The sequence below is a fragment of the Mchenga conophoros genome, linkage group LG12, assembly GCF_057382185.1.
Source record: "Mchenga conophoros isolate Kocher_MC1m ecotype Shallow Benthic linkage group LG12, M_conophoros_male_GT1.1, whole genome shotgun sequence".
In the NCBI taxonomy this organism is placed as follows: domain Eukaryota; kingdom Metazoa; phylum Chordata; class Actinopteri; order Cichliformes; family Cichlidae; genus Mchenga; species Mchenga conophoros.
The window spans coordinates 2,240,521-2,384,699 of NC_140537.1; the positions used below are offsets into that span (position 1 = coordinate 2,240,521).

At 43.5% G+C, this 144,179-nt stretch overlaps 1 protein-coding gene across 2 annotated transcripts; it reads left to right on the forward strand.

Moving 5' to 3' along the window:
- Nucleotides 1–427: 427 nt before the first annotated feature.
- nr6a1a (nuclear receptor subfamily 6, group A, member 1a) lies at nt 428–119,819 on the forward strand. 2 transcript variants are annotated; one of them, XM_085293282.1, is made up of 11 exons: nt 428–742; nt 30,027–30,071; nt 68,163–68,186; nt 104,649–104,879; nt 107,244–107,299; nt 108,179–108,339; nt 108,985–109,215; nt 110,446–110,700; nt 112,861–112,982; nt 113,063–113,215; nt 114,348–119,819. In XM_085293282.1, the coding sequence occupies exons 1-11, from the start codon at nt 676–678 to the stop codon at nt 114,476–114,478; spliced, it is 1,476 nt and encodes a 491-aa protein (XP_085149408.1). In that variant the 5' UTR covers nt 428–675; the 3' UTR covers nt 114,479–119,819. The 2 variants fall into 2 exon arrangements, with proteins under 2 accessions (XP_085149408.1, XP_085149409.1); XM_085293283.1 differs by lacking the exons at nt 428–742; nt 30,027–30,071; nt 68,163–68,186 and adding an exon at nt 82,072–82,222 and having other exon boundaries at nt 114,348–119,818.
- Nucleotides 119,820–144,179: the final 24,360 nt, after the last annotated feature.

A 144,179-nucleotide genomic window follows, 5' to 3' on the forward strand; every position in this document is an offset into this window, starting at 1 on the left:
CTGTTTATTTCCTTTCCTCCTTCCTAATGATTGGCTGGCCCTAAAAATAAAACTTGTGGTAAGTGGGCTTCTGTTTACAGTTGGAGCTGTTTGCCTGAGATGCCCATATTAGGGAGACCTGCTATCATCATAAAGTGTCTAAATTAGAAATAAAACTGCCTGAAACTGAGTGTTTAGAGCAGTTTTTGCTTCTCAGATCTGCACTGACTTCATCACTTGAGCATCTGAAACTACACCACTAATGTAAAGAAATAATAAATCATAGATATGAAAAAATATTGTGTCGTTATTATGTGAAAGGATTTCAGTCATAAATATAAGATGATGTGACGTTTTGCATAGAAGCCTTTGTCCAAGACTCCCATCACCACTAATTGATTTAAGAAGCTGCCGTCCACCACCCTCCTCGACATCCTCAAACGCACCATCGGTGGGGGGTGTGGATCCAGCTATTCCTTGCTGACTGGAAGCAGGAGGGTCAAAGCATGGGTCCGCGGTTCGAGTACTGAGTCAGTCAAGCTAAACACGGCGACCAAAGCAGCGCCAGCTTCACTTTAGACCGAAGCGCCAGTGCTGTCATCCTGCCCCTTCACCCCCACGCGCGTGGTTCTTTCTCCGCGGCGCGAAGGGGCGACGTCGGACTCGAGCTGACTCGGGTTCAGTCCATGCAGGAGGATGGAGATACAGAAGAGGGCGACTGGGTTCGACTACCCGGAGAGAAACGACGCCAAGCCAGTAAACGGTAGGCAAACCTGGCGTGGAACAGCCTCCTTCGCGTCCGCACACGAGCACACGTAGCCCGGCTGCTGCTGTCCCGGGCACCGCTGCTCACCTCAAAACATGAGCGCGTGGCTGTGGCTGTGTGATCAGCGCCTCATCACTGCTGCTGCACGAGCCTTTCACGTGCACCGCAGCCTTTCTGAAGCGGCGCTGATGAAAACGCGCAAGTTTAAAAAAGGAGCAGCGGGACAGCCGCGTGATTTTATTTTTATTAGACTCGGAGACGTTGGTAACGAAGTTAGCAGTGTAGCACGGATGAGTTTGTTTCACTGGTGGATATGACTTAATCGTGTGTGTGTGTGTGTGTGTGTGTGTGAGACACACAGAGAGAGATGGCGCTGGGCTCGCTGGGAACTGAGGTCGGAATGTTTTTATTTGGAGGTGGTCAGTCAGGCTCGGGAAGATCGTAAAAGGTGAACTTTTGAACTTGGAGAATGCCCCGAAGCCTTTAGTCCTTTAAGTCCTCAAAATCCGGCACTTCACAGGATGGCAAGAAGGCCATAACAGAGGATGCAGAGGTCCACCCCCCTACTGCACCGGTCCCGCTGACTTTTGTTTACAGTGGCACGGTGCTGCTGGAAAGGCTTCTTATTCAGTGTGCCTGATACTCGTTTCTAATATTCTGTGATGCTGACCAGCTCCAGGCTCACACTAAGCCCACAATGCCTTGCAGCAGACTGTCCCAGGCGCCAGTCCCATATCGTGCCCCCGTGCGGGTGGCTGAAGATTTATTGACATTTCCAAGATTAAAATTCCTTTAACCCTGCCAGCCCTGATTACCTCAACGTGACTTATGGATATCGGGGTGGACTTTGTGTTCTGATCCACTTAATAAGTCTCATTATGAAGATTTAAGACTGTTTAAGAAGCACGTTAGATTGAAATGTCCCCCTAAGAATTTCCCTTAGATTTCTTAATTTAATAGTAAAATTAATGCATAAATTTTTTAGGCTTAGTTTCATTTTAATACTGAAATTATTTCGTGAATGTACCCACAATTATTTATTAATTTTGATTAAACATGAATAATTTAATATTTTTTAAAGTATGTTTTGTGGTGGTGACTGCTGCTTGAGTCGTTTCAGGCGTTGTCTTTGTTTCACTGAAACACATCCTCTGTGGGTTCCAGCAATAATCAACAGAATAATCAATAATGACGACAACAGCCTGAGCAGTTCTACAGATTAAATCATTTTAATTTTTCAATCGTAGCATAAAAACACGAGTAAAGAAATACACCCCAAAAAATAAAAAGTATTTCGTAAAACGTTTTGAAATCATTTTAGGCTCGTTGATAATTCTGTAAATAATGTTTTCCCTGCATATTGTTAGAATATGTCTCGTCAAAATGTTTATTTCTTCATCATGTCTTAATTCATTAATACCTGGTCTTAAAATTCAGGATATGGCAGGAATTTCTAAACGCCACACATGACTGAAGGAAACTAATAAACACTTCAAATGCACAGATAACCGATTATTCCACGTTTCTGTGGTGGTCAAACACAAAAGTTGATGATTAAAAATGAACGTTCAGCCTTCAGCTGTTGTTCACACTGTAACACCAAGCTGTGAAACAAACAATACTTAATATTACCCATGAGTCAGTATCTTTAAAAAGACTGATAGCAGCTGATTCAATGGTCAGTGTTATCTTTGCAAACAAAACGGCTTATTTATCATTTCTAATTGTTTGCAGAGTAGAAAACAGGAGGAAATACATGAAAACAAAGTAACAGGCTGAGTATTTGTAACAGGATTTTACTTTGAATGGTTTTGGCCTGATGTCACTCAGCATCAGCTCGTATGTCCACACATCCCTACTTTCTCGTTTCATTTGAGATTTGATCTTGAAAGTGACCACTTTGATACTTTTTCATCAAAAGATGTTTAGCAGAGTGAATATTGTTGTTTACTTTAATGTGAGTTTATTTAGTAAAGTAATAGAAACCACTTTGAGATTTTAATCGAGTACTTCCAGCTCTTCACTGCAGTTTGTTGCTTTTCTGTGTCATATGGAACAGTAAGCAGCGCATGTGCCCCCCCACTCACCTGCCCCAACACACACACACACACACACACACACACACACACACACACGGGAAGATAGGTTTGATGCATGGGTGAAGTAGACTGGCATGAACTGGTTGAAACAAAGTGCTTTGTCAGCCCCTGCTCTGCTGGTACATTTGTTGTTGTGTGTGTTTTTCCCTTGGGGCAGAGTGAAGGGGGTAGCTGGCAGTGGGTGGGACAGGGACAGGATACAAACACCACCCCCGCCATCCCACCCCCGATTCTTGAATGAGCCAGGAGTACAGTAGAGGCGTGTGGGGGTGGAGTGGAGTGTGGGGGTGACAGGAATGTAGATGTGATCCATCATGTTGTGTTTTTTTCTTAAGAACACTTCCTCTGCTGCCACAATGTGTTAGCATCAGCAGCCACACACACACACACACACACACACACACACACACGTTTTCATTCAAGTTAATCAAGAGAAGAAACAAAAATCATTGCAGCGCCTTCAGCATCATAGTGATTCTTGTCTTTCAGTCAAGCCTTTTTTGAACACACTCCCCACCAGGTGGTGTCGCGCTTGTTTTGTTGTTTAAAGAAAGGAAAAAAAGATAAATGTATCAGAGAGTGATAATACAAAACCAATATCATGTATGTTTCCGTTTCTAATGAAAAGCTCATTTTCCTCTGTGGTCTCTGTGGATGACAGACTTCACTGTGCTGTAAACTGAAGCTCAGCTTTCATGAAGCAGGACAATAATTTTCTCTGTTCGACTCGTGAAAAGCCTCGAGTGCACTTTTACTCTGTGGCTGTGAGTATTTTAACATTAGATGGTGAGCGTCCATATGGACGTCTGTTTTGTGACGTGTGGACTCGCCCATATTGACTTAACATCACAGCGCACCGTCTGCACTCCAGGCGGTGGTTTATAAAGTGTAGCAAGAATGACTGCTTGGCTGTGGGTGTCTGCAGTGGAGTGTAACCAAAGCATCAGGTCTCTCACAGGTTCAACTCTGTAAGTCTTAACAAACGAAGATGTATTATCAGAAGATCCTGTAAGTGCTGCAATAAATGCACATCGCTGCAGCGAAAAACAAACAAATAAAGCAGGTGGCTTTATAATGTGACCCTGGTATAGATCAGCTTCATCACACAGGCCTGTGGTCAGTGAGTAGACAGATTTCTAAAATGATGGAGTAATACAAAAACCTACAAAAATGTCCTGTTGCAATTACATTACAAGTACATGTTTTGGTTTTTAAAGTATATATTTGTTATTAAACATTCAGAATCTGTATTTATATTTATATATTTTTATTTTCTTTATATATCTGCAGCTGTGATCACTGTGATAGTGCCCTCAGTCGTGTCCAACGTAGAAATATCTCTAGATTTTCAGGTTTTCCTGTCTCGCTGCTGCGTCTCTCCTGATAATATGATAAGACTTTAGTAACAACATCAGGATCTGTTTGCTCTTTCATGATTATCCCACATACTGAGAGGACATCTGGCCTGATTGGTTTAACCTTCTATTTAGATGTCAGAGGTCATTACAGCTAATCTCAATTTGATTCTTGACCCAAGACAGCGTGCGTGGAGTACAATCTGATTACATCTTCTGCAAAATGTTTAGTATAACTCAGATACTTTTTTCACCCTTACAGGGAAACATTCACCTCCCTGATTTCATGTTAAGATGAGAGAAACTATTAAAGAGAAGTTAGTCGAGTATGAGCGGTGAAAACTGAGTCCTCATCAGTTCCAGAGGTCTAAATGCTGCAGTTCCTTCATGCTGATGGTGCTGTTTCCAGGCAACACATATTGCGGGTCAGCTGGTGATGGATGGGATGAAAGACAAATAATGGGGAGATTAATTAACACCATTTCAAAGGAACTAAAAGAACATGTTGGATGGATTAATTCAATTTTTAATAATGTTCTGGTTTGTTGTTCCAAAATGTTCCCCTGCAACAAGTGAAATATTTTAGTTTGGTGCTCAATTATTTCCATTTGCTTTCAGGCCCTTAAAAACATCTTGTCTCATAAAATCTTGATAAATATTTTTCCAGTTCCCTGTGATGGTCTAAGCCTTTTCCACTTCACTATGCTATTTTCAGTTCACAAACACTTCCAGGGTTTTCTTCGCCCTGAGCTCTGAATCTTCTCCTAAAGTTCTGCTTGTTGTTTTCTTCTTGTGTGTGCTGTGATGGACATGTTGGGGGAGGTGGCGGATGAGAGCTATGGGAACGGCAACCAGGGATGTTGCTCTTGAAGCATTAATGGCCCTGGTCTCTGCTGACCTCACCGTAACCCAGGAAAGTATTTACAACCTTCACTTGATCCATGAGGTATGGGGCTGGGACTGCTCTCTCACAGAAGTTTGCTGCCTTGATCCTGGCATAGGCTGAGCATCTAACAGCTGCTAATGAGCTGTGGGGGAGGATGACGAGGGAGGACATAGCATGCTGCTGTGAACCATATTTTGAGAGGGAATGTATTACAGTAAGTACAATTGGTCTGAGGCTGTTGGCAGTGCTTTTGCCAAGCTTCTGTTGTTTTTGACACGAAGCCTGGGCCAAAGGCTGTAAATGGCTTCAATTTGAGTTTGAATTTGGGTGGAAGATGAGTTTATAGGCAGCTGTAAAACACTGAACTTGGTATGCAGAGTAGGGATCCTGTAAAGCTGCAGTACTGAAGGATGCAGTTGTCTGGGAAGTTATAAAAGAGCAGCTGAGGAACTGCAATATTTCCATTTTAAAGGGGAAAAATAGGGGCTTCTGTTGCCACTCACTGCAGCTAGGTGTCACTTACTGGGATATCTGAATCAAAGATTTGCCTAAAGCAGCCGGTGACACCCTGGAAGTCTTTAGGGAAATATGGGTATTTCCTAACTGGTTGGCAGGTGTTTGCTGGAGGTTGCAAGCTGTCACTAGGTGAAACTAGTTGCAAACAGTGTGCTGCAAAAACCTTGTGTTCTCATTTCCAGCAGGTTGCTGTTTTCATCCGTAGTTCATATAATAGATCACAACTTGTCTACAAATGCTTGCTAATAAATCAGGGAGCATTAGTGAAAGTTTTTTTTTTTTTTTTTTTTTTAGTGTACAGATTTCTAGAGAGGTCCTCACAAACTGTGGGATAAAGTTTCTGTCCCAACTAAGTAGCAGAGGCATTACAGAATTAATAAGAGGCTTTGGTAAGGTCAGCTATGAGCTAGAGCTGGGCGATATATCGAGTTTTTAAAAAATATCGATATATTTTTATACGAGATATAAGATCTGACAATATCCTTTATATCGATATAGTCTATGTTACGTTATAATTATACTTGTGGAGCCGCAAGTTTGCCTCTCTTTCGTCCACTTTCGTCTTTACGCAACGTTACTCGGCCTCGCCTCTCCTTCACTGAACACAACTCCCCCTCCTCCCCCATCGCTTCACCTGCAGGAAGCGACAAGATGGACACGGCAAATCTCCTTTAACGAGTTACTGCGCATCGCCCCGTGCGTGGGGCGGGACGGCGTCAATGTGTTAGCTAGCTAACCACGCTAACGAGCTAACCACGCTAACGCCATGCAGCCCAGAGGTGCTGCACGGACTGAAATCCTTTCATTTTCTCAAAAGTTGACAGCGCGAACCGATTTTATGTGGAACACGGCGCTCAGCAATCTGTCACAAATGTTTGAGTACGACTTTGGTAAGCTACGGAGCTGCACCGCTTGATGGATTGTCGGAGCATTACGGCTGAGCCTCGCGGAGTGATACGTACTGTGCTTCAACGTAATATTACCCTACTGTGTATAAGGACCATAAATGGCACCAAGAGACGTGGTTGCGAAGCGGATTTCAAACTCCAGGCTGTCAGTCACGCAGTAGAAGTTGGGAACAGAGCAGCTGTGAAATCTGTCTTTGTTATTGTGCTCAGCGTCTTTTAGTTTACATTTTGACTGTACCATTGTGAGCTTTTTGTTATGCACAAAAACAACATTGTTTTCTTTTATTTATGGAGCATTATTATTTAATGAATGCTCATAATTTATTTTTGAGTAAATTTTATGTACATCTGCTCTATGTTAATAAAAGTGCCTGTGTGACATCTGGGACACAGCTTTGACTAAGAACTCTCTTTTTGTTCTTACTTTATGGCTTTAAAAAAATATATCGAGATATATATCTTATATCGCCATCCAGCTAAAAAATATCGAGATATGAATTTTGGGTCATATCGCCCAGCCCTACTATGAGCTATATTTACCTGACAGCAAGAAAAAGAAACATAAGGTTTTCCACATTATCCTGTTACAGGAATTTTAGGTTCCAACACAAAGGTCCATGCAGCAGGTTAGGCAGCACTGTCTTTGTCAGGAGAAGAAGAGGGAGAACAGTTTTCCCCACAAACAAAGCAGAGCTGAGTTTAGTGTCTCTAACAAGTCTTCAGGCATCCCACCAGAAAAATCTAAGAACCCTTCTTTACAGTTGTTTCAGGAGGAGTCTGGTTTCACAACACAGGTGCAGCACAAAATACACCTGAGGGAAAATGTTCCAGCCTCCAGAAAGTTCTACAGAATTCCAGCTGCAGCTTGGGTAATTGAAAGATCAACAAATGGTGAAGCCTAGTTATGCTAGTCCTAAAAAAAGATGGATCAGTGTTCAACTTTTAGCCGTTTTCCACTAGTACCCACTGGGCTTAGCTCCGCTGACTCGACTTGACTTTTAGGTTTTTCCATTAGGTGGAAGTACCTGATACCAGGTATGTTTTTAATACCTACTCTGCCAGAATCCCAAGCCATCTGATTGGCCAGTTAGTGGTGTCACTCTTGAGTCCTGCACAAAAATTAAAACCAGCATTTTTGAAACCCAGCAAGAAGTGAAATGGCTCTCCAAAACCAACACTGTGGTCCAGCGACGGTGTGCAGTCCTGTACCAACAGTTTAGAAGCAGGTATCTCATCGCCTTGATGTCCACCATTGTTGTGTGGTTTGTGTTGCATTGACATTTTGGGACGTTCAGCTGAATCTGATTAGCCGAGTGGGTACTAGTGAAAAAAATTGGAATTAGTCTTCAAGTTTGATCCCTTACCTGATACCTCGCATTGACGAACTCTTGGAAAGGGTGATGAGAAGCTGTGGCCCCAGCACCAGAGACAAGGAAGGTGACAGCCTTCAAACTCCTTTTTGGACTGTTTCAGTTCAAGTTGCAGCAACCTTTCAGCATCTCATGAACCAGGTGTTGATGGATCTGTGTGTTCTCCACCTCAGATTTGCTGGCTTCACGAGCAGTCCTAATGAATGTAATCAGACACAGAGCCAGGTGGAGTACCTTGAATATGAGGTTGGACATGGACAAGTCAAGACTTTAAGTGGAGAAAGTGGAAGTCATTCATGCATACCCAGTGCCCACAACAAAGAGGAAGGTGCTGGCTTTTGTAGAACTAGTGGGGTGGAACACCAAGTTTATTCCCTACTTTGCAGAATGGGCAGCACCTCCCTGGGATCGAACCACCAAGTTTTTGATTAGTACCTGACCTGAGACTCCTAAACTGCAGCCACCCCGTTCTCTTCTTTTTTTTTCTGAACAGCTCAGTAGTCCCCCCCCATGCTGGGAGTACTGGTCATAGGTGACTGGCAGTGGAACCATAGTCGGGTGAAGCTCAGCACAGGACACTGATTGTTTCACAGTCAACAGACAAGATACACACAGAGCTCTGTGCACATCGTCAGGAAAATGCTAAACGGTGACTCTTCTCATTACTTCAGCACACATGCGTTGAGTAAATGCTGCCTGTTTGGACACTTCAAGCTGGTGGTTATGAACGGACTCAAGAATGCGTACACTGTAGTAATGGAAATATTCTGAATGCAGTAACTTCCTGCTTTGCTTGTGTGAAACATTAAAGCAGTATTCAAATCAAATCAAATCACTTTTATTGTCACATCACATGTGCAGGTACATTGGTACAGCACATGTGAGTGAAATTCTTGTGTGCGAGCTTCACAAGCAACAGAGTTGTGCACATGCAGAACGTACATGTATTCACATGCAGAACGTACATAAAATATGTAAGTTATTTCTTGTTAGATATTATTTTCACTCCTGAAATAGATGAATGTACTGCATTTTTTTCTAACTTAAAAGTGAACTAATGAAGAAAAACTTCAGACTCTTTGGCAGGACATTAACTCCGCTGCTACAGAAGTTTTATTTATTCAGCACAAAGTAAGAAAAGGCTGAAAAAGGCCAGTTTCCCAGCTAAAACTTTTTTTTGTCATTTTAACATTAATTACGAGGACATATTATAGCCTGCACCAAATCCTGATTAATCTTGTTCCTGTTTGGTGTAAGGCCTTTCTTGAGAATACTGTAAAATGTTCTTAATGAAGAAGCAAAGTTTTAGCTTTTTCATTCCTGTTTTAAGCTCATTTATATTGCTGTTCAGCCTGTTTTTGTACCTGTAAATCAGCTAATGCCGATGGATTGGAATGGGACACATGAGCAAACTTAACAGTTGCAGGTTTTGGTTTTGTTCAGGGGTGGGCGTCGGCGTTGCAGCAGTGGTGGTGTTGAAATGTTCTGTCAGTTAACTGACAGACGACCACCGCAGCCAACTAACATGATGTTTATAGGTTTAGTTTCGTGCTGGTGTAACCGGACAATATCGCCTCATTTTTAGTGTAAAAATGTGAAAGTGCGACACATGTGGAGCATCCGTACAGTGCACACTGAACCTTGTGGCTCCATAAGCAGACTCAACTGTTTCTGCTGTTTTGTGAGATGATTATTATCAGATGGCTGCTGCAGGGCTTAGTTCGCACAGTGCTTGTACACTCACCGGCTGTATGAGGCAGTAAAACTCTAACCCCTGGTATGATGAAAGGGAAGTTGCTCCTTTGAGCATGTCAGCCCGCAGTGATGGTGCTCCCCCCCCCGCCCTCTGACCACAGCCTGACCCCCAGCGTGACTGCCGTCGGGATTACCACAGATAAACACAACGGTCACCAGCTTCACGTGGATGAATGCTCTATGAAACATTTATCCCACTGTTTCATGTCTAAAGTGGGTAATCAATTCAGTCTAATTATATATTGATGAATAATAATAAAAATAATATCAAATGATAACATGTATTGAAATAAGTGGAAAAATACACACTGTTCAAAATAAGCAAGCCTGTTTCTGCACGTCTGTTCTCACCTCGACTTGAATGCTGCATTCGTTGCCTCCTGTGCAGACGACCTGTCGAACAGAACCAGTCTGCTTTTTCTTCTCAGACCTTTGACATCAGATGTTCTTTTATCAGCCAGTTCTCTTAGAGATGCTTTTGTGGGGAAGATCTGACTATATCCTCTGTTTCTGAAACACTCGGACCAGCCCGTGTGGCACCAGTAACCATGCCACCTTTACTGTCACCTTTCTCCCCAATTCTGAAGTTCTTTTTGAATTTCAGCAACCCCGTGTCTGTCTTTATTCTTTAAACTGGGGTCCTCTACCAGAGGCCTGGGAGCTTGAGCGTCCTGCACAGCATCTTTGCTGTTCCTGGACAGAGATCTCGGTTGTCCTCTCTGGGATCTGCTGGACCCACTCTCCGAGTTTGGGAGTCACTATCCCAAGAGCTCCTATCCCCCCTTCAGCTTACACATCTTCTCTAGCTCCTCTCTCAGCACTTTGTGTTTCTCCAACTTCTCATGTTCCCTCTTCCTGAAATTGCCATCACTTGGTAAAAGTACGTCTATTACTACAACCTTCCTCCTCTGCTTGTCTACTAATACTGTGTGGGGTTGATTAGTCATCACCGCTTTGTCCATCTGTACCTGGAGGTACTACAGGACCTTAGCTGGTCACTCTCAACCATCCAAGTGGGCACTTTGACCTCAGGACATCAAGACCATACTCAGCACAGATGTTCCTCTATGCTATGCCAGCCACTCAGCTACAGCGTTATATGTCTGCCCTACCTACCAGCTTCTTGCACCCTGCTGTGATGAGCTGCATTTTCTCAGGGCCATCTTTGGTCTTGCATGGTGTGGTAGACCCCAGCCTCTATCAGTCTTGTGCTTAGAGGTTTTTCCTGTGCCGCCATGATTAGTGCCTCCAGCGTGGCTGGTGCATGCCGTGCAAAGGCCTGTGCTTCTGTGGCGACTGGCGCTCTTCTTTTTCGAGTTTCAGTGGCCCGAGTTATTCACCAAACTGTTGTGGTCATCTTCCCGATGTGCTTCTGGATCTTTGTTGTTTCATTCTGGATCGTGCTTCTGACACTCACTGGTCCTTCCTGGGTTTAGCATAGAGGCTGTTGAGCTCGGAGTGAGACCCTTCATACCTGATAAAGAGCTTTCTTATGTGTTTTAAGGCAATAAGATTACAGATATACAGCAACTGTGTATATTAAAAAATCTATGTCAGTACGAAAGAGCTTACATAATATCACACCTACACAAAATGCTATTATGGTCTGCTCTACACATGAAAAGTCAAACATTTGTGGAAACTCCTAAAATATCTGGATCTTAACAGATCTATAGCCTGTGCAGCGCTCTTCTAGCTTTCAAAGCAGAGACCGTGTTACATTAAAATGCTGCTGGTATCTTCAAACTATGCAGTCAGGCACGGAGGAGAATCTGCTCTCCATCATTTCAGCCAAAGCATGTGCTGAGAAGTTGAGGGGCACTGGGACAGCAGCATCACACGGTCACGGAGAAGCAGCAGAGAGGACAGAGTAGATGCTCCTGTGTGCTGTGTTACACAACAAGGTCAAGGGTCATGTGTAGAGGTCAAAGGGATGACCGCCAAGCAGCCTGTGAAGGCAGCCCTTGAGTTCCTTAACAATCTGTCAAATCTAATGGAGCACTGAGCGCTCGGGCTGTCAGACTGAAAGTCAGATTACTGATTGTTTTTTGAAAGGCTGTGTTTGATTAAGAGTTGTACCTGTGGGGAGAAGTACGAGGGACTCTTGGATCAGGTTTTTATTTAATAAACTTGGAAAAAGCTGTTGAAAGCATCCTATTTATAACTCTGTCTGCCTTCACTCTTTATTTACCCGGAGTTAATAGAGGCCGCCTGGTCTTCTTTGGTAGGTTTAGTTCATTTATTTTATATTTACTGTGGAATGCAACAACGGTTTAAAGTGAAAAACACGATTCTTCAAGATTATAATGAAGTGAAAACTGATATTCAGCATCAACAAAATATCAGTAACAATCTGTGTGAAATATGAACTCTAATAACTGTGTGCAAAGTTTGTGAGCCTTGTGCTGTCAGTTTTCCATATATTGTCACTTTTATACAGAAACTGTCTGCTCCGCTCATATGGCCACAGCGTTTTAATTTTGAACTTCTTTAGGTGGCTGTAGCTGCCTTAGACTGTCCTTCGCTGCTGTTTGTGGGGGAAGTGATTGGTTGAAGCTGGGTGTCGGTGGGCAACCTGATGTCAATGAAGCCCCAAGTAGATGAGCACACGGGTCTTCCTGGAACTCCTGGCGAGCCCGCTGTTTCTGCTGGTGTTTGCCACATGATTCTTGGTGAATTATGAAGCTGTTGGTAACAGAAATGTCCAGGAAATAATGGTAAACTGTAATGTGCCGCCTCCTGGTTTTCCTGTGGACTGAGTGGCTCCTCAGCATCAGGCCTGATGTGTCCACTCCTCCCATGTAGTGGTTTGCTCAAGACAAACTTTATCCTTCATCCATGTCACTTTCCTTCTGTCTTTCACTTTTTCTGTCAATTGACAGTAAAAATGGTTCTTCACACCTGCCGCTCGCTGCTCTGTGTGTAGGGCTGCCACCATTAGTCAACTAGTCACGATTACGTCGACTATCAAAATCGTCAACGACTAAGTCGACGACTTTGAAGCTTTGTAAGATCCCAAAAGACGCAGGAATAAGTAGCAGGATTTAAGAGTGTAATAACGGACTGAAACAGAAGATGGCAGCACTGCATGTACAAGGATGCCAGCTGCCGTTAAACCCCGAAGAAGAAGCAGCAGTGTCCGGTATCGTAGCTGTGTCCAAATTCAGGAACCGCATCCTCCTGTGCCCACATTTGTAGGCCGATTACGTTACAGCTACACGACAAAGCCTGTCCAAATTCGAAGACTCCGACAAATGCGCCCTTCATTCCCCAGATTTGAAAGATGGGTCGGGTGTATACTTCGTGGTCCAAAGCTATCCCAGAATTCATAGCGCAGCCCAGCGCAGTTTCCAACAATGGCGGCAGCTAGTTAGTTTTAATGTTACTCTTATTATTCTTTCTGGGTCACAAAATAAACGTTTAACATATTTTCAGGCGAGAATGTAGCTGTGTAAACCTCAAATATCTGCTCAGTTTATCAAGACACCGCATATTTTCAAAAGCGCTTCGACATTTTCGGAGACGTCTGTTACCCACTAGCTCGATAGCTAGCCGGGGGCTAGGCTCACTAGCGCCGTGAGAACACCGGACTCCCGGCAGATCGTTTTCAAACCCACCGCCGTCTTTCGCTACTCAGGTTAAACATGATATATGAGTCACTTAGATAACTTAAAATGTTATTGTTTGGCTTTTTTTAGTATTTTATTTGTTCCTGAGTAAATCGGTTTGGCTGAGATTAAAGTTATAGTTTTTACACAGCTGAATAAACATCAAGCAGACAGCTGATTATCAGAAGTGTGAGATGCTCCAGAATTTACTCCGGTGTCCTGTTAGATTTTAGATAGCAAGGAGTTTATTAAACTTCACCGAAACAATCTGCAAATTTCATTAAAATTTAATAAACTATCATCTTGTCTTTATTTTTAGTTAGCACAGACCTTAAACACTTAAAGCTGTAAGCTAATGATAGTTATATAAGAGCAGATGCTGCTGGTGCAATAAGCTGTAAGTTTTACGTCCAATGGATGATGATCTGATTAGTCAACTAATCGCAAAAATAATCGGTGACTAGTCGACTATCAGAATAATCGTTTGTGGCAGCCCTACCTGTGTGTCATTCATTCTTACCTGTGAGTGGACTATGGTGGCAGATGCATTGCTATGATGTTCTGTAAAGCTTGTCATTTGTGTGAACTGCACATGGTAAAATGTAGGCAGGGCTTATTTTTCTGTCTGTGTTCATTTAGCAGTAGCTTGTGAATGCTTTGTACTACCGTAATATGCCGAATATCCCTGTAAAGCTTCTCTTCTTTCTGAAACTTCTTTTCTCTAGCACAAACGGTGACTGAGTTATGGTCATTTAAAGAGTGCTTGTAAAATGGGCCCTCCAGTGGGCCCATGGTAACAATGAACTTTTCCCAAGGACCAGCAACGTCAGCAAGATCTCTGCTTGGGTACAAGCAGGTCATGTGCTCACAGCAAATTATTTTGACTTCTATTTTACAAATCTGTAGCTCTATACGTCCCCCCCCCCCAACCGTTATACAACATATAACATGGCTTCATTTTTGTTCTACAGTTTTGTGCAAAAAAGTAAAAACACTAAAAAAAAAGGCTTCACCGTTTCCGTGTCTTTTGCCTAATCTCAAGTTTTGGTTTTTTTTGGGTTTTTTTTGGTTTTTTTACTACAAAAAAAATGGAGATTTCTGAAGGAACTTTTATATTAACAACAACATCATTGGACTACAGTCTCTATTTCTACGTTTGTTTGCTGCTGTTGCTCTTAACCAGATTGACATCACAAGAAGATCAGTCTTCAACAGAGCTCGACAGACCACGTGACTTTCAGCAAAATCAAAACACTGCATCAAGCGCTAGTATTTCCAGCACCGGTAATCATTAATTCTGCGGTTTTAATCCCTACTTTCATTTTATTTGCCCCAAAAACAGTGATGTACAAAACGACAGAGAACACGGCAGGTCCGCACAAAGACAGACGTGACGAGGAGGCAAAAAAAAAAAGAGGAAAAAAATCAAAGGAGTGAAAGGGTCAGATCCACACGAGCACAGAGTGGGGTAAGGACATTAGTGTGCTGCCCAACTTTCATCACGCACATATTTATTATTATATGGTTCTAAGTTTTAGTGCATATGTTTAGTAACTTCAGATCCTGCAACAAGCCCAGGTCCAGTTTACTTTGGTGATTTGGACGATTCCATCTCACAGCTGCTGTTACAGGCCAACGCATCTACAGGGAGTGCAGAATTATTAGGCAAATGAGTATTTTGTCCACATCATCCTCTTCATGCATGTTGTCTTACTCCAAGCTGTATAGGCTCGAAAGCCTACTACCAATTAAGCATATTAGGTGATGTGCATCTCTGTAATGAGAAGGGGTGTGGTCTAATGACATCAACACCCTATATCAGGTGTGCATAATTATTAGGCAACGTCCTTTCCTTTGGCAAAATGGGTCAAAAGAAGGACTTGACAGGCTCAGAAAAGTCAAAAATAGTGAGATATCTTGCAGAGGGATGCAGCAGTCTCAAAACTGCAAAGCTTCTGAAGCGTGATCATCGAACAATCAAGCGTTTCATTCAAAATAGTCAACAGGGTCGCAAGAAGCGTGTGGAAAAACCAAGGCGCAAAATAACTGCCCATGAACTGAGAAAAGTCAAGCGTGCAGCTGCCAAGATGCCACTTGCCACCAGTTTGGCCATATTTCAGAGCTGCAACATCACTGGAGTGCCCAAAAGCACAAGGTGTGCAATACTCAGAGACATGGCCAAGGTAAGAAAGGCTGAAAGACGACCACCACTGAACAAGACACACAAGCTGAAACGTCAAGACTGGGCCAAGAAATATCTCAAGACTGGTTTTTCTAAGGTTTTATGGACTGATGAAATGAGAGTGAGTCTTGATGGGCCAGATGGATGGGCCCGTGGCTGGATTGGTAAAGGGCAGAGAGCTCCAGTCCCACTCAGACGCCAGCAAGGTGGAGGTGGAGTACTGGTTTGGGCTGGTGTCATCAAAGATGAGCTTGTGGGGCCTTTTCGGGTTGAGGATGGAGTCAAGCTCAACTCCCAGTCCTACTGCCAGTTTCTGGAAGACACCTTCTTCAAGCAGTGGTACAGGAAGAAGTCTGCATCCTTCAAGAAAAACATGATTTTCATGCAGGACAATGCTCCATCACACGCGTCCAAGTACTCCACAGCGTGGCTGGCAAGAAAGGGTATAAAAGAAGAAAAACTAATGACATGGCCTCCTTGTTCACCTGATCTGAACCCCATTGAGAACCTGTGGTCCATCATCAAATGTGAGATTTACAAGGAGGGAAAACAGTACACCTCTCTGAACAGTGTCTGGGAGGCTGTGGTTGCTGCTGCACGCAATGTTGATGGTGAACAGATCAAAACACTGACAGAATCCATGGATGGCAGGCTTTTGAGTGTCCTTGCAAAGAAAGGTGGCTATATTGGTCGCTGATTTGTTTTTGTTTTGTTTTTGAATGTCAGAAATGTATATTTGTGAATGTGGAGATGTTATATTGGTTTGACTGGTAAAAATAAATAATTGAAATGGGTATATATTTGTTTTTTGTTAAGTTGCCTAATAATTATGCACAGCAATAGTCACCTGCACACACAGATATCCCCCTAAAATAGCTCAAACTAAAAACAAACTAAAAACTACTTCCACAAACATTCAGCTTTGATATTAATGAGTTTTTTGGGTTCATTGAGAACATGATTGTTGTTCAATAATAAAATTATTCCTCAAAAATACAACTTGCCTAATAATTCTGCACTCCCTGTATTTGTCGTTTCAGGTTGTAGTGTTACACAACATTTTCAGATCTAATAGAAATAAAATGAGTGTTTTGTAATTCATTCAATTTGTCTTTATTTAGAACTGACATTATTGTTTCATTCTATTATAGAATCTTACAGGAAAGAGGCAACATTGTAAAAATCCATCGTGCTTTATTAGCTGCTTCAGTGAAAAACAAATCAACAATGCAAAAAAAACCAAAAACATTGCAAAACAGCATACTGGAAAACAGTTATTCATCACTTGATTGCTTCAATACAACCCTTCGGCACATATATGCAGACATTTCGTGACTGTTTTGATCTCGCTCTCTCTCTCTTAACCGATCAAACTGGCTGTGGTAGCAGCTTTCAACTCGGTATGACCCAGGTTGACAGAGGGGCCCAGTCTGGATCGCATTCCTGCATTTTGTAGGCTGGTTTTCCTACAAAACACAACAAACATTAGCCTGCAAAGCCACAGTGAACAAAGCAGCAAAGCGCAACGAATTCAATTCAAATCAATATAAGACTTATTTGTAACCTACATCAATAATTATGTTATGATAAATTACGTAATAACTACAACAGCAGACTGACCTTTGTGGAAATGCTTGGAGCAGACTAACATGTGAGCTGGAGGGTTCTGGGACGTTATATTTGGTCTTCGAATGGCAGCAATTCAGGCCATCCGTCACCTCTTTGTTACTTCGGAAACACGGCTCGAACAATTTCTCTTCCACGACGGAATCTGATAACAACTGGTCTCTTTACCCGTCAGCTTCCCGTAGCTGTCATGCGACCGGCTATTGCAGCTAATAATACAACAGCTTCTTGCCAATTTTTCTGTTTCTTTTTATTGCTGTGTGACTGTTTTCTTGTGAAAGCCTGCGAGCACTAGTACCGCTTGCCACTCGTTCCCAGAATCCTTTGCGGTTTTGACGTCACATTTTCGAGCTCTATCCGGTCGTTCAGTCTGACGTCACTAGCCGTGTCTGGGTCTAAACTCCGCTGCAGGTCCACATATCAAACGATCACTATGGCATTACTGAGAGTTGAAAAACTGTCTAAAGTCTTTCATCTTTAATAAAATGATCAGCGTTCTGCTCTACCAGGTGTAACAATTGAGTTTAACATCCAGGCATCCATGAAAACGGAATTTATGACATTTAACGGAGTTAGAAGTTAGCAGGGAGTTAGCTCGCTAGTTTCTATCTAAATACAATATAGCATGTCCTGACTGCGGGGTTTTGGAAACAAATTAAAACGTACAGCTCTGCTATCACTTCCAACATAAATGAAGACAGAAAACTAAACAGCAGTGACGTTTGTAGGGTTACTGAAGTTGGGCTAGCTGGTATATAATGATGTGCTACGTGACCGCTAGCGACACAGCTATGTTAGCATAATATAAACAAGCTAACTTTTTTTCCACTCGATAAAAGTTACCGTGAGTGTTCTCAGTGGTCAGGAACAAATGTAATCGCATGGCAGGATGCTGTAAAAGGACCAAACTTCAGCCAGGAGAACAACTGAGATAATCCATCCACAATACGAGGTTAGTCATTCATATACTGCTGCATGGGCTGGGCTGTAGTTACATCCTAAGGTTTTAAAAACTGAGCTTAAATAAATGATTAGTGGTAATAAAAGCCGAGGGAGGTCAACAGGGATCACTGACTGTTTTAGGAGCTTTTTGAGATCAAATAGAAGAAAATACAAAACATTAAACATGTTAACAACACAAAAGCCATATTAAACGCAGACTACTTTAGGCCCGGAAGTAGGATTCGTCACATCATCACTGAACAACCGGATTGTTGTATTTATGTAGATGACTGGGGAGATGCTGGGAAGCAATCATTTTGCACAAGCTTAAGTGTTCATTAAGGTGTTTGTCACATAGATACAAAATAAGCTCCGAGATTAAGCAGGTGTTAAACACAGGGTGCTTAGTTTATGTAAAACATGCAGTTTGTTGCTGTTTTGGTTTACGTGCTGAAAATGGTTTTATTTGTGTATATTCATGTGTTAGACTTGTACATAGTTAAACATGTATGGATCAAATAATGTTGAATTCTGGATTTGTAAGCAATGAAATTTGAAATAAGGGGGTAGGAACAGGACAAGCTCCTGTTCGAGCAGATGCATTCTGTACACATAGACATGAAAACGTGATGATTTTGAAGGTTTGTTTTTTCTCTTGTTGTTTCAGTTATATTTGCATGCATGGGATTTAAACTGGGGGAGAGAACCAATATTTCTTATTTCAGGGGGCAGAGAGCTCCACAGCCTGGGAGCAGAGCAGCTGAAAGCTCTGCTTCCCATGGTGCCAAAGTAAGTATCCACAGCTGGCCTGTGCAACAACCGATGCAGAGCCCATTAAAGATACTTGAAGCACTATTTTCGTAATTCTACTGTTTCAGTAACCCGGCCTTTTCACTGTTACTTTTGCAAACATTATGATGAACCTGGAGAAGTGTTTACCTTTGCTGACCGAGGCTAAAACGGCTTCATTTGATCCTACTTTGCTTTCTGCAGGGATAGGTTTGAGGGGTCATGCTTCTTTCTGATGCTGATGTTTATGGACTAGAATTTACATACATACCTGCACTCTGGATGTGTCGGGATGATACTTCAGTCTGAAGCCTGGAACACCTGGGGATCGAACCACAGACCTTCCACACCTCCCATCATGTACATTCTGCTTGTTCATTAGTGCTGCACGGTCGAATGATGCTCTCCTGTCTCCTTTTAGCCAGCAGGCATGTGGATATGAAGTTTATGACTATTCTGAATCTGCCTTATGATTCCTAAAAAGTAGCGCATGTAGACCTGCAAGCTGAATGTTTGTACTCTTAATTTCTTCCATCTTTTTAAGTTCATGATATGTTTGATGAAACGCTCGTTTTAACATGTTTACTACAGGTTTTCTATTAAGTTTACAAACACAGATTCAACAGGCTGTGCACGCACTGGAAGTACCTTTGACCCAGTGAATGTACAGTTAGACTTAATTAGCGGCCAGCTGGATAGGATGATTCCAGTAAGCAGCACGGCTAAAGCCAGGTGGTCGTATAACAGTGACAGCGTCTCCCCTCTCCGCTTGGTTATAACCCATCTGCTCCTTCAAGGCTATCTAAGGCAAGCTGAAACTCCTTACTGTTATGCATGGGTGTCTCTGCTGGAGGTGGGGTGGGAGATCAAGTGGTGCCCATGGGGTAAAGCAATCCTCTCTACTCTGACCTCTCAGCAAGCGCAGGATTCATTATGTCCTGCTGTTGTGGAGTGAAAACAATGGTCTATCTGTGGTCAGCACTTCCTCTCATCCATCTTCTAGTCAGGGTGGGTGATTGATTAAGCAGAGAGCCGACGTCACACAACCCACAACTGTATTGTTCATGTACATACCAAACGAGACAGTCATAACCTCGTCATAGCAACATGCTATTATAATCTTTGAGTTTCTGTAAATGTCCTGTAATCTTAGTTGTAGCGTCCTCAGTAAGTAAACCCATCACGCTCAGCCTGCAAGAGATACTGAGAGAAAGCAAGTTTTCATGAAATGGGTAAAATTACTGTCTGATATCTGTCAGCAGGATAATATGCAAGTAATACAGTTTTAATCTGCTGACAATTTAGAGTCAGTGTTGGAGTTGGGATACCTGTGTATATGGGATTTTCACCTCTTTGGAGTGTCCACGTTCCATAACATGTAGAAGTACATGTATGTAAGTGCACACTTGATTAAACGGGGAGCATCTTCTCATTTCTGAAACTACATTTGGCTAAAATGCAGCCTAACCTCGAGTGTTCCTCCAGCAGCCTGGTAGATCTTTATGGCGTTATTTCCGTGCCTCTATTCTGAGCGCACGGAAAAAACATTTTGCAAGTACAAATGTTGCATTTTGAGGAGAAAATTATTTAGAGTGAAGAAAAGTTTAATTTGAGCGAACAAAATTCATTGTTGCGTGCAGGAAATGTTCAGTGTTTGCTGTTATCCACACAGTAACAGCCCCTCTCGCTCAGTTGTTGGCATTTGCCCTCAATAGAATAGAATAAGATGAACAGAACAACATACAAATGGTAAATGGCCTGTATTTATACAGCGCTTTACTAGTCCCTAAGGACCCCAAAGCGCTTTACATATCCAGTCATCCACCCATTCACACACACATTCACACACTGGTGATGAAGCTACATTTAGCCACAGCCACCCTGGGGCGCACTGACAGAGGCGAGGCTGCCGGACACTGGCGCCACCGGGCCCTCTGACCACCATCATACAATACAAGTACTAATAAGTAAGTAATTAATAAGTACTAATAAAATACTTTATTACATAGGAAAAAGTGCACTTGGTGCTGTTGCACATGGAGGAGACAATCATCCATTTTTATTTATTTATTTTTTCAAATTGCACAGAAAAACCAAACCAGTAGGACCACACATCATATTTATCAGGATCTCATGATATGTTTAATGGGCCGATGTGGTTGTGTTTGCAGTGATGCTAAAGAGCAACACATACTTAAATTCTAGTTCATTACTGCCGTCCCTGACCTAAAGTAACAGTTGTTACCACTGGAAATAATCTTCCTGTTTCGCTGCCTTTGAATGTAAAGTCACACTTGCTGACTTAATCAGGTGTGTTTGTTAGTAGCAGCCAGGTGATCAATCTTAAGGCCGTACTTTGTTTTCATAGGACTGCATAGAGTGATCCTCGATAAGCACGGTGCGTCTAAAATAGCTGTTAGGTAACAGTTGAGGTTTGTTTGAAATACCGACCAATGCCTGCCAATTAAAGAAAAAATGCCGCCATCTATCCTCCCTTTCTGTGATCACACAAAGAGTTAGGAATGAGCAGGCCATGTGTGCTGATGTAACCTTCCAGTGTTTTGTATGCATATGACAAACCATATATTTCAGTCTCCTGTCAAGTTGAAGGTTAACACTGTTTGCTGGCAAAACACTGAAATATTGACCAAAATCTTCTTTGCACTTGATGCAGTACCTGCAATAAAAACCCACAACGTTGACTTTAGGGCATCAAAAACTGAAAAAATTAGCCTTTTATGAGAAAATAAGTAGATGACAAGTGTAAAACACATTAAAAGGAAGGATGGAAACACTGGGAACCTAAGGCACTTAAAGAAGTGGCAAACAATGTGCTGTGAACTGTGTGTTATAGTGGCATGTGGGTCATTCAGAAAGCTGTGGATACTGTTGTTTGCACGTGTCTGATGAGACGTCTTCACACAGGGACTGACTTGGAGTGATGTGATGACATGATAGGAAAAAGTGACAATTAATGACTTGAAGCGATGATGGACAAATAACCGCGAGTGGGTCCCAACTCCAGCCTTTCAGCTCCTAGTGGAGCGACTAAGATGACTGTCAGTGACAACAAAGAATACAACTCATAGAAATATAAGGGTAAGTACTTTGGAAGGTTACCTAGGCAACTGGAGCTTGTAATGTCAACAAGGCTTAAATGTAACTTGACTGACCGTACAGTGGCCAGGAGACGCTGAATGACTTCATATTAGAGATGAGACTTTTTCCACTCAGTCATTCCCCAAGCCTTTTTACTGCGGTATTCTCATATAACAAAGTGTTTGCCTTTAAATATTAACATTAAAGTTGAACTGCCTGAGCGTCACGACAGACGGCGATCTGATAAAAGTGGTCAGTTTTGTCTTTATCAGCAGGAGGCTGCTGCAGTCAAAAGGGGGCAGGGATTATCCTGTTAATGGGCTTATTCGCGGTATTCAAAGAAACACTTGTGACCTCGCTCATGTGGCCAATGACGGGTTGCTCTGACATTATATACTCTCCCACTTTTCTACATGCCTGTCAGTCTTTCCCGTCTTTGCAATGTTCAGTCTTTTAAAGCGGCCGTTCCAGTTTAGCATGATGTCCCAGAATGCTGCTGGGTGGGTTTTTAGCAATGAAATCAGAATGTCGCTAGTCTGGTTGGCATGGCAGGTAGACACTAAACTACTCGGATAACAAACTGGCGTTGCCCTCCGCTGGCCATGTGGAACCCTAGCCCATCTGGGACAGAGGAGCTGGGATGCTGATGGACTGATAGAGTTGCTGCATGAGTGCTGTGAAACCCCGGGCAGTGTAGTGGCTTCAGGTTGAGGATTTCTGTAGGTTTAGGAGACTGGTGTATATTTAATATGGAGGAAATGTAAATCTTTGTGGTGTCATGAACAAACATGCCCAGCCTTCTCAGGATGGAACAGAGCTTATCTTGTATTGTAATAGACGTTTACAGTTCTGGCTTGGAATAGTGCTTGCTCACTGCAATACATAAGCAGTGAAATCATTACAAAGTGAGGCTTTCTTCTTTGTAACCACACTTTAGATTTTTGAGCCGTTTAGCCAGTAACTTAGATTACATGCAAGTAAGACTGGACAAAAAGACTGACGTATGTTACACTCAGTCATTGCTTGTTCTTATTTAGAGGTGTCAGGCTGGTATAACATTCATATATTTTAGCCTGTTGTTGTTTGCAAATGCAGAAAAATACATTTGCTCAATACAGCTCATAGCTGCCCGTTCTGATAGGCTGATGCAGTATTGAGCCACTTGTTATAAACCTTGCATTGAGCATGTCTCCATCCACAGGGGGACAGGAGGCCGTATGTTACTTTGATAGCGAGCTGATTAGCCCTGAAGTTGCAGAGGTTTTAAAGGTGAAAGGTTAAAGATGCAGCCTTTCATTGTCCGCACACAATGGGCCACGGCGGCGCAGGCTCTGCTGCATTGGCTGCTGCTGGAAGCCTTTCCAGCCTCAGGCTATCACGGTCAATAAGCCGTCATGAGGATTAGCAACAGAGACCACACACTGGAGAGCTCTGCTGCTGGTCTGTTATCGACAGACACGACAACCGAAACACGACTTGATCCCAGTTAGCGCTGGGCCAGATCATACCATTCACAGTAATACCGGTATAATGTTGGGCAACGATAACAAAATGAAATATGGCGATAGAATATGGGTAAAACGTGGCGGAAAAAGCATGGCGCCGATGGCGAATGAGAAGAGCGAAAGCGGATCGTTGAATGAAACAGATGAATCTGAACTGGTTTGTAAAAATGCTGCAGCTTCACTGGTGTGGAACTGGTTTAGCTTTCGTCCGTCAGATACACAACAAAGCACTATTTTTGGTAGCGCATGCTAGCGGGCCGTCGTTATTACCGTGTTGTTTGGAAAATACGATGCACTTAAAATCAATCCTTTGATTTTTCTGAAAGTCGACAGAGCCCCTTATTATCCCGTGTGCCTTATGTATGAACTCTGGTCGTGTTTACTGACCTCGAAACGATTTTATGTGCACGGCGCTCGAAAATCTGTCAAATGTTTCAGTACGACTTTGCTGAGCTACGAAGCCGCACCGCTTGATGGATTGTCGGAGCATTACGGCTATCGTAGGCGGAGCCTGGCCGAGTGATACGTACTGTTCTTCAACATAATATTACCGTATTGTGTGTGTATAAGCTCTTTTTAAGTTTTGTTGATGTTATGCATGGTTATGCTGAGGATATGTCGGCCAGTTTCCACTGGAAATGCCTTTTGGTTAAACTGTCAGCGAGGAGTTTGCACTGTTACATTTTTATATAACTTTAATGCAAAAAACAGCTGCTTGTTTAAGTGAAAATACATCGATGGGGATTTTTGCACTACTAAAGTTGTGGAGTTGTAAAGTATTTTGTCTCGTGTCAATTATATCGTCAGTTATATCGTTATCACAAATTTTCAAATGTATATCGTGATAAATATTTTTGCTCTACTCCCAGTCACATAAACGTTGTTGTTAAGAGCTGACGAGAGAGCAGAAAGAAAATTGGAAAATGATGTGTGGCAGGACCACTGTGCTCTCAGCGTCGCCTCTTACACACACTGGCCGGATATTGAAAGAAGACTTTCCTGCAGCACATGGTAGTGTTTTAGATTTTAAATGTGTTGTTCTTGCTTCCAAACACCCACCATCTCCAATAATCTCATTCAAATCTGTAGTGTCTTATACTCAGACCTCTCGTACGGTCTGAGTATGAGTCTAATGGAAACAGAGTAGTAGTCAGCTATGCTTAGGGTTCCAGAAACAATGGTTATTCAGAAAGCGGTGAATACTGTGCCCTAAGACACGTCTTCACACAGGAATGGACTTGCAGCGATGTGCTGAGTGGACACCATAGAGGAGAAAAATCTAATTTAAAAAAATGAACGACTTCACGGTGGTGCTGGGTCCCAGGTTAATCTTTTCAGCTTCAAGGTGAGCGCCTAAACTGACTGTCAGTGACAATGAAGAATACACTGCTGTGTATGTAAAGAGGGATGAGTACTTTAAAAGGTTGCCTAGGCAACAGGAGCTCGGATTGTCAACAGTGGTTGTAGTGATGAACGATAGTCTGTGGACCACGCCGGCGCTCCAATCAGTGTTAGTTTTGCTCATCCCCCATTATTCATCATTATAATAATAATATGTTGATACGACACTCAAATCTTGCTTGTTATAGTTTTCATGTTGAATCTCCACACGTGACAGATGTGATGAGTGTGGCTGCATCTGCAGAGACTCACTGGGTGATTTTGTGGCCGTGTGTGATGAGGGCACGATGAAGTGCAGGAGACACAGGTGGGAATCTTTTGGAAGAAACAAACAAAAAAGCGACAAACCCTTTACTGTGGTATTCTCATATAACAGAGGGGGTGTTTTTAACCCTTTTAAAGCCGGTCGGAGCGGGCACGCTCCGTTTTGCTAACTATTTTTAAATCCCGGTAGCTCTGCAACCACATAAGCTAGCGCCATAATTTTTTTTGCATATGAAACCGGAGGAGTTGTACTTACATCTTATGCCATCAGCTTGCCCTAAGTCAGTTTCCTTCCACATATAGCTTTGAAAAACTGCATAAAAAGCACTTGCAGGAACAAAAACATAATATTCCAGAAACACGCTTTGCCGATCCGATCACTTCCTACGTCCATCAGCACGAACTCTCGCATGTCCTCCATGTCCTGCCCGAAACCGGAAGTGACGTCATTTTGCGGAAATGTAGTTTTTTGCCTTCAGGGCCTCATGAGCCTATACTGGTGTTTTTAAAAGTTATGTTTGACTTTATGACTTCCTGTGTCGTTTCTGGGATGCTGAGGACTCATATTGCACTGCTGGAAATAGTTTATTTTGATGCACATGCTGTTATTTTGCAAATTTGCATTATAATATTTATTTTCGTTTTTCCTGCAGTATATGAAAATTGGTGTATTTCAAAAATAAAACTATAAAGACACTCAAAATAAATTTCCTGTGGTGGGAAACTATTTTGTGCAACTTTTTTGTATTTACAGTTTTGAGGGATAAGCCTCTTAAATTTCTCTAACTAGAAATATATGTTAAAAAACAAAAACGATTTTCAATTTTTTTGTAGTTTATTGCACGTTTTTGAAATTTATGTAATTACTATGCACTTAATGCATGCATATTATTAAAATTTGGGCTATAATGGTTGTATTGATGTATAGCAACTTGAAATGCTCCCAAAAATGACACTACAGCCTGTAAAAATATAATATAAGCTCTGGCGGACTATGGCAGGTCTTAAAGGGTTAATTATTAACGTTGGTTTCTAACTGTAATAGGTCTCCTGCTTTTGTTACAATCTTATGGACGACACCAGTGGACGTGGAAACATTTGGCACTGACGCTGTGTCTGGATACAGCTTCACAGAGCTATAGTCGTGTTAATTGCTGTGAGCCTCACAAATGGAATCCCACTGATGCCCATTGTTGTGTGTGGGGGTGTGTGAGGAGTTAACACAAAGCACTTTTAACCAGGCTACTGTTAACCATCTTTAATAGATAGATGGTTTTTATTACTCATGTATGTTTTTGAAGTTTTGGATGCCAAAATACATTTTGTGTCAACGAAACTGTAAATGATAAATATATTTGTCCACAGTTCCATTCTCTGATTCGTGCTGATGTGGAGACAACATTTCAAAGCCTGAACCCTAAAGAGCAGTAATAAAAAAAACGTGACTTTTTTTAACAGGTTATCAGCGACTCGTTAATGATGAGGCTTATCTTAGGTACATCTGCCATACCTACACATGCCTCTTATAACTAAACTGTAATTGTAAGAGATGTAAGATAAAGACAGTTGGTGCAGTCACATAAAAGTAGGTTGTGGTCCTTCAGTCGACAAGTTCCAAATGCTTTGAGTCACATGGCAGATATAATGGCTGGAGGTGAACTTCTCTGCAGTTCGAGGTGACATCCAAACTTCTTGTCTCACTTCAAAGCTGCAGCTCCTCAGAACTGTGTGGAGGTGGGGAACTTGTTACATGGATGTTATATATGTAACGTATGTTTGTTCGGCTGACTGAGGCACGCGTGTGTTCGTGTGTGTGCTCCAGGGAGAACATATGCCCTGGTGTTGGAGGGGGGTTGGGAAGGAGGGGTCAGGTGCAGGCAGCTGGCGTGTGTCGGGTCAAGGGTCTACAGCTGTTGATAGCAGGGTGGTACACTGACACAGATGGGGGGGGGGTTATGCACCAACATTCTGCACCAGTCTGGATGTGACTGATGGAGCTCGCTCGGTGCTATGTAAGTGAGAACCAGTCACTTGGTGGTTGCACAGATGGCCAGGCTGCTGCAGGAGGTGAGACGGGGAAAAAATGTGGGTCTAATAAAGCTGAGACAGCAAGTGGGTAACTAATATGAAGCAAACAGACTGTCGTGGGGTTAGGGGAGCCCGATGATGTGTCAGGCTGTGCATAAAAGATCCATAAAAATGTTTTCCCACTGTGTGGTCCAGCGCGGTCAGCTTTTACTGTTGCTACTAGTTTGGTGGAGACTTCGAGTCTTTGCGTACAACAGTTCTTCATACATGGACGCGGTGACACGTGAAGGAAACGTGCTGTAAAGTGCTTCCTACAGAAGCAGCATCAGATAGGAAGGTAGGGAGTATTCCCTGATCAGGGTTAGGGTTTGTTTCATAACTAATGACTGAAGCCTGGTCTCACAATAACCAAGTTAGCAAGTCAAAATGAATGATAGTGAAAACAAACGTGCACGAATGAACACACATAAGATAAGAAGGTAAGCTGTATTAAAACTACTCATGTTGTGTTAAGTGTTGGGGGATTGATCAGAGTTATAATAATATTTTGGTTTATTTTTACTTTTTATAATGAAACTTTTTTAGCTTTAATGTTCTTAATGATATGGATGTTAGAGGTGAATGTGCGTGGCATTAAAGTTCAGATGTTGCAGCGCTCTGTGATGGCAGGTGACTCACAGGAAAGCACCCAAACTTCATCAGGTTGCTTGTGAAAACTAAATTGACCAAACTGAGATCAAACCAGAGAAATTTCCTCCACATTTTCATGCTAACACATTCCCCACATCACTACAGCTCCACCACCAGTCTGTAGTGCTGATACAAAGCAGGATGGATCCCCGCTTGGAGGATGTTTATGACCAATTCTGATGGTAACTGTCGGATTTTTTTTTTTTCCAGTAGAAATTGAGATGTCAGACTGGGCAACATGTTTCCAGTCTTCTATTGTCCAGCTTTGGTGAGCTTGTGCGAACTGTAGCCTGAGTGTGAACAATGATGGTGAGGTGGCTGTGGTCTGCTCTTAGGTCCACTCGGTTGCTGTTGTGTCACACCTCTTTGACACCACACACACACAGTGTAAGGTCTGAGTGGGTCTGCCCTTTATTACTCCATGTAACTGAGAGTGCTCTTTCTGTTTCAGATTTGTGAGTACTCTGTACTGCCTCAGTTACTTTGTTTTGTTGATTTTTATTTTTGTTCACTATTTTTTGACGTCTAGTTTTAGTTGACTTGGACGCCTTGTTGGTGATCATCGACTGCATGTAGCTTTCCAGTCTTACAGTGGGAGCCCCTTAAAACTGCATTCATCTTAAAGGCCAGCAGGGGGAGACTCCTCGAGCTGCCAGATGTATTAAAGAAGGGCCCTGCTTTTCCCCTGCCGGATGACCTCGCGTAACACTTTCCTGAGGAGTGCACGATCTTCATCATTAGTTTAAATGCAACATTATGCTTATATTGTAAAGTCTCAGTGGAGCCAACAGGTTGAATAAAGCAGTATATGCATTACTATATGATACTGCAACCTGTGCTGCTCCCCACATGCTACTTAGTTTACAATCACCAAGAGGATCAGAACGAGTTTCCTTAGAGGCTTCACGCTGAGTCTTTTATAATACAGCCTGTTGTGGTGGGATTTGTCACAGGGGTGAGCATGAGTCACCAACCAGAAGGAAATAAGAGATCATCTCAATCTATTTACATAAAAAACAACATAAAATGAAGGAGATCGATGCTGAGTTTGCTAAAGTAAGACATGAATTTTAGTGATGAGGTTACAGGTGAAAAGATGTTTAAGACACTGGACTGAAACATTCACACATCATGATGCGTGAATGACGTCACTGTCATTATATTAATGCTGCTATCCTGTATATATTGTACATACTATTGTTTGAGTACTTACGATTGTTTTTTTTGTACTTTTTATATTTTACATTTATATTTATTATTGAAACTTGCACCAAGGGAGTGGCACTCCAATTTCGTTGTACTCTGTACAATGACAATAAAGGCTATTCTATTCTATTCTATTCTATTCTATTCTATGCAAGTCTCCTTTTCCACTGTGAGATCTACGATCAGAAGATGGATAAGCTATCTTTAGAAAAGCATAATAGTCTTAAGCTGTGGTGTTTAAGCAATATTCTGTTGGCACTCAAAGGTGTGTGAAACCTGTACCACTGATATCAAACAGGATGGATCCACACTTTTATGTTGTTCATGTGAAATTATGTCTGATTGTTGCAGTATCAGACCTGGCAACATTTTGTGGTGAGCTTGTGCGACAGTTTCTTATGCTTAGCTGCCTGGTGTGTTCTTCTGATGTTGGGGGGGTTTCTCTGCATGCATCCTCATCAAGCCGTGTTCATATCTGCATAGGACACACTGTGATGGGACTTTGTGGCCACACTCCCCTGGCTTACAGACAATCTAGTTCAGGTAGACTACTCTCTCCTCTGGGCTCAGCATGTCTGCTCTGCTCACTGTTGTTCGCACTGGGCTGTAGCCTCCAGACTTCCAGCTTAAATGAATGGACTGGCCTTAAATGGCCTTTGTGCTCTACCTGAGCACTCAAAGGGCTTTATGTAACTTGCCTCATTCGCCCAAGCTTTCTGTCTAACATTCACACACATTGGACATGTCCAGTACACCAGAGAGCAACGTGGGCTTGGTATATTTGGCGTGCAAACCAGAGCAGCTGTTAATAGACGACCTGCTCAGCTACCCTGAGCAGTAGCGTTGGTCAGTGTGGATGTGTGGGCTACAGGCACAACACAAGTCTGACTGACTGAACTGCCAAACTAAAAGAAGCCAAACTTTGTGCTATAACTTTTGTGTCTTACAGCAGTTAATTGCACGTTGGAGTTTGAATCCTTTTTGTTAATATTATCATAATTGCCAGTACTCTGTAACAATTGGAGCACTAACCTCGCACCTCTTTTCTGCAGGTTTTTACAGCGATCATCAGCTTGAAACTGAGCACAACAACATGGGTAAGTTCATAAACCTGCACTTACCTCAGATTTCAATCTTACTTATCTTCCCTTACTTTTCTGTTTAAGTACTAATGAAACATATTTAGTTACATTTGCCCCCAGTATCTGTTTACTCCAAAATACATGAACTTTTCTCTGGTCCAACAACGCTGAACCTCACTTTTAGTTTCTGATCTTGAAAATGATCTTTGGACAAAGATCTCCCTCTAGTGGTAAAGTGAAATGTGAAATTAATAAATGGGTTCTAGTTTCCAATCAAAACCACAAGAGGGGGGTATAAACCCAACGACAGCCGCTTCCATCCACACGAGCATGGAGAGAGAAATCCAACAAGTGGAAATGAAATGTCTAAACACATTTACACGTTTCATAAAGCAACGAGTCTTGATGGTCTGCTTCAGCGATGTGATCTCAGAGAACTTCAATAAATGAAAGTAATCGACGTCTTTGTTGTCTTCAACATCTCTGCGCGGTGGACGCAGTGCAGAGATGCAACACGAGCTGTAGAAATGTGTCGGGAAGACGTGACTCCTGGTTTCAGGGGAAGCTGGATGCAGGGGGACAGGGTGAGGCAGTGGTCCAATGTTAAGGTCCAGGTTCAGATGAAGTTCACTCAGGACTCCCCTGGCTGCCATTGCAGCGCCAGGTGGCACCATGGAGAGGGTCATAGGTCATGCACAGTTCAAAAAGCGCTGACCTCACCGTGACTCCACGCTGACCTGTTTGTGTGCAGCTCTGCTCTCATAGTTCCTCCATAAACCTGCAAGTGTGTGTGTGTGTGTGTGTGTGTGTGTGTGTTTTTGTGTGTGTGTGTGTGTGTGTGGGTGTGTGTGTGTGTGTGTGGGGAGGAGGGGTCACTAAGAAGTAGAAGGAAGCCGAGAGGAACTATTAAACCTGCGCACACACTGAATGGTGGGCATTGTCAGCGTGCTGCAGGAGAAGGCGTGGATTTATGAGCCCAGGCATGATTGGGTTGTAAACTTGACAAGGTGGGTTCGCTCTGTTAGCTCTATTCTCATCCCAGGATGCTGCAGTGCACGCACTGGGCAAGGGTGACGCAGAGGTCAAGGGGGGCTGCAGAAAGCCTCCTCCGGCTTGTAAATGCTGTGACAGGGCTGGGAATTCACAGACCTCCATTCAGTGACCAAAAAAAGCCAGGTCAGGGACCGAATAGCTGCGCTCGCAGCAGCTGTTTCCAACACGAGCCCAGTACATGAAGTCCTAATATCAACTCTGTTATCTCAGAAATGTTTTTTCTTCACTAGAATCTTAATCTCTGAAGGTGAATCGTGTTGTGGTCATGAAGCAGCAGATGGTCATTTATTGGAGATGGATTTGTGCACCACGGGGCTGTAAACCCACGACAGTGTGCTGTCCTGGCCACAGATGTTCAGAGCTCTTTGGGGAAGCGTAAAGAGATGAAGTCCATTTAAAAAAAGAAAGAGCTGCACACTTCATCACTCACACGTTCATCTCCATCAGCTGGAAGTTAACTGTTTAAAAGCCAAATTCATGCAGATCTCTTGAATTCGTGCGGCAGTGACATTTGATTTGATTCTGGGAATAACTGAGCGTGTCGGAGATGAACCTCGGGCCAAAAACACCGAGTGTGTTTGGATTAATAGAAGGTCATTCTGTCTTGAACAGGGAGCCAAAGTATTACTGGGAATAATATTTTCATGTGTAAGGATCCCGGCTGCTGCATTTGAATGTCCTGAACTAGTTCTACTGAAAGTCCAGTGCAGTGTTACAATAATCTCACCTGCTTGTCATGAATGCAGGTCAGAGTCAGGTTTTTTAACTTGATATATTTTTCAAGTAATAGAAAGGAGGTCTGGTGGCCTTATTAATACGATCATCAGAACTTGAATCACAGAAATGGAAGTTAAATCTGATCAAATTTAGACAAAGAGAAAGTCTCGTCTCCAAGTTTTGACACATCTGCAGTTAATGTGAGTGCAGCTCATTGTGAACAGAGGTTAGAAGATCAGAGTAGAATGTAGCTCTGTATCATCTACATAAGAGCAGCAGGACACATTATGACTCTTCATATTATTACCAAAATACTACATCAAGGTTAAAGAGTAGTAGACCAAGGACAGACCCTTGAGGAACCCCTGACTGAAGCCTGTGCAGGTCTAAAGTCATCGATCGAAATATTAAAAGTTCGACCCTTTAGCTGTGATGTAATCCAACCAGGAAGCTGACCTGTTAAAGCAACTCATGAAGTCTTTGAATTAAAATGAAAGGGATCAAATAAAACCAGGACTGTGAGTCACTGCTGGTCCTCGGTGACTTTAGTAAGAGCTGTTACTGAAACCTTATTGGTCCTTATCATTACAGACTGTGAGAAGTTCTTCATACAGCTGTTTGTAAATGTGTTTTTTTCCAAATATTGAGCTGAGAAAACGGTTTAGAAATATCTGTAAATACTCATGGCTCTGGAGTAGTGGAGTGATTACAGCACTTTTGAGAGAAACAGAGCTGGGTGGATGGGATCTAGATTTGTAGGTTAGCAGGTATGTGGACTCACAGCAGTAGTTTGATAAGAATGTGAAGCAGTGCTGGATAAACTAGAACAGCACACATGACCTCTAACACTAAAACATTTGTTGTGGAAGAAAGAAGCGAATTCGTGACATTTATTTATTGAAAGAATTTTGGCGAATGTGGTTTTGGAGCCATTAAGTCGTTTAAAGATGGATAAAAATAAACGACTGAATTAGACTCGTTATTGTTAATCAGCTGGAAGCTGATTGGGTGATGGGCCATTTCTATAGGTTTCAAAATGAATTTGTAGTTTATGTATATTTTCCATTTTAAACATAGTTAATTTCGTGTTTTGAGCTCCACCTCCAGTCGCCCTGTGCTGACCCGGTCCTCATTCTTCTCTGACCCCCTCCCCTTCAGTGACCAATGGCTTATCAGTGTCCTTTGGTGATGGTCTGTGGTTTCGTGGTTAATCATTACCAGGTGGGGACGAGACTTTCTCTTCTCAACTTTGTCCCTGAGCAGTTGGACTGACTGGATCTGTGCACACAGTTTCCCACTCAGTCCTGTAACTGTTCTACTCAAACTAGAAACAAAGCAAAATAATGTAATATATGTATTTCATGTCCGTCTTAGTGCATGTGGACTGGTGGTATATAAAGAAAAAGAGGCCATGAAATAGTTTAAGAACATTTATTTCCTTTTGCATTTATCAGACTGGACCTGGTTGACCGCGAGCAGAAACTGATACATTTAGTTTGTTTATTGGTTTTGTTCCTTCAGTTATTATATCGAAGTTCATTCCCATAAATTGGTGTGACAAATAAATGGTTTACAAAGTCACTCTGTGTTTACTCATATGGAATATTTTTACCTCACGTTTGTTAATGAATCAGTGACCTCTGCAGTGGTGCACATTACAAATGATGACATGTAGGGCGGTTTCATGATATTTATAATATTCCAATAGTTGTTGCTTTGGCTCAGCTGTTGGAGGACAGTCCTGCGTGCAGTCCTTTCACTTCGTTGTTCTCATTGTTCGCTCTGATGTGCTAAAATATTTGCAAACAGTTACAGTGTGACAGTGAAATGAACGGTCATAGAATAGCAGAATACTGTGTGTTTACATTTGCTGCGGCCTTTATCTTCCTGGTGCTGCTGCCCATGCACGGGCAGTGTGGGAGCTGATCATCAGTAGTCTGGTATCAAGGACTGTTAGCAAATGAGAAGACGTGGAATACATTTCTGACAAAATAAACTCTTTACACAACGTCAAAGCTGCTTTTCATCTTTCTGTTTTACTAATAGTCACTACACAAAAAGTGTCACGAGTTAAAGGCTCTGAGGGAGCTGCAGACCAGCGCTGTGTTGCTGTTTCGGACGATGAGATGTGAGAACTTCAAAGCCGATGCAAGAGATGTGCCAAAGCAGCTGACCTGTAATGTAAACGTGCCTCGTGAATGCGACACTGCACGGCACACACCATAAGGGGGCAGTAGATCCCTGCTGGACCCCCACGTGACGTATGATCCCACGTGCCACCTGGACCCAGTGAACTCAGCACCCATATGGAAGTACTTGGCCTGTGCCCAGCACATGCTTCTCCTTTGTCCTCACATAACTGGGCTAACTTCATATGGCTGTGTCCAGAAGTCATTCAGGATCACCAGGTTTAGATTTTCCTGCGTGCTACGGAGCAGAGCAGTCAAACACTTGCCCTGCTTCAGATGCCTCCTCTTTATTCCCTTCAGCTCACATAAAGTGGATTTCACTGTTGGCGGGGCTCTGCTGCTGCCCTCTGTGCTTTCTCATCGTTTTAGCCTTTAATAATTTACGTTGAGCCTAGATTTCGTTCGCTGTGCCTTTTTTCTTCCTTCGCTTGATGCGAGCTGCGTTGGCGTTGGACTGCAGGTCAGCCTGCGGAGTGTTTCCAGGTCAGGGAGAAGTGGGTCACGCAGTTCCCAGTGTCAGTGCCTGTAACTTCACAGTGTATGATGACAAAGCCCGACACCACAGGGATAAACAAGCACAGTTTGTGTGGCCCTGATATAAGTAGCAAACGTGTCCATCCGCCGCGTGCAGGCCTCTGTAGATAGTCCTCTTTACTCACAGTTGCAGAGAACCTGCGCTGACATTTCATTTACTCATTTATTTGTACATGAATCCCTCATTGAATGCCAGCACAGTTTACCTGGAGCTTTAGAATTGCAGCAGGCTTATCATGGCTCCAGTTTATAGACGACGAGTGTTTTCTGCTGCAGCCGAATCCCAGATAAGAGGATTTCTTTAAAAAGGTCGACATTTAGATTTATCCTCTCTACGTTCATCTTCAGTTGTTTTTGTGCTCAGATCAAAGTATTTAACTTTTCAGTTCTTTCTTTCATAACATATCGTAATATTTTAAACACGGATATGTGCACAGAGTTTATGTTCCCTGATAATACACAGATATGTACACAAAATGGATCTGTGGCCCTCTGCTGCTTAGTAAACCAGTAAAGACCCAGGCTGCTCCTCAATGCCCCCCCAACACTTTCCCACTGTAAATGTAACAAACACACACACACGCACACACGCGCACACACACACACACACACACACACTTTGGGGTCTACTCTGGCTGGAAAAACATCAGTGTGTTTGAAATTTCCCAGCATGTTAACATAACCTTACAGTTACAGCATTCCCACATGTCTGCGTCTCCTCCAGTGACATATGGAAATAAGGCTCAACCCTTAAAAAAGTGTATATATTTAATCATATTTAAGGTGATTATAAACTGAAGTCATAATATATTTGGGTGCTGGTTGTGTAATTACAAAAGCCCCCCACAGCAGCCATGTCCGTTCTGTCCCTGACAGGCTCGCTTCCAGCCTTGGAATTCCTGGAATGTCGTGAAGTATGACTGACTTTGTAGCTCGTTGTATTTCCAGCCTGGCTAAAGGAAACGAGGCGACATTAACAAACAGGAGCAGAAGTATCGCTGAGGCTTTCAGTTAGTAATGGAAAACTCGGGTTGTGGAATTCGGCGTCTGGATCGTGGTGGGAGGACCGCTTTAGGCGACACTCCGAGCCCCCTGCCTACGCTGTGACTGCCCGCACCGAGGGAACAGTCGCCACAACATAACAGTAATGCTAAATAAATGCAAAGCGGCGTCCTCGATGTTCACACAGAGCCAGGATTCAGGGAATCGCCAAACAATCAGATGAAGCCTGGAAAAAAGAAAAACCTGCTGTTAGTCATTGTCAGTGATGCATCAGTCACACGATACAGTGACACCAATAATAAACCAATGATACGATCGTACAGGGAGTGGCTATAATTCTTCCCTTCAATGACATGCTGTATTCTACGATATATTAATGTTCTTAGATTATCCCATGTCCGAGTCTTTGCTCGTGTCACTCTGCTCATGTATGGAAAACCAAGTTTCAGTAAAATTCCTTCTTCCTCACTTTTCTGAGCATTTATTCTCTGATGTTAAGAATTCTCCCCTCACATGTGAGCATGATTAAAACCCAGTGTTTGTACTCGCAGGTGCTGGGACTGTGACAGGCCCACTGTGGGGAAAACCGTCTTAAAATCTTGTCTGTTTGTGGGTTTTTTGTTATGCGTCTTTTCAGACTGTGATCCATTTGTAGAATGAAAGCATTGCTCAGAGGCCTGGAACAAACCTTCGCTTGCTCCCTGTGATCAACTTACATTTACATTTAATTGCCATAAAAAAGACAAAAAAGTAGTTTTGTAGATGCATTTGACTTTGATTTTCCCTTAAACCCCCCATCAAACCTCTGTTCATATCAGAACTTTTCTGCTTCAGTGAGACACCCTGATATGTATGCATAAATATATATGTATGATATGTATGCATAAATATATATGTATGATATGTATGCATAAATATATATGTATGATATGTATGCATAAATATATATGTATGATATGTATGCATAAAAAAGAATCTAGTAATGTTAAGAAGTTATTATAGTGATAATAACTGATTCATTACTGCAGTAAGTCTAATAGCAGATGTTGTAACAACACACGGTGGATTTTTATGACTGTGATAAAAGTCAAAATGTGATATTGTGACAGTCCTTTTGTTAGAGATGTGCTGTTGTGTGGTGACAGTAATTGTACACTAACGGCTGCACAACAACAGTGGATAACAACGCATACAAACAGCCATGTGACGTGCTCGTTGTGCAGACGGTGCAGTATACATGCGGACATTCTTAATCCTGGCTTGGTATGCTTTCAGAATTGCGCAACAATTTAAACTAAGTGATGCACTACACATGTAATATGTGCATGAAGTTCTAGAACAAAGGTGTATGTGTTGTGTATACTGACTTCATCTGCCAAGGCAGCATTTGAAGAACTTGCTTCACAGAGAGTTTCAGGATTTATTAGTCCGGCTAATAAAAGGTTCTGAAATCGCATGTTTAAAATGACCGTACTCATCATTAGAGTCCTTGTTGCTCTGAATAGGTCTTATGAACAGAGGGCTGCTGGGTAATCAGCAGCTCAGGGTGTGTCGTGTCTCCGTTTAGCCAAAGAGCTCGTTCCTGTCATTACTGTGGAAGCGTCACAGCTGGATGTTATTTAAACCTGGGTGAAAATCATGACAAATCGTGGCTCTACACACCGCCAGCTGTTAACAGTAAACTGGTATATGTTTGAAAAGGTGTTCACAGGGCAGGGTCAGTGATGGCTATTTAAAATAAATCTTATGTACAGATGCATGCAGGGCTTCTGTGTGTGCATTCCAGTACATCCATTACTCCCATGTTACTGGGACTTAAAGTAGCATCTGCTGCTGCTTTGGCAATCTCAGACTTCATGTGTGTCACAATTACTTCTATGAACAAAAATATTGCACAACATGAGCTCCCCTCCACAGGAGCCCTGCCCCGGTCACATTCATGGCTTTATTAACTGATCCGTTCCTTCGTTTGATGAACCCACCTTCTCTTCTGTCTTTTTCTTGGAGGCCTTCTACAAAAAAGCTTCTTCTTTAAACCCAGTCGTGGTGTTTGGGTAACGGGGTGTTTGAACCGCAGTCTGCATTCATTGATCAGTGAGTTATTCTGCTGCAAACCCACCGACAGCAATGAATGTTTATTGCAGCCTTTAAGAGTGAGCTCCTCCAGGGATGCAGCTCCTCTGAGGTCTGTGCAGGAGACTCGATGGTGATCGGCTTGATCCAGAGTCCGTGTGCAGATGTGCAGACTGTTGTTTTGTTTCTTAAATGTTGCAGTTAATAAGAGCAGAACTAAAATGCATCATGGTAGAAAATCCAGAGTCATTTGTGCTGTGGTGTCCCTCAAGGTACAGTCAACGGTCGATGGTTTTCAGTCAGAGCTCAAACTCACCGACAGCGTTGAATGTTCCCCACGGGCACCAGAGAGTGACAACATTTGAATGTGTGTTGAGTTGTACAGTTGTACGAACCTGCAGATAGGACTGTCACGATACTTCGAACTTGATACTAATATTCAGTAAATACTTGATACGTGATGACATTTTTATTATCACAGACGGGGAAATGACAAACTTAAGAGATCATTTTCAAAATATAGATTAGAGTAACACTTGTCTGTCCAGATCTATTGAGCCACAGCTTTGTCATCATATTTTCATCCTGATCAAATACAGTCGCTCGCTGTTTCTGTCTGGTCCTCCGTAGCATTTTCTCTCTTTCAGTCGAGGACTTGAAGAGATGAATAACATTTTTAGACATGAATAGTTGTGAATTAACGCCGCCTTCAACTGAATAAGCTGAATTGATCTGAATCAATGTTGCTTTTTTGACTGTTAATGTTACAGAGTGTCAGTCTTTCAGTTTGTTTTGCTAATAGTCAGCAGAATACTTGAGAAGCTAGTTGCAATGTGTCAGCAAAATTAGCGTGTGTGCTGTTTCTTTGGTTAACTCTATCAATAAACATTGAGTTTATTAGCATTGCTTTCTTTTAAATGTTACTATATGCTAGCATTGCAGAAACGATAGCCATGAAGTTAGCTACTGTACTGTACTTCATTAGCCTGTGGTTGCTAGCTGAGTAGGTAAAATCATTGATAACAGATCTTCTGGGGAAACATTGTTTACCTGGGATGATATCGTTAGCTCATCAGACGGTGTATGTTGGGTCGTAGCTACTGCTAGCTCTGTAGATAATATTAGCTAATGAGTGAACAATTTCTAGCTAAATAAAAAGGCTGGAGTATCTGGTTATTACAAAGCTTATAGCTAACATAATTAGAATATGCGGCTTATCTCATCCGATTTAGGTCTTTGACAGACCTGACCTCACTGTAGTGGTTTCTTACAGTGGGCAGTTCTGCATTTATCTGATATTTATTTGTTTCAGCCTCGGATGATCCCGGAGACATTGTGTGGTTTATCTTCGTGCTATTTTGTCTGTGCTAAATGACTATAACTCGTATTTGCCAGGTAGAAACAGACCAGCTAGAGTCCAACCCTGACTCAGTGACAGGATGGACTTCTCCATCTCCATGTTTTGGTCTCGCACTCAGACTGCAACGCCCTGCGATGTCCCAGCAGCCAGAGGTTTGATCCTGGGACGTACACCTCCTGCCACAGCTCTGCACTGCTGCTGATGCATGAAATCCTGCAGCAAACTGTGGCCATGACAAACCTGCACGGGACTCACTCAGTGGGTTATGTGGACACAGACTAACTGCGTTTGTGTTAACAGGTCAAAAAATGAATCCGTTTAAATCTGCAGGGTGCTGCTGCGAGCCCCTCTCATCAGCGGTGTTACTTTTGCACGGACAGAAAGAGCAGAGCTGGCAGCAGCGCCGGAAGCTTCCATGCAAAGACCAGCCTGTGCGTTTGCTCCACCTCAGCTGGAGTCCCTCTTTAAAGGGTTAATATTGTAATAATATATGAAATGTTGCTGCCAATTGACCTATCTCAAGAATCCTATACTACTTATTGAAATTATTTTAGTTTTAATAATAAACATCAGCAGCTGTACGGGTGTGCAAACATGCTGTTCTTTAAAGGGTTAAAATCCCAAAAGTATCATTAAATAAGAGTCGTTTTTAAAAAACTGATATTTTCACAGCTTTTTTGGGGAAGTTGCCGTTTTGTGGTCACGAGTGTCAGATGTCTTTTTTATTTTGACGTTAGATTATTTGCTGCAATCATACAGCAGTTTAAGGGAAGGTGTCTGTCGAAGCGCTCGAATTAAACTACCTCAAACTCTGAGCAGCTGGATAGTTACTGTCTGCTTATTGCAGCTCTTTAATGAGACATGCAGTACATGTTAAATTATTACCTGTCGGGTAGTAAAGAGCTTTTGAAAAATCCATATTTGTCTCACACAGAGACACGTCTTCCCTAAAACTGCTCTAACGTCAGGTGTGCCAGTCGTTTCTGTGTTATGTGGTTATAAAGGTGAGAAATATTAACTTTGAAGGTAATTTCCCACAAAAACGACAAGCTGTGCTGTTTCACAAGCCTCGGTGTCTGTCAGTGTGCGCTGCTGTGTTTGTCTTGGCCTGCGTGGAGCACCTCCATGCCAAAGCACGTTACCACCCTTGTTGGCGTGCAACCTCGAGTGACGAGAAGCCGGCAGGAGCGAGCGAGGAGAGGCGGTGATGCAAAGGTTGTGGTTTCCTTTAATAGCCCCGCAGACACGATGAGCGCCATCGTCTTCGTTTTCACTAAACTACAGAGAAAACTGGAGTGTCTGCGCTGAGCCGGCGCTGCTGTCACGTTCAGCCTGAAGCAGAAAAGAACACAAAAGGAAGCCGGGGTAAAAAATCAGACAAGTTGCAACTGAAAAGACAAAAGATAAGAGTCAGTCAGGCTGGTGGAAGGAGGCGAATGAGCGTGATCAGAGAATGCTGCCGTGCCCCACAGCTGAAACTAGTGCACTGCAGTGTTGAGCTAGTTAGAAATTACTGTTCCCTTTACCCTGCGCTGAACCTCAGCTACTGCTCTGGGAGTGCGCCTTCCTGTGTTCGCCTCTTTGAGGTTGGAAAATCATGCAGTCATGTTTTATTAATGCTCTCTGTGTGTCTGTCTCGCGCTCCGTCTTTCTCTCCCGTTTTGACTGCTTCCCCACAAAAGTGAAGAAGAGATTTGGAACAGCGTGTTTTATTTGTTCTGCATCCTCTTTTCACGTTGAATCGAGCCGCTTTATGTAGGTTGAGGTTTTGATTTGGAGGGGAACTGAAACCGGTTAGCGAGGTCGGGAATATATGATGCAACTCATTGTGCAGAGATTTGTTGCAGTTGTGCAGGATTAGTGTTGAGATGGTGGATGTGCACATTCTCCTGCTTTCTGCATAATGAATGATCACTTTGGGAAGAGAGGCACGATTCACTCTCTGCCACTTTGACACAGTTCACTGACCGTGGACGAGACATCACTGGAATTGAGTGTTGTCGCCCAAAATCATCGGAAACCTGGAATTCTGAAGATTATTTGTCCGTCAGAATTAAATAAAAGGGCCAACATGGCGTCACTCTGATAAATAGGTAAATACTTGTCTTTATTGGACCGTAGCCTGTGAGTCACTTGGTATTCCCACGTGAATTTATGAGCCGTGGTCAGGCAGACGAAACGGTTTCTTTTCACTGAATAAATTCTCCCTCGTCTACCTAATTTCCTGCAGTGTGTTTGCTCTCAGACGAGGTGGGAAGTAATAATTTTTCAGGCCCCTTGGCTCTGGCTTCAATGGCTTCCCCTCCTTGGCATTTGGACTTTTTGGCTGCGAGCCCGAGATGCACAAAAGCTTTCCCCCACTCGACTCCCACTTCCTGTGTGTTAAGGGGCTACGCATCCACGCCATCACCTCAAACCGATGACTTATTGAACAGTTTTAGGTGTGGTTGCACTTCCTTTTTTCCTTTGAATAACACTCCTACTGGTGTGGGTATTATCATAACTGAAAAAGTTTGCATAACTGACAAACTTTAAAAAGGTTTAGGGTGTAAAAATAGCCGAGGGCGAGCATGAGAGGCTGACGGGGCCAGAGGGAAGAGTGCAACAGTGTGACTGAACCAGTGTGAACCCTGCGTCGTCAGCACATTCCTGGGGTTGGACAATGAGAAGCACACTGTGTACTGAGTGGCGCTGCCTGCATAGCTGGCTGCTGTGCAGCCAGGAGTACGTGCTGCCTGAAGTGAGGCCAATGCAACACAGATGCACAAAATTCTGCAAAATGCTCGATGAGCTGGGGAAAAGTGACCAGGGTGACTGTGGCACTGTCCCTTTGGTACCGTTAACCCTGCTGAAAAAGCCCGATGACCTAAACACTTGCTTAAATTGAAAAACGTGGTCTGTGTGGAAATCTGTTCTTAGAGTAGAACAACAGGCCGTGATTTTTATTGGACTGGGATTCGTTCGATTTAAGGTAACTGATCCTGGATTAGAGGCTGAATGATTCCAAACTCCTGGAAACTCGCAGTATAAAATCTTCTTGTGCCCTTTTCACAAATGCAAGGACCCATAAAACCGAACGTATTTAGGAAACGTGTAGTATCGGTTCCTGCCGCTGACCATCCAAAACTGTCCTAACATGTGCGCGTTTCCTCTGACAGTACAAATGTTATGCACCTAGTGTAACTGTAGCCACAGTTAACCCAACACTCCCAGCACAGCTCCAGTGCTTGTTCAAAAATAGGCTACTCAGGCTGGGAGCCTGCCAGCATATGCTCTCACACACTTTCCCATTCCATCAAGCCTCTTGACAATGATCATTATACAGTCCACCGGCGCTGGGAGACATCTCCTAATGGAAGAGCACGAGGAGATTAAATCGCTAAAATCACTTGGGCTGCGAATGATCCTCTTGGTGGGCAAACTCAATCAAACCCAGCAAATATGCCTTAATTGCTGTGTCAGTCGCAAAATAGGCTTAAAGTCAGATTGGACGTTTTAATATCTGCTCGATTAAGAAGTTTAATAATGAGATGCTGCAGTGCAGCGGGGTCACTCTGTATCACATTTAGCTGTCACGCGTTTCCAAAACGAGCTGTAATGCTGGCTTCATGCCGTGCATTCGGGATGATGTCACTGGATTGCTCTTATATTGAAAACTGACGGTTCAAGTTGCTTTGATTGGTAAGAAAAATGAGCAAATGACATTTTAAACATTATTTTTGGTATTAATTTGTCTGCTGGCAGCATCGCATTCAAAACACAGGTGCACAAACGATGCCAGAGAGTCTGTGTACAGCGTCTTATTAATGCATTTGGTTTTCGAATATCACATTTAACATGTTTGGGACGTCGCAGTGAAGTTCAGTTTGAGTTGAGTCGGTCAGATCACAGTCGTCTCTGCACTACAGCATACCAACATCTACAAGCACTAATCTAAACTTTGTTATGTTGTTTTGGAAAAATGCAAACGTGTCGAGGTGGTGAGACACTCTGCAGCCTCGACTCTAGAAAAGCACACAAAGATGTCGTCATTTTGCATAATATTTAAACATTGATCGTCTGTGACAAAGGTTGGTGCTGCGTCTCAAAGCTCTGGGCTCGGCCGATTTCATGGTTCAGTGTTTGTCTACAAGTACAGGTTCTCAAAATATTTTCTGTGCATATTTCTGAGGATCTAGCAGACGTTTACAGTCGTTCAAAAGCATACTTGCTGAACTTGCAGCGTCCATGCCAGGCCCGCTCCAGTGCAGGGACTTCCTCAGGCGGAGTGCCAAGCCTTTCCAGAAACTCCCTGCCTCCACGTGCCATGGATCATCTCGTCATGGCTCCAGGGGTTTCAGCGCCTATTCCTGCTGCCAGTCCCTTCCTCGGCATTAACCCGTGACTCTTTCTTACCTCTCCCCCCATCTCCTTGTCAGTTCCTCGTCGCAGCAGGCTTGCATCCTCCCCTTTTCCCTGCTGATTGGCGTGCTTCTGTTTTCCCTCTCTCTGCCTCTGCACCTTTGAACCCGGCGTCGATGCACTTGATCGCGTCACGTCAGTCTGGCTGCGGCTGACTTATCCACTTCTGCAGCACGCCTGAGAGAACTGCACTGTATGTCACACTGCTCTCTCTTCTCCAAAGCTGTGTCGGCTCATTTCGGTCGTGAGCACCGAGGCTGATGAATATGTATCTGCGGCTCCTTCTCGCAGCAGTTTTGAGGATCTCTAACAAAGCGGGATGAGAGAGCCCTTTGTGGCTGTCTGCTGGATTTAACCGTGACATTTCTCTGTTGCCTGCTGCCACCTTTTATCTTCGACAGACTCTATTCCCAGGTCGCGCTCGCGCCCCCCTTTGAACGCTGCATTGTCAAAACTCAGACCCGCAATCCGCATTTCAGCTATGATGTATATCGTTATTAGCGTCTCTTTGAGCCTTAGTTGAGTCAGAAATGTTTCACTAACAACACTGAAAGAAACCCAAAAAGCTCACTTATGGTACATAATCCATGTTTTTTAATATGTGGAGTCGCCGCAGTGCAGTGGCGGGAACTCGAGGATCAGCGTTTCCTCTGCACTCCAATTCGCTGCAGTAAATCGCAGCGAGCGGTGAACCAGGCCGTCGCCATCTTCGTCATTGTCATCGTCGTCGTCTTAAACCACCTTCTGCACCCACCCCACCCACAAACAGCGGCTCAGAGCGAGGCGAGCCAAAATTGTGATTTCATATTTGTGTTATCAGTGGGAGGCAGCAGGGGAATGACCTGGATACTGCTCAACCTTTACTCCCGCCCGTGCCGCCTTACAGCCAGGCGCTGGATGGAGCTCGCCCCGTGAGCAGAGCTGCTGTGGGACGCAGTGAAACACCTCGTTGTCACACCAGTGATGAGGGCGTCTTTACTCTGCCGTCCCTCTTTCCTGCACCACCCCGTCCTCCATGTTTAGCGCCGTTCTTCCTAAGCTAAACCGAGCCACCGCGCTCCGTCTGTATTTTGTCTTCGTTTTATTTCTATGAAGCCACGTTACCCGAACATCACAAAGCATTGCGCCCCGTCCCAGCAGGGGATTGTGGGGACACTGTGCCCTCAATGCGCTGCTCTGCGCTTTGTGCTCTGTTGACCCGATCAGCTCCGCCTAAGCCTGAGTTAAGCTCATCTTTTTTGTCCTACTGTATTTATGAAAGACGGGCGAGCGTCGAGCAGATACCGACGTTCGTCGGACGCTGCGGTATAACTCGGGGACGTCTGAGTTGGAACGCCGCAGAGGTCGGAGTCGGCTGATCCTCTGCGGTTTGACGGCAGAGTTGCCGAGGCCGCTGCTTTTCGGATAGTCGCTCGGGGACTTAACCTCCTCCTTTGGCACCTTCCCCCTCTCCCTGTGTCTCGCTCTCTCTAGCAGAGGAAAATCTCTGCTGAATTTGTGTCTCCTTTCAGATTTCTAAGAGGCGTTAAACCTTTCTGGATTAAAGAAGCTAATCTGACAGGCAGAAGATTGTATTAGCCTGAGTGTTGGCAGAGCTTTTAATTTCTCCTCTCCTTTCATCCCCCCCATCCCGACTGCCTCTCCTGCTGACCTGCTCGATGGTATTATTGTGTTTTTCCTTTTGAATTACAGCAAAAACATCCACATCTTCCCGCTAGTCACGCTCCTCTTTCCGTCTCGCACGCTCTCTATCCCACTCCTTCCATATCTCGCCTTCCTACCTCTCTTTCTCTCCGGCTCTTCCAGCAGTGACAGCATACTTGCGTGAACCCATGATTTATCATTTGCTAATCCGTGCTGATTATGGAGCTTTCCACGCGGCCCTTATCTGTTGCTGAGCTCGCTTTTCACTCCGTAGCTGCCAATTATCTTTGAGGCAGCCTGCAAACAGACCTGTCTCTGTCAGCCAGCTGCACAAGCGCCACCGAGGCCTCTTACTCTGTATACACAAGTGTGCGTGCACCGGAGCGCTGCCGACAGCCTCCCTGGGCACATGTATTTTTGGTGCTTATTGAAATGTCAGCACTGAAAAAGCTCAATAAGGTCTCGCCAAGCCCCACTGCAGAGGGGAGGGACGGGAAGCTTGGAAAAGTAACCTCCATCGTGCACACTCAAAGCTGGAGCCCGAGACAAAGCCACTGCACCCTGAAGTTTGCGTGTTAGTGTATCAGCATCAAGGTCAGGAGGGATTCGTGCGAGCTGCCACCTACGCAGTCAGGATGGGAGAGCTGGGACGGCGATGCCTCGTCGTGACTCGCCCAACACTTCCTCTAGCTGAGCGGCGGCACGGCCAGCGTTGGCATTTGACAGCACGAGGTCATCGAGGGGAGCGAGGCCTTGCCCGCGGGGAGGGTATGCAGATCACGGCGGTGCTCAGCTGACGCGGCGTCCAACCGTCAGCGTAATGGGAAGTGACATGCACATCAGAGCAATGTGGGTCAGAGCTCCAGACGACCAGCCCACGGCCTGTATCTGCTCTGCCTGTCTAATCTGCTGCAGCTCGACCAGACGAGGCTCCCTAATCGACCTTGATATTCAGTGAGCACACATTACCATCTCCCCTTGTGCTTCAAACACACTCACGCACACACGAAGGGACCATCTGAGACTTTTAAAAGAGTCAAATGTAGCGGGGTGCCGCGGTACGACGATAATTAATTGTCAGGGAGGAAGGAAACAAGCAAGCGCGGCACGCTTGGCCTCGGGCTCTGCAGCCGTACGCGACAGAGTCTGTTTGGACTCCACGATGTTCACGAACTCACCGAACGTGCGTTTATCCCACCGTCTCTGCTGCTGTTCCTTTGATGTGTTTAATCTCCACTTTTAAAATATTTATCTGAGAGGCGGGATTCAAATGCCGGGCCTGCAGTTTTTCGGCAGTGCGATGTGGACTGAGCTGTGTGTTTTCCTCCAGTGGCTGAAAATGGGTCGAATGGACACACAGCTTAACAGGATTCCCATGACATGGTTGGCGTCTGAAGGGAGGAAGAGGAAGGGAAAGGAAAGGCCAGGGAGGGGGCGTCAGTAGGAAGCAGCGGTGTGGGGAGGGGAAAATAGCAAACTTTTTTTGTGAGTGTTTGCTGAGCACCTGTGTACAGAAAACAACTCCATCCTAGCTGGAGGGTAATGACACATGTGTTGAGGGGGGCGGGCTTGAAGTGTTTTGACATTTTCAGCTCAAACAGGATTTTTTTAAGCAGAGGGAAAAGGCCCAGAGGAGTTCAGCCTGCGCAAATCTGCCTCTGCCTCATCAAAGGCTGTAATTTCCTGTTCATTTCGGGCCCCCTTCCCCCAACCCCGAGCTCTCGTCTGCTAATCCCACCTCTGCAAAATGCCCCCACTGTCCCCCCCAATCCCGGGGCCCTCCTGCTGGTGTCCTGCCTGCCTACGCTTCAGCCTGCTCCGCTCCGGGCTGGGGTCTGGGGAGGCTATACGCTTTGTGTCAGCAGGCTTGTGGCAGAGCGTCAACAAATCCTCATTGTCCCGCGCGGGAGTGGTGACAGAGGAGGTGGATGGGAGGGGTGGAGGAGGCATCGCTGTCTGGTTTCTATTCAAAGCCACATATACACACATGTGTGTATGTATATCGCACACACGGGCCTGCGAGGGCACAGAGGGGTTTACACAGCTCCAAGCTTGGGACCAAAGTCCATCCAGAGCACAGGTCGCACTTACACAACCGCTGCCTTCCTGAACTGATCAGCCAATCAACAAGTGATAACCGGACTCGAAGCACCAAGAATCCTAAAAAACACAAAGAATCCCTCGAGTTCACGTTATCAGTCTGTCAGCACAGGACTCTGTAACATGCGATCCTGTAACAGTCAACAAAGTCCTCGCATGCAGACAAAACCCTTGTGTTAGCAGCTGCATGTGGGCCGAAGAGTGTAGTTTCCACTCAAAGCTCGTGTTGATTGGAGGCTACAGAGTGTACAACATCAGCTGCCGGTGGTGAGGGCTGAGATGTGTATCTGGCTAACAAGACTCTACATGTAGAGGCATTTCACAGAACGACTCTGTGCTCGTCCACTTCTGTATTTGAAATTAATCTTTTCCAGACCGCGACTGTTTTGTTGTCACCGTCGGTTTTAGCCCTAAAGCGATTACACTCGTCTGTAACAGCTGCTTTTTCTTTGTCATCACCAGCCCAGACTTTATTTTAGCGTCTGTATGTGCGAGCTGGTGTTAAGCCCGTGTGAGGGCTGTGGATGTGTTTTCCTGCAGCAGCCATGATGCACATCTGTGATCCGGGGAGATGTTTTTGTCAGTTGTTGCTACCCCTCACGCACGTAGCTTTTTTTTTTTTTTTTTTTTTTTTTTTGCAGTGGATTAAAAGCTTTGGACAAAAGCAGACCGGGACAAAAAAAAACTGGGACGGCCTGCATTTCCTGTTACCAAATGCATTCCAAAACCAGCGACCCCCACGCGAGCTGGCGGGGGAACCAACGAAAAAGGGAATAGAAAAAACCAGCCTGTGTGAAATCGCAGTTTCTTTTATCCTTCCTCTTTTGTCAGCATCTATATTAAACCACCTCCTACATTTACTCTTCCTTTGCTGCCTTTCTTAACTTATTGACATTTTGAATTGGACAGCGTCAGTATTTCTTCTACACAAAGAGAACATTTAACTGTGACAGCACGGCAAATTATTTTTAGCTCATTCAACTGATGCATCCTCTGCCTGCTGAATGAGCAAAGCATTCTGGGGGTTTCTCAAAGCGGGAGAATTGCAAGGTGAGCACGCCGAGAGGCGGTCATGAAGCAAAGCGTGGACACCCCCTTAACCCCGACCACTCTAACCCTCGTGCTAAAGCCGGGGTGTCACCTCCCTTCCCCTCACGGAGCAGCAGCAGCAGCTGGCTGACCCGTCCCTCCACTGCAGCCTCTAATGGCTGACCTGCCCTGTCTGGCCGGCCTCTGCTTGCTTTTGTGCGCCGTCTGCCTCAGTTCCTCCCCACTCAAACACTGCTGACGAGCCCCGTATTCCCACAGAGCAAGCTGAGGTGAAGAAAAAGGAATATCCAGACAGACAGACAGACAGACAGACACGCAGACGCTTCACAATTTGCACACTTTGTCCCGCACACATAATCCCTCTGCCCCCCCTAACACACACACACACACACACACACACACACACACACACACACACACACACACACAGCCTCTGTCTGCTTCCACAGTTTTGGACGAACCGTACCAAGCACCAGGTAAAGAGTGCTGCTTTAGCTGGAAATGAAAACATTTCTTTCTCTTGTTTTTACTAGTTTAACAATTGTTTAAATAAAATAGCAGCTGTTAGTTTGAGTGAGATTTTGAATGGACTCATGCTCCAATTTGAAAGTACAGCAGAAAGAGTGAAAACATGCTTGAATCCGTCACGCTGGAATTGAAAAAGACAGACGAAGAGTTCAAATACTTACGTCAAGTGCGACCAAAAGTTCAGCGGCAGCGTGAAACTGTGGCGACGTTAGGAGGGAAAAATCAAACGCGAGAGCAAAAAGCTTCCATATGTGAGGAGAAAGCTCGTTTAGACGGGCTGAGAATTCACTGCTGAAATGAGTTGAACGGGTTCCTCTCGCTCACTGTCTGCATGTCTCTCCCACACACACACACACACACACACTCCTGACACGCAGTCTTTCACCGTGATCTCTCTGCCTCTAGTGGGAACTCAGCCAGTAGTTTGCAAATACAAGTGCCTTACAAATCTCTCCCCCTCTCTCACCCTCCCTACCTCCCGTTCCTTCCGTGCTTTTACACAGGTAAACAAGCACATGCATTCCCACATGCATGCACCCCCCACTTCCTTCACACACACACGCGCACACACAAGTCTGGCGACGACACAAGTTATTGAACTGCTCCACATTTTCTTGCATGCACTATATATGAGGCGGTTGACGGACAGCAGCACATAGTCATGTGTGCAGCCAGGGCTGCTGCGATTGGCTGGAGGCCTGGGAGCCGAGGGGGGGAGGCGGAGGATGGCTGCGATTGGTCCGAGCTCAAACCATTGAAAGCAGAAGATTTTCTCTGTTGAATGGCTGCTGCTCTGGGTGGAGCCTGAGTGACACTGCTTGGGGAAAAAACCTGCATCCGGAGAGTTTTGTGCCTTTACTGGAGTGTTAACAGCTGTGGATGAATGCTGTGGAAGTGTGTGTGCCACAGCTGGGACACTCAAACAAGGTGGTTTTGGACAGAAAAGACACGTCTGAAATGATTAATCAAACATTAGATAGTGCTCAGTTTAATTCACATGTTTTCTTTTGCATTAGTAAGCTTTCTAAACATGCATCTCATTCATTTTACCATATTTGAAAACGTGCTTTTACTTATTTGTTTTTACTGATCAAAGAAGGAAACAAAGCTGCCACATTAACGATTGGCTTTGGTCAACGCAATGTTAAGAATACATCGTTGATCGATAATGCTGGGGCTGCACCGGTATGTCTAATATCAGAAACGGTCAGTATTGACTTGGATTTTATTTATATGGTTTTTACACGGCTCGAGGTTCTGTGCTGAAGAGCTGAAAGTCATCACATTAAAGAGGGTTTGTTTCTTTAAGTGGGTTCAAATAGAACAAAAACAAATACAGGAAAAAGATGAGCATCAACACTTTTGTTATTGTTATTCCAGGTCAATGCACATCAAAGTAATAATATTTATCTGGCTGTCTTTCATTTACAGATGCAATGCTGTTGTATTTTTGAACCCTGACAAAAACAACAGAAGGAGGTCATGACGTATGATATTAATGAGCCCGATAATCCAGTGGCTCCCACATAAACAGGAAGATTAGGAGTTGTAAAGCCACCAGTCTCAAATGTGTGTGGTTATGTTGTAGTGTAGGTAGCTGTAGTGAGCCATCATGTGGAATGGCGCTGTGCTCTGGTGCGGCATTTATCAAACTGGCGGCTGCAGACTTATCAACATATGCGTCCTGCTGCCTTCAGATGGCTGCAGGGATTTTCTGAGCTGCAGAAGTTTTTAATGCACCATAACCAGCTGTGGTCATCACATACTCCAGAAATCACTGGCTGATGAATTCATACTGATTTACTATCATTCCTGCTTTGAGAACATTGAAAGTTTTGATGACAATTTCCAAACATCTTTTGGCAGAGGCATATTTTCTAGCATTAGGTCATTTACAGATTAAGCTTTATTCTGTTATTTCTGCTCCAACTGTTCAACTGAGATCATCAGAGTGGAAGCAAAGTCACATTGTCCCAGAGCCACAATATCTGTTTTCTCACAAGCACCAATTAAGATGACCTTCATTTGAATTACTTTGCACCTGTTTGTGCCTCGTCCCTCACCTGCACGCCGAGCTTGGAGCATCAGAGCGTCACACACGTGACTGCATCCAGTTTCAGGAATATCCTAAACTGTTACAGTGCTGCGTGTACTGGTCTTTGACTAAACACTAGCACAGCAGGAATCCATCCATTCCACGTATCCTTATCAGAGTCTCCACAGTAGGAATTTAAAACGCAATGTAGGTAACAAAGTCAAAGGTGTAAAACTATGTAGTGTTTCAGAATTGCATTCAAACTCTTTAGAACACTGGACGAGTTCTTATATCGACCTTTTCTACTATATCCGAGCACTCAAAGCGCTTTACATCACTGCATGTGTTTTGTAACATCTGTCATTGTTAGTGGAAAAACTTACCCCATGACTTACCCCAAGCAGACATATTGAAACTGTCGGTTTGTATCCTATGTGTGATTTTTGATCATACGTAACGAAGGAAAAATCTCTCGTAAAACCTTGTCATCCTGTGGATGAACTCCAGTTCTACTATTTATGTATATATGTATATACAGTGGGGCAAAAAAGTATTTAGTCAGCCACCGATTGTGCAAGTTCCCCCACTTAAAATGATGACAGAGGTCAGTAATTTGCACCAGAGGTACACTTCAACTGTGAGAGACAGAATGTGAAAAAAAAATCCATGAATCCACATGGTAGGATTTGTAAAGAATTTATTCGTAAATTAGGGTGGAAAATAAGTATTTGGTCACCTCAAACAAGGAAAATCTCTGGCTCTCACAGACCTGTAACGTCCTCTGTAAGAAGCTTTTCTGTCCCCCACTCGTTACCTGTATGAATGGCACCTGTTTGAACTCATCATCTGTATAAAAGACACCTGTCCACAGCCTCAAACAGTCAGACTCCAAACTCCGCCATGGCCAAGACCAAAGAGCTTTCGAAGGACACCAGGAAAAGTATTGTAGACCTGCACCAGACTGGGAAGAATGAATCTACAATAGGCAAGCAGCTTGGTGTGAAAAAATCAACTGTGGGAGCAATCATCAGAAAATGGAAGACATACAAGACCACTGATAATCTCCCTCGATCTGGGGCTCCACGCAAGATCTCACCCCGTGGGGTCAAAATGATCATGAGAATGGTGAGCAAAGATCCCAGAACCACACGGGGGGACCTGGTGAATGACCTGCAGAGAGCTGGGACCAAAGTAACAAAGGTCACCATCAGTAACACACTACAACGGCAGGGAATCAAATCCCCCAGTGCCAGACGTGTTCCGCTGCTGAAGCCAGTGCATGTCCAGGCCCGTCTGAAGTTTGCCAGAGAGCACATGGATGATACAGCAGAGGATTGGGAGAATGTCATGTGGTCAGATGAAACCAAAGTAGAACTTTTTGGTATAAACTCAACTCGTCGTGTTTGGAGGACGAAGAATACTGAGTTGCATCCCAAGAACACCATACCTACTGTGAAGCATGGGGGTGGAAACATCATGCTATGGGGCTGTTTTTCTGCCAAGGGGACAGGACGACTGATCCGTGTTAAGGACAGAATGAATGGGGCCATGTATCGTGAGATTTTGAGCCAAAACCTCCTTCCATCAGTGAGAACTTTGAAGATGAAACGAGGCTGGGTCTTCCAACATGACAATGATCCAAAACACACCGCCCGGGCAACAAAGGAGTGGCTCCGTAAGAAGCATTTGAAAGTCCTGGAGTGGCCTAGCCAGTCTCCAGACCTCAACCCCATAGAAAATCTGTGGCGGGAGTTGAAAGTCCGTGTTGCTCGGCGACAGCCCCAAAACATCACTGCTCTCGAGAAGATCTGCATGGAGGAATGGGCCAAAATACCAGCTACTGTGTGTGCAAACCTGGTAAAGACCTATAGTAAACGTTTGACCTCTGTTATTGCCAACAAAGGTTATGTTACAAAGTATTGAGTTGTATTTTTGTTATTGACCAAATACTTATTTTCCACCCTGATTTACCAATAAATTCTTTACAAATCCTACCATGTGAATTCATGGATTGTTTTTTTCACATTCTGTCTCTCACAGTTGAAGTGTACCTCTGGTGCAAATTACTGACCTCTGTCGTCATTTTAGGTGGGGGAACTTGCACAATCGGTGGCTGACTAAATACTTTTTTGCCCCACTGTATTAGGGGTGCAACGATACACAAAATTCACGGTTCGGTTCGGTTCGATACTTTTGTGTCACGGTTCGATATTTTCTCGATACAAAAAAAATATTCATGCCTTTTTAATTTGTCATTTATTAAATTTTCACGGCACATTCTGCACCACATCTCTGTGCGTTCATCATTTGTTTGAAACCAGCTCACCTCCTGCAACTACTTTTCTGAGAATACGCGCTTCTTTTGTGGTTCGGACTCCTTCTGACATTTGTTTGGAGGTGGAGGAACATCACAGTAATTGCTTAAAGGAGCTTCTTCGACATCTTTAAGAGTTCTAATGTCTGTCCTCCTCCTGAAAATCTTATGTATGCAAACACCCGTTGCAACTTCTTATCTTGTGCGTGTTTTTATTTTGACAGCGAATGCACACCTGCGGACCACTTATGTGCAGCCCTGGTTATTTAGCTCATCATATTGCAGCCACAGAAATTCTTTTGTCCATGAAACCATAAAGCTGCACTTTCTTTTTGCCTTATAGTCTGATTTGTCATAACTTCTCCGTTTTGTGGTAAGCTTTTCTTTGGCTGTCACTTCTTCACCCTGACCTGTCTTATTTGGCTCAGCAGAACTAAAATATATATCCTGCTGCTTTTACACACACACATAACAGTCAGCGATTCTCTGCGCGATCAACCTCTCACATGTTTAAGCTGCGGGAGATTTCACTTGTCATGTTTGCATAGTAAGCTAACGATTAATAAGACGATGTCAGAGGAATTGGTGCACAAATTATCATCACTCACAGATCAGTGCTGTCGCTCTCTATACACAGTTCGCACGATTGCAAAGTGAAAGCAAAAAACAAGCGCAAATTCAAACGCGATTTCAATATGTCACATATTGACAGTGGCTCACCGATGCCAATGACATAATTACCCAGCTACATTTCTGAAAGAATGCAAAAGCATTGACATATATTTTTCCTTCCTACAATAGCCCGACGGGCAGGGAAGAGATAGATTTTGGTAGCCCGACTGAAAAAATCGCTAGCCCCGGGACGTCGGGCTAGCGATATTGCGAGCCCTGTATCTGATTGAGGAATCACTCATCTTTGGAAAAGAGAGTTTATTACAGAGAAATGTCTCTTTCCAAAATAAAAGCTATACTATCCGCTTCTTCTGGGCTATATTCTCAGCAGCATAAGGAGAATCCTGTGCTAACAGCTGTCTAAATGACTCGGCTAAAGTTAGTAGCATGCTTGTTGTTTTTGTCTTTGCACTAGGATGATGTCGGCGTAAATGTGCAGTCATATTCGTTGTGTTCCCACTAGTGCTGTCAGCGTTAATCTGAAATGACGTTAACGCCACAACACGGCGAATCTCTGTTAACGAGCTACCGCCGATCGCCCCGTGCATGGGGCTGGACGGCCAACACGTTAACGAGCTAACTGCGCTAACACACTAGCTCCCACCCATGTAATTGAGCATTGCATGGCACATCCAACATACTGTTTTACTTTAGTCCATGACGCGCTTACCTTCAGGGTCATACGTCACATGAAAACCAAAATAGTTCCAAACGCCAGATCTGAATGAGGGTGGGGGAGGTCCATGTTGTAAGGAGAGCTTAACTTCTGTCTCGCTAGCTTGCCCTGCGCTCAGTGAATCTGCGTTCGACTACTCTGCCTAGGCTGCACTGTCGAGCGCAGACCCACTGAGCGCTCAACACAGACAGCATCGTCAGAAGGAAAGTTGATAAAATAAATTAAAAATTTTGTATTGTTCGATACATATGCGTACCGAACCGAAAGCACTGTATCGAACGGTTCAATATCGATACGAGTATCGTTGCACCCCTAATAAATAAATAAATAATAAATATATATATATTTATTTATTTATTAAATATAAAAAAAAAACACCAACCGGACATAGTGGTGGTAGACAAACAGAAGAAGACGGCCGTAGTGATCGATGTAGCGGTTCCCAATGACAGCAACATCAGGAAGAAGGAACACGAGAAGCTGGAGAAATACCAAGGGCTCAGAGAAGAGCTCGAGAGGATGTGGAGGGTGAAGGTAACGGTGGTCCCCGTGGTAATCGGAGCACTAGGTGCGGTGACTCCCAAGATAGGCGAGTGGCTCCAGCAGATCCCGGGAACAACATCGGAGATCTCTGTCCAGAAGAGCGCAGTCCTGGGAACAGCTAAGATACTGCAGGACCCTCAAGCTCCCAGGCCTCTGGTAGAGGACCCGAGCTTGAATTATAGAGCACCCGCAGGGGCGAGATGGGAATTTTCTTTTTGAATTTATATAATGTGTATAAATATAGTTGCTTTAGTAAACCAGCCTTATAAACACTGAAGCACGCAGCATGAAAGACAACGGGCCTTTCTTAAACTCTTTCTGAAGCTGGATGTTGTGTGTTTGTGGCTGTTTTGACTTTTTAAATCAGGAATGATTTCGCTCGAACAAACGTGCCGGATACACAAACTCTTATCAAGGTTTTGCTGTTACTCAGAGTGAGAAGGACATTTGTTTGAGTGGCAGATTCATTTGTTGTAATGAACTCAGTTCTTTCATTGTTTTCACCATTTCTTTCTGTCTTTTCTTTTTTTTTTTGCTGACTACATTTTTACAGCTGGAGCAGAGTTTTTGAAGTTGTTCTTTTTTTGTGGATGTTTGCGTAAATTAAAATTTCATGCTATGCACTTATTATGGTTTGAAAAGGATTGGGATGAGTTCATTGCCAAAATGCTCGCTGTAGTGGAGGTGGTTAAGGAAGATCTGGAGTTTATTTAGCCTGAGCTGGTTTTTGCCCATACAGCACTTGGTATCCTGAGGTTTTTGAGAAAATGTGAGTTTTTGCAAGAAGGAACAGAGCTCGGTTTGTTACGGAGCTGGATTTCCTGAAAGCAGTTTCTTTGAAGGACATGACAGATTTCTCCGTTTGTCTCTCCTGGTGACTCTGTGGTTTCAGTCTTTGGCACATTTGTGTGGCTGTGTTTCACCATCTGATGGATGTTGTTCTGTGACGTGAAGCTTGGTGATTGGTGTGTTTTCTGAATCTCGCTTTGGCCACACAGAAGGGAGAAGACAAGAGGAGAGTGTTTGACTCTCTAAGTTTGGGTTTGGGCAGGCTGTAGTGATGTTAGGAAAGGTCAGATCCTTATTTAGGCACAGGTGGGTCGTATTGGGGTCTTCAATGTTCCAGCTAGCTGAAGTAAGTTTGCCACTATCCATCCATCCATCCATCCATTCGCTTCCGCTTATCCTTTTCAGGGTCGCGGGGGGCGCTGCAGCCTATCCCAGCTGTCATAGGGTGAGAGGCGGGGTACGCAAGTCTGTCGCAGGGCCAACACACAGGGACAGACAACCATTCGCACTCACATTCACTCGCGCATTCACACCTAGTGGCAATTTGGGTTATCCAATTAACCTATCCCCACAAGCTGCATGTCTTTGGACGGTGGGAGGAAGCCGGAGTACCCGGAGGGAACCCACGCAAACACGGGGAGAACATGCAAACTCCACACAGAAAGACCCCGGCCTGATGGTGGAATTGAACTCAGGACCTTCTTGCTGTGCAGCAACAGTGCTAACCACCGTGCCCAAGTTTGCCACTATTTCACCCAAAGCAAAGAAACCATCTCTGAGGTAGCCGTCACATTAACTTGTCCAAACTCTTCTTTTAGCGTCTGCTCTGTGTGTTTGTGGCTCATTTTGATTTCTCTTATATTTTTAAATCTTAGCTGGTAGATCTGTTTGCATTATTTCTTCCACTTTATTTTTGGTTCATTTAGTTGATGTTTGAGTTTATGTTTAGAGTGAGGACACCACATCCCTCAGCCGTGTCGCTGGATTCAGTTCCCCTCCTTTTGTTTACTTTGGTAAACGGCCCTGCTGACGTGTTTGTTCGTGGTTATTTATTCATTTTTTCCATTTAGCAGACTCTATAGGTATATTTATGAAATGCATTTTTGCATCGATGTGTCCTCGCTCTCGTAGCAAAGCAAGTGTGCGTGTGTGTACGTGTGTTTTCGCCTTCCCCCTGAGTGATGACGGCATAGCGCGGCCTGGAGCGCAGCCAAGTGCTTTCATTCACACATGATTAGATCACTCTGACCTGGATAACACGCAGAGCTCCACACTCGGCAACACGCTGCTGCATAAGCCTTTTGTTTGGCTTTAACAAAATACCTCCCCGGCTTCACTCGCCTCCCAGTCACACCCGAGTGATATTAAAGCGTCAGGACGACAGAGTCGATCCACCGATCCACTTCCCTGTCATCTAAATAACGTGCGTGCCGTTTCCTCACCTGAGCTGCGTCCTTACCCGGCCGTACGTAGACCCCAGAGATTCTGTTTTTACTTGGGTCATGTTACGTTTGAGTCACAAAACACAGCTTTGTTGTCATTCTTGTGTCTTGTTGTTTTGTTGTTGGCTTGATGCTGTCTGGAGATGTTAGGATGCGTCACTGTGCTAGAAGTTTTTGAAGCGTCTCGAATAGGGCTGCCACAAACCATTATTGTGATAGTCGAATCATTAAAATTTAATAAACTATCATCTTGTCTTTATTTTTAGTTAGCACAGACCTTAAACACTTAAAGCTGTAAGCTAATGATAGTTATATAAGAGCAGATGCTGCTGGTGCAATAAGCTGTACGTGTTACGTCCATGATCTGACTAGTCGACTTTCACATAATGGTTTGTGGCAGCCCTAATAGACAGATATTGTTGTGATTGATAAGTTGTTAGTCCTGTACAGGCTCTTGGTAAATGCATTGAGGAAATCAATGACTGGTTGTGCCACAATTTTCTCCAGCTAAACAAAAACAAAACTGAGGTAATAGTCTTTGGCGCCAAAGAAAAACGATTACAGGTCACCAGAGAACTTCAATCTATACACCTAAAAACCACAAACCAGGCGAGAAATGTGGGTGTAGTGATGGATGCAGACCTAAACTTAGAAAAACACATTAAGACAATAACAAAGTCAGCTTACTATCACCTCAAGAATATATCAAGGATAAAAGATCTGATGTCTCAACAGGACCTGGAAAAACTAGTCCATGCATTCATCTTTAGTAGGCTTGATTACTGTAACAGCATCTTTACAGGTCTACCTAAAAAATCAGTCAGACAACTACAGCTCATTCAGAACTCTGCTGCTCGAGTCCTCACTAAGACCAAAAAAGTGGACCACATCAGTCCAGCACTGAGGTCTTTACACTGGCTGCCTGTCCGTCAGAGGATAGACTTTAAAGTTCTGATGCTGGCCTATAAAGCTCTGAATGGTTTAGGACCAAAATACATCAATGACCTCCTGACCCAGTATGAACCATCCAGATCCCTCAGGTCATCTGGATCCGGTCTTTTATCAGTTCCCAGAGTCAGAACCAGACACGGAGAAGCTGCATTCAGCTTTTATGCTCCTTATATCTGGAACAAACTCCCAGAAAGCCTCAGATCAGCTGAAACACTCAGTTTATTTAAATCCAGGTTGAAGACTCACCTGTTCTCAGCTGCATTTGAATAAAGCACCAAATCCACACTTTAAGCTTAAATTTCAAAACTTACATTTAACTACTGATTTTATCTACTGTTCTGATTTTATCTGTTTTGATTTTATATACTGTTGTTTGTTTGTTTGTTTGTTAATTAGTTAGTTAGTTTATTTGCTTGTTTTAATCAATTTTAAATCATGCTTTTTATTTGTTCTTGTTTCTAATGTCTCTGTAAAGCACTTTGAATCACCTTGTTGTTGAATTGTGCTATACAAATAAACTTGCCTTGCCTTAGTCGTTAGTGCTCGAGTGTGCAGTTTCACAGCATCAAGGTAGTGCTGGTGAAAACTCATCCTGAGACTTCATGACGGGACTTCAGTGAGTGATGCTGGCTGGTTCACGTGTTCTGTGCTGTCCATGGCTCTAAGATACAAAGTTTCTTCCGTTCAGACCAAAGTGTGCTGCTCTCTTCACTGAGTAGGAGGCAGAGGACAGTTAGTGAATGGACTAATACACTCTTTTCTATGAAATTAACAACTTTCTGGTAATTTCAGAGTTGGAATAGCCTTGAATTCAAAAACACGTGCATGGCTTTAAGAGGAAAGCTTTTATTCAGAGCATCAGTACGAGCCAGAATATCCTTCAGCTGTGCTAACAGGCTGGATAAGCCTTTAACACGAACACGTCAGGTTGGGTTAAAAGATGTGCTGCTAGAATACAGTCGAGACATGCGCTGAAAATGTATTCAAAAAATACTTTAATCTTTAAGTTTTATGAGTGTTTGTTTTCATTAATAGCTGATATTTACATTTGTGATAAACTTGATGTTTAATAGAAATGTTTCTTTCTTCAAAAGTGATTTTAAAGCTTTGAGTGGTATGGATATTCAAACTGTTGTCCTGCACTCACACGTAGAGAGTCGGGAAGCTACAGCGTACCACGAGAACAGACACGTGGATGCTTTAAAAAATATTTTCTTCTGCTTATCTTTCAGAATTTAACATATGATAGTAATGATTATTTAATACATTATAATAGTTGCTCTGGTCATTTTGGTAAATGCCATTTAACACAGTAGAGACACAACAGAGAGACGTGCGGCACTTTGCGGACGAGCTATTTCAGCCGCTCCTTTGATCGTCACCTTCAGTCTGAAACGGTGGAAGTGTGTCGTCATGACAGCGTCTCTTATCTTTTCCATTCTTTCTTGGCTTCAGTTTCCAGTGTTTGTGCTAAGCTAGCTTAAAAACATCCTGCTGAAAGTTTTAAAGTTATGCTAATGGTATGAAAACTGCAATTTCACAGTGACGTTTTCCTTTTTTATACGTGACAACGGCTCAGTTTGCATCTCCTCCTTTAGCAGTCGACACTACGCCTTCACATTAGCATGTTTTTCTGTATCGAACACAGCATCTTTTTAAGGGATCAGTTAATTACCCTGCCGGGCCTGTCTCTGAAACACCTCTTTGTTGTGCTAATACGCTCTCTCTGATAGCATCGCCATCCTTAACCTTCTCCATGTGTACAGATAACCCAGAGGGGGTGGAGTGGTATATGTAGGGTGCTGGGAGTTGGGTAGTGGGGGTCGGAGGGGCGTCGTTGCAGCACGTCCTCCAGCTGTGCCTGTGCGATGACAAGCCCGTCCTCAGCCAGACTAAACAGAACACGCAGCTTCACCTGCAGGGCTTCCTCGATGCCTTTTCCTTTCCTTTTTGTGCTTCCTCTTGTCTTGTGACTTTGGTGAGGATTTGGGGCGATGCGGGATCACAGGCACACGTCTGCATTGCAAGCTGTAGTTAAAGCAGCTGCTGTTCCCTGCTGCAGTGCGATTGGTAGGTTGGTCTCTCACCAATGTGCACTGGCCTGGCTGAATGCACTGAACCAGGTTTTTTGTGCCCATAGCAGTTTCAAGGGAGTCATGCTTGATCTTTCTGGGCCACATGGAAACTAGGTCAGTGTGCTGCGCTGTCAGTCATGTCTCACTCGTGTGTGTGTGTGTGTGTGTGTGTGTGTGTGTGTGTGTGTGTGTGTGTGTGCAGAATACAACTGTAAAATAGGGCTTTTACATAAGGATGGGATGGCTTCCACAGATATGCAGTGTTGCTATTATGGAGATTCTCTCAAACTGCAGCACAACTTCCTCAGCCCCCTCCGTACGCTGCCACATAGGGAGTGAGCAAGATAGAAAGAAACAGAGGGTGGGGGGGGGATGAAATTCTCATGCTTGGTTCAGATCCCTAAGAATGCTTGGGAAAGCAGGATCTTATTATCACAGCAAATTTGCAATGTGCAGAGTGGAGGAGATTAGATGCGTCTTGCCTTTGAAGTGTATTTTCCAACCATTGTGTGATGGCAAATTCCATCAAGTGTTGGAGGCAGCCATGATAAGAGGCACGGGTTATGAATGCTGCGCCATTAAAAGCTGTCATTTGAGCAATAAGATGAAACACTCCCAAACTCCTGCTAAATGGAAAAAAATCTCGCCTCATTGGGGCTCTGTCATTCATAACTGTCTCAGATACTAAAATAACAAGGTGCCTCGATGGCCTGGATGAATGTGTCAGAGTGTGTGGACTGTGGATTATAGTGTATATAAATGAGTGGGTATTGGCTTGTGAATAGGGGATATTTTCCTCTCAATCAACTCTGTTTATTTATTTGTTTATTTATTTATTTGTTTACAAAGGACTGACTGAGGGCTTATGTTTCCAGAGATCCTACTGGACTTTGATCAGGCTGCCTTGGTATGACCTCAACTCTTTGACCTTCACTTTGAGCACTGCGGCGTCTGGGAGTTTGGTGTCAGGACATGCCCAGAGTCACCAAAATAAGTTCCTTCCTCCCAGACGCACTCCTTTGCTCCTCAGGGGCTGCAGAGTGAAACGCTGCCTGAAGGAACCTGCCTTAGGAGTGATATCAGCCCGGGCCTCAGATACTGTTGCAGCCTCAGACCAAACACAAACAGCACAGAGCTGCAGGAGGTGTCTGAACATGCACGTGTACATACTTCCAGCACAGTTGGTCTACTTTGTCTTTGACATCAAAATTGTGGCGTTCTGAGTTTGCAAAGTGCAGAATAATAATTGATTAAATCCTTTTATTGTTCATTCTTTCAGCTTTTAGCGCTCGCTGGTGGTGATCCTTCAGCTTATTAGTGGCTGTGAACGATGGATAACTTCTGATTCCCCTGGAAACAAATCTTTTGTATGATTGAAATATTTGATCCAAACTGAAATCTCACAGGAACTGAATGATCAAGTTTTTACAGTTAAGTCTAAGATTTGTTGGGCAAAAACATATATTTTAAAAAATGTTCCTCTGTGTACAACCCCAGTAGGTTTTAAAACAAAGAATTTTAAAACAAAATAAGTTTTAAAACAAAAGTTCAGCATCAACATTTTAGGAATTACAGCTGTTTTCGTGAGGCTCAAAAATTAGACAACGTGGCCAAGTGAGGCCTGTCTCCTGATTATTCCAGGACACTTTGGGCAGATGACACATCTGGAGCTGATGCCATGATCCAACTCACGTTCATTATGTTGCCACTGACATCACTGACAATATGATGTCCAAAGAGATGTTGGGGCAACTAAAGGAGGCTGTTATTTAGCTTAAAACCCAAATCAACCTCAGAGAGGCAGAGACAAATCCAAAATCTGCTACCTTCTTTAAAAAGAGGTTTGGAGCGGATAACTGTGCAGCACTGAAAGCTCTGGAAGACCACAGGAAAAACTAAGAAAAACCCCTTTACAACATTTAGCCAAGTCAAGTACAACAACTGCATCTGCTGTGCAACCAGCTCCCAGTTTGGACTCGTTAGACTACTTTCCTTTATGATAAAGCATATAATGGATCAGGTGGCTCATCGTCCTTCCTTAGTTACGCTGCTGGACGCCTAGTAGGGGTGGGGAAAAATCGATACTGTGTAGCATCGTGATATTTTGTTTGCTAATAATGTATCGATACAGGGACAGCAGAAATCGATATTTTGTTACAAAAAAGGTTTTTGTGCTCTGACTTCAGAGCATGTTGATCCTTTTTCTGAGCAAGAATCCTGACATTCCTTCACTGTCCAAATGTGTTTAACTTTATTTTGGCAGCAATAAACATGACAGTTTACTTATTTTAATTTAAGACACGTTTATTTTAATTAAGTTTAAAACTTTTTTATTTAATGTAAAATTATATTTTGTTTTAATTTACTTTCAAATTCTTCAGTTGCTGAAGGGGCTGCATAGTTTCCATAAATTGCATAGTTCAGAATAGCTATAATTGTACCAGATGGTTGCATTCAGTTAAGTTGGACTAGACTGTAATACAAACCGTTCAGTTTGTCAACAATAAAACTGAACTGAGAGAAAGACTGAGTGTGGACTTTGATATTAGATAAAATGAATATTGATAAAGTTTACCTTTATGTACAGAATCTGAATATCGCAAAATATTTAAGAAAATTGCAATAATATCGTATCGTGGGATGTATGGTGATTCCCACCTCTAATGCCTAGCCTGCTGGATGCCTAGCCTGCTGGATGCTTCCCATGAAGCATTCAAAAAGTGCTTTGAGGGCTCAGGTAGAGTAGAAGAGCACGATACTCACCATCTTCAAGTCTGACGTGAACAATTCAGCGTCACGTGTGATGTCAGAGGACTTCACACACACTCAAATAACAACGTTTAAAAATCAGTGGTGGATGAAAACTAGGATTGAGAATTCATAAGAATTTAGCAATTCCATTATCGATATCACTTCCTTATCAGTTAGGTTCCTTATCGATTCTCATTGGCTCTTCTATGAGCATCACCAAGTATCATGTCAATTCATTGCCTGCTGTATGGCCAAAGCTTTGTTCATGTTGAGGTCATTACTCAAAGAAGTCAGAATTACACATGTTACACAGAACACTTTCCCTAAAAGTAATGCAGTATGCTACTTAATTACTTCCAAGAGAAAGTAATTGATTATATCACTCGTTATTTTACTGTCATGTTTCTCTTCATAGAACATAAAGCCGACAGCTTGAAAACCAGCACAGACTTTACAACGACCCCCACAGCGCTGTTCTACTCTGAGCGCTCAAAGCTTTAGACAACTTTATACAGTCACACAAGCACTTTTTCTGAGCTGTTAAGTGCTTAACTATCTAACATTCATACACATGGGTTAGTGCCTTGCCCAAGGATATTTGGCATGCAGACTGGAGCAGCCTGCGATCGACCCACCAACCTTCCACTTAGTAGCTGACCTGCTCTGCCTCTGAGCTACAATCACTCCATGATTCTACTTTAGAATCATGAACAGGTAGAAACACATGATGTTTTCATACCTGTTGAAGTTCAGGATCTGGCTGCCTGGCTGAGGTCGGGGTTCACTCTGGGTTCTTGTTTAGCTTAGCGTTAGCATGCTCTCTGTGCAGGTGCTTGCAAAGAGCCAAAGTTGTGTTAGCAACATATTGCAGTTTATTGTCTCGGATGCTTGGATTCTGTTTTTTATGTAACAAAAATAAAAGTAACGTGCACGTGCATGCTTTACACCGCGTTCCAAATTATTATGCAAATGATATTTTTCTCAGATTTTCCTAAATAGTCGATTCAAATGACAGTCGGCATAGTTTTGCAGTCATCAGCCATTAGAGTATAATTCATATGTTACTCATCAAAGCTGCCAATGAAAACAGTATGTTTGTCAAAAATAAAAAACTTAAAACGCTCTGTTCCAAATTATTACACACACAGAGTTACAAAACGTTTTATAGGTTGTAGAGAATTGAAAATGGTCATTTGTTAAATTTGCAGCATTAGGGGAACATATTCACTGAAATCAAAAACATCTAAACAGGTCAACTTGCATATTAACACAGGACCCCTTTTACAATTCTTGCATCCATGGAACTTGTGAGTCTTTGGAAAGTTTCTGCTTGAATGTCTTTGCAGGATGTCAGAATAGCCTCCCGGAGCTGCTGTTTGGATGTGAACGGCCTCCCACCCTCTTATTTGTTTGCTTGAGGATGCTCCAAAGGTTCCCAATAGGATTGAGGTCAGGGAAGAATGGGGACCACACCATGAGTTCCTCTCCTTTTATGCCGATAGCAGCCAATGATGCAGAGGTGTTCCTTGTAGCATGAGGTGGTGCATTGTCTTGCATGAAGATTGTTGTGTTGCAGAAGGCACAGTTCTTCTCTTTCTACCATGGAAGAAAGTGGACAGTCAGAAACTCCACATACCTTGCAGAGGTCATTTTTACACCTTCAGGGACCCTAAAGAGGCCAACGAGCTCTCTCCCCGTGATTCTGGCTCAAACATGACTCCACCACCTCACTGCTGATGTTGCCGCCTTGTTGGGACATGGTGGCCGTCCACCAACCATCCACCACTGCATCCATCTGGACCATCCAGGGCTGCGCTGCACTCATCAGTGAACAACACTGTTTGAAAATGAGTCTTCTTGTAGTTCTGGTTAGAGGTGGTTTATGCACAACTGCAGGTCTCTGGAGGATCCTACAGCTTGATGTTTGCAGCAGCTTCACATATGTGTTTGCTGCTTTGTGATGGCCTTTTAGCAGCTGCTCTCTTAATCGGATGTATTTGTCTGAAACCTTCATCATTGTGCCTTTACCTGCACGAACCCGTGTGTGCTCTGACTCAGCCACAAATCTCTTACATTATGGTGATCACGCTTAAGTTTTCGTGAAATATCTGAGGTTTTCATTACATGTCCAAGGCATTCAACTATTTCATGCTTTTCAGCAGCAGAGATCATTTTTCATTCCTATATTGCTTGAAAACGGTGACCTGCTTAATAATGTGGAACATCCTTCTTTAGTAGTTTGTCCTTTAATTGGGCTCACCTGGCAAACTAATGCTACAGGTGTCCGAGATTGTTTTCAGTGATACAAAGAGTCCCGAGACACAATTTCATCCATGGGTTTAATTGAAAAACAACTTATTTCATCTGTATGACACTTAAACACAATAATAATTAGGAACGCGGTGTAGACTGTGACGCTGTTCCTGCAACACACAACTGAAATCAGCTGATTGTAGCGCAGCTGCAAGAACTGATAGGCAGGCTCAATAGACAGGTTGACTAACAATTGTAGGGAATTGGACTCCCACTTAATTCCCATTCCTAATGAAAGCCAGTGTTGAAATCTTTTATTTAAATTGTCGTATCTGTGGAGGAGGTCAGGAGAGAGGTGCAACACTGTCACAGTGTGGGGTTTCAGTTCTGTGTGAAGATCCTCTGACACTAAGTTGCAAAGATTGTTTAACATTTGCTTTAAAAAAATCTATTTTTGTGCTGTTTCTTCACATACTGTGTGTATGTATAATGTGTGCTGCAGCAACAGTCTAGGGTCCTCCCCCTACTCTGGCTGTGAGCTGCACATGTGTGACACACTGTGTCTCTTCATTGAAAGTTCAAATTGACTTGATCAAAGTAACCCGATACTATGAAGACTACGTATGTTGGTGTGGCCTCAACCGAAGCCTCAGAAAAGAGTACTCCCCCACATACTTGTGCTAAAATATTGAGGTGGTTTTTGGGGAAACCTTCCCACCGAGCTCAGCTTCGGTATTTTTAGACTAAGTAGAGGTCTGAGAAACAACACTCGCGATCCCCCACCCTTCTCCTTTTTCCCGTTTCTCGTCTCTGGAGGGACTCGTCTGTTCCCTGCTGGATGTTTTTCTTTCTAAGCGGATGAATATGAGGATGATGTATAGAGTTTCCTCAACCATGTGGTGTAAATACGGTGTCTGCATCATTAAAGGCTTTATGAACTGTTTTCTGTTTTAATGTCTCCACACTGACAGCTAACGGATTTGTCCCAGGTGTCTCCATCGCTGCTCCCATATGTGTGCGTATGGAAAAATGGCCCGTTCCTTCTGTTTTCTTGTTGAAGTGGAACTATCGCAGTGCTGTATGCACATCCGAGGGCCCGCATGCACAGAATAATTCATTTGATGCTTTGATACGCGATAATGGACCCAGTAAGGTATTATTCATACGCCCCAGATCTCTTTGGAGAGTATGGCTTCTACAAAGTGTCCCGCTATCTTCCTGAGTGCCCCCCTCCCCTCTTTTAAGACTCTCTCGTCATTTATTATTTAAATCCCTCCATAATTCATCCAGCGCCCGCCAATACCCCCTTCTTTGCTCATTCTTCATTTAGTGCAAATTAGCACGAGCTCTGAATGTGCATTTGTGGAAAGCAAACGGAAAGAAATGGCAGCGGGTCGGTCCGGTGGATACAACTCGATGCTTATTTCCTCAGTCCTGCCTGTGATGTGATGCCATGTGACATATTGAGTCTAATTTGTAGCCTAAAGAAGCAAACAGCTGTGGCCTATTTTGTTTAGCTGTTGTTCGGGTGATGTCACCGTTTGTGCCTCTTAAGGCTGCCTTGCTTTTGGCAGTTGGTGTGAAGATGTCAGGAGAATTTTGTTAAGCTGCTGATGAAGAGGACAGGGGTTGTGTAGCCTTTAGATAAATCTGATAAGTCAACCAAGGCGGTTGTGTGCAGTTTGGAAGACATCTATTAACCAGTGTCACAGATTCACACACACATTGTTGCTATATTTTCCTATGTTGGACAGTTGGGACGTTCATAGAAGCCACAACAGTTTTAGCCCAGGAGGTTGCTGCCGGCATATAAACGTGGATGACCACGAAACTGAAGCTAACCCGAGCCAGCCTTCACATCTGTGACCCCGATGCTGTTGTCGTTTACTTTCACTAAACAAACGAATCACTCAAAACTCCTGCAGCTGTTTAGCACCCACAATACTTCCTGTTTAGAAAGTTCTAGGTAGCGTGTATAATGAGCTCATCAGCAAAACTAGAAACACTTTTGGACACTGCTGTCATTTTGCAGTTAATTTCTGGTGGAGCGACATCAGAGACTGCGCTGCATGCAGTGGTGAACTCACGATATACTGTATATTTTTGGTCTCCACCTAACCGGTTGCAGCAGATGGTTGCCCCTCTCTGTTGAGGAGAGCTCTTCCTGTTAAAACGGAGTTCTTCCTCCCCACAGTGCCCGAGTGCTCCTCATTAAGGAGCGTCTGATTGTTGGGTCTTTGCTCTAATGTTGCGGGTGAGGTGATTGTAGTGCTGCTCGATATAACGATATATATCGGGTGTCGATATAAAAACATCTGTCGTTTCATTTTACGCTATCGTTTGTTTTGTGGTGTCCCAAAATAAACTGTTTACAGCAATATTTTTTCATGGTTCTGATGTCACTATAGTGACTTTATTAATTTCTTAAAGTTCTCTCTTTGTCTTATTTTTTAATATAACCACACTACGGACAGAGACGCGCCTGAGCAGTATCAGAGCCAGGGCTGCACATCAGTTGATTATTGAAGAATGTGAATAATAGTTTAAGGGGATCTTAAACGTGGCATTACAGCGTTTAACTGATTGTGTTTCATTTGCTCGCAGAGAAATGAAGAGTCTGTTTTGTTGTAGTAGTTTCATTTTAAAGGAAAGAGACAATATCGATCAAAAATCCAGAATTTAAAAAAACTTCTGGCAAACTTTAAATCATTATTTCCGTCTCTGCACTGAAGCACATATGTGACTTAACTGCACAGCAGCGAACTGCTGAACTGGGTTCAATATTCATACCTGCTCCTTCCTCCTGTGCAGGTCTCAGCACGTCAGCCTGCGTCCCTGCTTAGACATAACATTACTGCTGAAAAAGCCGACAGTCTCACTGCCTAAATATGCACTGACGGTCTATATCTGTTGATCATGCATATTGATAAGAGTTTTGTTTTCTGTGTCCACAGATGCAGTCGGGGAAAATAACCTGGGTAAGTGGAACATTTTGGGAGAATTCAGATACGCTGTACTGAAAGTTACTGTAAAGATAACACGTCAAATATCAAACGACTGAAATACTGTGGTTGGTTTTTCCACTCCTACTGCCAGTGTTATTACTACAGCCAGCATTAATGCTGGTACTAGTATTGATACGTGGCATTAATTCACCTTATACAGCACACATCGTGTTGGATCGTGTAGCTGCCTTAAATAATAATTTTCAATAAAGTCGTCCAGTTACACTCTTTTCTAGCCTTTGGCATCACGTCTGCCCGGTGACACATTCACACTCTTCTGTTAGTATTATTGGACATTAACTCAGCTCAGACTCAGGTACCTGGTCCATGCTTGATGGGGGCTCACTTTGCTGAGATGTCCAACACTGATCAGTGTAGAGCTCTGCCACTTTCTCTCTTTGGTTATTTATTTGAGAAAAGATCACATTTAATTTTGAAGTGAACATTTCCTTAATGAGAGATGTGAGTTTGCTGTTTTTGAACGACGTCACGTTGGACTACAAAAAGAGAGGCTGATGCAGAATGTAGAGTTTTTAACAACACATGGATTTCTAAATATGTGTTTATTTAAATCAGAGGTAAATGTGCTCAGTTATGGGAGAGCAGCCATGTTTAAAAATTACGATTTGAATGGTCATTATGAGACATGCACAGAAACGCTGGCTGATGCAGAACAGGAAGAGACGTCTGAGCTTTTGACCGAGCGTTACATCCAAGAATGGAGCAGCCACAAAAACAATAAAACATTTTGTAAATGGGAGTTAATCAAAGAGTCGGCCACGCTTATATAGCCTGTGCAAAATAAACATTTGAGAATATGCCATGCAAACTGTAATAAGACGTAGACGGGACTGTGGGAAATGTGGAGCTTAGTCGAAAAACAATGTGGACAAATTTGACTTGTTCTCCTTGAAAAGGAGGATGACAAGGAGTGATTTGGGAATAAAGGAAAACTGCAGATGAAGAATTTGAACTGCAAGCAAACTAGCATAGCGCTTTGTATAAAAATAGGATTCGTTTTTGTTTAAATGTTAAATAATGATAACGTGATGGCCTGTTTCACATTTTCATCGCCTAATTGTAACGTCTACTCTTCTGCTTCTACTAAGCAGTTTATAAAGAGATAAACGGAATGGAGTCCAGCTGATTGGTGCCACAACTGTACCAATCAGGTCCAAACTGATCCAAAGCAAAGGCCAGCATAGGTGGGGTGGGGGGCGGAGACCAGTGTCAGGGGTGAATTGTGACAGAAGGATGGCAGCAAGAGTGAAGGAGAAACCTGCTGTGATAGATGGTCCTAACCAAGACACGGAGCTGCCCGGGAGGAGGTCCATGCTCATGGATTGGTGTGGTACAAGAGGAGGCTGGAGATGACGTAAGAGGACGTACTGTATTTTCCGGACCATAAGGCGCGCTGTCGATGAACGGGTCTGTTCATACATAAGGCACCCTGGATTAAAAGGCGCATGAAGTGAAACCAAACAGTCAGATAAGTCAAACACTGCTCAACTCATTCTTCTTGCTTCCTCCACTTCCGTACCATCGATTCATTAATGTTGAGCTAGCGAGCTAACTTCCTGCTAACTTCTAACTCCGTTGAATTTAATAAATCTGTTTTCATGGATGCCTGGATGTTAAACTTCATTGTTACACCTGGTAAAGCAGCAACGCTGATCATTTTATTACAGATGGAAGACTTTAGACAGTTTGTAACTCTCAGTGATGCTGCAGTGTTCGTTTGACTTTAGGACCTGAAGATGACTGAGTTTAGGACCCAGACTCCTGACTACAGCAGCCGTAATGCTCCGACTATCCAGCATGCGGTGCGGCTTCCTAGCTTAGCAAAGTCGTACCAAAATAGTTTTGGACAGATTTCTGAGCGCCGTGTAGCACATAAAATCAGCTCAGTGAGCACAACCAGAATTCATACATACGGAGCACCGGATTATAAGGTACACAAGCTCATATGTATAAGGTACACTGTCGATTTGTGAGAGAATTAAAGGCTTTCAAGTTCACCTTATAGCGCGGAAAATACAGTACATAGAAAATAAACAAATAAAAAAGAAATACATATAGAAAATGAATCAAAGACAATAAAAACTCACATAATGTAAAATACATATACATACTCCCATTAAGCTGTGTCTAAAAATACATAAAATAAAAAAGCAAAATTCAATTGTAGTAATAATGTCAAGTACAGTTTTATGTGAAATGCAGATGTTTATTGACAGCTATAGTGTAAAGTACCAGGAAATAGACCTGCTCAAAGCTCAGTTACCTGAGTGGTTACTATCCTCTGTGGGTCACATATGCTGTGGGTTTGGCCATTACTTCATTTAACTAACTCAGACTTTTAAAACCATCTTTGCATGAGAGGATTCACATTCATCAGCACTCAGTGGTGACACGTACAACATGGGACGTCTGTGATCGTAAATCCACAGAAGGTTATGCACATTATGTAATGTGTGGTGTGTCAGAGCTGCAGGTACAGCTATTTAAATATTAAAAGCGTCACTTCAGACCTCTTCTGTGCAAGTAGGCAGCAAAGTGGAGCTAACTTTGGCATCTGGAGGAGCAGCATTAGCACAAAGCAGCTGAATATTCGGTTAGTTGGGTAGATGAGTTCAGCTTTCCATATGTAAGAGCACAGTCTTGGTACTGATCAGCCGTCCATGTGCTCATGAACAGCTGATTATATCCCTGAACTAAGAAGCATGCTGATGATGACATGTGTCCAGTGTCTAAAGGACTTTAGAGTTGGTCACTGCTATACTTGTGTGTAGTTTGCTAGTAACAGCACCTACTTCCAGCACGCTGTGTCCACACTGCTGCTGTTTAGGAAACATCCACTGGTTTGTAGTTGCAGGTTGGCTTTGGTTAGGTTTCTCAGATTAGATCATGGTTCTAGCTCAAATCCAGCCTTTCAATTACATTATCCATTTCTTAGAAAGCATGTCTGCCAAAAAAAGCACAAGAACAACAATGTTTACTGCCGGTACCAGTTCCCATCACGTCCCCTGAGAGCTGCATGCAGGGCTCCTAAAGGCCGAGGTGAGGCGCAGCCAGCCCGTTGCCTCTTTGTCTCCACGCTGAATCCAGCGAGACCGGCGTCTCCTGGTGTCTCTGCCTTTCTGATTAGAGATCTCCTTGGGGAGTAATGACAGAATTGTGCTCCTGTCAGTTCCTGCTGCTCAGAGTGGGCTAATAGTCATGTTAGCGCATGCAGCATGTCATTAGCTCTGCGCTAGTAGCCCAACGAGGGGCGAGTCTGTCATTTTGAGGCTAAATCACAGGGCGGGTAGGCCTGAGATCACAGTCACAGCGGTTCTCTGTAGCTCCAGTGTTTCCGCCCACCCTCCTCTGCCTCGCTTAATATGCACCGACTTACACATACTGTATTAACTCTGAGGAATTACTGCGACGTGGGCTGGAGAAGGCAAATGGAAGTCAAAGAGAGCCACTCTGATGGCTGCTGATACAGCGATCATTCAATCAAAATCCTAATTTGAAACACACTGCTTATTTCTGACTGTGATTGGATGATTCATGGTTATCACTCGGATGATTAGCAGGCTTGCATAGCATCTATCAGAGCATGGGCTAATCTGCTTTGATTATTAGCCTCTAAGCCTTCCTTCCACGCTGGGCTTGTCGGGTACGGAGTGATGAGAAATTGCGCTCTCCTCGTGTTTGTATTAATCTATCTGCGCTCACTCGCCAAACTGATAATTGCACGGCCCAGGCTTCAGATCAGCCCCTCCCCCGAGGAATGTTTTCCTGTAGCCTTAAACATGCAAACATTCTTATTATTATTATCTTATCTTATCTTATTCCTTTGCACTCGTGTGTAACGTTCCAGCGTATCAATCAGTTTTTACAGAGTAGATAAAATTTGCACATTCTTACCGTGACAAACAAAATCTCCACCCCTGTTGGGTTACATTAGTTTCAGGTGTTTGGGTTTGTTCTGCCCGAGGGATGCTAGTCTGGTTTGGCTCTTCCCCTCTGCGGTTTCTACTGACCATCAGTGGACGTGTGCACCGTCAAACCTGAAGAAAGTCTGCTGACGCTTCAGCGTGCAAATCAGCCGTCTGCATGGAGCGTCTGTTACATGTATGTATGCCATGGCAGAATGCTTCTATGCACAATAAAAACTTCTGCACATTTTCCAGCTCATTGGTCACAGTGGGCTTTTAATGCTAAGCACAACTTGCCCCGCAGCTGAAACTTTATGGGGAATAAGCTGAGCATGATATATTTAAAAAAACGTTGAAGCCCGTGGCTCCATAAGAAGATAAGAAGTGGATCTGTTTTTTGATCCACGTGAGGCAGATCTTAGCAAAGCTGTGGGTTGATCCGTGAGTCTGTGGGACGAGCTGATAATTGCGAGCGAGCGTGACCGTGTTATACAACACGCGCACATCTTCACTCGGCGCCGTGACCTTCTCCGCTGAGATTTGCGTCCGCCTAACTGCCCTTTTGCTGGGGCATGTTGTGTAAGTGAAGGGGCCACGACGTGAATAACATTGGTATTTGTGCAACATCCTGTGTGCTGAGTGGAGAACTAACTGGAGCAGGAGAATGGCGCTGTTCGGCGAGGTTCACGGCTGTTATTCCTACAGGCCATGAGCGTGAAAGCAGCTAATGACATCTGACAGTTCTGGAGCAAGAAGAGGAGGGCTGGACAGAAGGGGGTGGGGGGAGGTTGGGGGGGGTTAAGAGATAGAGGGGGTGGCTGTGGGAGAGTATGGGGGGGTGAGAGAAATAAGGGATGAGCTCGGTGTGGACAAAGCAGGGATGAGGGATACGGGAGGGGAAGGGCTAAAGAGGCGAAACTGTTGGGACCTATTGTTAGCCACTGTAGAGGACGGCCTCCCAGTGCCGCCACTGTGGGCTTTTACCTCTATCAGCATGAGATGTCCAAATATTCTGCCCAGATGTCGCCAGACCTCAGAGCTGAAGGTTGCCAGTCTTTAAATCTTCGATGTCCACATCCAGACTCCTCCCTGAGTTCATGCAATGGCTGCCATTTTGAAATGTGCCTTTGAGGGAATTCCAGAAACGCTCTCAAAGCATCCAACACGCTTACGTCCTTGCAGATATGTTTAGCCCCCCGCCTCCTCCAAAAATACCCCCAAAAATCACCAAAGTGAGTTACCAAACCCCCAAAACAGACAAAAGATTGGGTGTAGAGGTGGGGGGTGAGGATTGGGGCGTGACAGATGGAGGGAAGAGGGAGACGAGTTGGGATCCCACTGTAACGTGACAGACCCCGGTCCCACCCGAGCTTCAGCACCACTGCTTTTGAAGAAGGCGTAGCAGGCGTCCTGCTGCCAGACTCACCTGTGAACCCGACATCTTATTGTCTCGTCCTCCTTCAAAATAAAGGCGTGAGGTTTACGTCTGCTCGCCGCTTCGTGGCATTCAGACAGACACGTGTCTGCGTTCGAGTTGCACAGCGGGTGTTGGGTGCCCCCAGCTGTTTTGTACAGTGAAGTCTGGGGTGGGGTCTCCACTCGAAACCCCGACTGTAGGTTGTACGTTTGGGCTTGTCTGCATTGGTTTGAGCTGTGTGAGTATTTTTATTTTGCTAAACTTTCACAAAGCTGCTACAGAGAACTATGAAAATCATTTTCAGTCTCCAAAGCAAACGAATTATGTAAACGGGCTTTTGACAGCCTCGTACAAATATCTGTACTTTGATCCAAAGCAGTCGTCCACCAGTGGAAAAGAAAGCGCTTCTGGTAAGAGAAAGCAAACATCAAAGGTGGCGCTGGCTGTTTGGCTGTGGATGAGACGAGCAGCAGGCGAAGCAGCCCTCAGCACCCTCGAAGCTGCTGGCCCACATCTATACATTGTGATGGCTGCGGTCACACGCTGCTCTGCAGATTGTTGATATCTGTGAGTGAACAAGTCACCTCATGCTGCTGACTTATCGGGCTCTTTGTCTCCTGAGCTCAGAGGGGCTCTGGGTCTGTGTGTGACCACCCTCTGCTGGGGGATTGTGGTACAGCACCTCCATCACCACTATAGCCTGACGATGATGTGATGGTGCGACAGAATGTTTTGTTTTAACGAGGTAACGTCTTTCAGTGCTTTGGTGAAATGATACACACGTGTGCTTTGTTTCCCACTGGGCTTAAAGGCAGCATGAAACCAAAGTTTGGCACTAAGCTGGGATTGAACACTTCATGCAGCTGCTTGCATGAACGCTGTCCTTCAAAATATTCCACAGTGTATTAACAACGGGAACAAGTGACTGTGTGGTTACCAAGGTTACTGCTGTAATGTAAAACAACATCATTCAACATCATTGGCATCGTCACTGCTTGTGTCTTAAGGCAAGTGATCACATTAGTTACTCCTGATGTATATGTATGTAAACATGATGGCAGAACAAAATCAGAAGAAGAGAATCTGTAATAACTGCTCACAGCATGGTGATATCACATGTGCTTTACAGCAGAACACACAGCAGCTGAGTTTCACACCGGGAAGGATTAACATGTCATTTTAATGACTTTGCTATCAAATTATTGCCAACTCATCAAAACAGAGAGAGAGTCAGTCAAACAGGGGTGTGTTGTCACTTCTGGGAAACTCACTGTGGAAAAAATCAACAGGGCATGGGGGGGGAGTCCCTCCTCCTCCTCCTCCTCCTCCTGTCCTCAAGCTTGTGACGAAGCCATGATTTCACCTTTGACCTTTTGTCATGCTGACTTGGCCCACTGTTCCCACAGCTTGAGCATGAAAACTGGTCAATATTCATTGTTTCAAAAGCTAAATGAAGGAAGAGCAGACTGGTGATTAGGTTTTTGGTTTCACGTGACATAAAAAGACTGAGTGAGCACTCGCTGTGAGTGCCTTTGATTTTTTTAATTTAAACTTTACAGAGTTAAAAATGTTACAGAAACTCTAAGTGTCCCGTGACAAACACTTAAGGTCACCTGAAGGAGCAGAAACGGATGCAGCACTTTGTCAAAATATAAGCTAATAAATATAAAGAGTCACATGTCGTGTTAACAGGCTTGTTCAAAGGGCAGGCAGTTCAGAAAGCAGTTTCATTTCATGGTGTACTTTTGTTTTAATTATATAAAAAATTAAAACGTCAAAGATGAAGCAGCTTGAATCAGTCTGCAGAAATGCTGAGTGCCTTGCTGGGTTACATGCAGTCCGCTGTTCCTCTGCACGTCTGTCTTTAGCCACGTGCAGCTGTCCTGTCAATATGTTAACATCTGCAGTCCCACCTGACAGCCGTGCCGACACAGTGATGGCACCAAAGGAAACCACGAAGCTTCATATTTATGAGTCATCCTGGGTAATGATTAAGATCAGCCTCCATCAACATGACTGCGTCTTTTTGAAATTCTGGGTTACTTTGTTCTAGTAAGCTGACTTTTAGCAGAAAGTAGAATTACATGAATGAACAGCTTCTCGTATAAAGTAGCTGTTAGACATTGAACTTTGATGTTTTAACCTTCCATGTGTTTAATGACAGGTTGGCATAATGATGGAAACGCCTACTTTGACTTCCCGGTGCAAGAATATCTGAATATGTGTGTGAAACAGAGGTGTTGCACTTCACCTTGCTTGAACGTTAAAGGCTCCTCCTGTGTGTAACGGGCACATTGCAGCTCTGAGTTTGAGACCATTAAATGCCAACATCAGGGTTTTGTCTCTGACAGTTCAACAGCTTGTTGTGCAGTTGCTGGTGCATCCATCCAGCAGTCCTACAGAGAGATTTCTATTAAAGCAGAGCTACAGAGAGACCACAGGCCAGTGTTAGTGGGGTATTTTAATCGGGATCAAAGGAATTCTGGGAAACTGGTCACAGATGAGGTAGCGGATGAGGAGAGTATTAAAACACTCGATCTTCAGGTGGGCAGGAAGAAGATCTGCACTGAAGGTTACGCTGTTGTTTGACATGCAGCCTCATTTGGACTTGTTAGAGTGAGTGTTAGTGTTACAGCCAGTAATATTACTGTTAGATGGATGTGTGAAAGGCTGTGAGATACTGAGCTCAAATCACACTGGGATTCTTTGTTTTCCTGCTGGCTGCAGGCAGATGTTACGCAACCTGCTGGCTTTTTCTTTCATTGTCTTATTGTTTCTTTTGCCACATTTTTGATTCATTATTTGCTTTGTTTTTATATGATTTTACTTAATTTATATTTCATTTACTACTAAAAACTGACCCGTGGTTTAGACGTTTTAATGCAAGGAAGCAAACTAAAGCTAAGCAGAGCGTGGTGACTGCACAGGAATGGACGCACAGCGATGTGGCAACCAGAGCTCGAGGAATGTCAGCAACCTGGAGCAACGACTGGAAAAACACCGAGTTACTCAGAGTGGGAAAGGCCCAAGTTAATGTTATGTGGAAATGTAAAATAAGCCAGAGAAAGTGGCTGCTAAACATTTATCGCAGGCAGAGCTGACCTGAAGATGGTCTTTAAGCGAATAGTCTGGACGTCATCATCTGTCATTTTCCTGTGATTTGAAGTCAAATATTTAAAATGTGACTTTCAGCTTTCATTCACAGTGTTAACAAGAATATTCCCGTTTATGAATGACAGCTATTTTTATACATCGTCAGTCGTTTTCAGAAGCCCAAACATAACTGGGAGAACTGGTTGCAGCTCTGGGGCTGGCCCTGCTTTGTTGTTTAATGCTTTACATTATGGGACTTGATTTTCTTCCCCACGTTGCTTCCATAAACAGATCCCATGAGATGGTTTATATTAGCATCAACATACACTGATCGATGCAAACAACATAAAATTAGCATGTTTCGTATTTTGCGAGCTGCATTCTGCGCTTTATTCAAATTGAATGTGATGAGCCCCACGCTGTCCAAACCCCGGACTACACTCTGACCAGCAGATGATTCGACCTGTTTTTATATGGCTGAAATATTTAGAAATGGATGTAAAATAAATTGCAAACTTAACTCAATTCATGACGACTGGCTTGTGTGATTGGCTGTTTTTGGGCTCGCTCAGTGAAATCTGGAGACCAGGTCACCTCAGTTTTACCGTTTCTGCCTTTGGAGCGTCCAGCGAGAGAGCAGCCGCATGGATCCACTCATCACCCAGTGATTACCCCCCACACTGGTATTAATCATGAATATAAGCGTCTATTCCACTGGCTTCCAAGGTTTTTCAGCCTCCTATAGAAAATGAACTCCTTGTTATCACATGGACATCTGACTGACCGAAGGTTACACTGAGACTGATTCATATTTAATAAGAAAGCCAACAAACCATCAGCAGTTCGGCTCGTCTGTCAGTACAATATTACAGTATTAGTAGTGTTAGAAACCCAGATGTTGATGATCTGAACATCAGGAAACGTTGGCTGTAATCTGACACTGTCCTTATAGAACAGTAAACCTGAGGTGACCTGTTTTTAAACGTTATTATTGAATACATCGAGACGAAGCGCTGTTATTCAGCCTTTTGTGTTAGGTGTGTGGGTCCAAAATAAAATTGTGTGTAACTCATGAAAATCCCACCCTTGATGTGGTCTCATTCATGTGCGACCAAAAGACGCATGGATTTACCAAAACACAAGAGAAGGCTTTTATTTGGCCTCTGAACATTCATCATTGAGAACAACTTTGCTCTTAGGAGGAGTTTGTGAGGGTTTCTGTGCTGGCCTTTGGCAGGGGGAGGCGGCTCGTTCCAGGTTTCAGTCCGTAGATCAGCACCTCAAAGCTCTGAAGGGAAAAGAATGAAAGCTAAGTGTTAACAACAGTCAGAAATAAAGAGCTGTGGGTTTACCTGTCTGTGTTTCAGTGTAGAGCTCAAATGCTAGAATGGATGGATGCTGCTGATTGCTTTGGGAAATGGTGTGTATGTTTGCAGGAGAGCGAGAGCCGTGCCGCCTGTTTTTGTTGAAGCTCTTTGTCTGAAGAGTGGAGAGGTTTGTGACAGTGTGGAGAGGGGGAAGGGAGCTCAACCAGAGCAATGCCCTTTGTTACCCAAATGTTCAGGGAAATCCAGCAAACAAGCCACAAAACGGCTCTTTCCAGCTGACTTTGTAGCACATCAGCGTTTAGGAACAGAACTTTGATTTGTTTTCAAAATGTTATGCAAACATACAGCATTTTAGCCTCTCATGAAACATGCAGTTGTGATACTAAGAACTTGTCTTTTTCATCATGTGAAAATCATGCATAACCCATGCATAGTGTTTGATGATTTGATTGTTTCCCCTGGTCTCAGAGCTGTGAGAGGAAGCCTGATATCGACATCCTTTGACCCTACACTGCAAGCTTCCACACATTCACTGGCTGCTGACTGCATTGACCCGACATGAAGTTAAAGTTAAAGGGATTTCATACAGTGACAGCATAGCCAACAGCCCAGGGCCAGGATAGAGAACAGGCCTCCCATCTTCTCACATACATCTTATATACATACTCTGACTTTAGCTGTAGTAAGTTGAAGCGTGAGTCTATTACATGTCACATCGTTTTATAGTAAGTATTTATGGCACAGTGTGTGATGACAACACTTTGTGTCCTAATGCCGCAGACAAAAGCAGGAAGATCTTTGATTTTAGCTATGCTGTTATGCAGCCGTAGCCAAGGTAACTGCCTCCTCTGAGTTAGGTGTGTAACCTGGCAACAGCTCTGACATGTAACAGTAAGTGTACTGTGATAATGAAGCACCATTATGACAGCTCTGTGATCCTGTGAACACATTTATTGAAGTGTTGCTGAAGATGATAGTTTTCCTTCATCCAGCTGCTGCCCAACCTGTGCATTGTTGCCTTTGCAACCGTGGCTGCTCGTTCACGTCGTATATCGCTTCAGTTTTATCTTCATAATGCACATAAGCAGCTGACTTGGCAAGAGTGGGAAGGAAAAACTCCAAAACAGACTCATTAAAGGAAGTGTTTGAGGCTGCTGAACAAAAGAGTACAGGCAGTGCAGGACTTAACAACGTGAGACTTAAACTGTATTTGCAACAACATAAATACTAAATACTCTGTAATAGTGGATTCACAAAAGCTCTTTAAGAGCACGTCTGTGTAAAGACCCAGATTGTTATCAAAGAAAGTTGATAACACTAAATAAATCACTAAAGCCTTCCTCAGATCACCTGTTCAAGTTTGTAGCTGCACCCATGCACTGTCAGTTTAACACAGGCTCAAAGGTAAAGTTAAATAAGTGCACATGCAGACAAACCCTTCTTACTACACTTATTATGTACCGCAACTTTAACCTCGACTCAGATCCAGACATGGGAGACAGGGGCGTGTTTGCTATTTGCCCTATGAGCAACAGACATGTTGCGTTTGTGTCTCAGCAGTGAGCCTGTGAGGTGTTCAGTAGGCAAAGAGTGAAACTGCATCACGGATGCATCACAAAAGCTACACAACTGTCAGAGATGCACATGTGATACAGGCACTTCTAATGTTTTGCATGTCTGTGTTCGTTTGGCTGTGCAGTCAGTCTGTGCTCGGTTCCACTCGGTGTGATTTGAGTTATATATTTAATAAAAATGTGAGCGTGGCGCATGTTCAGTGCCAAGCAGCATAGTTATGTGTGGTCTGTGTCAAAGACAGTCTGGACCTCTGAGGGGCAGAAAAACCAGAAACTGTTAAATAAAAAATGAATAAATAAGATCTAAAAACACATTTTTGCTGATTATTATTTATCTGTTTAAGAAAAGAGATTTTATAGAAGAATGATCATCAGCTGTACACACACACACACACACACACACACACACACACACACACACACACACACACACACACAGTCTCCCAGGCCCATCCCAGGTAGCGCCTCCCTCCCCGTGACCACAGATAGGGCGCTCGGCGCTGTTTTGTCTCCCATTGACTTCAAGGTTAAAGGCAACAGGGGTCATTATGCTGTGGGAGGATAACTGCTAAGGTCAAGGGTGACACGTGGTACATCCCTCCCCCACTGCACGGCGCAGGTTTGATTTGTCATCAGTATCGAGCTGATTCCACTTGGAGTAAAAATATTGTGTACCAACACAGCCTGTGTCTGTTAGCATTAAAGTTCTTCTTCCTGCCGAGGAGACGCTGTGTGCTGCTGTGTTTCCTGTGCGTAACCTTTGAAAATGTCTCTTAAGCAGGACTATAAAAGTAAATAAAGGGTTGCTATGAGAACAAAGGTTTTATCTTGTCAGCTCCACAAAATCTGCAGCAAAAATCTGCACGTGAAAAATTTGCAGGTTAAGGATGGTTTTCTCTACGTTTGTCCCCTGGTGAAGAATTTTAATCCTCGAACATGCATGGACAAATATACTGGTCAGGTGCACAGCTATGTTTGATATCCAGCAGACGACACACTTTTAGGTTTTCTCTCTCTCTTCTTGACAGATTCAGTTAGATTTTGGGTTTGTTGCCCAACCACTGTTACTGTAACACACAGATATTCTTACACATTATCAAACTGTGTAGTGATTCAGTTGATGGAACCATGAATTCTGCTCTCTGAAGGGAGAAGTTTGGGCGTCAGTTCCGCTCGTTCACCTCTGACTAACTGAAGCGTTTGGAGCGCTCGTATCAGTGTCTGGACTTGAATCAGACTGAGATGCTTTGCGATGAATTTTACAGGCCGTTCATGCCTGAAAACCCTCCAGCTGCATCAGTCACAGTTACTTTTTCACACCTTAGAATAACTTAAAATAAAAACTGCATTTTGTTTTTACTCTGGTTATTTCTAACGTTACAATTTGTTTGATGATCTGAAACATTTAGGTTCAACAAATATGCAGAGAAATAAATCATCACGAGGCAAATGCTCCTTTTTGGTTCACAGATCAGCAGATTCTGAAATACTCAGAGCAACAATTAAGTAACACGTTGTGATGCTTGAACTTCAGCAGGTCATCCAGAGAAGAAGAGCTCAGCCCACAGTGGATTTTGGGGCTGATAACAGGGAAGGATGCTCCTGTGATATTGGGCGTATACTTCATGAGAGCAGTGGTCCTATTATTAGGATATCTATAGAAGATTTGGAGAGGAAAATGCAAGAATGAAAAAACATCTGTAAATGTTTTACTTTTTCCCAAATGAATTAAATTCTAAAAACAAATTTTAAATGATCGATTACTGTCGCCCGTGCTTTCTCTTTGGACAGCTCCAGTTAATCTAACTGGTTTTCAGTGCTGCTAACATGGTTTGGTTGACTTCTAATGGTAAGGAAGGCCAACATGGAGCTGGGATGTTGCAGCTCTCACCAGGGTGTTTGTTTAAACTCCTGCTGACCCTGCTAAATGACTCATAATCAGATAATAAATATTTCCACCGTGTTGTGAAATCAGTAAGCAGAACCTGGCTCCTGGTTACCATCCTTACTCTAATCCACGCAGCATTAGTGAGGTTTAGAGGTCGGACGGGCAGCTTCAGCATGAAAACATGTGGAAGGTGGGAACGTGCAGGAGCACAAAGTGTCTCCGTGCGCTGCTGTTTGGCTTCCTGCTGTGCTCACTTTGTAACCAAGCAAGGTGTGAATCTTTAACCTGCTTCCCCTGTTTCGCTGAGCGCTTCAGTTAGTTAATGTCATTGTGTTTTGCCAGCTTGAACCTGTGTTTATGCTAGGGCATGCACGTCCTCCTCCCAAGTGCCAGAGGGGAGTTAAAGGGGAGGCTAATTTGGGTGTGAGGGCTGGGAAGAAAGGGCGGGGGCAGCATTGTTGAACGCCAGTGAAAATAGGACTATCATTTCCACTCAGATAACCCCTGGCTGTCATTGGACCACAAGCCAAGCGGTGACCCCGGGGGCTTGAACTCTTGCCGGTCATGTGACCAGGCAGTAAAGTGACCAGTGCTGATCTCTCTGCGGTCAGAGAGGGGCAGGCTGTCGAGGAAAGAGGTTGGTGGGGGAGAGAACAGAGGAGCCGGGCAAAGAAACCGAGAGCAATGTGGAGAGCAGGCCCAGTGGCTTTTTCCTTTAGCAGAGTCCATGCTTGAATGGGGTCCAGGCAGACTGGGAGAAGCATGAAATGGATACATGGGAAGGTAAGCAAGGATCACTTTCTTTCCTGAATGCGTCCCACGTACAAGTAGTGCAACTACATCTGAGTGGAACTGAGAATATATTTGAAATGTATGAATGAAACTCAAACTGCAGCACTGTTGATCGTCACTGTTGGTTTCTGTCTAATATTTCGAGTCTGAATGAACAGTGTGATGCGTACTGCTTGTGTGCAGGTTGGCAGGATAAGGCCTTTATGCTGTAATTAGTTAATGATTTTCAGGCCGGGCTAATGAGCAGAGAAAGCCCAGCTTGTCAGAGCCTCGCTGGCTTCCAGCACTTTGTTTATGTGCTGCTTGTGACGTAGCTGCAGCTGCACGGTGCACCTCCATATGTGCTGCTCACTTGATATGTTTTTCTTCCTTTTGGCTGTTTTATGCAAATGGTGTTGTGTGCTGGGACAAGAGGAAATGTCAAAAACAACAAACTGGTTTTTGGCACTTTCCACACTTTAATTCCGCCCACCACACCACCGCTGCTCCTCCCTTCCTCCTTCCCTTCCTTGTATCACAGGAATTTGGAATGGGGTCCTTTCTCACTCTTAATATCAGCCCCACGTGAGAGGGTGTCTTTTTGGGCTTCGGTCACATAACGTTTCAGCTCAGCTTGGGACAAATTGGACGGAGGTCCACAGACACAGCGCTTTCTGGCCCTTCGATCGATGTTTTCCTTTAAGGACTTTGGTTTGGCATGTGGAGGGAGCATGCTACTGTACTGATCCCCTCCCCCTCCTTTAATCCCCTCAGCCTGGTTGGTTTGTGCTCAAGCTGAATTAGGGTTAAATAGCACTGCTGCACCTCAACACCAACACCTTCTGTTTGGCAGTAGTTCTGTGTGTGAGGAGGATTGTATTAAGCCCAAACTAATCATGAAGGAGAAAGCAAGCATAAGAGGTTGTTTATGTGGATGAAGGGGGCAGAGGCTGTGTGAAGATCAATAGTAACAGTGGGGGGAGGTCAGGGACTGCTGTGACTCTGTAATGCTCATCTATAACACGGCTAAAGACGCTTCTCAATGCAACCACTGCTTTTCCCCTAATTTCACTGTGAGATATCCGCCGTCTCTCCCTGGCCACGTGAAGCCAAACGCCAGCTCCATCACGCTGTGCATCTTTGCTTTCTTGTTGTTTTGCAAGGGTGTGTTATTTCAACTGCCCCTGCACCCTTCCCCCAGGACAAACACAGACACACACTCCAACAGGATAAAACTTATCTGATGATTTGCAAATGCAGTTTTTGCCTCTGGGATTATTTACAGAGAGCGATGTGTTTACTTCAAACGAGGCAAAACTGGCAACTGATTTTTAATGCAGGCAAATTTACAATGTTTTGGCCCCTTTTCTGTGTTATATGGGAGCGGGAGGTCATCCTACTGTGTTTAGGAGGTCCCGTATTTTAATACACAGCAGATTTAGCACTTTTATGCAATTGTGTATCGCAGGGCATGGGCTGTGAAACTTCCCACATGGTTTGCATCAGCATGAACTGGCAAGTTAGACCTGTCATTAAAAAAAAGAAGCTCAGGGCCAAACAAGCTGAGCTTCAATGCTCTGCAACACAAATGAGAGAGGAACAAGGTGCAGATGAGCACACACACATCTGAGACTCCAACAAATCATTCCTCCCGTGCATTTCTGGATACTTTTCCACAAAACCTTTTAGAAAAATGTATCAAATTATCACAAGTGTTAGCAAATTCCTGAGATGGCACAAACTGTCCAGACATGAGGGAATATAGGAAGAAGTGGGAAAAGCACGAGGAATAAATGTGTTTTTAAATAACAAGTCTTAGCAGTTTATGGACTCACATGTAGAACAGGTCACCAGGTTATCAACATCATCACGTCTAAACGCTGGGCTCAGTCTGCGTGGCTCAGCGGTCACATGGTGGATGTTTCCATGTACTTAGCAGCAACATTTGAACATCGGTCGCACATTTAATGGCAACAAAGATAACAATGTTTGTTTCCAACACACAGCTCCTTTTACATAAAAAAAGAAAATAAGAGCGGCTGAGGGAAATATTCAGTCGGACACGAGTTTCCTGGTTATTCTGTGCGGTTCATGACTGTAATAACTGGGAGCTTGTAAGACTTCCAATGATTCCTCCTTCTGTGAGAAAGCAGCCCGTCAGTGTTGTTTTTGTGCAGCATTAAGCAGCTGCATAATAAAGGACTTGATAGTGAAACACTGTTGATATTTACCTGATGTTTCATTAATACAGAGATAAAATAAGACGTCTGTATTCCTGGTGTTACAGTTTTTCTGTTAGAAGCTTTCAAACAGGTCAAACTTTCTTAATATTCACCATATTACAGGGTTAGGATTGTTTGTGAATATGTAATTAAAAACAATTTTTCTGTTAAGTTAAATTCTTAAAGCTTGTTAAACCATAGAAGGCTTATCAGTAGTTCAGTTGGTAAGCTTAAGTAGAGTATTGCCAGCCTTTTACTAACATGCATATATGTTTTAAAAAACATAACACCAGCACACTTTACACGGAGACACAAGACCTTATGTGGAATTAACATTTGCCAAATAAACATTTCAAATCTCTTTCAGATGAAAACAAAGCCGAGACAATGAGTCAGACTCCTGTGGTCTCTTCCCCACAGAATGTAACAGAGTGGCATTACATGCTCCTGACATTAGCATTACATTAATATGGAGCCTAACTTTGGTGTGGTATTACTCAATGCTAATGACGTAACCTCTGAGTGTGGGTGTATATTATCAAGACAGCAATGTCAACAGGTCAGTATTGTTCTCGCTGATGAGCTCAATCTGCAACTGCATGCACATCGCTTTCAAGATTAGCATCACAGTGTCGGCCGCCAGGAATGTCAGATCAGAGTCCCAAAGGGTCTTGGCATGCCTTTAACCTCTGTGAATGTGGTCATGTACATTCCTGTCATAGTCGCGGGACACATCCTCCCCTCCTTCGAGCCCCAGGTAGGAGAGATAAGCTCGAGAAGAAAAAGAGATACGAAGAGGAAAATGAGAGGCTGAGGGACGGGAGAGAGGGAGGGCGGCGGAAAAGTACAGCAGATTCCTGCAACCCCCGATCCCTGTCTCAGCTGGGCATGATTGTGATGGAAAGCCTGAGACAAAAACCTGAAGAGAAAACCCTTCATTGGCAGGCACTGCTCTGTCAGCCTCTCAAAAGGCCGCTTTACACTATACATCAGCCTTTGTGTCTGTGGGATGTGGACAAAAGGGAGATTTGGCCACGATACATCTCTGTTCCCAGCATGATGCAGCTCAAAGAGGGTCAAACCTGGGGACCTTCCTGCAGGAATCCACCATTCTTACTGAAAAAGCCCCGTTCGTGCACATTCAGCTCATTCGCTCAGACTCTTTATATTTATTACAGTGGACGTTTCCTGGAACTCACGGGGAGCAGTGAGGAGATGCAGGTGATGCTTGTTTAACACTGAACAGGGCTACAATGTTTGACTTGCATCTCCTGGTTTGCGTTAAAGTTTGGAATGAAACCCAGGCTGACCCCTGGGAAACAATGCAGCCTTTAATGAGCCCTGGGGGGTTGGGGGTGACTGTGTTTGACACAGAGCATTGGGGGTTCTTGTAACCAAGAAGAGAGAGGGTGGAGTTCAAGATGAAGCAGTGCTTTTATGACTCCTTATCGTCACCTCGGGGGGAAATTTATCGTCACCTCGCCTTTTATGACCTTGTGATAACCTGAACATTTCTGAAAAGAGCCTTTGAGAGGATGAGAAATATTGCACTTCAACTGCAGAAGGCTTTAATCTCATGCAAAACCTCACTGTTACACCAATACGTCTCTGCTGTGTCACTTTTCTCCACAACGGTTTGTCTAATCAAGCCTCGAACACAAAACGGTTATCAAGCTGTCGTTGTGTACATGTGTGGAGATGATGGCAGCTTCTCTTGGAGTTAAAGTCCAGCGTGATGTTTGCTAGCGTGCCAGCATTAGTGTCAAACTCAAAAGTACGTTCTACACACTGCGTTTCCCACACTGCAACCGCAAGCCACAGCTTTTCCCTGCCCCTCCCTCTGCTGGCCCAGTATCTTAACATGCACCAGGAGCACTTAACAGTAGGATCGTGTTGCATTATAAGCAAAAGATAAAAAAGCACATTTTCACAAACACGTGTATACATTTTTTGTCAGCTTATTATTGTAGGTTTTCAATTTAGTCGTGCTAAATAAATCATAAAGTTAAAAAGTCCATCCACCCGTTATAAATGACTTTGGCCCATCTGCGGCTCGTGGACACACTTGTTGAATCGCTGTCACTTCACACTTATATCATTCCTCCGTAGAGCACCTACACCTTTACCCAAAATCTTAAAATGACTTCTGAGAACTATGAAAATATTCCTACAGGACAAAAGCACTTTTAGTTTGATTGTTTATCAGAACGAGATTAAAAGCTGAGGTCAGATTATCTAAGCACTGTCTGATTTTCTGAAACGCTCTTGTTAAGAATTTTTAGTAGATCTGGACTAAAACTAGGGCTGCCACAAACCATTATTGTGATAGTCGACTAATCAGATCATCATCCATTGGATGTAAAACGTACAGCTTATTGCACCAGCAGCATCTGCTCTTATATAACTATCATTAGCTTACAGCTTTAAGTGTTTAAGGTCTGTGCTAACTAAAAATAAAGACAAGATGATAGTTTATTAAATTTTAATGACATTTGCAGATTGTTTCGGTGAAGTTTAATGAACTCCTTGCTATCTAAAATATAACAGGACACCGGAATAAATTCCGAGCATCTCACACTTCTGATAATCAGCTGTCTGCTTGATGTTTATTCAGCTGTGTAAAAACTATAACTTTAATCTCAGCCAAACCGATTTACTCAGGAACAAATAAAATACTGAAAAAAGCCAAACAATAACATTTTTAAGTTATCTAAGTGACTCATATATCATGTTTAACCTGAGTAGCGAAAGATGGCGCTGGGTTTGAAAACGATTTGCCGGGAGTCCGGTGTTCTCACGGCTCTAGTGAGCCTTGCCCCCGGCTCGCTATCGAGCTAGTGGGTAACAGACGTCTCCGAAAATGTCGGAGCGCTTTTGAAAATATGCGGTGTCCTGATAAACTGAGCAGATATTTGAGGTTTACACAGCTACATTCTCGCCTGAAAATATGTTAAATGTTTATTTTGTGACCCAGAAAGAATAATAAGAGTAATATTAAAACTAACTAGCTGCCGCCATTGTTGGAAACTGCCCTGGGCCGCGCTATGAATTCTGGGATAGGTTGGGCCACGAAGCAACCCATCCTTCAAATCTGGGGAAATAAAGGACGCATTTGTCGGCCGCATTTGTCGGAGTCTTCGAATGTGGACAGTCTTCGTCGTGTTGCTGTAACGTAATCGGCCTACAAAAGTAGGCACAGGAGGATGCGGTTCCTGAATTTGGACACAGCTACGATACCGGACACTGCTGCTTCTTCTTCGGGGTTTAACGGCAGCTGGCATCCTTGTACATGCAGTGCTGCCATCTTCTGTTTCAGTCCGTTATTACACTCTTAAATCCTGCTACTTATTCCTGCGTCTTTTGTGATCTTACAAAGCTTCAAACGAAGCTTCGACTATTAAATCAGTCGTCGACGATTTTGATAGTCGACGTAATCGTGACTAGTCGACTAATCGTGGCAGCCCTAAATAAAAACCAAATAAACAGACAGCGAGCCACCAAGATAAAAAAGCTAACATCAGTTTCTCTTGAGCCGAACATGGATAATCCACATAAATGAAAATTCATCAACCAAAGTAACATTTTGCTTGCTGAAAAATTCCTTGTCACAGTCAAAAGATATGAAATCCCTAATAAAGTTCAAAAATGGTCCTCAGACATTCAAAAACATTTTGTTTGTCCTTCACTCTATCTTCTAATAAAACACGTGGCATAATACTCAACGATATTATCTTTTTAGTTTATCTTTTTCTTTTTTCTTATTTTTACTTGAATGTTTTTTTCCTGGAAAGCAATCGGAAACTGTAAGAAACTTTTTTTTTTTTGCGTCTATAAAGAAACACTGAACACATTTGGTTGGTAATGTGAGCGAGCTTTATGATAGAAGACGTCAGTTTTACTGTTATGTGCATGCACTTACAGGCATTTTTGGTTTTACATGCTTTTACTTTGAAAGGCGGATTTTTTTCAGTACCTGTTGCTTTTATGTCTGTTTTCGCTTTCAGTTGAGACCTGAGCCATGAGGGAAGAGTTCAGTCGCATGTCAGAAATGTCAGGGTCAACTATTATATTTAGAAAGTCATGAATATTTAACTTCAGTCATCTGCTGGCAGAAGGAGGAGGAGCCATATGATGTGACATGCGAGATCAATTGTGTGAAGGTGTGAATCGCTCTGTTTTATATGGCGGCCATGCACTTGAAAGAGGGTGAGAGATTTGGCAAATAAGCCTGAATGAAGGCAGCTAATAGCTATTGTGTTCTTAGCTCAGTGAAGGAAGTTGGGTGTTTCACGTGGGGTGGCCAGTGAAATATGTGGTTTCAATGTGTTCTCTTAACGGGCGCTCGGGCTGACAAATGGCTGGCCGAGGAGGTGACGACACATACGTTACACTGTGAGGTATTTGATCTGCCACATTTTATGGCGCCACAGTACAGTAGAAGGATTTATTTTCTTTTTCTTTGGGCTGAATTTGTGCTGCTGCTGTTAGAAGAACAACAGTTCGTTGGGTCTTTATTCTTCACGAAGGTGTCGCTCTGCGGCGCTCATCAGCTGTGAAGCTCTTTCTATTCAGACTGAAGTTTGCCTGAACCGCCCATCACTTCACACCTCATCTCAGCAAAGTTTATTCAGTTTTTCTATGCAGACGCTTCAAACATCGTAGTAAGATTTCATATAGTCGTTCAGTAATCCAAGTTTCAGTGTGGAACACACACTTGTTTTTTGTGTGTGTCGATACCGAGCAGCAGAATAAGTTCACTGTGAGAGACTAGAGTCATCGTTTTATGTATAACATCACACCAAAAAACTAACAAATAGATTTAGCCAAGAATTTATTTATATATATATATATATATATATATATATATATTAAAAAAAAATAAAAAATAAAAATCTGGTTTTTGTAAATTCAAAGAAAATATTTGTATTCTAAATAGGAAAAACATGAACTTTCCTGTCATTTATATATTTCCTCACTAATTTGGTGGAGATGAGTTTAGACTTTTCTAAATAGGAAAAGCTGCAAAACCTGGATATTGTCCAGGTTTTGCAGCACCATTCAAAGTTCAAACTTTCGTGACATTTTCAAACACTTCCAGCTGGCCACATGTAGCGCTGTTCGATATAATGATATGTGTCAGATGACGATATGTAGACATCTATTGTTTCATACTATGCTATTGTTTGTGATCGACACTATTCTCAAACATCAAATTTCTGAATATGCATCAAACAAATCACCTCAGATAAAAACATGAGGTAACTATAAATGGCACTTACAATCGACGCCCAGCTGAAAACACGTCACACAAGTCGAGTTGCCTGAGATTCACTGCATTTACAGAAAAGAAACTATTTTGTGATGTATATGTTATCGGGATAAGAAATGTCATATCGCGATATGACATTATGGTCATATCGCGCAGCCCTGGCCACATGGGAGTCTTTGTTGTGCTGGTTCTGGCCCCCGTGCCTTATGTTAGACACCTTTAGTGTAAGCTTTTACCCTTTAATTTGTATATTTGCTAGTATTTTGTTATCATAAACTATCCGTCATCGATATTCATCCGAGTCTTAACTTCCTGGTAGTACCTGGGAGAATGGTTGGTTGCAGTGAGTTTGTGTTCCCGGCTCACACTGTGCTCACTGTCCTGGAAACACTTTGGAACGCTGTGGGCTTCCGACTCGGACAGCAGTGTTTTGGTTACTTCTGTCACATTTTCTGCTGCTTTCCTGCCTCCATGTTTCCGCCCTCCACACCATGTTTCCTTACAGAAGTAATGTAAAGCCCTTTGTTTAGATCCTGATCTGCTAACATCGTCATGGTGATACAAACAGGATAGGCAGGTACGCACGTTTAATGAATCCAGTGTTCATTTTATGTACGCACTCGATTTTTTTGCACTTATAATAATGAGTAAGACTGTGTTAGGACAGCATGTTTGCTCTGAGTGTGTCCATATTGTGTTAGCTTGTCACCTTGCAACAGGTGCACTGCTGCTGACAACATAGAACTGAAGTGAAAAGATCCGCCCTGTGTCACAGCACATGTACGTTTGGTGCATCACTCTTGAACATCCACTTACTTAACAGCCAGTTTGTGCCTGACTGCTTTAAATGAACCTCTTTATAAACCAGTGCTCCATCCAGTAACACTCAGCAGCTCACCCAGTCACTGTGCTCGTCTCCCCATAAAGAGAGTTAATGAAACTGAGGAGCGGCTACATTCACTTGGAGTAATAGTAGACGTTTTGATTTGAGCTGTTAGGAAAAGAAAAAAAAATTAGAATCAGTTTTTTGAAGATTATCAAGTTTTAATGAATTAGCAGTTAAAAGTTGTTTTATTCTGTTTTTGCACTGATTATCTGAAAGTATGAACATTTTGCAGTTCATTCAGGTTCACTGGCACTTATGTGTTAATGCTTTAATATGTTGAACGTCAGTGAAAGGTCACAGTGTCTGTTATGAACCTGAATTGCAGGACTTTTCATGTAAAGCCTATAACAGGATTATTGTTTGTTAATGTTAATATTTCAGAGCCAGTGTTTCTGTTTCTGTGCTGTTTCTTCCTCTTTATCTTTGAGGTCAGTTATGATCATATCATAGCTTCCCATTTCAAAACTTTTCAACCAATCAGATCCAGAGGATCCAAATGTGTTAGTCTGCAAAAGCAACTAAAAGTACAGCAAAACTATAGTAGTAAAACAAACAAACAGTGAACAGTTTACCCTGCCTGGGATAGGGTTACCGGGGCCCCGCCCTGGAGCCAGGCCCGGGGAGGGTGCCCGAGGTCGAGCGTCTGGTGGCCGGGCCTTAGTCCATGGGGCCCGGCCAGGCACAGCCCGAAGAGGAGACATGGGCCCATCCTCCCGCAGGCCCACCACCCGCAGGAGGCGCCATAGGGGTCGCGTGCATTGTGTGCCGGGTGGCGGCCAGGAGCGGAGGCCCTGGCGGACTGATCCCCGGCTGCCAAGACTGGCAATTGGGACATGGAATGTCACCTCTCTGGTGGGGAAGGAGCCTGAGCTAGTGCGTGAGGTTGAGAGGTACCGGCTAGATATAGTCGGGCTCACCTCTACGCATGGCTTGGGCTCTGGAACCAGTCTCCTGGAGAGGGGCTGGACTCTGTCTCAGTCTGGAGTTGCCCCTGGTGAGAGGCGGCAGGCTGGGGTGGTTATTCTAATATCCCCTCGGCTTGCTGCCGGTACGTTGGGGTTTTTCCCGGTGGATGAGAGGGTTTGTTCCCTGCGCCTTAGGGTCGGGGAACGGGTCCTGACTGTCATCTGCGCTTATGCGCCGAGTGGCAGTTCGGAGTATCCAGCCTTCTTCGAGTCCCTGGGGGGGTGCTGGAAGGTGCTCCACCTGGAGACTCTGTTATCCTGCTGGGAGACTTCAATGCTCACGTGGGTAACGACAGCGAGACCTGGAGGGGCATGATTGGGAGGAATGGCCTCCCTTATCTGAACCCGAGCGGTGCTTTGTTATTAGAGATGGACCGATCCGATATTACGTATCGGTATCGGTCCGATACTGACCTAAATTACTGGATCGGATATCGGAGAAAAATAAAAAATGTAATCCGATCCATTAAATATCACGAAAGCACCTCACAAAACTTGCAACACGCCGTAACTCACCTCAGAACGTTAGCACTCGGAGCAGTATGCATCACGTGATAGAGCGGCTGTGGCATGCCGGACCTGTCGGTGGTCTGGATAGCATGTGGAGCTTCGCTAGCAACCTGGCATTTCATCTCCGACAAAGTTATCCCCGAGAGAAGTAAAGCAAGTGTGTAAGTCCATCTCTGAATGTTTGTAAAGCATTCCTGCGTTAAGCTTAACAAGCGATATATGGAGCGACTGCCTCTCGCTCTCCGGCTGCTACTTCAATCATGAAACTGCTTAACGATCAGCTGATCGGCTTTTCTGTCGCGAGTCCGTCTCTCTTGTTTGCTTTTGGCCCACTTTGCACCAGAAAGAGGAAACCAGCGGCTGAACAACAGCAGCACGTTTAAGCTTGATAAGCTGTTGTTAGAATTTAATATTTCTTTCTACTCGAGGATCTTTTTCTACGTAGCTGACGGCTGTAACTGTGCAGGGGCGGATCTAGCAAAGTTTAGCCAGGGGGGCCGATAGGGCATGAACAGGGAAAAGGGGCACAAAGACACACTTTTCTTTATTCTCATTTAAAATGTCTAGCTTTTAATAAATAATTATCCGAATCTTACACCCAAAGTTTTAATTTGATGTAAAAGGAATAGAAGTCCATTACTGTATATAGTAACTATTAAGTCTACGGTAATATATATACCCTAGTAAGCTATAGTACTTTTTCCTTTGGGAAGGTACCATCTGTGCAGTCTGCAATTTTGTTGAAGAAAGATGTTGAATCTATTTAATATTTCTTGAAAAATAATTGATTTCTGTGCATTTTTTTTTCACACTGCATCAAATTAAGGTTGATTACGTCGATTAAGCATCATGAGGTGGAGCGTGAGGGGTGGTTCCCTATTTTTTATTTATTTATTTTTGTTGTTGCTGGGAGTTGGAACCCTATTAGTTAGGTTGCTTAATATGCTAAGTACTCTTTAAAATATCAGAATAGGGAGGATGGTGTAGGTTTAAGTTTATTAGATTGATCAGTATTGCTGAACTATGAAACATTTTTTTTTGCATACAGGTATAACAGAATAGCTTTAGTGTAGTTGTTGTTTTAAACTTGAGTATGAACTTATACAAAATTCAGCAAGATATTTAAAAAAAAAACAGTTTTGTTGATTAAAAAACACTATATCGGATTCATATCGGTATCGGCAGATATCCAAATTTATGATATCGGTATCGGTAAAAGTGGTATCGTGCCATCTCTATTTATTATTGGACTTCTGTGCTAATCACAGTTTGGCCATAACGAACACCCTGTTCGAACATAAGAGTGTCCATAAGTGCACGTGGCACCAGGACGCTCTAGGCCGTAGGTCGATGATCGATTTTGTAATCGTATCACCAGACCTGCGACCATATGTTCTGGACACTCGGGTAAAGAGAGGGGCTGAGCTGTCAAATGATCACCACCTGCTGGTGAGTTGGATCAGGTGGCGGGGGAGGACGCTGGACAGACCTGGTGCACCTAAACGCGTAGTGAGGGTGTGCTGGGAACGTCTAGCAGAGGCCCCAGTCCGCGAGATCTTCAACACACACCTCTGGCAGAGCTTCAACAGCATTCCAAGGGAGACTGGGGACATCGAGTCCGAATGGACCATGTTCAGCGTCTCCATTGCCGAAGCTGCTGCATTGAGCTGCGGCCGCAAGGTGGTAATCCCCGAACCAAATGGTGGACACCAGAGGTGAAGGGAGCCACCAGGCTGAAGAAGGAGTCCTATCGGGCTTGGTTAGCCTGTGGGACTCCGGAGGCAGCCGACAGGTATCGACAGGCCAAGCGGAATGCGGCTCGGGCAGTGGCTGAAGCAAAAACTCGGGTGTGGGAGGAGTTCGGAGAGGCCATGGAAAAAGACTTTCGGACTGCCTCGAAGAGATTCTTGCAAACCGTCAGGCGCCTCAGGAGGGGAAAACGGTGCTCTACCTGCACTGTGTATAGTGCTGGCGGAGCACTGCTGACTTCGACTGAGAAAATTGTTAGGCGGTCGAAGGAATACTTCGAGGACCTCCTTGATCCCACTGACACGTCTTCCGAGGAGGAAGCAGAGTCTGGGGATGAGGGGAATGACCCGCCAATTTCCAGGGGCGAGGTCACTGAGGCAGTTAAACAACTCCTTGGTGGCAGAGCCCCTGGTGTTGATGAGGTCCGCCCCGAGTTCCTGAAGGCTCTGGACGTTGTTGGGCTGTCCTGGTTGACACGCCTCTGCAATGTTGCGTGGAGATCAGGGGCAGTACCTGTGGACTGGCAGACCGGGGTGGTGGTCCCCATCTTTAAGAAGAGGGACCAGAGGGTGTGTTCCAACTACAGGGGGATCACACTCCTCAGCCTCCCTGGGAAAGTCTATGCCAGGGTGCTGGAATGGAGAGTTCGTCTGCTAGTCGAACCTCGGATACAGGAGGAACAATGCGGTTTTTGTCCTGGTCGCGGAACACTGGACCAGCTCTTTATCCTCTCGAGGATACTTGAGGGCGCATGGGAGTTTGCCCAACCAGTCTACATGTGTTTTGTGGACTTGGAGAAGGCATTCGACCGTGTCCCTCGGGGTGTCCTGTGGGAGGTGTTGTGGGAGTATGGGGTGTTTGGCCCATTGCTACGGCCCATTCGATCCCTATACAACCGTTGTAAGAGCTTGGTTCGCATTGCCGGCAATAAGTCGGACTCGTTCCCGGTGGGTGATGGGCTCCGCCAGGGCTGCCCTTTGTCTCCGGTTCTGTTCATAATTTTTATGGACAGGATTTCTAGGCGCAGCCAAGTGGCGGAGGGCTTTCGCTTTGGTGGCCTCAGAATCTCATCTCTGATTTTTGCGGATGATGTGGTTCTTTTGGCTTCATCGGGTGAGGGCCTCCAGCTCGCACTGGAACGGTTCGCAGCCGAGTGTGAAGCAGCGGGAATGAGGATCAGCACCTCCAAATCTGAGGCCATGGTTCTCAGCCGGAAAAGGGTGGAGTGCCCACTCCGGGTCGGGGATGAGTTCCTGCCCCAAGTGGAGGAGTTCAAGTATCTCGGGGTCTTGTTCGCGAGTGATGGGAGAAGGGAGCCAGAGATCGACAGACAGATTGGGGCTGCAGCTGCAGTAATGCGGACGCTGCACCGGTCCGTCGTGGTGAAGAGGGAGCTGAGTGTAAAAGAGAAGCTCTCAATTTACTGGTCGATCTACGTCCCTACCCTCACCTATGGCCACGAGCTGTGGGTAGTGACCGAAAGAATGAGATCGTGGATACAAGCGGCAGAAATGAGCTTCCTCCGAAGGGTGGCTGGCCTCTCCCTTAGAGATAGGGTGAGAAGTTCGGCCATCCGGGAGGGGCTCAGAGTAGAGCAGCTGCTGCTCCACATCGAAAGGAGCCAGCTGAGGTGGTTCGGGCATCTGACAAGGATGCCCCCTGGGCGCCTCCTGGGTGAGGTGTTCCAGGCATGTCCCACCGGGAGGAGGCCCCGGGGCAGACCCAGGACACGCTGGACAGATTATATCTCTCGGCTGGCCTGGGAACGCCTTGGTATTCCCCCGGATAAGCTGGAGGAGGTGGCTGGGGAGAGGGAGGTCTGGGCCTCGTTGCTTAGGCTGCTGCCCCTGCGACCCGGCCTCGGATAAAGCGGATGAAGATGGATGGATGGGATGGATGTATGAAAGCAAATGATGTGTGGAGCCAGTTATACAGTGTGTTTGAACATTTTTCATTTTTAATGGTTTGGAAACGTAAAAATGCTCAAAATAAAGTTTTAAAGGTCAGATCTGAATCGGTAATATTAAGGACAATGATGAAGATTATCATTTGTTTTTATCATTTTATACTCAGGAACATAAGCTCAAACTGAATCGAATAAAACATTAGCATTGCATTAATCATGTTTCACTTACATTGCTCTTAAGAAAATGATCAAACGAGGCAGCGCCAGGCGATGCTTCTCTAACTGCTGGGCTTCCTCTCAGACTCGACTTAACCTGTGTACCGTAGAGAGTTAATCAGCAGAAGAGTTCAATTCTAATCCCAGGACGGGCTCGCCGTGTGACGGCCCATTGTCTCGTACAGTATAGCTGCCCCTGCAGTCTTCAGCAGGCAGCAAACTTAAACCTCACACCATTTAAATGGTAATCTGTCTCTGGGCTTTAGAAGTCCTCTATTCACCATCCTGGGAGAGGCTTTATGCCACACACCCCCACCCCCCTCTGCCTCCTTCTAATTACTTTTAGTACATGAGCCCGGCAGCCTGCTTATCCAGGCCCCTCCCCTCTCTGGGAGGCTTAGCTCTCACCTCAGTCACATATCTCTTTCTGATGAGCTGCCCCTTCAAATTATACACGCACAAAAGTTTAATCCCGCTCATTTGAATAATAAAGATTATGTTACTGTGGTCTGTTTGTTGTCAAAACACTGAGCCTTCTAATCAGGAAGGCATGACTGGGTCAACCATTTACAACAGCCACAGTATCAGGTTTCCCCAAGAGTGTGTGTGTGTGTGTGTGTGTGTGTGTGTGTGTGTGTGGGATTCTTCTGCTGATTTAGCCACACACACACACAACAGGTTCAAAAGTCATGTTCTTCAGTGTGTGATTTTTGTCTAGCGCACAGGTGGGTCTAATGTTCAGACTCACCAGGTGAACCTTCCCAGGATGAAGTAGAAACTTTATTAAATCACTACCAGCTCATTTTGTCGTTATTCCAAAGTCGGTTGATTCTTTTGCTTAAATGCAGGCTGATTCTGGCAAACTGTTTATTTAAAGACAGGATGTGAAACTGTGTTCGAGGCAGCGTATAACAATAATAGTTTCATTTAAAAATGCCTGAATGACTTCAGTTAAGAAATACTGAAGCTTTAACTTTAACTGCACTATTTTATAGTTAGAAGGATTCAGATGGTGAGTACAGGACATAAAGATACATCAACAAGCTCTAGAAGCCTTCATGCAGTCAGTCTCAGGAAACATGTCTGTCACCATTGTTGGCTTTCCCGCCACAGAGTCCCACCTGTGTGCGGTGCATTAGACATTAGTTATCTGCATTAGACACGAGTCTTACATTAATAAGATCTACAGGTTAATCTTCACGCTCAGCAGGCAGCATTAACCTACCGAGCAGCAGCCTCCTTCTGACTTGTTGGTAATGGCTGTAGCCCTTTGTCATCACAGCCACTGGTACCAGCAGAACAAACAGACAAAAAAAAGAAAACCTAAAAACTGTTCCCTCAACTCATTTTTAAAACACAGCATACAAACAAACATTAGAAGGTTGTATCACAACTCAGAGAATACTCTAAACCTGCAGATTGGCTGGCAGGCAGCGCCTTCGTTCTTAATAGGACTGGTGTTACACGAAGTCTATGACAAAATGACCCTGCACTAGAGCTGGGCGATACAAGATTTGTTCATATCACGATATGTTTTTTTCATTTCAGGCGATAACGATATCTATCACGATATAAGCCAAATAACTATATTTGTAAGATTTAAATGTGCCGTTGCTCACAAGTAAAATGTGAAATAATCAGCAGCTTGTTTTTATTTGAATATTTATTTCCCATAATAAGTTCAACAGGGTAGATGTACTTAAGGAACATGAGACTTTTTCAGATAGATAAAGGCAAATATTGCAAACTACACAAAAGGCAGCCGCTAAAGCGTTTAAGTTTCAAAATAGAACAAACGAAACAGACTAAATTCCACTTAGAAACAAAATATTAATTCTAAAAATAAATCTTAGTTTGTTTTACAGAAGAACAGACAAAACTGACTAACTTTTGTCAATATCAAATAAACTGAGAACTAAAAGGAAATTCTCAATCTCTCCTTGTTGTATAGCTGAGCTTTTCAAACAGTTTTAACAGTTACGTTAGTCTGACAAAAGCCGAATGACGAATTAGCGCTTCCAGTCAGAGACTGAGCATGCACCGCTTTATTGTATTACCAGACCTGCTTTACAGTGCGCGCTACTCTGTTTTTTGTCAGACTTGAAATAGCCGAAATACCTTCACACTACGGAGCTTCTATGGCTCTTCCGTTTGACAATCTCTCCGGCGTTTGAGCCGTCATCTGTTTTCTCTTCGGTAACCTTCGGTCACGCTCTCGGTGGATTTTTCTCTAGTCGGCACACTCATTTCCTCCATTACCCGGGCGGCACGGCGTCTGGCTGCTTCCCAAATACACATGTGCGGCTTGGCACTTGTGCTGTACGTAACAAGTCACGTGACATGACGCTCCGGCTGTGATTGGTTCGGCTCTGCGCTAGTTAATTTGGATTGGCTGTTCTTCTTCTTCTTCTTCTTTTTTTTAAGAGGACAAGAGAGATGAGGTCTATCGCAATATTTAACTTTTCTATTGAGAAAAAGTTATTTCGCAATACGTATCGTTATCGTTCTATCGCCCAGCTCTACCCTGCACCCATTTAATGGATGATGTTAGTTAACATTCAAATTCAAATTCAAATTTTATTTGTCACGTACACAGTCATACACAGTACGATATGTAGTGAAATGCTTGGACAACTGCTCGTGACCTAAAGAAAACAAAAAAGGAAAAGGCTATGAATAAGATAGGAAATAAATATGAAAAATTAAAAAGGGTAAATTTAACTAGGAAGGAATAAAATATAAATTAAGGTTAAAAATGAAATAACTGTACAACACAAATTAGAATGAAGGGTAAATTTAAATGGGAAGAATAAGATAAAATATATAAATTAAAGTTGAAAATAAAATAACTGTACAACAAAATACACAATATAGAACTATATAAGAATGTATGAAGAAATATAAATAAATATATACACAATAACAGCAGCATATACACAATAACAGCAGCGTGATTTAAGTAATGAAGTGAAACAATGTCCAGAAAGTCCAGTGTGTGTGTAAGAACCATATGTGTGGGTCAGTACTGTGTGGTGGTGTGATTGAGAGACCGTATCGCCTGCGGGAAGAAGCTCCTCCTCAGTCTCTCTGTGTTGGTCTTCAGGGAGCGGAATCGCTTTCCTGACCTCAGCAGAGAGAACAGTCTGTTGTTGGGATGGCTGAGGTCCTTCACCATCTTCCTGGCCTTGGTCCAGCACCGCCTGCTGTAGATTGAGTGCAGGTCAGGGAGCTCGGAGCGGATGGTGCGCTCAGCTGACCGCACAACCCTCTGTAGAGCTCGTCTGTCCTGCATGGTGCTGTTCCCGAACCAGGTTAAGATGTTTCCCGCCAGGATGCTCTCTATGGTGCACGAGTAAAAGTTCCTGAGCACCTTGGAGGGCAGTTGGAAGTCTCTCAAGCGTCTGAGGTGGTAGAGACGCTGACGGGCCTTTTTCACCACGGTGTTGATGTGACAGGACCATGACAGGTCCTGCGTGATGTGAACTCCGAGGTATTTGAAGCTGTCCACTCTCTCCACTGGGCACTCGTTGATGACGGGGGTCTGGTAGTTCCTCTCCTGCTTAGTGCTGAAGTCCACTATCAGCTCCTTTGTCTTACTGACGTTTAGAAGGAGGTTGTTCCTCTGGCACCAGTTCTCCAGATTCCTAATCTCCTTCAGGTAGGCCGTCTCGTTGTTATCAGAGATCAGGCCCACCACGACGGTGTCGTCAGCAAACTTGATGATGGTGGTGGAGCTGGTAGTGGCCACACAGTCATATGTGTACAAAGAGTACAGCAGGGGGCTCAGAACACACCCCTGGGGGGCTCCAGTGCTGAGAGTGGTGGAGGCTGAGACATGTCCGCCCATCCTTACTGCCTGTGGTCTGCCAGTTAGGAAGTTGGAGATCCACTGACACATAGATGAGCTGAGTCCCAGATGCTCCAGCTTGGTGGTGAGTGTGGAGGGAATTATGGTGTTAAATGCAGAGCTGTAGTCTATGAAGAGCATTTTAACATAATTCCCCCTTCTAGTGTCCAAGTGAGTGAGTGATGTGTGGAGGAGATGAGAGATGGCATCGTCTGTGGAACGATTTGGACGGTAAGCGAACTGTAGTGGGTCCAGTGTGTCTGGTAGTGAAGAAATGATGAAGTCTCTGACCAGGCGTTCAAAGCACTTCATCACTACTGAGGTGAGGGCTACAGGGCGATAGTCATTGAGAGAAGCAGGGTGGGGTTTCTTCGGGACAGGAACAATGATGGACTCTTTGAAGCATGTGGGGATGACCGACTGAGATAAAGAGATGTTGAATATCTCAGTGAACACAGGAGCTAGCTGGTATGCGCAGTCTCTGAGGATACGACCTGGGATGCCGTCTGGTCCTGCTGCTTTCCTGGTGTTCACTCTCTTGAAGGCTCTCCTTACTTCATGCTCGGAGATGACGAGCACGTTTCCGGTGCTGGCAGTATCTTCCTGTCTGCAGCCGTTAGCGCCGCTAACACTAGCATCGTTGGAGTCCTTAGCTGCAGCCTCGAAGCGAGCATAGAAAGTGTTCAGCTCGTCTGCCAGAGTCACGGCCGCGTTCGTCATACCGGTTGTTGGTGCTTTATAGTCCGTTATTGTCCTTAGTCCCCGCCACAGGCTCCTAGAGTCACTCTGTTGGAGTTGTGACTCTAGTTTCCTCCCGTAGCGCTGCTTCGCCTCTTTCACCGCCCTCCGCACGTTATATGACGCGGCTTTGTACGGGTCCATGTCCCCCGTCATGAGTCCCGTGTTGTAGGCAGCGGTGCGGGATCTCAGAGCGTCGCGGATGGTTTTATCCACCCACGGCTTCTGGTTGGGAAACGTTGTGATAGTCTTTGTCTCCACGGTATCATCCGCTAGTTTCCCGATGAATCCCACAACCGCTTCCGTAAACACGTTGACATCATCATCGGAGCTGTTTCTGAACACCCAGTCTGCGTCATCGAGTGCGTCCTGTAACGCGGCCACCGATTGATCCGTCCAGCGCGCGACCTTCCTCTGAACCGGAACTTCCTGTTTCAGCCTTTGTTTGTATTTTGGGATGAGGAAGATGGCGGCGTGATCAGATTTGCCAAAAGGAGGGCGGGATTGTGCCTTGTAGCCGTCCTTGACCGTAGTGTAGCAGTGGTCCAGTGTCCTTTCACCTCTGGTGGGGCAGGAGATGTGTTGATAAAAGTTCGGCACTGCGCGTTTGAGGTTGGCGCTATTAAAGTCCCCCGTCACAATAAGCGCAGCGTCCCGGTGTTGTGTCTGGTGCTGTGTGAGTGCCTGATGCAGCTCGCATAAGGCGGTGACCGTGTCCGCTTGTGGTGGAATATAAACGGCACTTATAATGACCGATGTAAATTCCCGAGGTAGATAAAAAGGACGACACATGATGGACAGTAGTTCCAGATTTGGTGTGCAGGAGCGTGTGAGAGGAACAACGTTCGCACTGTTGCACCAGTTGTTGTTCACCATTAAACACACGCCGCCTCCCCTTGACTTCCCCGAGTCCCGTGTCCTGTCCATGCGGTGAACCGAGAAGAACTCGGCCGGCTGGATGGCGTGGTCCGGCACCGCTGGGTTCAGCCATGTCTCGGTGAAGCAGAGGAGATTGCAGTCCCGAATGTCTCTCTGGAACTTTACCCTGGCCCTGAGGTCGTCAAGCTTGTTCTCCAGTGACTGGACGTTGGCGAGCAGGATGCTAGGCAGAGGTGTGCGGTGTGCACGAGCTCTCAGCCTGTTCCTGACGCCGGCTCGCTTCCCTCTAGGCCGCCGCCGCTTCCCTTTGTTCTCCCTCAAGATCTCACTCGGCCAGCTCGGATCCGGAGTTAAAAACTTCGAATTGTGAGTACATTGTAAACCAATAGAAACAAGAGTGTCACTGTCATACCTAATGTACCCAATGGTGGTGATTTTGCCGATTTAGAAACGCTGAAAACTAACTTAAAAAACAAAGACAAAGAAAAAGTGGTCGGAGCAGTCGTGACGGCAGCCGACCTCACCGGCGCCATCTTTTTCTTCCTGATAAGTTTATGGTTTCAGTCGCTAATTTAAAGTCTTATTAAATATCAGACAGTGGTTTGAAAATCTCTGCACACCCGAATGAATGACGGGCGCATCGGACCAAGATCTGTTTTTATCTAATAGTTAGAATCTGTTTTTATTGAGTCACAACATTTCGGCCCAAATAACCCTCCAGTATCATCCATCCCTCTTCCGCTTATCCCGAACGTGGTTGTGGGGGCAGCAGCCTAAGCAGAGAGCCCAGATCTCCCTCTCCCAGCCACCTCCTCCAGCGTGTCCTGGGTCTGTCCCGCCCAGGACGCATCCTTGTCAGCTCACCTCAGCTGGCTCCTTTCGATGTGGAGGAGCAGCAGCTCTACTCTGAGCCCCTCCCGGAAGGCTGAACTCCTCACCCTATCTCTAAGGGAGAGGCCAGCCGGCCTTCGGAGGAAGCTTCCGCCGCTGTTATCTTTAATATCGTTGTTTTGGTCACTACCCAAAGCTCATGATAGGTGAGGGTAGAGACTGCAGCTGCAGCACCACTCCGTCTGTCGGTCTCCCGCTCCTCTCTCTCCTCACTTGTGAACAACCACCAGATACTTAAACTCCTCAACTTGGGCCGGAACTCGTCCATGACCCAGACTGGGTGACCCTCCTGTTTCTGGGTGAGGACCACGGCTCAGGTGCCAGAGGTCACCTACTAATCAGAAGGTTGATGGTTCGATCCCTGTCTGTTCCTGTGTATGTGATAAATATCCTTGGGCAAGATGAAAACCTCCTTTAGAAAATATTTGCAAAATTAGAATTAAAGATGATATTTTCCAAATCTGTGTTCAGACTGTAAATGCTCAGCACAGACACTGAGCACTGCAGTGGAGAAACGGAGGCCCGACCCTGCACATGTGGACGAACAGGGCGAGATAAAACAGACAAAACAATAAATACCCAAACCTCAGGTGGATGATCAATGATGGGAGCTTCCATCCCCGTCCTGCAGAACTGATCCTGCAAATTCCTGAAACAGAACCAACTTGGAGTAAGACGGGTGGCATTTTGTGACGTTTGATCTGTCAGAGGGTGACCAACTTCCTGGTACAACATCACAACGAGAACTTTTTCAAAATTACTTTCTGTTCAAAGTTGATGCTAAAGTTTTATACTTGTCAGATCCAAATAATCCCAAAGATGAAAGAGAAAAATAAATGAATAAGAAATCAAATTCGGTTTTTCCTGTTATGAAAAACAGGTTGATTGTCTGGATTTTTAGCAGGTGTAGCTCCTGTGGGTGCAGCGATTGTTCGACTGTTCGAGAAGCCTGACGTCAAACTGCATTATGTTAAAAACTAAACTTCACACACGGTGCTTGATGCTGGTCTGTTTTCAGCCTTGAGACGTGGCAGTTAGTACAAGGGATGAACTGACAGCTGTTATTTTACAAGAATCTGTTTCAAAAGTTATTAATTATTAAATTAGTAACATTATTCCTAATTCATTTTTAGAAATCCATTTACTTCTCTTTTTTTGTTGCATTTTTAAAAGATTGTCAAAATCATTTTTTTAATTCTGAGAATTTAAAAACATTTTCCACTAAGTTTTCAAATTTAGAATAATGTTATTGTCAAAATACAAAAGAAAGTATTTGTCGCACAATTAACAGTAAGTAACAAAATGACTCGTATTTCGATGTGCGTGGCTCTCCTGGTCCTTCATGGAGGAGGGTGGAGAACAGCTTTTTGGTGTCTGTGTGTGTGTGTGTGTGTGTGTGTGTGTGTGTGTGTGTGTGTGCGTGTGTGATGAGGCTTAACTCTGCGAGCAGCCGAGAACATGCGCTGTAACTTAAGCTTCATTATGTGCGTTCTGTGGCCTGGAGGTAGATGGAGGATTAAGGGAAGATTTTCAGCAGCTTCCTCAAATTGCTGTCTTTCCAGTTTGAGAGTAGCTCTGTGATTAACAAAGTGTAGCTTCACAAGGATGGTCCTGTGTTGGCTCTTTCATCCTCTTCCCCTCCTTCATGCTGTATTCCTCGTTTCCCTCACTCCTGGTCAGCCAGCTGCCACACCAGGCTTACAAACACTCATTGGTATCATTTTAACTTTGATTTTACATCATTTTATCCAGAACATCAAATACGTGTGAGCCCTTTCCCCACGGGTTCCTACCACCTCCCTTCCTAACTGCTTTTCATTGTTTGAAGCAATCAGCTGAAACTGCGCTCTTTAAGGAAACAGAATGAAGGTTAATGATTGAGGGGCCGCCTGTGTGGAACATCTGTGCTAACACTAAGGATGCAACAGGTGCTGGGTACAGTAATACTGTCACATATTGTTACCTGAAGCAGGCTTTGTGAAATGTGTTATTTTAGCGTCAGGTGTCTTGTAAGAGAAGCGTTTTTATCAGACACTGCTGTGGGGAAGAGGAGAGAAAGGACGCGCTGCAAACAAACCAGCTGTGTCCTCATTCAGACCTGCAGACGTTTCTCTCATCGTACTGCCTGTTATACCTCCACTTTCACTAAATGAGAGTTGGAGCTTAAGAATCCTTTGGATTATCCGGTGCCTGGCTAGCACTTAAGCCCCAGCCGCCCTCGTGATTTCAATTAAAAATATGTGCCTTCAGCAAGGTTTTTGCTCCCACTCCCTTTTTTAAGCTTTAGATGAATTACTGTAAAGACGCTGATGGAAATGGCTCTAAACCCTCTCCTGTGCCCACTCTCCTTCCATCTGCAGATGATCCAACTGACCAGCGTACTTGCCTTATCTGTGGAGATCGCGCCACAGGCCTGCACTATGGCATCATCTCCTGCGAGGGCTGCAAGGGCTTCTTCAAGCGCAGCATCTGCAACAAGCGCGTGTACCGCTGCAGCCGGGACAAAAACTGCGAGATGTCACGCAAGCAGCGCAACCGCTGCCAGTACTGCCGCCTGCTTAAGTGCCTTCAGATGGGAATGAACCGTAAAGGTAAAGTAGATGTTTCAAGCCACCAGAAACAGACGTTTGTTTGGTAATAAATGTCTGACTCATCGAGTTGCGGTAACAATGAAGCATCAATGACAAAAGAATCAGTACCCAGACCAGAAAAGAGTCAGAGGTACTACGGTTGAAGGTCGTGTCTGGAGAGTGACTGGCCTCTTAAATGAAACGTCTTCACAAACTTTCAGTCACCTTGTTTTTCTGCTTTTAACAGTTTTTCAGCACAGTGCACTGTCAGTATGACTCTGAAACCAACGGTAGGTGAACTGATCATCTTGTTACAGGGTAAACAGTTCTTGTATAACGCTTTTCTGCTCAGAGGACTCAAAGCAATTTTGCCTCATTCACACGAGTTTTTTCTATCCTCTGTTTCATACTCTGATGCATCCATCGGAGTGTCTTGACCAACGATATTTGGCATGCAGACTTTGGCGAGCACGCGGGGATCGAACCACCAAACTTCCAATTAGTAGGTGACCGGCTGTACTTCCTGAGCTGCAGGCAACCTTTGATTTAAGCATTCATGTGGACTTCACTGTGCCACTTAAACACTGTTGAAGATGCAGCACTTCCCCTGAATGTCCACAGCAAGCCTGAGTCAATGAGGCGTTTAAACCATCCACACCTAAAGGATGGACGGACAGATGCTGTTCCCTGGCTCGAGCCTATCCCAACCATCATGGGGGAGTTTGGGATTGGCCACATGAATGCTTAAATGAAAGGTTTCCTGTAAGTAGAGCCGGTCACCTATTAACTGGAAGTTTGGTAGTTCGATCCCACCGCTCTGTCACAGCGCTGACAGACCGGTGGGACTGTGGTGGCGTGGGTGAAGGTGTGTTATTAACCCTCTGGGGTCGATGGACACGCCGGTGCCCGCAAGTCATGTGACCGGTTTAAGATGACATAGTAACAAGATGCGACTCTGCTGAGTCTCTGTTTAACTTATGGTTAAAGTTAAACTACATGGCAGTTTTTACATGTTGCTGATAGGCCAGGTTACACCAGAGTTATGATAAAACATCCACACACTGCTTTTTTCTAAATACTATATGTTTAGTGCAGGAAGGAACAGTGAACATGGCCGCGCTAACAACAACAACACACCAAGGAAAAATGCCTCCCCTTTCCTATTGGTGGAAAAATGCACCAATCCAAAAACGATATGGCTGAATGTGACCTTTGTTGTTTAGGAAGAGGTCAAAGTTGTGGGAGAGAGTCGGGATATCGATGGGAGAGATTTGAGATGTTTAGCGTGTCTGGAGTGTGTAGTTAGTGTGTAGTTGTTTTGTTCTGTCCACCGCTGAGTGTCACAGTCAAAGGCTGCAGTGTAAACGCTGCGTCCAGGTGGAAGACGCCTCCTGCTGTCTCGTGGTGGACACAAACTATTTTTTGGAGTTGCACAATCATTTGTGTGGCGTCTTACTGTGACACCTAACACTTCCTAATTTTTCAACTTCAAGTTATGTTTCTTGACTGATTTTTAGATCATTGTGTGAATGCAGTACGTCACCATGAATAAAGAACTTTATTTATTCAAGACGAGCTAAACGGTTTTTAAAGGTGAAATACAAAGTAGTCAAAAACAGCCTGAAAGATGAGGTTTAAGTTTTTGGTAAAACTGTGTTCACAGTGCAGATTTGTGTAAATGTAAGCACGTAACAGAACCTCACGTGGAGTAGCTTCTAGATCCACCTGCTTATTTATGAAAAGGTTCTACAGTACAAAGTCTATGGGTAAATGAGGAGGTTACAGACTGTGTGTATATGAACCGTGTATAGATCCGCCCCTGTAATTTAGATGTGTCAAAATCAGGTTTTTAAGATGCTGAGTGGCCAGAGCTGCTTCTGTCGGGACTTTGCTCCGTTTATCTGTGAGCCAAACAAACAGCTGCTCGCAAAGTCTCTGAAAACCTGGAAACGCTTGAATGTATCAATTCTACCAATAAATCTGTTTCTCCCTCCTGGACACACACACACACACACACACACACACACTAAGCTGCAGTTTTCCTTCCACAGACATGTGCTGCCCCCATGTGGCTAAAACTTGTAAGTGACTGTCCTCATGGCCTTATTCTTCAAGTGCCTGTCTTAGAATGGAGATGAGACTGGGACTCACCCAGTCAGACACTAATCACTGCAGAAACACTCACACACACTAAGACTATGAGATGAAATGTACTTTGCTTGTAAGTGTACCAAAACAATATGACTGCCCGCCAGCAGCAGCTGTATTTGGAGCTGGATGGTGGGACAGTTTTGCCTGATGTGCTTTAGCCACTAGGGAGAGCTGTGACACCGATCATGTTTGGTTAACGGAACAAATGACTTTTCCCTGTTTTTTGACATGTAGCAATCAGAGAGGACGGCATGCCTGGAGGGAGGAACAAAAGCATTGGACCTGTGCAGGTAAATGGACTGAAGGATTGTGTTGTTTGTGGTGCGCACTGACCTTTCCCCACCTCCCAGCCAGCCTGAGCATCATCGCTGTGGCTCAGCCTCTGAGGAATTGTGCTTACAGTAAACCCACTCAGATCACAAGCCATTAAATAACACAGAGCTGGAGTGCTGCAGTGCTATTCTTCGGGATGCTCATAATGAGAGCGAGCCCTGACCTTGTTATATCATCTGTATAATTGTGTAGCAGCTGATTAGTCCCCATTCAGCGGTGCCTTTATTATTAACGTGAAGCGAGGGAACAAATGGTCAGAAAAATGTGTGACATGAGGATAAGTACCACTGAGCCGCTATTCACGGGGAGGGAGGCGCTCAATTCATTCGGGCTCAATTGAACGAGTCAAAACAGAGAAACACGGCTTCCATTAAGAACCAGCGCCCTTAATGAAAGCAGGAGCTTTCTGTCATGAATATGGAATGAAAACGCCTGTTACAGTGTTTGGGATGAACTGATAGAAATGAAAGTGACTTGACCTCCCTCAGACATGAGACGTGGTATGTGCAGGCGTGCTGAAGCCTTTCAGAATGGCTTTTGTCTGCGTTTTCTGCTCATGCTGACCTGCACAGATCTTATTATTTTAAGTGTGTGAATCATCCAATCAAACGCGCACACACACACGCGCCTCTTTTCTTTCTGTGTCATTATGTGATTGTGTCCTTGCTCCTCAGCATTTTAATGAAAAGCCGTGTGCTGTTAGTTGGTGCTAATCAATTGAACTGATGCACATGCATGGATGTGCTGTAAGCTCCAAACCTCCCTGTGTGTGTGTGTGTGTGTGTGTGTGTGTGTGTGTGTGTGTGTGTGTGTGTGTGTGTGTGTGTGTGTTCTAGATAACAGAGGAGGAGATCGAGCGGATCATGTCGGGCCAGGAGTTCAAGGAGGACGCCCCGGAGCACACCTGGGGCAACAACGGCGACAGCGACCACAGCTCGCCAAGCAACGGCGCCTCGGAGGGCAACCAGCCGTCGCCTGCCTCCACTCTGTCGTCCAAGTGAGTCGTCGATCTCATCCGCTCAGCTACGCGCCTCTGGCACTCGCCCCATCTTTGAGATAATGAGCCGGCCCTGACAGTCTAACACCTCGTTCCCATCTCACCCAGACTTTAGTTAAAGTATTCATCGGCCAAAGAATGCCTGAATATGCAGCCACTCAGGCTCGCTGATCGCAACCAAACACAAAGAGCTCACCGCACTATCTGCTGTTCTTGCTTGGAGACGAGCATATTGTCTATCTGCACTCATCAAGGACAAATATTGTCTAGGTACTTGCATGATGGCATTTATTTTGGTCTCAGTTTGTGTAAACATCAGGTTTTATCTCAGCAGCCTGAAAACTATTCAGGGGATGGCTTTTCTTTTTTTATGAGATGGAATTAAACCTTGCCAGAAATGAACAGCAAACAGAAAGCCTGCGTCGCATGCGCTCGTGCACATGCCCAGAATGCAAAGTTTAGTCTGCAAGTTTGTGAAAAAATGCAAAGAGTTTGATTGGGGATGAAGCTCAGCACATCAGGGTGAGGTTAAAGGAGGGTTTGCCTGAGAAATGCAAACCCCGACGTGTGAGCCAGTGTGTTTTTGTCCCCGCAATACTAATAAAATCTGCATTACTGTAACCTTTGACCTTTGTGTGCTTCCAGTCGCTCCGCTGAAATGAACGGCTACACGGCAGCCCTGCGGGACCAGTACATTAACACCTCCATGCCCGCGCATTACCAGCTCTTGCCTCACCTGTTCAGCTACGCCGCCCAGTCTGGCCTGCTGGCCTCTCAGCCCCGCAACCTCTACCCACAGCCCCACCCTCTGGTGCAGCAGCTGGTGGCTGCTGAAGAGCTGGCCCCCCTGACCACTCCAATGCTTATAGAAGAAGAGTGAGTTCATACTCAGCATCGTGCGTTGTGTAGAGGCGCGGCCAAATGAAAGGAGTGCAGCTGGTTTCAGAAAGCAAAATTCTCAATTAGATACTCATTTTGTAGCAAACAGTCCTTCCCAGTAAACCAAACTTGTTAGTCTTTTTCTAATTGTATGTCATGAACGTTGCCATTTACCTCGGTAAGTGAGATGCAGGTGTGTTGGAATAGGAATTAGGCTCTTGAACCTCTATGTTAATATTTTGAGAGCCTGGCGCTCTCACAAGCGCTCCAACAGGAGGATATTCTCTGAATATCAAGTTCATCATGTTTTTGGTCGTTGATGCTGACTGTGTGAGGTTTCTTCATCATTTCTTCCACTTCCACATACACTGAAGCATCCCCACAGCATTCATTCCCACCATCAGTGTTCTTAGGGTTGCCTTTTCTTCCTGTGTACAAACACTAGCAGTGTCGCGGTGACCAAACAACTCTGGTTTAGTGTTATTTGACCAAAGGACAAAGGATTGTCCTCAGCATTCTTGCCTTGAAGGAGTCTCTTCTGCTAACGTGGAGCTACTCCTGTGAGCTCGTTGCTTCATTAGTTTCTCCCCTCCAAGTCTAAAGTGATTTGTTTTTGGCTTGATGCATTTTCATGTGGCAGCTCAAACTGCTGCCAACGTTTCTATACTACGTGTAAACTGGAAGATAAAACACGGCAGCGTTTGTGCTGTGGCTCAATGAAAAGCTCTGTTGCTCAGTGGGATAATAATACTGACCATGATCAGCGTTTTATCCCAAACTAGAATTGTTTGTTGACATTTCTTTGTCAAAATTAGAAAGGTTTGTGATTTTGAAAGTGCAGGAACTTTCTGATCACATCTTGATTTTTTCAGCATTACATTATTTTAAAGATTCTTTTAAATACATTTTGTGTGATTGTTTATTTTTTCCTCATTATTTTACATTTATTCCTCAGATAAATTCAGGGAAATGCTTTAGGAAATGGCCTGAAGTCAGCTGCTCTCTGTTGGTAACAGAGGTTAGAATTAGCTGAAGGCTAAGCAGATCTGCTCTGTGAAATGAGGAGAATATAGAGGGACAGGAAGTCAGACGGTGAGGGACGTGAAGGCTGCTGAAAGCTGTTTGTTGTGGAGTGGGATGCTGATTTGAGCCACGTCAGGCCCATTTTGACATGATGAGAGTTTTCCTGCCCACCACACATCTGTCTTGTTGTTGTTTGCTCACTAGGTACAAGGTAACACAAGTGGAGCTGTTTGCTCTGCTGTGCCGTCTGGCAGACGAGCTGCTCTTCCGCCAGATCTCCTGGATCAAGAAGCTGCCCTTCTTCTGTGAGCTCTCCATAGAGGACTACACCTGCCTGCTCAGCTCCACCTGGCAGGAGCTCATCCTGCTCTCCTGCCTCACTATCTACAGTGGCCAGATCTTTGGAGAGCTGGCCGACATCACAGCAAAGTACACGCCATCTGACGACGAGCTTCAGGGGTGAGTGGCGAGTGCTTAAAGAGCAAAAGGAGAGAACAATTGGGGTGTTTTGTTTATGAGCTTTAGAATAACTTGAATTATTGAGGAGCCAAAAAACACCCACATTTACTCCATTTAGTTTATAACTATTACATACCTCCCCTGAGTTTCTTAGAGGTGCACAGAAGAAACGATATGATAGATGGACACTGTGACGTCGTCCACTGGTTTCTGAGCTCTAGTTTGTTTTACCATCATCACCGTGGTTTAAAAAAACAAGCAGACAACAATTACTTGTCACGAGGACGGGCAGGTCTGCTTGCTCATTGGCTAATCAATGTCATTAGCCAATGAGCAAGCAGAACCAAGTTGAACCCTCCTTGTTGAAGCATAGAATTACTTATATTTCCAAAAGAGACATTATTTTTGTATTCAATAAAGGCCAAAAAAACTCATCAGGAAAGTGTTTACAGAGGTCAAGTCTTTTTGCAGCTACAGCTATCGCCATCTGGTGGCCGTTATGGCATTTCTGCATTAACGTCCTTTTACCAAACTAGAACCTGCAGTCAGCTGTGCTTCACTTACTGCTCTCAGAAACCTCGTTTCAGCCACGGCTGTTTTCTCTTTTTAGGGAAAGAGCTATACGTTTACTCACTAGCAGACAACTGATAGAGTTAGCAACTAGCTAACTTCTAAAGCAGATCTTTAAGCAAAGTCAAAGGCAAGACAATAGGGCTCCGAATGATGGCTTGCATTGCTATTTGTGTGCTGGTATTATAACAAGACAGCTGTTTGTAACTTTGTAACTGTAATTCAAATCATTTATTCATATAGCACCAAATTACGACAGCAGCTGTAAAAACTCTACAATAATAGTTTTTTTGTAAAACCTTCTGCGAATGTTACAGTTACACTTTACTGGGTTAGCAACATAAATCAGTTATTACTATTACCATTAATATTGGATATTGAGCTGGCATATTTTGTACATATTATGTTAGCTAGGCAGCTGGCACAGACAATGACCTTTAGATTGTTTTCATATTGTTTTCTATCATCAATAATCAAAATATTATCCAGCAGTTAAGGAGTTGTTAAGGAGGCTAACCGTTTAGGTGACAGTGCAGAAACAGCCAAGGCTAACTTCTATGCTAGCTTTTAGCAGTAGAGAGCTTCTGAATTACTATATTGTAATTTTGTAACAGAGACTACTTTAAAAGTAACCTTTCCAGACACTAAAGTTAAGTAGCTCAAGCAAGAACAACAACAAGTGATCTTATTCTATAGTCATGATATTGATACGTAGCAGAAAGAAACTGCCTTCATTCGTTCTGTTTTGGTAATTCAGCCTCATCCACAGCAGTCACAGTGGGGCTGTTTCACTATAAGATATTAAATGTTTCCTTTTAGTCTCTGGGAGCTGTGCTAATTCAGTATTTCAGTAGAAATGAGAACAGCAATCAGGAATTCAACATTCCCTCTGCACAGCCAAGCTGTTTCACTTTGTGAGCTCATCATCTCTAAAAGGGCTTAATATTTTTCTCCAAGTGTTATTGCTGGGTGAGGCCCAGTGAAGTGGTCCGTGAACAGGAGGCCTCCTCAGAGCTGAGCTGTGGCTAGCACTGTCTGGCATGTGTACTATAGACGCTTGTTTCACTTGAAGTAGAAAAGGATGCGTGGGGGAAGAGGGGGAGTGTTCCTGTGTAAATCAAACATGTATAATTTGACCTTCTGACACATTCTCCTAATATAACTCTGCTGCTTCAGTCAATTTGCCCACAGTTTAGTGGTTTTAGACGTGGACGTTTGATTTACAGTGGCATTGTTGAAGTTTGTGAAAGAGATTAGAAGTGCAAGGCAGAAAATTGATGTTTAAAACGTGGAATGAACTTATGAATCTTCTCTTCAAAAAGCTGTGGAATCAGCAGGACGCTTTAAGCACTTTTAATAGATCTGACATATTTCCTCCCTCATTTTCTTTGCCTTGTCCATTGAAGCATGGAAGCTTAAGATAGCGGTGCTGGGGGGATTTTTGTCTTCTTTTTTTATGTGGATTGTAGTGAGGACAGCAAACCTACAAAAGTCTATATCATGGTTTGAGTTGGAGCCTTAAAGGCACCGTCTGGCTTCATAGAGCTGCAGTTTTCAGCTTAACTGACGGGTCTGTGTGTGATTCCTCAGATTCAGCGAGGATGGGATGGAAGTAATGGAGAGGTTGATCATTCTGTTTCGCAAACTCCACCAGTTAAAGATCAGCAATGAGGAGTACGCCTGTATGAAAACCATCAACTTCCTCAATCAAGGTAACAACAAAGTCTCCAGCGTGTTGACTTTTTGCCATCGCGACCTTCCCCGCTTGACTGTGATAGTTTCTGCTCCACAGATATCAGAGGACTGTCCAGCATCTCCCAGCTTGAGCAGCTGAATAAACGCTACTGGTGTGTGTGTCAGGACTACATTGAGTCCAAGTACCCACTGCAGCCTAAACGCTTCCCTGAGATCATGATGTGCCTGCCGGACATCCGCTGCATCTCAAGTAAGGCCTCAAAGAACTGTTTAGGCTGTTGTTGAAGACTGACTTTAGAAATGCACTCAGATACTCATACGTTAGTTTGTTTGAGCTACAAAAATGTGATACTACCCAGTGTATTGTGCCACAGCGATTTGTGTTCAGCCATGAAAGTTTCAGTTTGTGCCCTTACGACCTGTGTTGTTCCCCGCCCTCTACAGTGCCTTGTCTTTGGGGAAAAACACTGAAAATACAAAAACCGTTGCAAAATTTTATGTTTAATGAATTATTTGGTTAAATTATTTGAGCTAATGGGATAAAAGAAAGCATGGCTTTTGTCATTAAGACAAACTATAATAAGTGCATTAACCCTGTAAGACCCAACCCATCAAAAAATAGCCAGAAAATTCAGATTTTTGGAGCTGAAATGTTTAATAACCCTTAATACACAAATTTTATTTTGCTATATCATGTTGCTTACGATTTATTTTTTGTATTCCATTTGATACATTTGGCTTTTTCTTTTTAACACCAATGTTAATTTTAAAAAGCTGTCCATAACATTTTGAAATTATGGCAAGTATTGATCATGTTGATGGGTTAAAGCTTGAATCACAATCTAGTTACTTTTGTGGTTTTAGCTTATCAATTAAATCAAACACAATCAACTGTTCATTTTTCTGGTAATAAATAAAATCATGGCCAAACCTTTGGATAAATAGAGACACTTTGCATACATTTCTTTTATTTACCAACTCTTTGAAACTTAAGAATGATTGGTCGAAACAAGTAATCTAAATAAAAACTGTGAAATAAATGCTACTGCCAGTAATTTTGACTAACTAGACGTAACTGAACCGAAATCAGCTTCATAAGTTCTAAAAAAGTAAATGGCCTCAGTGAAAATTGTGTCAAAGAAAGGTCGTTAGATTTTGTACACGTAACCTGTCCAAATTAGACCGTTTAACACGAGCTGGGCACACTGCTGGAGCCAGCCTCTAGTGGCCGCCAGAGGAACTGCAGCATTCGGCACTTGGGTTGGCTTCATTTGTCTCGCAGGTTGCCTCCTGGACACGACTGTGACCAATGAAAATGTCGGCTGTACAGAAGCTAAGCTAATCATGAACTAAAGTGCCGTGTGTCTCGGGTTTCTTCTCAGCAAAGCTGGTGAACGTCCCTCTGGAGCAGCTCCCCCTGCTGTTCAAAGCAGTCTTGCACTCCTGCAAATCCAGCCTGACCAGCTACAGGACCGGCCCGTCGCCCTGCGTGACCGCCTCCACCGGAAACTAAACCCTCCCCGACACCCGAGTCGAGGACTGGTCTCCCCTCTCGTGAATGTGACAAGCAGCTAGTTTGTTTTTTGTAACTTTTTTCTTTATATATTTATTACACGACAGAGCTGAATGTATGCTGATTTACACTGTGCACATGCTTCTGTACAAAACAAATGCTCGTAGATGCATTGGTCTTTGGAGTTTACAAGCGTGTATCCATTTTGCTCCATGTGTCAGTGTTGCCATTGTTAGAGCTAGACTTTAAAAGAGTTTATTTTATACAGATGGGGCGCCTTGGCACGCGCGACGAGTGTTTTGAGACTACCTCAGGAAGATGTTGTTGCTATTTTCAGGTACCTTTTCTTACTGTTAAATGAAGAGTTGCCCAGTCTAAACCAAAACCCTGTGGATGCTTTGGTACCTCAATCAGAGATGAATGTTCAAAGAAGCTGCATAAATCAGTCTGAAAAACAGTTTTTTGTTACACTGAAAATGCAAAATGAATTAGCAAAAGTACTCAGACATCCTGCTTTTAGGAGGCGGTCTTGTCAATTTAACATTCCATGAGTTAAGGTGGCTGTTGTTGGATCTGTGGGATCATCGAATAGGAGCATACGGGTATTTTTTAACAATCATAGACTAGGGATGTATGGCTTTATTGCAGGGGAAGGGGCGGATAGCTAGGTTTGCTGTTTTTCTTTTTATTATGTTTCTCTCTTGACCAAAGTGTTATGCAAAGATTATATCAAGCGCCCGCTGATGGGTAGGGAGCTGACAGCTCAACAAAACCCTTTTCTTATCCATGAAGGACGAGGATAAGAAATGAATCAGTCTGTTTCAGAGGCAAGACGCTCTGCAGGGCAGAAAAGTTCCACGTTTCATTGCAAACATGCGCGTTTTGTCGCGTGCACACATATGCACAGAGCAGACACGATGGCTCTCATTTTGTGCTCTTCATTGCCAAAGAAGATGGTGCGTTTTCGCCTGCTCTCGACACAGCTGGGTATATGTGATTAAAAATGTGCGAGCTTCACGGGTGACACACACCGATCAGCCACAACGTTGAAATATCGGGGAGGTTTCTGATGTGTTGGCACATTTGGGTCTGTCAGCTCGTCTGTGCTCTCTGGCAGTGGGTCGCGTCACGGATAACACTTCCTGCAGGTTGAATTTTGAGCTTGATTCAATTTGAGGACTTTGGAGAGCAGGTGAACAAACCACGCTTTCCCCTAGTCCTGAGGGAGACCGCTGGTACTGGGGCACGCCATCATTTTTAACAAACACCACATTACTGATTACCAAGGTTAGGGTTGGGTTTTTGCTTTACTCACAATGGAAACGGGCCCATAAATTTTCATTTGAACACATTTTAGCCCTGGGGAAGGATTTTTATTTGGGTGGTTGGATGTTATTGTAACCCTAACCCTATATGTGTTGGCCCCAGCACGCTCAAGCTCTCCCAGCAGAGCTTTGCATAGTAACAAGGTAACGATTACTGGTCACTTCACCTGTCCGGGGTTTTGATGTTGTGGCTGCTTGGTGTTGCCCATCTTAGTGGAACCCACTGAAACCAGCCATTTAAAAGAATCAGTGTTTATTGATCCGTCCGTTTTGCTTAAGAGTTCATTTCGATTTTTCAAAACAGTTGTTGAATTTCAAAGTTCTATCGGCCAGTTTTGAAGGGCAATCAAACGTTTTTAGATGTAGAATGTAAATCAGACCACACTTGGTTTCCACGGGCATCAGGCCGCGTGGACATCCAGGTACGGTCCGACTGTTTTTAAATGAGATGAAAGTGAAAATATCATTTATGCAGAATTGGCTTAAAGTTGAACGTCTAATCGCTTTAATCCAGCCGTAAGTGGACTCGGTGTGATCGGCTAGGGCTTTACCTCAATCAGTTTAGGCCAGGTTTGGAGAATTTTAGGGGATATACCCCTGGCTTGCATACCCACAGATATGCACGCCGTTTTAAAAAGTGTAGCCACAGAGAAATGGTCTTTATTTTTAAAGTGTGAGATTATCATTTCTGACCACTTGAAGTGTCTTTTCTGGCCATTTCACCATTTGCGTCATTTGAAATGCAGACAAAGTGCAGTCCCCGCAACCACTCCCTTTTTTGCACACGACAGTGAGGTTTGGAGACCTTAACCCTTGTTCTTGGCCACTGCCCACCCAATGTGTTCCTCTCTCAGGTCCCTGCTGACCTGGATATATACAGGGTAAAGTGAGTGTTATGTATTGCATTCAGGAGTTCGTCAGTGACCACACTGATGTACTTGTAGTATTAGTAGATGTAGCTTCCAGGACATTGTAGGTCCTGTTGTAGAAAGGTGTTTTTGTTTTTTGTTGTTTCAACTTTATTTCCCTCACCGTCCCCACCCCACCCACACTCCCCTTCAGTGAAAGTGGAATTAGTTTGCAGGGCAGGTTTTCTAAAGCTCTCGGCATTGATGACGGACGAAGCAAAAGGCAGCGGCATCTTTCCGATGTCACGGCTTCCCTCCCGTCGTGCGCAGCCTAACGAAACCACAGCCCAATCCAGCGTTCCTTGTAATGCTTCAGTTAGCCTCTTTTGATTTTTTTGAATGCTTTAATGTACCTTTTGTAGTTTATAATTAAGAATGTCTTTTTAGCTTTTTTGGGTTTGATTTGGAGTGAAGACAACACCTATCATTTTCTAAACTGATTTCTTCATTGTTGTTGTTGACGTTCACTTGTTCACTGTGTTCATTAAAGAAAGTGTTACTCAGGCTTTGTCAGCAATGCTTTACGTGCACGCTGCTGACATTTTGGATCTGTTTGCGTAATCTTGGAATAAGTTTAAACCTCAAATGTTGTGCTGTGGCGCCGTCTCTGGAGACAAAAGCCTCGTGTTCATCCATCAGGTGACCAGCACACCACACGGGGGCAGGGTTACGTTTGAGCCACGTGCCCGACGAGCACAGTTTGATAAACTCTTAGGTTTCAAAGTTAATCTTTGGGTGGAATAGATGTGAACCTCACCGTTACCATGGTAACCAGGTTACCATGCACGCGATCACCAGTGAACCACTTGGGTCCACATTTTCAGAAAGTCTAAGATGTTTAAATTCTTCAGTTTTGTTTCAGGTTGTATAAAAACAGCTCGACCGAACCCTGATCCTCCCCGCGTCGCTGGCTAACTGCTGGATGTTCAGATTTTGCAGAGATGAACAAAACCATTTAATGCTGCCTTTAGCGGTGCTGAAAGGTTTGGCTTTTAGCTTGAGATAGCTGCCTCCCTCCCAAACAACTGATAGTGTTATGTTTTTAAAAAACATACATGTAGAGGCAGCATTCCTCCACATGTATTAACTGAAAACATTAAACCAAACTATCTGACAAGATTACATTAGCATGTCGTTTTGGTGAACCGACCCTTTAGATCACAGTATCTCAGGACACTTCTGTGTACCGAAGGTCTCACTGTGATGAAACGGTTCAGATCCCCTCAAACGCTGCTCGGAGACCCTGTCAGGCTGTCCCGTGTCTGTGCAGCACTGCCAGAAAAACAGCAAAATGACTGGAGGAATGCACTGAACATCACACTGAGATCTGACAGCGCAGCAGGATCTGAGGGGTTTCTCCTTTAATGTGATGCCAAACTGCCTGCTTATCAGCGGTGAATCCCACCTTTGCTGGCAGCACTCGCACTTGTTCAACGTTACAGTTTGATACACACACGCTGGTGTCTTTTTTTCACTTCCTGTTTGTATTGGTTGTGTGCAGACAAAGGGATGTGTCATTCCTAAACTACCTCTGTATTTTTCACACCGTTACTAATGTTCATTACACCAATGTTTTTTATGAGTTGACCTTACATGTGAACCACCAACACTTGTTTTCTTCTTCGTAGCCTTGTATTCCTCTCTACCTCAGGTACTTTTAGGGACCCTCTTCCTCCTTTGTTTCCTTAATGTGCTGTTTCATGTTAAATTAGCATCATCTTATATTTCACTCCTACCCTGTTATCAAAAATCACATACCAAAGATGAACGAATGTCAATGACAATGTCAGTGCACTGATTAAGCATTCATGTGTTATGTTCTGGCTGAAGTTAACCATGTTGACCTTATCCAAATATGCCTCATTATCTGTTGAATTTGCTGTATTCGCCATACCATGATAATCCTGTGTGTGTGTGTGTGTGTGTGTGCGCGCGCATGCACGTGCGTGTTTGTTGTTCGTTGGTGAAGCAGAGAACACACTCAGTATTATCCCACAGCAGCCGGTGCTGCATGTGATCAGTTGTCAATCGCAGGATGTAACTGTGCTCAGGCTGACTCTTCCTCCGGTTTGCTCACTCGTGTAACCGTAACACTGTGACCACAGATGGACAGACGGCTGTGGTGTGAGCACTGGGGCTGGACACACACACAGGCTCCGCCTTTAAAGTCGCTGTCCTGCTGTTAAACCTTTAACGCCATCAACTTATTTGTAAGTGAGATGTTCAAAAGACTCATGTTCCTACAGAAACAGCTTGTATTCACCACACTTTCTATATAACGCTCGTCCACTCCCTTAGTTTTCATCTGAGAACAGCCAGTGGGTGTGGCTTCTAAACCAGAGCCAGAGATGACCATATTAGGGATTCCTGTTCAAACTGACTTCATACATGTTGGTGGGCCTGGAGCATTGTGTTTTTATGCAGACGCACACACAAATAGACATTTAGGCCCATATTGCTTGTCCTAGATGGAGCTCCATCCCCTAATTCCCTGTAACTGACAACACTATAGACGGAACAGCAGGTGTCCAGCTGTCAGAGCTTTGTTACAGGCACACGAGGAGCACACCGGCAACATATCTCAGGGAACAAACAGATTCATACACGGTCATCAGAAACTGAAACGCCATTTCTGTCTTTTCTCTTCAGAAATCTCTTGTCTGCTCTTGTTACTTTAACTACCTGTGAAGAATGTGATCCATTATGTGTTAAAAGCATGTTTAGAATGTGTTAGGACTTGAAACAAAATAAATGTGAACATTATGCAAGTGCACTCGGCTAACTTCCAGTTTCTCGCTGTCCAACTCTTGGCTTTTCTACGGGGAAGATGATAGAAACTAATGAGACCGTGTTCCTTTCAGTCACTGATAGGCAGAAGGTCTGCCGTTAAAAGCTGAGGGACCGGAATTTGGATGCGTTTGTCCCTGACCTTCTGCTTCGTGTACTCCAGTGTGTTGTTCACAGCGAGATAGTATTATTAGGATAAACACAAAATGTGTTTGAGCCTGGAAAGGAAACATGCCAGGTCTGCTCATTTACTGCAACACTCTTCAAATATAATGTGCTGATGACAATAATTTGCCTGCCGTTGTTTCATAAATGCAGCTTTAAAATATTTCTTATCCATCCGGGTGCTCTAAACAGCTGGAAATTTAAAAAAGCGTTCTGGATAATAACTGACCCCCCTAACTTTAGGGGGGTGCGCACTGAGACTCACCTGAACCCTGCACATATAGAAACAGACTCGGTGCAGTTTTCATCCCACATTCACCATCCAGCTGCTGTTTGAGTAACAACTGCTAAAACTGCAGTACCCAGGTCAGTGGTGCGTCATCATTCCAGATGAGTTTATGGTCTCAGTCACTAGTTTCATGTGTTACTGAAGAAAATATTAGATCTTTGAAATGAGGTGACTTTTGTTGTGATTTGGCACTATATAAATAAAATTGAATTGAAATGAATTGAATGTTCCCCACCGGAGTCGGTAATATTTAATGATTGTGTACTACAGTGTCACAGTCAGAGCCGCGCCATTCATGAAGTGTGGTTTCAGATGGTGATGACCAAAGCTCATAGTTTGAGCCTGAGCGTGCTGATCGTGCTCCGTTTCACTAAAGTTCGACTCTCATTACCACACAGCACTGGAGTGTTGAAAGAAATGATTTTAAATACTAATCTGTCACAACATCAGTTCTGAACCATCGTGGCAAAAACATGGCGATGTGGATTTTGACAGACTGTCCTGAGTTACAGCAAAGGTCCCCAACCACCGGGCCGAGGACCGGCATCGGGCTGCGGGTCATTTTGTACCGAGCTGCAAAGAAATAATACGTTTGTTTCAAAAAGGGTTTTATTTTCATTCGTCTTTGGGGTTCTTTAGTTTACAGTGTACACAGACACACACACACACACTCAGGGCCTCTCAGCCAGGCTTGTTCCTCACATTTGAGTTTGTGGTTCCTGAGCTGTTGGTTTACACAGTATGTTAGACAAAGAGTGTAGTACAAAACATAAATTATGGTCCAACTAAAAGCTTCATACAGTACAGATATAAAATATAAACTGCTGTTGACTGGTATAGACATTGTAACAAACGGGCCTCAGTGGAAGAAGCATACACAGCCACAAATTTTGATACAGGCACAATCTGGGTTACCAGAAGATCACAACAACTGGCAAGTTTTTCATCCTTACAAATGTAGCAACAGGCTTTCCAGCTGTACAGGATTTATTGTTGCAACAATGATCGAACCCAAATGTTCTTACTTTCTTTGCTAGGCTTAGTAGACGTCTACAATCTTATACCAGGTTATATTAGACTGAAAAAATAGCTCACAGGATACCAGCATTAATGTTTCTATTTAAAATGTATCATCACTTATAGTGACATTTGCAACACTTTATGGAATCAAAGTAATGTAAAATAAAGCAGTTTATTATATTCACCTTCATCACTCAGAAATCACATTTTTAAAAGTATAATATTACATTAGGTTTGTTGGGCAAATTTCTCTGTAAATTGATGGGTTACAAACAAACCTCAATAACTCCTGCAGTATTTTACTTGATCTTATTTGATCGTACTGTTCCTTCATGATTGTCTAATGATGGGAAATAAAGACCCAGTGTTGGCTCATAATAAATCCCTCGTATCGTGACTTGGGCTACATCTTATGTAAACTGTACAGCAGGAGCAACCACGTGGTCAGATGTGGTTTGATTACAGTTTATGGTGTAGTTTTCATCTAGGCCAACAGATGATCCTGTAATTACCTGCATCATCCTCTAAGCTCAGTGGCACTATCTAAAGAGCTGTGGTGATGTCATTTGGTATATCACAACACTGCATTGCCAAAATTGTTCACTCATCCATCCAAATAATGAAATTCAGGTATTCCAATCATTTCCATGGCCACAGGTGTATAAAATCAAGCACACAGGCGTGCAGACTGCATGAATGAGTCGCTCTCAGGAGCTCAGTGAATTCCAGTGTGGTACCGTGACAGGATGCCACCTGTGCAACAAGTCCAGAAATTTCCTCGCTACCAAATATTCCACAGTCATACTGCAGTTATAACAAAGTGGGAATGTTTGGGAATGTTCTCTGGGTACCTCAGCTTTGTGCCACTGCTCACAGACATGCATGTTACACTAATCGCCATCTCTCTATGGTGACCCTGTGAGAGACTGGCAACCCATCCAGGATGTACCTTGCTTCTTGTCCCATATTAGCTGTAACAGGCTCTAGTCACCATTCTTACCCTGAAATGACAAAGGGTCAAATAATTCAGCAAGGAAAGTGTGCAGAATCCATCCATACACATCCAGTGCAGCAAGATGCGGGTGCTTCTCAGCATGTATGAAAGAATAAAAGATTTAAAAGAAGAGGGCCTCGTCCAGCAGATGGACACAGGGTTTGGTATATTATCTACCACCCAGCCCTCCTCTGTAAACTGACTGGTGCTTGTACCTTTGTACTCAGCTGATCATTCAAAGGACTTGCTACTAAGTCCCATTCACACATTCACACAGTGCCCAAGCAGTTTGTAATTCTTCTCTGGGGTTCATTACGCTGCCCAAGAAGTTAGGGATCGATTCACCGACCTAACGCTTTACATTCAACCTACTTTCAAAATATTCTTACTGTTTTGTCCCTGAATCGGGCACATGTTAAAGTGCACACAGGTCAGTGAGTGATGGTTCTAAGTGGGGCTGCTGATTGCATCATGAGCGCAGAGCAGGCTGGAGGTCCAGGAGACATCGCTTTATCTCCTCAAGGCTGATGGAGTGGCTTTTAACAGGTTGTCCTAACCCTCCTGCCCCCAACCGCCCGCCACCCCAACTAGCCTCTAATCAGATCACAGCTAGTCAAGGCTGCTGATTCCCTTGGGCACAACACCACCACTGACAGCTGGAGGGCTAGGGTGGTGGGGGTGTGACAGGATGGATTTCAGACACGATTATGTAAGAGCCCAGAACCTGAGGCTTACTATCTGCAGGAGATAACCATCTTGCTTCGAATGCGTGTTTATTTGCCTCGTGTGTTGGTGTTTCTGGTCTCACCTTGGCACACAGCATCACACGCTGCCCTTCACAAGTGCTAGCCACTGAGATTGTGTTATCTCTACCACAGTCCAACATCCTCTCTCTTTGATAAAACACATAGATGTTTTACACAGTGATAAGATTCCTGGCCTGGACCCCTCAGTTGTACAGGACAACCAATGCTTCACAACTTCAGGATGGAATCTAAACAGTCAGGATTTTTCTCTTTCCGTTCTTTATCTCATTTAAGCTTCACAATTATAATTAAACGTTCTCTAAAGAAGCACTTTTTTCATCTAATGAGTCTTAAATCTACAAAATGAAATAATTTATTCAGTAAAAAGACTCAAACCAGTCAAAGTCAGGTGAAGTAAGTTAATAGTAATCAGTAGTAGTTTTTATGGCTACCTCACGACAAGACTCTCGGGTTCTGTTTCCAACCACACACCATGTCAGTAAGTTCAGGTAATCTTGGTGCACCATGGAAATAAAGCTTACACCCGAAAGGGAATCCACCCATCCAAGGTTTGTTGTCATTATCCATCCTCTTTCATTGTAGTGGAAACAAAACTCCACGGCAGATGGTGATTTCTCTCTGTGATATTGTGAAGTCGTGACTTTTCTTTCTTAAGTGCCACGAGATGTCTTATGATTTGGTAAATATATAAGTCAGATGAATGTTACATTTATAATGTGGCAACTCCAAACACAACATGAATCTAAATCAACTGCGTATGCGCTCAAGGTCATGTGATGTATTGAGTGTAGGCTGTATGTAAAGGATGGACATGGTCACCTGGTCTGAACAATGAAGCCCATGATGCACGTTTAAGTTGAATGTTCACACACCTGCGAGGTTTTAATGCATGTTTAGTGTGATACCCACAACATGCTCAGTGAACACTAAAGCTAAATATTTTGGCGATAACTTTAAAAACATTTGAGCACTATTAAATATATTCAAGCACTGCAATTCAGATTTTAAATGTTTAGCATCAATCCTTCATGTTTAAGGAAGCGTTAAAAAGAGGTGATGATGTCCAGGCAGGTAGCTGAGAGACTTTCAGCAGGCTGTGTGTGTTTGCTGCTTACTGACGTAACACCTGATCTATTTTTCTTTTACAACAACTTTGTCAGAAAAAATTCCAACTGACCAGCCTAGAGGAACAGTTTCTTAGTATCACAGGACATTTTTAGGTTTGGCCACAGATGGAAAAACGTGGTCTGACATGTCCTGGTCAAAAATGACTCCAGAACTAGTCCTGGAAGCCATGATGATGCCATCCACTGACGTACCTGGTTAGACGCCATGTTTCTGAGGGTTTTAGCTTCAGATCCAAGAACTTCAGACATTTATGACTTTTAGATAAGAAATTCATTTTGAGTATAGTTTGGTTAAATGTATTTCATCCCACTAAACTATGATGTCATTGTTTCACGTGCTGCTTTAACCAAAATATTTTCTGCTTATATTCCAAGAAGCGCTTTGTCAGCATTCAGAGATTCTCCTCAGGTGTGCTTCACTGATAACACAGCTCTCAAATCTGTGAACTGCACAAAAGCACAAAGCATTGATTCAGTCAGTGAAGTTGTTACTTTTGTGCACAGATATCAGATGTGCTGCTGCATAAATCTTTCAAGCATGCGTCCCAGTTAAGGTGAAGGACTTCCTGAGGACATATTTATTTTGACTAATGATGGTACAATAAACACAAAATTCTCAAATGCAGATTCAGGTTCGACCAAAAGTTTCGCCATGTTATTTGTATGTGTAGTAGAAGTCACTACCAGAACTATAGCATGCTGTGTAAAAGTCTCAAGCCCAATAGCAAACATACATGGGAATAAAACCTATGGGATAGTCGGTATGACCGTCTTTATCATGTAATAAAACCTGAGCTGGAAACAGCTGCACTACTCTGCTAACCCAACAGTCATATGACCCCCTATGAACAAGCGCTTTGGTGACAGAGGGAAGGAAAAACTCCCTTTCAACAGGAAGAAACGTCCAGGAGGATTCAGGGTCACCTGATCCGGCCCCAGCTGCATGCTAAATCAGAAAGGAAAGTTTCAAGCTTTTGGATGTTGTCACTTCTATTTCTGAGCACCATTAAAGCACAGGAAGCTCTCCTGAATGAAAGGTGTCGCCACTCAGACTAGACAACTGCATAAGCACCGATAAAGAAGGAAAAGCTGAGACAGAGGAAGTTTCCTAATTGTGTAAGAACGATCATAGTGAAAGAAAATCTCATCATCCTGTAATTAGTGTCATTTAACCAAACTGTAGTTTTGTGGGAAAATTTAGAACAAATAAAGAAAAAGCAACAGCAGAACTTTGAAATGATTGTGTGTAAAGACAGACATAATGCTGTATTAGAGCTGTATTATATGAATTAGAGGGAGCCTCCTCAGTGAGTTTGATAAAATGCAGGTTTCATGCTAATGAAGAGCGTTTCCTCTCAGACGTACATGTTCAGTGGTGCCTTACAGCTGTGTGTGCTGAACATGACGAAAGGCCATCGACACTCGGAGGAGATTAAACGGTTCATTTTTGCTGTGTAAGGAACAAAGAATGAGAATAAATAAAATACTGTTTTAAGATGTTCATGTACGTTCTCTCTTTGTATTCTCTACATCCACCTACACATTAATTTAGTTTTGGTCGACTTTATTTGCGTCACTTGAGAGATGTGTCAAGGTTAGAACTGCTTTACTAAACTCCGCCTGTTTTAGCATCTTCTGGCGCGCACACTCCACCACGCTCCCAAAGCGTGCCTTCACCTGGTGTGGTCCTCCTCTGGCCCTCCTTCGTACGCTGTTCCTCTCATCTTGTTCCCCTTGACCCTGACATGCTGTGACCTGAGGCTGATAACGGGACAGCAGACCGCCATTCCTCACCCTTTGCCAGCTGACATGCTTCCAGCAGGAAGGAATAACCTTGTTCCCTCACATTTTTCTCTGTGCTCCTGAATCTAATCCCTGGTTGTCTCTCTTTTTGCTTTCATTCACTTTTAGTGATGCAGCTGCTTTAAAGCCATACAAATAAAACTAGTTATGAACACTGAAAAGCTTGTTTCAGATTCTGGGTTTTTCACATGTCGATAACTGGGACAGAATTATATTCCAATGATATGGAGGGAAAAAGAAATGACGTTCTTTATGTCGGTGCATTTGTCTTCATGGGCATAAAGACTTTTTCTGTTAAAATGTTATTTATCCAAACTGGCAAATATCATACAAAGAGAGTTGGTTTAATGGGAGCCTACACACGACCTGAACCCCGAACCTCGGGGACCGTGGCATTTATGGAAGACCACACACATCGAAATAAAGATTTCTGTGGTTACATCATGAACTGTACAATAAATTATGCATCTGTAAATTCATTCACAAACTCATTTTGTATTATTTTATTAGTAATTTATTATTTAATAATTACATTTTAAACAAAAACTATTTTTAAATCTATTTGTTCCACGTGAATTATTAATTGATAATGAATTATAAATCCAAAATGAGTTTCACAACAAAAGAGTTAACTTCTCAATCAAAACTTCCTTTTACAAACATTTTACAATTCCAAATTAGAAAACAGATTTTTCAAAATCGTTTTTAAAACACAATAAAAAAGAGAAATAATTGTTTTCAAAAATCAAAGATTTATTTCTCATATTTAAAACGGTGATTCTACTCCTCATTTCAAAATCTCATTTCTGAAATCCTGACGCAGAGCGAATCAGCCCCACGGTGCGATGCTTGTGCACTACATTGTTATAAACTGTATATTCCACTCAGTCATGGATGTCAGTGATAAATCAGCAGTGATTCACCTGCAAGTAGGTAAAACCATCGCGTGTCCGCTTGTTTATTTTCCACTTAAACCTTTCACAATAAAGCTCAAGATCCTGTTGAGACTTTTCAAAATAAACTGAATCACGTGAAAGGATATGCAGAGTGTTTACGGATGAGAAGCAAAAAAGAGCCGTCAGGTGCTAAAAAATCAACCTTAGACTCAAACGTTCGAACAGGCTTTTCCCCGCAGCACGCCGTGGAATAAATACAAAGAAAATGGCAGCCGTTACAACGTATGTCTAAAAATGTATCGTTTCATATACTTCACGCAAGTCGAGCTGCCCGAGATTCACAGAATTTACAGAAAATGTTACATTTTTGCGATTTATATCGTTATCGGGACGATAGATGTCTTATATTGGGATATGAGATTTTGGTCATATCCCACAGCCCTACTTGAACCTGTTCCAAACAGGTTCACCACCAATCTTAGAAATATGGTATCTAACCAGATTCTTCCTCTGGATGGCATTACCTTGGCCTCCAGTAACACTGTGAGGAACCTTGGAGTCATGTTTGACCAGGACATGTCCTTCAACGCACATATTAAACAAATATGTAAGACTGCTTTCTTCCATTTGTACAACATCTCTAAAGTTAGAAATATCCTGTCTCAGAGTGACGCTGAAAAACTAGTTCATGCATTTATTACTTCCAGGCTGGACGACTGTAATTCATTATTATCAGGATGTCCAAAAAACTCCCTGAAAAGCCTTCAGCTGATCCAAAATGCTGCAGCAAGAGTCCTGACAGGGACTAGAAAGAGAGAGCAGATTTCTCCTTGCTCATAGGCGGTCATATGATTGTTGGGTTTTTCTCTGTATCTATTATTGTACTACTGTGCAATATAAAGCACCTTGAGGCGAGGTGAGGTTGTGATTTGGTACTGTATAAATAAAATTGAATTGAATGTTTTTTTTCTGGCTCCCAAATCTGAGGAAAGTAGCCCTGTACATCTTGACCATGTTTGGCTCCACATACAGCTGTGAGGCAGCTTTCTCCACAATGAACATAATAAAAACTAAATATTGTTCCAGGCTCACCAATACGCACCTACACATGTGTATGAGAATGGCCCTGACACCATTCCAGCCCAGATTTACAATCCTGGTAGGGAAACGTAAAGCTCAATTCTCTCACTGAACAACAGAAAGTAGGAAGTGGAATATAAGGGGGAAGAAAGAGAAACTGTAAAATTGATACAGGGCAGTGATACAAGGAATGAGAGAACGGAAGAGCACAGCAGCTTACAAAACACGTAGCCATGTTAGCACGTTACCTTCAACAGGTGGTCAGGCTGAGTCCCCAGGTGCACGCTGGGAAGTCCAGCTCTACCTTTCAGTGCAGAGCCTCTTCAGTCGTCACATATCCGTGTCGAGTGTAAATCCCGAGGATGAACGGCCTTTGTGCAAGCAAACATACAATTCTTAGCAGTGCAAAACTACGACCACAAACAGTGTAGCAAAACCCAGGCAGCCAGCAGCCTGTGTCTGTCCAACCAATCAGAGGGGTCCATGCACCGCATTGCTTCGGGATTTCAGAAATCCTGTTAGCTTATGGATTACCTATTATATTAACTTTTCCCCCAAACCTTTATTTAAACATCAGTACAATACAAAGTGGAATTAAACAGTACTACATTAAAGGTGTTGTACTTACAAAAATTGTAAACCATAAACAAACAAATAAACATTATTCAGAACCTACAATATACATATGCTAGGGGGAGAAGTTTAGCTGATTAAGCCAAAGAGTAAAGTGATTGAAGGATCTTCTGTTTTTCACATACAACCATAGTTTTTATAGCTTTTGGGTTAGTACTATTCTGAAATAAAGATCTGATAGATTTATTGTTGCTTTTAGAATTCTTAGAAAAGCAAATCTTATCAACGAAAGTGTGTACTGGAGATGCCAACGACCTTTGGTATGAAGCGATATTAGGTACATTCTTAAAAAGCATACAAACCCCTAATGGTATTGAGCCAAATACTTTAGTATAATCATTATAATTTATAGCTAAATTGAAATGTAGACAAAATTCTTCCATCCATCCATCTTTATCCGAGGCCGGGTCGCGGGGGCAGCAGCCTAAGCAGAGAGGCCCAGACCTCCCTCTCCCCAGCCACCCTTCGGAGGAAGCTCATTTCTGCCGCTTGTGTCCGCGATCTCGTTCTTTCGGTCACTACCCACAGCTCGTGGCCATAGGTGAGGGTAGGGACGTAGATCAACCCGCTACTTCACACTCGGCTGCGAACGGTTCCAAGGTAAGCTGGAGGCCATCACCCGATGAAGCCAACAGAACCACATCATCCGCGAAAAGCAGAGATGAGATTCTGAGGCCACCGAAGCGAAAGCCCTCCGCCACTTGGCTGCACCTAGAAATCCTGTCCATAAAAATTATGAACAGAATCGGTGACAAAGGGCAGCTCTGGCGGAGCCCATCACCCACTAGGAACGAGTCCGGCAATGCGGACCAAGCTCTTGCAACGGTTATATAGGGATCGAATGGCCCGTAGCAATGGGCCAAACACCCCATACTCCTGCAACACCTCCCACAGGACACCCCGAGGGACACGGTCGAATGCCTTCTCCAAGTCCACAAAACACATGTAGACTGGTTGGGCAAACTCCCATGCACCCTCAAGTATCCTGGAGAGGATAAAGAGCTGGTCCAGTGTTCCGCGACCAGGACGAAAACTGCATTGTTCCTCCTGTATCCGAGGTTCGACTAACGGATGAACTCTCCTTTCCAGCACCCTGGCATAGACTTTCCCAAAATTCTTCATAGGAGAAAAGCGTACCATTTGAATCGAATAACTGGTTGGCTAAAACAATGTTATTCCTAAACCACCTAAGAAGAGAGATTTTCTTTTAAATAGGATATCGCTGTTATTCCAGATACTGTGTGGACTAAAGTTATGTTTGTAAACAAGAGTCCAAAATGAAAAGCAGAGATGTTTATAGGGATTTTATCAATATCAAAATTACAAGGAAAAATTCAGTGCCACCTAACTTAGAAAACATGAACACAGGTGTAGTATTCCAAATGGAAGTAGGATTATTAATTACATTATTTTGAATGTGTTATTTAGAGTGTTCAAATCTAACACATTAAGTCCTCCATTGACATAGGAGTTCATAAGAACTGTTTTTTTATTTAGTGTGTCCTATTTTTCCAGATAAAGTTGAAAAGTAACTTATCAGCCTCTTTTATGAGTTTATTATCAAGGTGCAATGCCAATGCTGCGTATGTAAGACGAGAGATGCCTTCTGCTTTAGTTATTAATACTCTGCCTTTTAATGATAAATCTCTTAAGAGCCACTGAGTAAATCTGTGTTTGAGTTTCTCTAGAATAGGATAAAAATGTTGTGTGATTCTTCTTTCCTGGTTTTTGGTTATTATGATACCTAAATAACGAACTTCTTGTTTTATTGGAATGTTACACAAAGCTGTTTTCAAACATTCTTTTATCGCCATAAGTTCACATTTAGGAACAATCAAGTACAATTCAATCCAGAAGCTTTGGAAAATGTGGAGATTGTTTCAATAGCAATAGAGATTTGATATTCATGTTTTAGGAATAATGTAGTGTCATCCGCTAACTGTGTTATGATTAAATCTTTGCCAATTAGCGATATACCTTTTACATTGTTTGACTTCATATGGTGAGACAATAGTTGGGCAATTAATAACAATTAACTTGTCTTATCCCTCTTTGTGTAGCAGGAGACTACTGTACCCATACGGCTGTGGGGGGGAGCTTCTGGTAACGAAGTAAAGTTGGGAAACTTCACCCGAACGTGCTGAGTCCAGTGTCCTCATTATACATGGTGTCAGAAGTGCGAACGGCGGGTCTCCACGGTATTTTCGAGTACAGTACAGTTAACTTGCGAGAGAAGTTTTTGCATGGGTGACCCGAAAAAGACCGGCATGCAGGTGAAATGTGGCCGAGGCAGTTATCAGTGCTAGCAACAAGACGCACGTGCTCGGTCGAGCACGAGCCTCACATGTCGGAGGAAGGAGACGGGGTCGGCGCACCGGAAAGCTTGGATTCTGATCGCGAAGAAGCCAGGGATCCACACATCACGATGGCGACCACGGTACAAATAACTCCCCCAGAAACATTTGACTTTTCTCGTCCTGCCGACTGGCCAAAGTGGAACAGAAGGTTTGAAAGATTTCGCATTGCAACTGCTCTCGACAATAAATCAGATGAGTATCAGGTTAACTCACTCCTGTACGCTATGGGAGATGCTGCTGATGACGTTTTGGCAGTGTTACCACTGTGCGATGCAGATAAAAAGAAATATGCAACTCTCAAAGAGGCATTTGACAAACATTACGTAGGAAAACACAACATAATTTTTGAAAGAGCACAGTTTAACTCCAGACGGCAACAGGAAGGGGAAAGTACAGAGTCGTTCATCACTGCTGTGCACAAACTTGCAGAAAATTGTGTATTTGGAGCACTCAAAGACGAACTCATAAGGGACAGAATTGTGGTTGGCATAAAAGACAAAAGACTGTCCGAGCAGCTGCAAATGGACTCAGAGTTGACTCTTGCTAAAGCCATTGAGAAAGTTAGGCAGAGTGAAACGGTAAAGACACAACAATCAATACTTCACAGCAGCGCGGCAGTGGAGAAAACAATGAACATGGACACAATACGGACAAATACAAAACGTGGGAAAACGCAGACGTGGCAGAAGAAAGAACAAAAGCCAATCAAGCAAAGTGAAAATGTGGCCGCTGTCGTCGCAAGAACAAACACTCATGGAAAGAATGTCCAGCCAAAGAGGTACAGTGTCGAAAATGTCAGAAGAAAGGACACTTTGCTGCGGTCTGTCGCAGTAGTGAAGCTGCAGTAGTGAAGCTGCAGTAGTGAAGCTGCAGTAGTGAAGCTGCAGTAGTGAAGCTACTGCGCTACACGAAGTGACAGAAAATCAGAAAGATGCAGACAGCGAGGATGTGTGTTCTTGGGAGAAGTAGGGACTGAGAGGTCACAGCCCTGGGTGCAAAAGGTCAAGTTAAATGGGGAAAATGTATATTTTAAGCTCGACACAGGGCGGATGTTACGTCTATTCCAGAGGGTTTGTACAGTCCAGACAGGGATGGTAAGCTGCAGAGACCCAGAAAGAAGTTACTCGGGCCGGGCAGTTGCCCACTCAATGTTAAAGGCAGCTTCGAGGCACAGCTAGCAGTGAAAGGGCGCGGTGTTTCTCAAGACGTCTACCTTGTGTCAGGTTTAGTACAGCCACTGCTAAGCAGGCCAGCGTGTGAGGCTCTGGGTCTTGTGTGCAGAGTAACGGAATTGGTGACAGATTTCAGGGCAGCATACCCCGATGTTTTTAAAGGTTTGGGCATGCTGAAGGAGCCTTACCACATCGAGCTAGAACAAGGAGCTGTAGCCCTATCCGCCCCAAGACCTGTTCCTCTTCCCCTCAGAGATGCCGTGAGAAACGCGCTGCACAGAATGGAAGAAATGGGAGTTATTTCCAAAGTCACTGAGCCTACAGAGTGGTGTTCAGGCGTGGTATAACATCGGCGCCGGAACATTTCCAAAGGAGAATGTCACAGATGCTGGAAGATTTTGAAGGGGTGATTTGTCACGCCGATGATGTTCTTGTATACAGCAGAGACAGACAGGAGCACGACCAGAGGTTGCACTGTGTGCTCCAAATGTTTCAGAAGGAGGGTCTCACTCTGAATGAGAAGTGTGAGTTTGCTAAATGTCAAATAATCTTTGTGGGAAACAGAGTGTCAGCAAACGGCATTGAGGCTGATCCCAACAAGGTAACAGCAATCCAGCAGCTGCCGCAGCCTCAGAGTGTGGAAGATGTGCGCCATCTCATGGGCATGGCCAACTATCTTGCCAAGTTTATGCCACAACTAGCCACATTCACCACACCATTAAAGGAACTGGGGCGACCGTGGCTCAGGGGGTTGGGAATCGCATCTGTAACCGGAAAGTCGCCGGTTCGATCCCTGGGCTCTCTGTCCTGGTCCTTGGGCAAGACACTTTACCCTACTTTCCTACTGGTGTTGGCCAGAGGGGCCGATGGCGCGATATGGCAGCCTGGCTTCTGTCAGTCTGCCCCAGGGCAGCTGTGGCTACAACCGTAGCTGCCTCCACCAGTGTGTGAATGTGAGAGTGACTGAATAGTGGCATTGTAAAGCGCTTTGGGTGCCTTGAAAAGCGCTATATAAATCCATTATTATTATTAACTGCTAAAAGACAGAAACGAGTGGATATGGGCGGAGCCACAGGAAACAGCGTTTCAGAGACTAAAGGGGATATTAAGCTCTCCAGAAGTGCTCGCTCAGTACTCCAACTCAGCAGATACACGAGTCGCTGCAGATGCATCGCCATACGGTATTGGAGCTGTTCTCACTCAGAAACAGTCTGACAACTCCTGGCGACCGGTCACATACATCTCAAGAGGTCTCACAGACACGGAGAGACGCTACGCGCAGATAGAAAAGGAGGCGCTCGCTGTAACGTGGGCGTGTGAAAGACTGTCATCTTACCTCATGGGCCTACAGTTCACTCTAATCACAGATCACAAAGCCCTGGTCCCTCTTCTGAGCACAAGAGGCCTGGACGACCTGCCTCCACGCATCCTGAGATTCCTCCTCAGGCTGCTGCGCTTTTCTTTCACCATTGTCCATGTTCCAGGGAAGAACCTCGTCACCGCTGATGTCCTCTCACGAGCACCGCTGGCGGGGCCTCCTTCTGCTGAGGAAAAGCTGGAAAAAGAGGTGGAGGTTTTCATGGACTGTGTAGTTTCCCATCTCCCAGCCACAGATAAAAGGCTGGAGGAGATTAAGTTGGTTGATTCAATGCAGAGAGGTCTATTAACACATAGTGAGTGAGAAACATGACTAAAGAGGAAATACTCAATGCATCATGGGAATCCCCCGGCAGCCTACACCTACTGCAGCATAACTAAGGGAGGATTCAGGGTCACCTGGTCCAGCCCTAACTATATGCTTTACCAAAAATGAAAGTTTGAAGCCTGATCTTAAAAGTAGAGATAGTGTCTGTCTCCTGAATCCAAACTGGAAGCTAAAATTAAAGCAAATACTTAACAATCGTTATCTAATAAGCCAATTGGTCTCCAATTATCAATCATTAATAGTTAATTAATATCAATCAACGTGGTCAAACTTTGACTCATTGAACTGGGAAGTTGTTGGTTTCCTATGCTTTCTGCAAAAACCTCAAGAAGAAAGGGAGACAACTCTTCAAAAAAAGTTTGATATAATTCTGCAGTAAGACCATCGGTGCCTGGAGATTTATTATTTTTTAATAGCCCAATTGCATCTTTGACTTCTTCTAATGAGATGGGTTGATCACATAATACAGAATCTTCTTTAACATTACAATCACTTTTAACATTCAGTGATTCTAAGAGGTGATCTGAAGCTTCCTGAAAAAAATGTAGAGCTATAAAGTTCCTTATAAAAACAGTGTTTAGAGATTAATCTGTAATCCTCTGTTATAACCCCATTTATCTTTAATTTTCTAGTATTATTTATGCTTGAGTGTTTCTTTTCTAAGCTGATGAAATAATGAGAATTACGCTCACCTTCTTCAAGTCATTTAGATCTGGATCTGATAAAAGCTCCTTTTGCTTTGTCTGAGTAAAGGCGATCTAATTTATCTTGTAATTTAGCAAAGTTCAATATATCCTCTTCAGTTAAAGTGTCAATTTGTTTATTAGATAACTGTGTAATTTGAGAGATTGTATTTTCTTCCTCTAATCTTTTTGATTTCGCATTAAGGCTGCCAGCCTTCCTTAAATATTTGCCAATTTCAAATTTGAGTAATTCCCAGTTATTTCCATACTTTAAATCTTCTTGAGCTATAGACCAATCGTTTGAGATCAGTTCTTTAAGATCCTTTTTCACGTCGTCTTTCTGTAATAATGAGCTGTTGAGTTTCCAATATGTAGATTTAACAACAGAAGATTTAGGGAAGGAAGTTACATTTATTTTCATATATATGGCTTTATGATCTGTTGCTGGAGAAGGCCATGCACCTACATCTATGCTGTCGCTATCAAAACATTCTGAATCTAACCAAAAGTCTGTCCTTGAATGTCTTGAGTTGGAATTGTTGCACCAAGTAAACATTTTGGTATGAGCATATTTAAATCTCCTGTCTATGAGCTTAAGGCGTAGCATAACAGCTTTCAATGTAGTATTAATTCTGTTCGAATGTCCTGGAGGAAACGTATAAGATAATAATATATAAATAAATATATAATATAAAATAATTTGGCATTTGGAAATTTATTTAACCAGCTAGATTGTTTTTTTCAATCTTCAAAAATAAATGATCATTTTCTAGCTTCGTGTTAAACCCATATATGTTAGTTACAACTAAAACTAAATCGTTATATTTTATGACGACATATGTAATGACCTGCAGAATCACATTCTGTATGTAAAACATCCCCATTATATCTGTTTTTCAGGACTGATACCCCTGCTGATCGTTCCGTTCCATGAGAAAACCATATCGAATTTCCCCATTGAGAAAAACTAACATCATTGAGAATAGAGTGAGATTCTCATAAAGAACACGTTGTAAACAAACCTAAGAACTGAGATTCAGGGAACATTTTATTTTGCTTTCTTTATAATGGGCCACAGCTTCAGTCTGTTTTCTTTGTCCTCTCTCGTCAGGTCTTCAGTTAACCGCAGATGATTATTCTGAAGGAAAGGATTGTTCTTGGCAGCTTTCCACACCGCATCATGAATTCTCCTTGAGATGAACCGGATGATGATCCCTCTGGGTCTCGGGTCATTTTGTTTAGGTTTCCCCACTCGATGAGCGACGTCTAAGATCCCTGCAAGCTTTTCCCTTTCTGCTGGCAGAATCATTTGGCATATGTCAATCGCCTTCTTCTTTCTCCAGCTCTGGTACCCCATACAGTCTCAGGTTCCAACGGCGGTTGTAGCGTTCAACTTTAGAAATGCGTTCGTCACATTTCTGTGTAAGTGTTTCGTTCTTCTCAACCCTCTTCTCAATGTCCATAATCTTATCACTTATATCCTTTAGCTCTGTACGAACTGTTCCTACCATTTCTTCTATGGTGTCGCTCCTGGTGTTGATCAGATTGATCAGGGTGTTGACAGCATTAGCTTTCAGGGAGTCGCCATCAGAGTGACTGGTAGATAATGTTGGTTTTTTAGCCACTGGTGGCTTGGAAGGTGTTACTGGTAGTGGTGGAAATTCTTCCTCAACCAACTGCTGACAATCCATTTCTTTCAGGTAGTTATGGTCGCTAGCTAGCATGCTAGTTGCATGTGCTTTGCTCGAGTTGCTCAACCTTTTCTGAGCAGATTTCGACATGTTGTTATTAAATTTGGTTTCAGATTTATCAGGTTTAATACGCTGATCTTCAAAAAAGTCTTGGAAGCTAGAAAGACGTCAAATAGGTGCTAAAAATCTGCTTTCTTATATTCTAGTGCTGAGTGCTCGAAAAAATCCTCCTCTTCATGCCGACATCTTGCCCGCTCCTATTATATTAACTACTGGATTAACTAGTTAATAGCTGATCTGTGAGCTAACAGGAAAGGGAAATGAATTTCGAAATGAGGAGTAGAATCACCATTTTAAATGTCAGAAATAAATTTTGGATTTTTTTGAAAACATTTACTTATTTCTTTTTTTTTTTTTTTATTGTGTTTTTAAAATTTTTTCTAAATCTGTTTTTTAAATTTGGAATTGGAAAATTACAGAGCCCCGCAAGGGAGATTGGAGAAAAAAATAAAGAACTTTTGCGAGATCTCGCAAAAGTTTTGCGAGATAGGAGATAGAAGTTTTGCGCAACATAGGGCGCATGCTTCGCAGGTCGCATTTGAAGGCCGTGTCACTAGCTGATTCATGCCACGCATGTGTGAAAGGCGTCTACTTCCGCTCAAAGCATTTTACGATAGTTACGGGTCAGAGTATCTGTTAAGATGTTAACAATAATAAGGATCTCTTATAATGTTTGCAGCAATGAAACATTTCAGTATAATGTACACAAAAAACGAAAAAACGAAAAAAAAAGAACGAGTTCCGCCCCGGCGACAGAAAGGAGGAGAGAGCGAGTGGAAGTGAGAGAGAAAGATAGAAACCTCCTCCTGGCCGTGACAGATGATGATGTCCGCTATCACTGTCAATTGTCAGTAAACACTTCATCTGGCTGACGAATCTTCACGTGACACATTACTAAGTCTATATTATTAAGTCTGTAATTAGGTGCCATTCTTCTTATTTTACAGCGCTGTTGTTCAATCGGGGGAAGATCTCCATTGAGGAGAAAAGCATGAATTTGTTTGTATACGAAGGTCGAAAAAGAGGCAGAGCTGTTGAGAAATGCTAGGAGCTAACTGGGCGCTAAACATGTCATTCAAATATATTAACTGTCGCAATGTTGGCAAGCAAAGAGAAGAAGTGACGTAAGATTTGCGCATGCGCGGTGCGGATCGGGTTTCCGGTAGGGATCGGGTAGTGACAGGCCGAGTCTATCCTTCGTGGCCCAACCTTTCAAAGCGCGGCCCAGTATCCAACAATGGAGGCAGCTACTTAGTTATAATATTAGTCTTTATGGGTCGCAAAATAAACTTTTAATATATTTTCAGGTGTGAATGTAGCTGTGTAAATTTAAAATATCTGCTCGGTTTATCAAGACTAGGGATGGGTATCGTTTAGGTTTTATCCAATACCAGTGCCAAACCGGTACTTTTGAAACGGTGCCGGTGCTTAAAGAATGGAGAACACACACTTTGTCCAAAAACCTCCTATGTTTTTATTTTTAGCAGTCTCTTTCTTTTTCTGCAACACGTGACGTGTAACACATGTAACTACGACGGTGTTTGCTAGTTCACCTTACATGCATTAACGTAATAACGTGGTTAGCCCACTCAACGTAAATTACACACCAACAACATTAAGCTACTCACGCAGAGAAGAACGGCTGCTGCTGCATCATCATCCTCATCATTTCTGCTACACTGGCAGGGCTAGGGGCCAGGACTCTCCTCTTCGGGTTCTTGGGGGATGTTGCAAACTCCGGGTCCGATAACAGGCACCACACCCGCAGTAGATGTGCTCGGTGTGAGGTCTCGCAGCAAGCTATCAAATACGGTGCATTTCTGGGCTTTTAACAAAATGCTATACGTCGCCAGGTGTTTCATCGGATTCGAGGAGTTACCTCCTTTGACAGTATCACAGTATCAGCTTAAAGCACTTGTTGCTGCTGAGTTTGCATATTTTGCTGTGAAGTACAGCCAGACTTTTGACCGCTTCACCTTGGGCATTTTAAACCTGTAGCTCTGCTCTAAAAGAACGTACGTACCTGGACCCGCCTACTATCCTCGGAAAGGTAAAATGATTGGCTAGAATCCAAAGTGTATCACATCTCAGGAAAAGAAAGCACTGAAATAAAGCACCGAAATGTGCGCTGCTTTTCGGTTTGGTTACTACCGTTTATGTCAGAACCGGTGCCATCATGGCACCAGATACCGGTACCCATCCCTAATCAAGACATCACATATTTGTAAAAGTTCGGAGACGTCTGTTACCCACCAGCTCAAAGCTGACCTGGAGGTCGAGGCCCACTAGAGCCGGGGGGAACACCGCACTCCCGGCACATTATGGCTCGACCTCCCGGTCAGCTTCGTGGCGGCCTGCAAAGGATGCGGCCTATTTTGCGAGATCTCGCAAAAGTTCATCTTCAATTTTTTTTCCCCTAAGGTCTCTTGCGGGGCTCCGTATGTTTCAATCTACTTTATATTATGTAAAACGTATTAGTTTTAGTTGGTTTTGTCCTACTAAACACTGGACATTGGATAGATGTGGCCAATTCTTGACATCTATAGAAAGTCTCCATTTTTCTGACCATTGCACCATTTCCCTCTGTGTAATATATGAATGTCTGAGCCTCTGTATTGATATTTCATTAACATGTCTGTAAAAACTGACATGATCAAGCACTAGTGTTGTCAATCTAGCGGCGGTGGCAACAACACAACGTGCATCGGCACCGAAACATCGGCCTGCACCAGAACTTGTGACTTCAATTTCATCACATGGCTCAGACTGACAGGAGATGAATGGTCAGCGTAAAAGTGCCAGACTTAAGAGGGTTCATGTAAATGTCTTTTCACACTTAGTTTTATCTTTGCTATAATAGACTCAATTCCTATATGGCTAAACTGCTTTCTCAGTTTCAAAGAAAACTGATTTTTCTCTCCCACATCTGCTGAGGCGGTTCTTAAATAGTATTGTTGTTATTCAGCGATAACACACAGACTCACAATGAAGACTCCATTTGGAGGAAAGCCGATTAAAGTTTTAGAGTTCTTCATCTTTTTAGTGAAGTTGTGAAAATTCTTCAGATGTATTCATTAGTATTTTTCCTTTTTATTGTCACATGCTGCACTCCATGTGCCATCTTCCACCTCAGTGAAGTATGCTGTCAAATACAAGGACATTTCCAAGAAAGTTCAACATAGTTTTGCTCTAATCAGAAAGAAATCGTAGAATGTTTATATTAGCATACCGTTTTTCATATTCAATTTGTGAAGAAAAAATGCAATAATGTGTAGTGAAGTGGAAAATATGCTTAAAATGTGGTTTCTACAATGCATTCACCACTGGGAAAATATATACAACATGGAGGCAAATGTAATTTAAACACACACACAGACAGTCTGAGTCTGCAGGACTGTGGGGTAAAGACTGGTAAAGGGAGCTGGTGTGATGGAGAAAAGCAAAGTAAATATACTGAAGAGTTGCTGTGATAAAAAAAAAAGGAAAAGGTTTACAGTGAGTTGTATGTGAGGCTGACACTGAGGAAGAAGACTTTCACTGTACTGACTGGCTCCACCCTCTCTCTATTTTTAAGGCTGGGCTGCAGTTTTTCCTTTTTGCTAACCCTGATCGTTAGCGTTGGATCAGGTGAGCCTGAGTCCTCCCTCAGTCACGCTGCAATCAGGCTGATGGAGAGTGTTTTTTCTTCGCTTACCTCTTTTGACTCTTGATGTTTTACAGACCATTTAGCATTTAATTATTAGTTATTAATATTACCTGGCTCTCTTCCACAGTGTGTCTTTAGTCCCGTCTCCTCTCACCTACAGATGGTCGCGCCCGATGGTCGCCCCTCCCTGACCCTATTTCTGCTGGAGGTTTGTTCATCACAACAATGTGATTGCTCTCAGGGGCTCATTTAACTGTTAGGTTCTCTGTATTATTGTTGGGTCTTCACCTTACTTAAAGCGCTTAGAGGTGAGTGTTGTTGTGGTTTGTTGCTATATAAATAAAACTGAATTAACTTAAATTGAAATTAAACTGAGCTGGAAAGGAGTTGCAGCACTTTAGGCTCATTGTCTGTTGTCAAGCTCTGTTTTGCATTTTATGTATTTTATGACTATTGTTCCTTTTATTAATTTTGTTCTTTGTAAGGTGACCTTGGGTTTCTGAAAGGCGCCCTCAAATAAAATGCATTATTATTATTATTATTATTATTATTATTATTATAAGGGTGGTACAAGACATGTATGAGGACAGCAAGACAGTGGTGACATGTGCAGTAGGAGTGATTGGCTGATTCAAGGTGGGAATGGGATTACATTAGAGATCTGAGAGGAAGGATAGTTGAGATATTGGACAAACAATGTTGAGTATGGAGTTGCCAGGCATGGAGAAATGAGGATGGCCTCAAAGAAGCTTCGTGGATGCAGTGAGGAACGATATGCAGAGGGTTGGTGGAGAAAGGATGATGCACCAGAAAAGTAGGATGGGGTGCACGCAGAGGATCTGCTGTGAGAACACATTTAAAGAGAGAATGATTTCAAGTATCATACTGTTACTATTATATACACCTTACTGCATAAATGTTCTCAATTAAACACAAAGAGTTTTCTTTATTTGCAAATTTGAAATGTCTAATTTGATCTTGATGCATGCATTACACAAATGCATTGTCAGTCATGCATTGATCCATGCACTTATGTAAACTGCAGCTTGCAACATGACATGACACTCTCATGTGTCCATTTAGACAAATTCAATTATAGAAAAAAGCAGAACAACAAAAACTAACACACGAACCAAAAACTAACTTGTGAACAATGCACGGGCATGCAGGATTAAATGCAATGTGAGGGTCACAGTGTTCTACGTGTAAGAGACGAGCCTTTGCAAACCTGGCCTCTGCTGTTCACCACAGGAGAAGTTTCCTCCACGGTTAGCCTCAGACCCTCACCTTTCACTCGACTGTGTTAACTGTCATTAAAAACCATATGCAACACTGTGAAACCATATCAATCAGCCAAATAGATATACAAGTGTACTAATATCAATGTGTTCCACACAGTAACACATGAGCCTGCCCTGTTTGAAAGGAACACACGGTTACTGTGCTGTCAAAGATTTGTAGGCATTCACAGAAACAGTATGTGTACCTTTGAATGTAGCATAATTACTCAGGGGCATCTGGACCATCACATGCCCCTGAGCGGCATTGGAACTAACAACGAAAGCGACTCCATTGATTTTAATTGAGTTCACATTTTGCCACTCTGTTTTGTAAGTAAGTGCATTCAGAACTGCCTTTCTCGCTTCAGTGTTTTGCTTGTTCTTGAGTCTGATGTCCATGGTTTTGCAGAAGCATCTTTTATGGTGGCTAATTACCAACCACCCTGTCACGGCCTTGAAAATGAATGTAATTCTGGATAAATCTACACTTGAACATCTGGTGTCCAGATAATAACATTTCTCTGCACTGCTCTGATACTGCAATAAAAAAATAATGTTTAGCATTAGCGATGCTGGAAATGGTGATTGTGTGGTGAGGAGGACGGATTTTAAAGGAATCAAAGCCAATAGGCATCATCTTCAATTTGCAGTTGATTATATCCATAAATATATATGAAAAAACAACAAACAAAAACACTCTCGCTGCAGAAAGGGAGCACGAGGCATTTTAAAAATGTTAGGAATGGTTCACAGAGAACGGCTGTAAACATTCTCATAGAGAGGAGCTGAAGAAGCTCCTGCACACGTTCAGCAGTTTGGCTTACTTGGTGGATCCCTCCCTTTGAGCCATACGTGCTCCAAGGATCAACATGGTTAAGTAGTTTTGTTGTCCAAATAAAAAGTCTTTTATCCTGTAAAGCTCTTTAACATTTCAGATAATGTCAGAAAATGTTAAAAAATGTTAAAAAAAACTGCAGTGAGTGGCTACGTTTGCTTTTCTTTACATATGCATGTGGAGTGTTGATAAATGGCAGGTTGTGTGAACTCCTGTGATGCATGTTTTGTATTTGATCTCACTTATTGTACTTTAATGCAAAGCAGCTCACATGAAGGTTGGTTAATTGGTGAATGTAAGTTGGTCATAATTGTGTATTTGAGTTTAAATGATTATTAGCTCTATGATGAGAGGATCGTGGGTACTTCTCTTCCCTCCCTCCAGGACATCTACTACACCCTCCCTCTGCATTACAGGTGACTCCACTCATCCATCCAACAGCTTCTTCAGTTGCTGCCATTGGGAAGGAGACTGAAGAGTCTTTGTCCATCAGGCTGTCAGGATGCTGAAGTCTCTCCGTGCTCTGTCCCTCTTGACTCTCACAAACACCACCTCTTCCCTCTGGACACCCCCTCTGAACCTCCACCATCGCCCTTTCACTGACTCCCCCACCTTACTTGCCCACAAGCACTCAGATTGTGTTGGACACTCTTGTTTATATAGGATTGTACTGTGTTGTGCCATTTAGTCAAAACCACTGGAATACCGGAGATGCAAGGTGTCCTTTAGTGGTGTTTCTGTGATGCACTTCATGTAACTGGTCTCACTGTTTCTGTTCCTGAACCAAACCAAAGCAACATGCTGGTGAAAAACTAAACACGAAACTATGAGTGAAACAAACCAAACTGAGATCCTCAATCAGTCTTAACAGTAAATAACTATTAGCTCTTGTCTAATTCACTATCACATTGCCTTTTAACTATTTACTAAAATGATAAATTACTATTATTACAAAATGCCTCTTTTTGTCTGTCTTTCTGTGTTAGCCATGCGTCACACTGGTGACACAGTGTTCCCCTGCACCATAGTTGCTGGGATAGACTCCAAGACCCCGAAACGGGAGGTTGAGTCAAATCACACAAACAAAATATTTTGTTGTGAGAATGAGTGAAGAAAAGCAAGAAACTGATCAAATCAGTCCCGCTGCCTGCCTTTTGTTGATGGCCAAAGATGGCCAAACAGAGCAGAAAGACAAGGCCGGATGCTGGAAAGTACTCGGAGATATACACAATTTGGAATTTCATGTAATTTGTTGCCAGCAGTCATAACAGACGAGAACACCGGGCTCATCTAGGTGTGCAGCTTTTCTGGAACTACACAAGCATTGATGTCGTTGATAGTCGTGTTTATAATGCTCAATAGATACATAGATAGATTAAAATCAACATTTTCACATTTGATGCAACCCATTATCATACTGAGTGAGTGGTTTGGTGCTTAAACCCAGTAAAAACAGCACAAGCTGAAAGTCAAAGGAGTGATCTCTCCTTTTGTTTGTGAGGTGCCTTTCTTTCCCATCTGCCTTAATGATATATTCATGTATCGTATGTTGATCGCACAACGTACACACAACACCACAGACGGACAGATAATGATGAGAAATGCTTTATTTACCCCACACCTGTGCAGTTCTGTGAGCCTCAGTAAGTGATGGTCAGGATTATTAATGATTAACAGTTTATTCATTATGTCTTCTACACTGTAGCTTCCAGAGCATCCGTTTACTGCGACTGCATTCAAATCAAATCTGTTCGGTGTTTGGGTTACAATATTTGAATGTGTGTGAAAAGTGATATTAAAGCAGTGCAGTGATGAGATGCAGATTAATGCTTGTTTGACTGAACATCAAGTTGACTCATAAATCACTGATTCAGTTTGTAGAATTATTAATAAATGAACGTTATCATTAATATAACTTCTCATTCATTTTCTGAAGTGTTTTGTAAGTAAAAGGTAAATAAGGTGAAGAGCCACGTGGTCAGGATGTGAAAGGATGGTGATTTACTGTTTTTGTGTCCGTTTGTCTTATTGTGCGTTTTCTATTGAGCCACGGCAGCTTATATAAATAAATAAATCCTTTGAAAGTTATGATTTGATTCGGTATTATTATATAAACTGTTTTCTCCCCAATAGTCGATTTACCCTCAAACAAAGTAAAATGCCTGGGTAATATTACTAGATTATTAGTAATCACATTTGCTTCATAGGTAAATGTTTCTTTCCTCATTATTTCTCTTTGTTAATGAGATGTGCTGCAGATTCCAGTGGAAATAGAGGCAAGCAGCGATAGTGACACAGTGATTTAAAAGGCTGATGCAGACACTGCACGAGCTTAATTACAGCTTTATGCTGTTTGAGATGAAAAACAACATTTTCATTGGGGTTTATTTTTAGTTTTCCCTTGACAACGACAGCTTTCCTTGCTTGGCTGTTGTATTAAAGAAAGTCATTTCTTACATACCTGTTAGTATAATGGGT

What these genes read in the sequence shown, in the direction of transcription:
- nr6a1a (XM_085293282.1), top strand. Translation starts at nt 676, where the DNA reads ATGGAGATACAGAAGAGGGCGACTGGGTTCGACTACCCGGAGAGAAAC. An exon ending in AACTGAGCACAACAACATGG is followed by an intron (nt 30,072 to 68,162) that starts GTAAGTTCATAA and finishes CTGTGTCCACAG; the next exon opens with ATGCAGTCGGGGAAAATAAC. An exon ending in CCAATGCTTATAGAAGAAGA is followed by an intron (nt 109,216 to 110,445) that starts GTGAGTTCATAC and finishes TTTGCTCACTAG; the next exon opens with GTACAAGGTAACACAAGTGG.